The 129308-nt window shown below is 41.1% G+C and overlaps 2 protein-coding genes across 2 annotated transcripts; one reads left to right on the top strand and one right to left on the bottom strand.

Moving 5' to 3' along the window:
- Window positions 1-7761: 7761 nt before the first annotated feature.
- Window positions 7762-78654, bottom strand: LOC126093006 (cysteine and histidine-rich domain-containing protein morgana). Its single transcript, XM_049908691.1, has 7 exons — window positions 78459-78654; window positions 78235-78341; window positions 49852-50004; window positions 47758-47895; window positions 25774-25947; window positions 10373-10564; window positions 7762-8340 (listed from the first exon to the last, which is right to left on the bottom strand). Exons 1-7 carry the CDS (start codon window positions 78532-78534, stop codon window positions 8116-8118), a joined length of 1065 nt encoding a protein of 354 aa, XP_049764648.1. The 5' UTR covers window positions 78535-78654; the 3' UTR covers window positions 7762-8115.
- Window positions 78655-78677: 23 nt separating this feature from the next.
- LOC126093022 (peroxiredoxin-4) lies at window positions 78678-110285 on the top strand. The gene is made up of 5 exons (XM_049908692.1): window positions 78678-78927; window positions 107827-107944; window positions 108026-108265; window positions 109269-109434; window positions 109513-110285. Exons 1-5 carry the CDS (start codon window positions 78768-78770, stop codon window positions 109573-109575), a joined length of 747 nt encoding a protein of 248 aa, XP_049764649.1. The 5' UTR covers window positions 78678-78767; the 3' UTR covers window positions 109576-110285.
- The last annotated feature ends 19023 nt before the right edge of the window (window positions 110286-129308 follow it).

Below are 129308 nucleotides of genomic sequence, written 5' to 3'. Positions count from 1 at the left end.
AGTTGCTGTCAGACGGTCCATAAGTAAAAATTATTAATATACCGTCAATAAAAGAGGTAAAATTTTATGTACTATTATCCATTCAAAGGAACATTTCCTCGCCTAAATTTGAGGAACTTTACTCTTCATAAAGTAAAGGGACCAAATTTCAGTTTACGTAACACAGACAAATTTGATGATGAAGCGTGTTCTCTTGGATGACCATTCCTTAACCCAAGTCCAGCTGCCACACTGTAAACTACTGAATGAAACATGAGCAAAAATATAGGAAGAGGGAGGGAACAAACTTGCAGTTCTTTTTTCAGTATTGCACACTAGCTCTTTATCCCTCATATTGGTCTTTTTTTCGAGAGCAGAACTGTTCATCCTTATACTACAGATTATGTTTGCATGCAGGATACAAGTAGCTAACAAATGCCACTTCATAATTTAACAAATGTTAGAACTAACTGAAATGTTAATCATTGTTGGAAAATGGAATGTTGCATTAAGTCTGAAAGAAAAAAAATGATTGGGGACTCTACTAAGCAAAGAAACTATTCCCCATTGTAATTTTTCATTCTGATACAAAGACGCTATCTATAGAAAATGGACGAGACAATATACTCACTTGAAAAGGTGAAATGTTCAAAATTCGTCTTGACAATGGTAAATGTTTGTTTGTTGAACCACTGGTGTTGGTAAGAAGTACTGTTATTGTTGTCAGACTCAGCAGCAAACATTTATCAGGATAATGGTCACCAATATGAAACTATAAATATAAAAGGACGGAAAGCATGTTATTTAGCAAGTGGCGGCAATGACACATGAAGAAAATTTAAGCAGAGAGTTTATGAAAGTAATTTTGACACTCTGCTCAAAGGATACAAAGAAGAGTAGGAAAACAAGAATATTGACACAGAAATGTTACCAAAAGATGATATTTGAAAATGCGGTAACCAGACAAATTACAAATGTTACAGAGAAGGGTCAAGGTGTTTCTCTTGCACCTATACTCTGTAAACCATTAAAAAGTGAATGCTATTCCATATCTGGCATACCATCCATGAACCCTACAAGAAGAAGAAGAAGAAGAAGAAGAAGAAGGAAAAAAGTTAATTTTAGTACTTTTTGTGATACAATGTTACATTCTACATCCAAACAACGTTTTGTGCATCAACTCCCATGTGATTCTCCCCCCGCCCTTCTCTCTCTCTGTGCAGTAATAAATATTCTGTTTCATCATGTGTGCTTGATTTCCTATACTTACCTCTGATACTCATCACCTACAATTCCTCATAACAGGTGAGTGGTGTTATCTCTGTCTTTATGTAAAAATGTGTTTTGTACAAGTTAAACCTTAACCCATGTCAACATGAATGTATGGTATGGCAAAACTTACCTATAGCTAAAAGTCAACATATTAAACAAAATACAGTAAAAACCTGAATTAACAAATACACTTTTAACGAATATTTCTGTCAATCCCAGAAAAACTCTCATAAGAACAATGTTATTTCACCCCACATTTAACGAACCTCACTTTGAGAAGAAGTCCGCTTTTAAGGAATAAACACGAAATATTTTGCAAATTGAAATACAGTTTTTATGTAATATCTAATGTTTTCAAACGAGTTTCTAATTTCTTTTCATTTCACATAGGTTGTCTTTTTTGTTGTGTGACACAGTAAATGATAACTGATTCAAGCAGTCAACTCATCCCAAGATTGTAGGCAGTAACTCAACTCCCCTTGTAGGGATATTGTAAGATGCACTGAAGAAACTGGAAACTGATTTCCATGTGACTCAGGTCATGTGATCTGATGTCATAGTCACCGAGTCTACAAAGCAGGGAAAAGTGTAACTGCCTGTTATGGATTCTACTTTTGTGAAGTTCTGTCTTGCAAATGTACAAAGCTTACATTTCGGCGAAAGTTGATGATAATTCGCAATCTCGATCACAATAATATCATAAATCTTTCTTACATGGCAAAGAAATACAATTTTGCATGCACCATCTACATGTGCGGCATATTCAAAAATAAGTAAGCATTCTTAAATGCTGAAGCTAACAATTGCTTTGGATCCAAAAAGGAACAACATTCGTATGTCTGCATTCAATGATGTGAAAAATATTTTAAAAGTAGTTTCACACACTGAGAACTGGCAGCATTCCTGTAAGTAAAAACATACTATAAAAGAAAGCTCACACAATTGCTCTGGAGGTCAGCATTGAAAATTTTATGCATGGAAGGGCTAGTTAAATAATCTTAAGAGACATCATAAACTGTCTTTTTAAAGTGTAAGAGGAGAAAATGAGGCTCTGGTCATAGGAGTGTAAACTATTGGAAGAACATTACATTGCCAAGACTGATAAGGGTTATGAGCCCAGATACATCTTCAGCACTGATGAAGCTGGTGTCTTTTATAATTCACATCCTGCAAAATCATATTTTGTGAAGGGAGAAAAATGCCAAAGACATAAAAAAAGTAAAGAAAGGATTATGCCACTATTGTGTGTACACTAAATAGTGATGGAAGTGAAAAGCTGGTGCCACTATTAACGCCCCGGTGTTTCCAAAATACAAAAACACTATCTTGCACTCAAAAGTACAAGAGCAGTCCCTGGAGACATCAGTAATCCTTATGACTTTTTTGGGCATTTATATGCCAGGAAGAGTGAAGCAGGAAAGAAAATTGTACTTATTATTGACCTATGATGTACATCCCACAGAAACACCATTTCTGACAAACGTAAACGTTATGTCCCTTCCTCCAAACTGCACAAGTCATCTGCAGCCCCTGGGCCTGGGCATAACACACTCTGTTAAAACCAAATACAAAGTAGCAGTTGGACACAGGAAGTGATGAGATGCAAGTGTTGTACAGGCTATGCATATATTTGCTGCTGCTTTGAATTCTGTCAAACAACAGACTTTGTTAAATAGGCTGGCTGTGGTACAGCTGCTGTTGAAGGCAACATTGTTCCAGAAGAAATATGGAGTAGCAAAACTAATATTTCTGAAAGTGCAACATTCCAGGACACTGTTTGTTGTGGTGACGTCGTCCTGGGTTCCAAGTCTGACACTGGTGCAAGTGTAATGCTTATGAAGGGATATAGGTAGGAGCTGGTGGTGAGAATGATGAATAAGAATAACAGGAGGAGGGTGTTGCATCAAGTTTCACTGGTGCTGAACAAGAAATTTATACTATCAAGAATTTATTTTACTTCTTTTGATGTAGACGAATCAATTCTAACTATGGTTAGCCAGTTGTAGTGACAGCTTTCACTACAATATACTGGAAGGACAAAAGAAACAAGACTAACTGATTTTTTTTAAAAAAGATACGTACAGTGAAAAGTGTAACAAATTATATATTTCTATATAATAGAGGGAAACATTCCACGTGGGAAAAATATATTTAAAAAGAAAGATGATGAGACTTACCAAACAAAAGCGCTGGCAGGTCGATAGACACACAAACAAACACAAACATACACACAAAAATCTAGCTTTCGCAACCAACGGTTGCCTCGTCAGGAAAGAGGGAAGGAGAAGGGAAGACAAAAGGATATGGGTTTTAAGGGAGAGGGTAAGGAGTCATTCCAATCCCGGGAGCGGAAAGACTTACCTTAGGGGGAAAAAAGGACAGGTATACACTCGCACACACACACATATCCATCCGCATATACACAGACACAAGCAGACATTTGTCTGCTTGTGTCTGTGTATATGCGGATGGATATGTGTGTGTGTGCGAGTGTATACCTGTCCTTTTTTCCCCCTACGGTAAGTCTTTCCGCTCCCGGGATTGGAATGACTCCTTACCCTCTCCCTTAAAACCCATATCCTTTTGTCTTCCCTTCTCCTTCCCTCTTTCCTGACGAGGCAACCGTTGGTTGCGAAAGCTAGATTTTTGTGTGTATGTTTGTGTTTGTTTGTGTGTCTATCGACCTGCCAGCGCTTTTGTTTGGTAAGTCTCATCATCTTTCTTTTTAAATATAAATTATATATTTCTGCATTTTAAATTTGTAGCACAGGATACTGGTAATTTCTTAATTAACTGACACTTATATCACCTAAACGTGCTTGAATTATGATTCTGGGTCACTCCTTCCATGTATTCTGGCAAAACCCCCATTTAAGGAAATAATATTTGGGTCCCCAGAGAGTCATTAAATAGGAGTTTTACTGTAATGGTAAGAGCAAAGATTTTAGAAACAGCATACACAAAAAACAATCATCACTGCTACGAAATTTCAACACATACTTAATTGACTGTTATACTTTTAGTTCAAGCATTGAGTACATTGTTGGTTACAGGCTATTCACCATAAGCCTTCATTTTCCAAATATTTGTTAAGAAAGTTGTGCTTAGTCATCAGCTGAAAGGAGTCTTACAACCCATCAATTTTTGTTCAAAGAGCAGCACTCAACTAAGAAATTCCACTCAATATTATGACTAAAACAGACTACATTAAAAATTTTACACCTCAATATATCAAGTTTGGAAAGTAGGAGATGAGGTACTGATGGAAGTAAAGCTGCGAGGTCAGGTCATGAATTTTGCTTGGGTAGCTTAGTCAGTACAGTACTTGCCTGTGAAAGGTGACGGTCCTGAGTTTGAGTCTCAGTCCAGCACACAGTTTTAATCTGCCAGGAAGTTTGTTGACAGGTCAAATGTTCATATTATGTTTTACCACGATATAAATAAGAAATCCAAGTACAAACCCCAGTCATGTGATGATGCGGTCCCATACTCCGATGAGTGTAGGAGACTGATTTTCCTACTCGGGTGGTAAAGGATAGCAGCTCACTGATAGATAACTTCTTTATAGACCAAGATAAGTTTAACCAGATAAATGCTCAGCCTGTTGAGAATGGTCTTTCTGATCATGGTGCACAGCTAGTTAGAATATATGACATAGCTCCATTCAGCAATACTAAACAGTCCTACAAAGTAGTACGTTCAGTCAACGATTTAACAATTGCAAATTTCAGTGAAAGCCTACAGCAGTTAGACTGGGATGAGGTGTACCGTGAACCTGATGCCAATTTAAAATATAATTTATTTCATGACATTTTTGTAAATGCATTTGAAAACTGCTTCCCCAAGAAAATAGTTAAATATACTCGTAAGAAACCTTGTAACAAACCATGGCTTACTAAGGGTATAAAAATATCTTGTAACCGGAAAAGGGAAATGTATCTGACAGCAAGAAAGAGTAGTGACCCAGAAACTATCAAACATTATAAAAACTACTGTGTTACATTAAGAAAAGTTATTAAAAAATCCAGAAGTATGTGTATCATGTCTGAAATCAGCAACTCTGATAATAAAATTAAAACAATTTGGAATATTATTAAAAGAGAAACAGGTCAACCAAGAGCACAGGAAGACAGTATTACCATCAAATTGAATGAAAACTTTACGAACAAAAAGTCAGAAGTTGAAAATATTTTTAATAATCATTTTCTAAATGTTGTGGATATAGTAGGATCCAGGTGTTCATTAGAAGATGCTAGGCTGTTAATGGAAGAGGGCATACCTATGCAATTTGATACAATTGAAATCTCACCCACTTCTCCCTCTGAAATTAGGAAAATAATAAATTTGCTTAAAAGCAAAAACTCACATGGAATTGATGGCATTTCCAGCAAAATACTAAAAGCTTGTTCTCAACAGATAAGTAAGATTCTCAGCCACCTGTGTAATAGCTCTCTGGAACAGGGCATTTTCCCTGATAGACTGAAATATGCTATTGTTATACCTTTGCATAAAAAGGGGGATAGATCTGATGTCAACAATTACCGTCCATCTCCCTTCTAACAGCTTTATCCAAAATTTTTGAGAAAGTAATGTATTTAAGAGTAGCTTCACATATCTGTAACAATGAAGTACTAACAAAATGTCAGTTTGGTTTCCAGAAAGGTTTTTCAACAGAAAATGCCATATATGCTTTCACCAATCAAATTTTGAATGATCTGAATAACCGAACACCACCCATTGGGATTTTTTGTGATCTCTCAAAGGCTTTTGATTGTGTAAATCATGAAATTCTGCTAGACAAGCTCAAGTATTGCGGCATGAGTGGGACAGTGCACAAATGGTTTAATTCGTACTTAACTGGAAGAGTGCAGAAAGTTGAAATAAGTAGTTCTCATAATATGCAAAGATCAGCACATTCCTCAAACTGGGGAACTATCAAGAATGGGGTTCCACAAGGGTCAGTCTTGGGTCCTTTGTTGTTCTTAATATATATTAATGACTTGCCATTCTATATTCATGAAGAGGCAAAGTTAGTTCTCTTTGCTGATGATACAAGTATAGTAACCACACCTGACAAACAAGAATTAACTGATGAAATTGTCAATACTGTCTTTCAGAAAACTACTAAGTGGTTCCTTGTAAATTGACTCTCATTGAATTTTGACAAGACACAGTACATACAGTTCCGTACAGTGAATGGTATGACACCATTAATAAATGTAGACCTTAATCAGAAGCATATAGCTAAGGTAGAATATTCCAAATTTTTAGGTGTGTCCATTGATGAGAGATTAAATTGGAAGAAACACATTGATGATCTGCTGAAACGTTTGAGTTCAGCTACTTATGCAATAAGGGTCATTGCAAATTTTGGTGATAAATATCTTAGTAAATTAGCGTACTACGCCTATTTTCACTCGTTGCTTTCATATGGCATCATATTTTGGGGTAATTCATCACTGAGGAATAAAGTATTTATTGCACAAATGCGTGTAATCAGAATAATAGCTGGAGTCCACCCAAGATCATCCTGCAGACATTTATTTAAGGATCTAGGGATATTCACAGTAGCTTCTCAGTATATATACTCTCTTATGAAATTTGTTATTAACAACCAAACCCAATTCAAAAGTAATAGCAGTGTGCATGACTACAATACTAGGAGAAAGGATGATCTTCACTATTCAAGATTAAATTTAACTGGCACAGAAAGGGGTGAATTATACTGGCACTAAAGTCTTTGGTCACTTACCAAATAGTATCAAAAGTCTGACAGATAACCAACAGGTATTTAAGAAGAAATTAAAAGAATTTCTGAAGGACAACTCCTTCTACTCCATAGAGGAATTTTTAGATATAAATTAAAAAAATATATATTTAAAAAAAATAAAAAAAATAAAAATAAAAAACACAAAAAAATGAAAAAGTTGTTATATTAACTTAAGTATGTTGTTAAATTAACTTAATTATGTCATGTATTGGAAAATTTGACTCATTCCACATCATTACGAAATATCGTATTCATGATCCATGGAACTAGTATTAATCTAATCTAATCTAATCCAATGCGGGAGACCCGTACCGCCAGACTAGGCCAGGTCCTAGCGGAGGTGGTTTGCCATTGCCTTCCTCCGACTGTAATGGGGATGAATGATGATGATGAAGATGACACAACAGCACCCAGTCATGTAAACAATTTAAATGTGGAGCTTGCAGTATTATAATGTTCAAATGTGTGTGAATTCTTAAGGGACCAAATTGCTGAGGTTACTGGTCCCTAGACTTACACACTACTTAAACTAAATTATGCTAAGAACAACACACACACACACCCATGCCCGAGGGAGGACTCGAACCTCTGGCTCAAAACTACCAAAAAATGAGTGCAATGTTTTTTACAAAAACTCCATCAGCACAGTCTGGCTTTCTCCCTTAACTTTAAATAGGGAAATTAAAGTAGCAGTAAGTACCAGGCTATTATTTTGTAGGTATGTATAGCGAACAATAAAATATTTTTGTGTGTTTTTATTAAACATTACATATACTGAAGAAATTCATTTAACAGATTTCCTGTGAGCAGTAAACGTGGTTCCTTACATGTTAACTGACAAATAAATACAGATTGAAAGCAATAAACCCTGTACATTGCTCATCAAAGTAGAAATGCAAGTATAAAAAATTCAAAAATAAGTTTTTGTAAGAGATCTCACTACACATGTTTAAAAGACACGTTCGCCACAGCCTGATTAATAGCTGTGTTACACTTCACACAATGTATTCTGATGTAATAAATTAACACACATCAATAGGAACTCATTCCAAATTAAAACGTGTCAGAAAACATTTGTAACACAAAAATCCACTTCACAGGTCGCTTAAATCTACCAAATCTTCATCACCTTCAACGTTCACATTATCAACGGTGGATGTATTTTGCTTCATTTTCACTTCAGTATCTGATCCATCATCTTCCACATCTTCAGGCAATGGGAAATGGAGCTTTGACCAAGATCCTGGGCCTCCTTTGTACAACTTTATTTCACATTTTGTAGGCATCATACTAACAGAACTCCTGGACACATTGACCACCTGAAATGTTAATTTACCTTGTTAAAGCACGGACAAGTGTTGGATACCATTAACAGGCACATCAAAAAGAGGTCTAATGCTTGAAGTTAAGATGATGATGATGAAGCATGGACAAATCAGTAGTTTCTAAGTAGTTCCAAGTAAGATGCAACAATGGAGAACTAAGATTAACAGAAACTTCTGCTTAAGTTGCCTTTCATATGCATATGACGCCACACTACCCACGAAGAATGAAGATGACTAGCAAAGGGAAATATATTTATTGAATAATATATGTGAAGAGTACAATTTGATGAACTCAGAAAAAAGACAAAATCAGTGGCTTTTAAAAGGAACATCCTGTAAAGGCGAAAACTGTGATTAACTATAAAGCAGGTCAAACATTTTAACTATTTGTGTGTAGAGATTCACTACAATATGAGTGTTGACGCTGCTAAGATTATTGATGTTCTACATGGTCCTTCAGTGTTTCACAGTTGTCATATTGTTTCTGCATTGATTGTGGTTGATATTTAAGTTGGTGAAGCGTGGCAAACTGTCACTATTGTTTGTGCTGATTCTGCATTATTTTCACTAGCCCCTAGTTTTAAGTTTTAAACCCCAAGATTTGACCGGAAATCAAACTTCTATGGTCACACAATGTGAAGTTTCGACAAGGACTGATACTTCAGATGACTTTTTTTTCACTGTTAAATCTATGTGTGTTCATATTTGTCACGTTTGTTTTTCTTAAGAGGTTGTGGAATTTCAAAGATATTCAAATTTGTTGCTGATATGACTGCATATAATATTATTTAATCAGTCTCTGGCAGTTGAAGCCAGACTACAAGCAGCAGCGCATGATGGGAGAGGCAAACGGGTGGGGGTAAGGAGGGGGCTGGGGTGGGGGGGGGGGGGGTGGGAGGGATAGCAGGGTAGGTGTAGGGGACAGTAAAGTGCTGTTAGTGGAACAGATCAGGGACGAGGTGGAAAGAGGGTAGGGCAGCTAGGTGCAGTCAAGAGGTTAGACGGAGGGTGGGAGGGGACAGGAAGGATTGTGGAAAAGGAGATAAGTAAAAAAGACCGGGTGCATTGGTGGAATAGTGGGTGGTGCAGTGCTGGAATGGGAACAGGGAAGGGGCTAGATGGGTAAGGTCAATGACTAATGAAGGTTAATGCCAGGAAGATTACGGGGATGTAAGATATATTGCAGGGGAGTTTCACCAGTACCATTCAAAAAAGCTGGTGTTATTGGGAAGGATCCAGATGGCACAGGCTGTGAAGCAATCAAGGCATAGGGCTGTGAAGCAGTCATTGAAATGAATAATGCCCACCTCTGTAAGACCCCTCCGTCCAATAGGCACTGCTCGTGCACGGTTGTTTACATCTTTGGGCGGGTTTAGTGACACCTCTGAACAGTCAAAGGGACTGTGTCTGTGATACAATATCCACAGTCAACGTCTACCTTCAGGAGTTGTCGGAACCAGGGTGATGCAAAACTTTTTTTGATGCGTGTAGTTCATACCAAGATACTATTTGCTGAAATTTTTATTATTTTTGTGTTACAGTAAAAATGTCACTCATTAAAGACTGAAACCACATGTTCACTGCTAACTAAATGAGGGTAGGAACTTAGCATGACAACCCATGTTATCAATTTCGATCTAAATAACTGCTAGGCTTTTTGGATAGATTCCAGATAGCGTTTTATAGAGTTGTCTAGCATACATGCACAGAACAGTATCAGTATGGATGTATATCATTTCATATTGTACAAGCATACTACTCATGTAGTAAAAGCAGTATGGGCTTTAATGACTGAGCCGTCATGTTTCCTACGAATAAAAAATCTAACCATCTACTTCCATTATATGCAGTGTTAACTGGAAAAAAGGGCTTTGCGGTGTTAACTGAATGAAAACCTTAGGGACTTATTTTAGTGTTCAATAACAGTTAACAACAATCACTACAACAAAAAATATTGAACCAATAGCAAATATAATACAAAGTAATAACGGACTTTTACACAATTAAGTTTAAAATATGCACTCACCCCTTTCAATTCAATATCTAAATCAAATGCATTATCTTCTTCTGGAAAATACAAATGTATTCTAAGACGGATCGGATTTAGCTCTACTGTAGACATCTTTGGATCATATTTCTTGGCAAATATGGATACAACAACATAATTCGAAGTTTGATGCCAGTCATATCGACATTTAACTTTTTTGTTGTTGCTTTTCTGTAACACAAAAAGATAAAACTGTCATAAGTAAACTGTAATTCTCTTTAGCTTCATACTCAAGCACTAAACAAATGTTTGTAATCATTGTACACATTGTCATGAGGTTCCAGTAACTTTATTTACATTTGTATGTACTATCAGACAACAACTATAACAACTGCATGAAATAGCACAGGTTGCTACTCACCACACTGAGGAGGCATTGAAGGGTAGACATGTACACCAAAAGACCATTAGATATTATAGGCTGTCTGATGAAGTAATTCTTCACACACACACACACACACACACACACACACACACACACACACACACAGGCAGACATGTAGTCACTGTTGCCTCCTGTCATCTGAACTAGCGAGATGAGAACAGTATACAAGATGCTACAATACTTAAAAATGCAGCTTTTAAAGACAGAATGAATCTTTCATTCTGCAGTGGTGCGTGAACTGTTTTAAAATTTCTAACAGATTAGACCTCAACCTAAAAACTGCGCCTTTCGCAGGAAATGCTGTTACCATATGATCACTGCCCATCACAAGCATGGTTCCAGGTTCCAGATCCAAGCTGGCACGCGGTTTTGATCTAGCAAAGCATTCCGGATTCTGAAGAGTACGAACAGTGCAAATTTCAGTACGAGGAGCAATTCCAAATTTGTGGGACTGGTGTTGCCATCTGTTGAAAATCTTACCTTTGGACTAACAGTTACCATCACCCTCGAAGTAGTTCCCATCCACACGTACACACCTGTCCCAGCACATCTGCCACAGGTCAAATGTTTTCTGGAAATCCTGTGTTTATCACCGCCAGCAATGCTTCTTGAATCCTCTCTAGAGTGTCAAACCGACGGCCTTTCAACTTGAGTTTCATTTTTGGGCATAGCGCTAAGTCGCACGGTGCCAAATCTAGCGAGTACAGTGGGTGGGGTACAACCAGAATGGCTCTGAGCATTATGCGACTTAACTTCTGAGGTCATCAGTCGCCTAGAACTTAGAACTAATTAAACCTAACTAACCTAAGGACATCACACACATCCATGCCCGAGGCAGGATTCGAACCTGCGACCGTAGCGGTCGCTCGGTTCCAGACTGTAGCGCCTAGAACTGCACGGCCACTCCGGCCGGCGGGGTACAACCGCCATGTTGTTTTTTACCAAAAAGGTCCTGGTAAGCAAGGACGTGTGACAGGGCACGTTGTCGTGATACAGCAGCCAGTTCCCTTGACGCCAAAGTTTGGGCCATCATCACGGCATGTTTTCACAGAGCCGTTGCAAAAAATCACAGCAGTACATGGAATTCACTGTTTGGTTGGGTGGTACGAATTCTTTGTGCACAATTCCCTTGGTATCAAAGAAAACGATGATCATGCTCTTCAATTGTCTTGCTTTTTTGAGTCTTGGAGGGCCCAGGCTCTTCCACTGGAATGATTGTTGCTTTGTCTCTTGGTCATAGCCGTATATCCAGCTCTCATCGCCGGTGATAACCCATCACACAAAGGTTGGATCATCAGATGTGGTCTGACACATTGTTCTGTTCGCGGATCCATCATAAAATCGCCACACGCCAAACACAAAGTATTAAGGAAATCACTGTGGACATGCAACATGTCCTCCCAGCTGAATGCCACTCTGTAACTGACTCATCACATATGCAGCTCTTGCCACCTAGTGGTGCAAAGATCTACTACTATTACTTTCCAGATGGCAGCACCAGTCCTGAAAATTTTGGATTCCACCTCGTATGTGGATGTGCACTGTAATTGAAAAAAAGAATCCCTTTCTATAATCTGTCATTTGAAATTGCATACTTCAACTTCTTGCAAAGCACATCAGCATAAAATACACTGGTTACTGGTGACCCCTTTTCCAGGTAACGTTTCAGAATTAGCTTGTCAAAATCTCTGTAGACATCACTTTCCTAGAACTGGCTGGACTCCTGAATTTCTTTTTGGCTGGAAATTTAGGGTGTTTCTAATCCATGTTATAGTGTCTGTTCTCTGATACGAAATGATGAACCATGTTTCATTTCCAGTAATATTTCTTTTTGAAAAGTGTCACTTTTGTTAGCACAATGGTCCAGTAACACCAACAGATTTCCAAATGATTGCTCGTGCTCTGTGCTGTGTTGTTTTGCAAGCCACCTTACAAACAGTTTATAAAAGTTGATCCTACTACTGATGTTTCATATGCCAAAACATGACTTAACATGCAGGTGGTTTGCCACTTCACCAATCTACTAAAGAGACTTCCCACACAATGCTTGTCTGTTCTCGTTTGGAGTACTGCTTTGCAGTGTGGAATCCTTACCAGATAGGATCAACAGAGTACATTTAGAAAGTTAAAAGAAGGGCAGTATGTCTTGTATTATTGAGAAATAAGGGCGTGTGTATCATGGGCATGATGAAGAATTTATGGTGGAAATCATTAAAACAAATGTGCTTTTTGTTGTAGCAGGATCTTCTCATGAAAATTTCCATCACCAACTTTCTCCTCTGAATCCAAAAATATATTGTTGACACTGACCTACATAGGGAAACATGATCATCATTATAAAATATGGGAAATCAGAGCTCCCACAGAAAGATATGGGTGTTCATGTTCTCCGGATGCTGTTCAAGAGTAAATAATAGAGAATTAGTGTGCAGGTGGTTGCTCAGTTAGTTATCTACTCTGACAACGTCTCTGTGCCATTACCAACTTAACCATATGCCTCCCAATGACTGAATGCCTATGCTTTCATGCTTTCAGAAAATACAATTTTCATTTTATCATTTTTTGACTCCTGTAGAGGATGCAGCGCATACCACACCCCCACCCCCACCCCCGTCCCACCTATTTACACATTTCCCTGTATCATCTCAGCAGCATTCTTATTCTGATATCTGATAGTCTGCCTGGGGGGTATCGTCCATGTTACTGTTGGTGCTTATAAAGCAGTTCACATTTTGATTTTTGTGCAAATGTTCAGTGTTTTCAGTGTTACCAAAATCTAAAAAACGTAAGTGGCAGTTGTTTTGCTTTCATTCTTTTTAGATCGTAAATTTTAGCAGTATAGTTTTGCTTCACCTGAAGTGCTACATTCACTTAATTTAACCTCTTATTGCTATATGCCCATGTCAGTCACAGATGGCTTGGGTCAGTACAGCCATTCTTATTATTAAAGAGAACAGCATAGTGGTTAAAGGATAGGGACTGTGTTGCTTTTGTGTGGATGCTAGATAAATTGGTGGCTGCCTAGAAACAGCTAAAAGCTACACTGGCCACAGTCAACAGTATTTATGCTGCTATCCTTGGCTGGATCTTGATAGTTCCACCTACAGTGAAAGTTGTGGTAAGTCTGGTGCCTCCGAAATCCTTGACAACACTGTGCCTGCTACTATGAGTAACTTGGTCAGTTCATTGTCTCCAGAGAGTGAATGGAGGGCTGTGTTGGTTTTACAAATCTTGAAGATAATGGCAAATAGGTAAGGCTTGCACTACATAACAGAAACAGTTATCTGGGCAGCACAGTTCTCTACTGGCTCAATGATGGTTTACTTGTTGTAACCTAAGAAATGAGTAATATAGTTACATTACTCACACAGATCATTAATCCTTACACATCATAAAGAGACAATAATGATTTTGTGGTATTATTTCAAGTGCAGGAGACTCTGTGGTAGGATTGCATAATTATTCCCACTTATTAATGCCAATTATGTCCAAATGGCACTGGAAACAGAAACCTAGCTGAAACTGGGTTTGAATACAAGAAACTCTTAAATGCCAACTGGAAAAATTTGCAAGAATACATCAGGTGTTAATAGAGGAGAGGTATTTATCACCATAAAAACAGTAAAATATCTATTAACTTAAGTACAGCTGTGTTCAATTCAACAGTTGGTTTGAACACCACAGTATGTAACTAGCCATGGTCCTGTTCAAGGTTGTATCCATTTGTCTGCCTCCGTCTTTCGAAACTGACTAACCCAGTCAGTTCTGGATCTGCATAGCAGACAGCTTCATGGAAAAGCTGGGTAATACTACAGGTAAATTTTCTGATCATGCTCGCTCGCTACAGGATAAGAGAATGAAGTGGTTAAAAAGTCTGCCAGGGACAAAGATTTGTGGAAAATTGTTCTGAGCATCTTTTCTGAAAATTACCTTTAGAAGGTATTTTGAATACTGACCCCTGAAAGCGAGGTTTTACGAGGTGCATTCAAGTTCTAAGGCCTCCGATTTTTTTTCTAACTGACTACTCACCCGAAATCGATGAAACTGGCGTTACTTCTCGACGTAATCGCCCTGCACACATACACATTTTTCACAACGCTGACGCCATGATTCCATGGCAGCGGCGAAGGCTTCTTTAGGAGTCTGTTTTGACCACTGGAAAATTGCTGAGGCAATAGCAGCACGGCTGGTGAATGTGCGGCCATGGAGAGTGTCTTTCATTGTTGGAAAAAGCCAAAAGTCACTAGGAGCCAGGTCAGGTGAGTAGGGAGCATGAGGAATCACTTCAAAGTTATCACGAAGAAACTGTTGCGTAACGTTAGCTCGATGTGCGGGTGCGTTGTCTTGGTGAAACAGCACATGCGCAGCCCTTCCCGGACGTTTTTGTTGCAGTGCAGGAAGGAATGTGTTCTTCAAAACATTTTCGTAGGATGCACCTGTTACAGTAGTGCCCTTTGGAACACAATGGGTAAGGATTATGCCCTCGCTGTCCCAGAAGATGGACACCATCATTTTTTCAGCACTGGCAGTTACCCGAAATTTTTTTGGTGGCGGTGAATCTGTGTGCTTCCATTGAGCAGACTGGCGCTTTGTTTCTGGATTGAAAAATGGCATCCATGTCTCATCCATTGTCACAACCGATGAAAAGAAAGTTCCATTCATGCTGTCATTGCGTGTCAACATTGCTTGGCAACATGCCACACGGGCAGCCATGTGGTCGGTCGTCCGTCAGCATTCGTGGCACCCACCTGGATTACACTTTTCGCATTTTCAGGTCGTCATGCAGGATTGTGTGCACAGAACCCACAGAAATGCCAACTCTGGAGGCGATCTGTTCAACAGTCATTCGGCGATTCCCCAAAACAATTCTCTCCACTTTCTCGATCATGTCGTCAGACCGGCTTGTGCGAGCCCGAGGTTGTTTCGGTTTGTTGTCACATGATGTTCTGCCTTCATTAAACTGTCGCACCCACAAACGCACTTTCGACACATCCATAACTCCATCACCACATGTCTCCTTCAACTGTTGATGAATTTCAATTGGTTTCACACCACGCAAATTCAAAAAACGAATGATTGCACGTTGTTCAAGTAAGGAAAACGTCGCCATTTTAAGTATTTAAAACAGTTTTCATTCTCGCCGTTGGCGGTAAAATTCCATCTGCCGTACGGTGCTGCCATCTCTGGGACGTATTGACAATGAACGCGGCCTCATTTTAAAACAATGCGCATGTTTTTATCTCTTTCCAGTCCGGAGAAAAAAAATCGGAGGCCTTAGAACTTGAATGCACCTCGTAGATAGGCTAGTAACGACTGCAACTGAACTTTTCAATTCAGTCCTTGTAGTAAACACAGTCACTTACCATAAGACTGTTGTATCATCAGTAAATATAGGTGCTTAAATGGATGCTAAAAAAACTTAGGAAAATATTTTTACTTATCGAATGTGTCAGGAAACAGATTGGAGATTACCTGAGGAGATAACATCAAATGGTAATCTTTTGGTGCAAATATGTAGGGTGAAACTGCTGTGTAACACACTACTATCAACTCATCATTGGAAGCAGTAACAGTTGTAAGATATCTGGGAGTAGCAATCCAGAGACTTAAATTACAATGAGAACATGAAACTAGTTGTACAAAAAGCAGATACTAGTCAGAGATTTGTTGGAAAAATCCTATAAAAAAAATGTAATTCACTGGTGAACAAGGTAGCTTAAAAAAAATTGTTCACCTGATTCATCAGCCTGGGATCCTTGCCACACTGGCTTAATACAGGAGATGAGTATATCTGAATAAGTGCGGCGTATTTCGTCAAGCGTTCAGATAGTAAGCAAGAGAGCATTATAGAGAAGCTCATCAAATTTCCTTTCATGTTAAAAAGAGAGGTTTCAGCATCACACACAGATTTTCTGTCAAAATTCCCAAGATTAAACCATCAAAGAAGATTAATATAACGTATTACTTGCTCTCACACATGACACAGTCTGTGTACACATTGTAACATCTATATTAGAACTACAAACAGAAATATGAATACTTGTCTGAAGAAAAATAAAGGTCTTTCCTAAATCGGGAAAACAGAAAAATCAGCGGCAGCACAACACACTCTTCAGTCAGGAAACCACGAAATAAAGTTTTCCAAACAAAATATTTTATCCACAACAACTAACTAATTATTATCCAAGGCTACACACAGAAAAGCCATCCAAATATATAAATATGGGGATAATTTCAACTGAAAAGAAGAAGCCATGATGCTCAGTGATATATGAACAGTGACTGCAGAATCCATAGATATGTTTTATCTTTGATATACAGTTTGATAGCTAATTTTTATCTCTGATGAGGATTATCTCCATCGATCACATGTGAACTTCTACCACGTCCCTTTTTTTACAGTATTTATGTTGCTATATGATGTCCAACCTGTCAATCGGTGTGATATAGTAGAACCAAGAGCACATCTGAAGATGTATAAAACACAGAATTCTAGGACAAGAGAATCAAAAATAGAAGTTAAACAATTACATGGAACAAGATGTAGATTCAAGGACACTATTCATGTTCTCCTTCTTTTTAATGACATTAGATGTATCTTTCGACCTCAGAATCCTAGTGACTTGTACTTCCTTTAACTCCTTTGTGCTTTACTTTTTTATTTTCTTCTTTGGATTTTCACATTCTGAGCCAATATTCACAGTGAAACAACATCCCATAGTGTTTCTGCTGGCCTTAAAATGGTCTATTTAGTAATTTCATTCTTCCTATTTCGTATGACAAAAACAGGTCGTGTTATTTAACAAAATAAAAATTCTGATGTGATCAAAACAAAAAGTTTACAATTATAATACACAAGCCTTGAAATACGGCAGTGAGACCTGTACTTCTAGAGAAAAAACCAAGAGTTGGTCCTTGAGCAAGAGAGATACGAGTGGTTGGAATTACTGTAAGATATAGGAAAACAAACAAATGGATCATGTAACATATTGGGATGGTAGATGTAATTATAAATGGAGGCAGATACAACACACAGCTGTACAAAAGGATGGTAAAGGAAGTTATTTGCTGAGAAACGAGAAGACTAAAGAAAGTGTCACAGAAGGGATGTAATACTAAATAATAAAGTGTTGTGCAAAACTTAAAGACAAAAGTAACTTTCACATAATGTCTCACAGCCAAATAACATAGCTTAATGCAACTTGGACTATACATAGAAAGAGTTGCTACAGTGTAGTACAGGAGGTACCTTAAAGAACTTGTAATGAGATGAACACAAATGACACTTGTATTCAAAGACAATAATTACACTGAACTCACCACGATTTATGATGGTCCCCTGGACACTACAAAAGGCGAGACATGGTTCTTAATAGGGGGTCTCATCACCACACACGGCAATGCACACTCTGCACTCTGCTTCCCATCTCTCACTGTATGAGGATACACCCACAGTCACTAGTGAGATTGAATCTGCTTTCATCCAATAAGACTACGCGGCCCCACTCCTCACTGGTCCAGTCCCTATGCTCTTGGTACCATCGCAAGTGATGCTGCCTATGTGCAGGCATCTATGGAACACAATGTATTGGTTGTTAAGCACAGAGATCACCCCCAAACAGTCACCATGCCACTTCTTGCAGTCCTGTTACATGTATCTGCAACTGCCCCCACTGTTTGTAGTGGACCCCTTCTTGACTGTTGCATACTGTGGTGTGTGCTGCTGTAGTTAAATAAGGTCGATCAGCACCTACCCTTTGCACAGCAATGCCTGTGGTTCAGAACGCTCCTCATGAAACAATGCTGTGAGCAATACCAAACTCCAGGGGTACACTCATCATACTTTGACTTCTTCCAGTTTCCCTATTATTCTTCCCCATGTAAAGTAATCCGAATGTTGTCCCCAGGCCATGTTGTAATGAAGAACACCACCACAGCATACAATAACTGCTCACTGACACATACTGTCTTTTTCCCTTTCCTTCAACAGTCTCATGTTGTGGGGCCAGCTCCATTTGGTGCTACAGCCAAGCTAACCTGATGCCGTGTGACATCCGGCTTTCTGTGCATGAATGGGAGACTTCTGGTAACACGCTCCTGCACTTTCATTCATGTCCACTGATTAGTTAATATGTTATGTTACTTCAGCCTTAAGTTTTACAGGGCACATACAAGGTATAATACAAAATACATCCAGAACACAAATTCCATTTCTATTTCTTTCCATGGTAGTGGTTCAATCATCATTCAGTGCAAGCGTGGAGATGCTATCAGACAAAGAGAATGAGATGACACAATTCTGAGTTCTCCATGTGTTGTTTATGCTGTACAGTGCTTGTTCAGAATGGCAAAGTTACCTAAAAATCCTGCCCCTTGTAAGATTAGACTTGTAATTAATTTTCTGAATGCAAAGAACCACTAAAACGGGCAATGTTTGTTGACAGATCTGCAAAGCTTGTGAGTCTGACAGTTCAATGATGGACATGATCAAGTGCATAGTGATGAACAAAATGGGCATCCACGTTTGGTTAATGAAGAACTGATTTGTGAAATTGAAGAATTCATGAAGAAAAACAGTAAGTTTACAGCACCCAGTCTTTCTAAGAGCTTTCCAAAAATTTGAGGATCACCATTTAACAAAACTGTTTCTGAAAAACTGAATTTTCGAAAACTGCGTGCTTGCTGGATATCAAAACCTCTTACACAGCAACACAAAACAGCATCTGGACAGTGCACTTGACTTTTAGATAAATTACAACAAAGATGGTGATTTTCTAACCAAGACAGTGACCAGAGATGAGATTTGTGTCGCTTGTGTCCCCCAGTCAAAACGACAACTGATGGAATGGAGACGCAGTGTGCCCTTAGCAAAGGCTAGAGCCAAGCAAATCCTGACAACTCGAAAAGTCATACGGACTGTCTTTTGGGATGAACACGGCATGCAGTGCAAATGTTTACTGTGAGATGTTCATACACTGCTTTGCGCAATAAAGAATCAACACCGCAGAAGGTTCACAAATGATAATGTTTTAAATCACTGCATGCTCGGCCTCACACTGCAAACAAGATAAGAAAACTATTAGATGCGGTTCACACTGAGATGATACAATATGTGATATGACATGATGCAATAAAGGTCTTGCCACACGACACTTCTCGGTGCAGGTGCGACATCCGAGTTCTAACATTTCTGCTATTGTCAAGCTACTATCAAACTCTGCCTCATGTTTCTCAAGCCAGCAAACAATGTCTTTTTCTTTCTTTGTTACTTTCTTTGGTGCCTTATCCTGTATAACCGAATGATATCGAACCTTATCCATAATAGTTATACAGTGTTTGGTTAGTTCTGAAGCACAGAGTCCTCAAACCATTTCACAAAAGTATTTGGTTCATCTCTTCATGGCTGTCAGAGGTCTTGTTTGAACTTAATAACAGCAGACAATTAGAAATGAAGTCTTTTGAATATCGATCATATGCTACAATAATTGTTTTTCCTCTGCTGATCACAGCTGGCGTACTATTGCTGGCAGTATTGCCATCTAGCCTTTTTTAAAATTGTATTTTTTTTTTCTCTGCCAATCACAGTCGCCATACTATTGGTGTTGGTATCGCCTATCCAGCCTTTTTTTTAAAATTGTGTACCGCACTCAGCCATGTTCCATCAAGCCAGACGTTATCATCAAAATTTACACTTAAAAAAAGTGCCATCTACTGGTTGGGATATCTTGGCATTCTATTAATAACTTGAGGCTATAAAGACATTTATAGTGGAATTCTAACTCTATCATCACTCATAGCAAAGATGATTTACTACTCTGAAACATCTCTGCTTCTATAAGGGTAGCATGTGGCTTTCTGAGAGTTGGCTATGCCTTCCTTAGGTAATACATGTATATCTCACAATGAATCACATCTTCCTGAAACGACTCGAGTTTTGTGACCCTTTTCCTGAGATGCTGCTTCTTCCCGAGAGTCATCAATATAGGTGACTTGTCCGATTCTCTTTTCGTGAATTTCTTCTAGCAGATTCCAATCACTGATCATTCACTGATTCACAGAGCAGCTGCAGTTCACTCCATCACTTTGTCCATATCTCAAAATATTTTGTCAAGGAACACATGAATTCAAATGGCTGAATGCCTGTAACCATACCATGTCCGACGCTTTTTGAAAGTTTCCTAGGAGTGTGCAGACACAGTCTGCTCTCTTTCAACTACTTTCATCACACATCGTATGACACATGAAGCTGAAAGTTACCCAAATCTCTCATTACAATGGTGGCTGGCACATGGCTTCAGGCAGTGCAGCACTGCGGAAGAGGCAGTGGCAGCAAGAGTGCCACAGCCAGAACAACTCCCAATGGTGTATTGGTGGTGGGGGCCGAGCAGCCTGCTACCTGTCAAGTACAGCTACCTTAAATCAGACTAAAGTTGTGCTTAAACAAGATACATAGTAAAGTTAGCAGAAAATTCATTGGAAAATATCAGAAAAGGAATCAGAAGGCAAAGTTCTGCCTTAAACTTCAATCAATGTTTTGCCAACAGTCATGTGATCCCACGATGTAACCCTGCTGCCGTACCATTTGTCTGGTCTACTAGTATCTACAGTCGAAGAAGCAGCTCCGCACTTCATATAGCAGGCGGCAGTAGCCTCATAAGTGCCAACCTCATTGCGGAAAACCCCCAATGATCTCACACATTTTCGCGAGACTGGCAACAAGTATCACTCCCCTTCCACTATTAAAAAGAATTTTGATGTGTTATCCACATTTTGTGTGCAGCAATGTATGCCATAAAATGCACTGAATGTAAACTTGATGGGAACTACATTCTTCACTGCAAACTTTTCAAAATATTTGCAGTGTTTTACTTTACTATGAAGTATCACAATAACCATGGTCAATAACTGAAAATAAAACCAGTTCATTATTATGCTGAGATTTGTCAGACTATATGATGTGAAAAAAATCAATTTTTTATCAAATAGTCCCCTCAAAATTGAATGAGGAAACATGAGCGAAACCCAAAACAGTGGTTTTTATTTTTTTATGCGAAAAGCAAAAGTTTTACTGAGAAACTTACTACAGAGACATATGTAGCTTTTCCTTTTTTTAAGTCACGAAGAATGACTTGAAATTTCCCTCCCATATATCGTATGACACCATTTGTGGGGAGCATCCAGTGCTCCTTGTTGCACCTGGCAATTGATAGAGAAATGTACTGGTGTTGCACTGCAGTCATTCCAGTATGAACAGTTACGCATCACTTATCATATCGCCTCAGTGAGATTTGCACCTTACAGGTCTTTGGCAAGAGCCAGTTTGACCATTCTACATACAGCCCTAGTGACTTTTATATGCTTCTGCACCTGAAAACATTCCTTGGTGGTCAAAAGCTCAATAATGATGACGAACTCAAAGAATGTGTTACCACATGGTTGACAATGCAGGCAGCAATGTTCTGTGACGATGACATATAAAAATTTGTTCAACACTACGACAAGTGCCTACAGAATAGTGGGAGCTATGTAGAAACGTAGTTTAAGATTTTTAGTTTTTCAAATAAATATTTTTTTCTGTATATGTAACTAATTTTGTTTTTATTACCAAATGGAGCTTACTTTCTGGCTGCATCTCATTATTCTGTAGATGATTTCAATACGGTACCCTGTTTTAAAAACTAATATGGGTTTTCCCCTCAGGCTCCTCACGATAACTGTCTTCGTAAGGATTATTCACAAGTCTCCTACATCTATGTTATTACTCTGCTATCATAGTTAAGTGTCTGGCAGAGGGTTCAATAAACCTCCTTCAAGCTGTCTCTACAGTTCCACTCACAAACAGCGTGCAGAAAAAACGAGCGCTTAAATTTTTCTGTGCGAGCTCTGATTTCTCTTATTTTATCGTAATGATCATTTCTCCCTATGTAGGTAGGTGCCAACAGAATGTTTCCGCAATCAGAGGAGAAAACTGGTGACTGGAATTTTATGACAAGACCCCGTCACAGTGAAGAGCGCCTTTGTTTTAATGATTGCCACTCCAATTCAGATCATGTCTCTGTGGCACTATCTCCTCTATTTTGCAATAATACAAAATGTACCATCCTTCTTTGAACTTTTACGATGTCATCTGCCAGTCCCACCTGATGCAGATCCCACACCACACAGCAATACTCCAGAATAGGGGGAACAGCTGTGGTGTAAGCAGTCTCTTTAGTGGGTCTGTTGCACCTTCTAAGTATTCTGCCAATGAATCGTAGTCTTTGATTTGCTCTACCCACAACATTACCTATGTGATCATTCCAATTTAGGTTACTTGTAATTGTAATCCCTAAGCATTAAGTTGAATTTACAGCCTTCAGATGTGTAATCGAAATTTAGTGGATTTCTCTTAGTACTCATGTGAATAACTTCACACTTTTCTTTATTCAGGGTCAATTGCCACTTTTCGCACCACTCAATATCTTATCTAAATCATTTTGCTATTTGTTTTGGTCATCTGATGACTTTACAAGACAGTAAATGACAGCATCATCTACAAATAATCTAAGAGGGGCTACTCAGATTGTCTCCTATGTCGTTAACATAGATCAGGTACAATAGAGGGCCTTAACACTTCCTTGGGGAACACCAGATATTACTTCTGTTTTACTCGATGACTTCCCGTCTATTACTACAAACTGTGACCTTTCTGACAGAGTAATAGACTAATTACAAGAATAGTATTTCTTATCTAACATTACACACTACTAACATACACATGTGGGGAAAAAAAAAGTCATTGGTTTCCAGACATATCAAGCAGTTCAAGCTTCATAAGGTGCTTCCTGACTAATGACCAACACCAATCGACTGCTGCGTGGTTGATGGTATCATCCTTAATGTTACCAGTTCTCATGACATTCATGCTTTGTCTTTCATATACAGTGTCGCCCCCCCCCCCCCCCCCCCCCCCCCCCATTGTTTCCTCCGCTACCACACAATGGCTTGACTCTTACTTACTAGATGGGATACAATATTTCACTTTCTACAGCTTCTATTATCTGCAACTGATTAGTGGTTAAGGCCCTGGAATTGCATTTGGGACAACCAGGGTTCAAATCCCTGTCTAGCCAGTCATAAATTAAGACAAATGAAGGGAACTGTTCCTTATAAACAGGCACAGCCATATTACTTCCTGTTCTTATTTGCCTATGTCTAATTACTAGGATGTCAATGCGACATAAAACATGAATCTTTCTCCTAAAAAAAGGTACACCAGGGACCTCTTTCATGATATACAGGGTGTTTCAAAAATGACCGGTATATTTGAAACGGCAATAAAAACTAAACGAGCAGCGATAGAAATACACCGTTTGTTGCAATATGCTTGGGACAACAGTACATTTTCAGGCAGACAAACTTTCGAAATTACAGTAGTTACAATTTACAACAACAGATGGCGCTGCGGTCTGGGAAACTCTATAGTACGATATTTTCCACATATCCACCATGCGTAGCAATAATATGGCGTAGTCTCTGAATGAAATTACCCGAAACCTTTGACAACGTGTCTGGCGGAATGGCTTCACATGCAGATGAGATGTACTGCTTCAGCTGTTCAATTGTTTCTGGATTCTGGCGGTACACCTGGTCTTTCACGTGTCCCCACAGAAAGAAGTCTCAGGGGTTCATGTCTGGCGAATAGGGAGGCCAATCCACGCCGCCTCCTGTATGTTTTGGATATCCCAAAGCAATCACACGATCATCGAAATAGTCATTCAGGAAATTAAAGACGTCGGCCGTGCGATGTGGCCGGGCACCATCTTGCATAAACCACGAGGTGTTCGCAGTGTCGTCTAAAGCAGTTTGTACCGCCACAAATTCACGAAGAATGTCCAGATAGCGTGATGCAGTAATCGTTTCGGATCTGAAAAATGGGCCAATGATTCCTTTGGAAGAAATGGCGGCCCAGACCCGTACTTTTTGAGGATGCAGGGACGATGGGACTGCAACATGGGGCTTTTCAGTTCCCCATATGTGCCAGTTCTGTTTATTGACGAAGCCGTCCAGGTAAAAATAAGCTTCGTCAGTAAACCAAATGCTGCCCACATGCATATCGCCGTCATCAATCCTGTGCACTATACCGTTAGCGAATGTCTCACGTGCAGCAATGGTAGCGGCGCTGAGGGGTTGCCGTGTTTGAATTTTGTATGGATAGAGGTGTAAACTCTGGTGCATGAGACGATACGTGGACGTTGGAGTCATTTGGACCGCAGCTGCAACACGGCGAACGGAAACCCGAGGCCGCTGTTGGATCAGCTGCTGCACTAGCTGCGCATTGCCCTCTGTGGTTGTCGTACGCGGTCGCCCTACCTTTCCAGCAAGTTCATCCGTCACGTTCCCAGTCCGATGAAATTTTTCAAACAGATCATTTATTGTATCGCTTTTCGGTCCTTTGGTTACATTAAACCTCCGTTGAAAACTTCGTCTTGTTGCAACAACACTGTGTTCTAGGCGGTGGAATTCCAACACCAGAAAAATCCTCTGTTCTAAGGAATAAACCATGTTGTCTACAGCACACTTGCACGTTGTGAACAGCACACGCTTACAGCAGAAAGACGACGTACAGAATGGCGCATCCACAGACTGCGTTGTCTTCTATATCGTTCACATCACTTGCAGCGCCATCTGTTGTTGAAAATTGTAACTACTGTAATTTCGAAAGTTTGTCCGCCTGAAAATGTACTGTTGTCCCAAGCATATTGCAACAAACGGTGTATTTCTATCGCTGCTCGTTTAGTTTTTATTGCCGTTTCAAATATACCGGTCATTTTTGAAACACCCTGTATTAGTGATACACTAACACAGGAACCTCCATTATTTTTTTACTGTGGAGGACTGTTTGATATAAGGTATTCATTTTACTGCTGTTCAGCAGCTGTACTTACCATTATTAACACACAATGGCAAACTTTAAACTGTGCCATATTGCAACTTCCTTAATAGCTCACATTACCTGAGCTTTAGTCCATGCATGTGATCCTGTTGTGCAACCTTCCTGCTCCAGAAATGTATTGAAATCCGTTGTGCGGCGTTTACAACAGGACCAATATTTTAGACCTTCATGAAAAACTGGTTGACCTGGATGAAAAATGCACCTCGTGTCAGAGCTGTCTTGTCCCTGATACACCTACAGAAAACAGAAAAACTATCAACCATTATTATGCCTAAGAATTTGGAGTATTTCTTAACAGGATACAAACATCCAGAGAGGTTGCTGAATCCAAAATGAAAAGCAATGAAGAACTGTGGATCACGTCTGAGAAATTTAATGTAAATGGATATTGACGTTTTGTGAGTGTATGTAATTAGTATAGATACAGCCTCATGCATACAGTTTTTGAGAGAAAATCATGCAATACCATCTTCAAAATAAAGGCAACAAATTTTTCACATTTTTAAAAATCTGTATTCAATATCTTTTAAACTGAATGAGATCTAATTACTGTCACTGACAAGTTATCTCAGGTGTTCAAAGCAACAAAACAGTGTTGAAGCTGCCTAATTTCCGGGCCAACTACAGTTGTCTTTTTAACTGGAGTGTCATACTATGAAAAGGATAAATTGCTACCCACCACACAGTGAAGATGATGAGTCAGAGACAAGCACAACAAAGAGATGCATAAGCTTTTGGCAAAAGGCTTCTCAATTAGACAACATTTTACACACATTCATGTAAACGTAACTCACACATGACTGGGTGCTGAGGCCAGACTGCGAGCAACAGCATATGATGGGAGAAGCAATCTGGGTGGTGGGGGTAAGGAGGAAGATGGGATGGAAAGGGAGAGGCATAGCAGGGTAGTGGTGAGACACAGTAAAGTGTTGCTTGTGGGAGCATACAGGGACGAGGTGGGGAGAGGGTAGGGCAGTTAAATGCAGTCAGGAGGTTATACAGAGAGCGGGGAAATGGGAAGGAGGAGGGAAAGGACAGAAGTAAAATGACTGTGGGTGTGTTCATATGACAGAAGACTGCGTGGAGCTGGAATGGGAACAGGGAAGGGGATAGGTGGGTCAAGGACAGTGGCTAACAAAAGTTGATGCCAGAAGGGTTAAGGGAATGTAGGATACATTGCCAGGAGAGTTCCCACCTAAAAAATTCAGAAATGATGGTGTTTGTAGGAGTGATAGAGATGGCACAGGCTGTGAAGCAGTCACTGAAATGAAAAACGTTGTGTTGGGCATCTTGCTCAGCAGCTAGGTGATCCAGCTGTTTCTTGGTCACAGTTTGTCAGTGGACATATATGCAAATAGACAGCTTGTGGTGGTGGTGGTGGTGGTGGTGGTGGTGGTGGTGGTGGGAGGATGTATGGGACAGATCTTGCAACTATGTCTATAGCAACAGGCAATGGGTTGGGAGCAAGAGTCAAGCAGGGATTGTCGAAGATATTGTGTGGATTTGGTATGCAGCAGAATACCACTGTGGGAGGGATGAGAAGGATAGGGAGTAGGACATACCTCATTTCAGGGCATGTGAATCAGTTGCTCCTGAGTGATACTAAGTCACGAGGGGAATGGCCCTCAGATGGTGGGACTTCTGGAAGAGGTGGGTGACTGGAGAGATAAGGAACTGGAGATCTGTTTCTGTACAAAGTTGGGAGGCTAAATACAGTCTGTGAAGGCCTCAGAGAGGCCCTTGGTCTATTTTGAGAGAGTCTATTCATCACTACAGATCTGACAGCCACAGGTGGCTAGGTTACTTGTAAGGGACTTCTTGGTATGGAATGGATGGCACCTATTGAAGTGGAGGTCGACATCGAAGAAGGTGGCATATTGAGTTGGAGGAGGACAGGTGAAACAAATGGGGGGAGATGATGTTCATATTAACTGGAGGAATGTGCATCGGGTGGCCTCACACTTGATCCATATCATGATGATGTCGTCAATAAATCTGAACCAGGCAAGGGGTTTGGGATTCTCAGTGGTTAGAAAGGATTTGTCTACAAAACCCGTGAATAGATTGGCATAGGATGGTGCCATGTGGGTGTTCATAGCTGTACTCAGGATTTGTTTGTAGATAATGCCTTTAAAGGGAGAAGTAATAGTGGTTGAGGATATGGATGGTCATGGTGACCAGGAACGAGGTTGTAGGTTTGGAAACCATAGGGCGTTGGGAAAGTTGATGTTCAATAGCGGCAAGGCCATGGGCATTAGGGAAGTTAGTGTTAACAGAGGTGACATCAGTAGCAATGAGCAAGGCATCGTGTGGTAAAGGAACAGAAACTGTGGAGAGTCGATGGAGGAAATGGTTGGTATCTTTTATATACGAGGGTACGTTACAGGAAATAGGTAGAAGGTGTTGGTCTGCAAGAGCAGGGATTCTCTCAGTGTTGCACAGTAACCGGCCACAATGGGGCATCCTGGGTGGTTGAGATTATGGACTTTAGGAAGCATGTAGAAGGTAGGAGTGTGGGGAGTGGTAGGGGCGAGGAGAAATATAGACACCAGGAAGAGGTTCTGGGTGAGCCTAAGGATTTGAGAAGAGACTGGAGGTCCTGCTGGATTCCCGGAATGGGGTTACAGTAGTACACTTTGTAGGTGGACTAATTTGACAGCTGGTGGCAGACTCTTTCTGCCAGGTAATCCTTGTGGTTCAAAACCACAGTGGTGGAGCCTTCTTCAGAAAGTAGGATTATAAGGTCAGGATCAGTTTTTAGGTGGTGGATTGCAGTTCTTTATGTGGATGTATGGTTAGATTGCATGTTGAGGAGTTTGGGATAAGATGGTAAGGCAAGGTTTGAGGTTAAGAAATTCCGTAAAGCAGGGTGTGATTTGGGGGCAGTGGGGATGGATCACAGTTCGGTGGAGAAGAAAAATGAGTCCACCAGGATTCTACATTGGTTTTTGATTGAGTATGTTTGGTAGGGTTGCTGGTGAAAAATTGTTTCCACTATGGGTGACGGGCAGGAGGGGAGAGGTTGCTACATGTTCTTGTGACACAGGAAGGTATGGAAAATAATGTGTGAAAATACGTGAGAGTAACACAGGAAAAGTGGTCAATTTGAAGGTCTACGATTAATTATATCCCTCAGAGGTAATGTGGGACATGAGATGCTGCACCAACAATCAGCGTGGTCATGTAGCTGTTTGTTGTGACGGACAAGACGATTGATATAATGTAGCTTGTAAGTCAAAGCATGTGGTGTCATTTGGAGTGCGACACTCATTCTACCACTCCCTCCCCACCCGTCACTCTTTCTCCTCTTTTATTCCGGTTTGCACATACTAACCTCACCTAATCTAGTCACATCTGCTGTCTCCCTTCTTCATACATATCTGCCCACCAATCTGTAACCCACATTACAGACTTGTTTATTTATTTTTATCTTTGATCTCATTGTGTTTTCACATGGATTTCAGTTCGTTTGTGTCTTTCACTATCAGCCTACTGCCTCAAGTTTCCTCTTGTTTTCCAATACTTCATCAGTTCCGCCCCCTTTGTGATCTCCCCATGTATTATGGCATTTTTGGCAATTTTTTTTCACATGTAGTTCTACATTATTTACATATTTTTGAACATTTTTATCCTTCACCATAGATCCTTGCTCCTTCCATTTGTGCCAATACAGAAAAGTTTCCTTATCCTTCGCCAGAACCCAATCCCCCATACTGTTCCTGTGTTGTTATCTGGCTCATGGAATCCCCACAAATGGACTTACCATCAAATTAACTATCTCATGCTGCTACCTCTCCTTCCACAATGACCTCCATCTGTTCAGGTTCCTCCAATCCTTAACCCTCAACAACACTGTCCTGCAAAACCATGTAAATCAGGCCCAAACCTCCATGCAATACCTCCTCTCCATCCATAAAATTCTCCTGCTGTGCAATCCCAAACAGCTGTATCCCATCTCACACAATGAAACTCTTGCCTTCCAGAAACTAGAGCTGCACGCACAATGTCATCTCCAAAAACTATCCCACCTGTTCATCTCCTACTCCCACCTTGGATTACCCCTATCCACCACCCCTACAACAGCCTCCAAACCTCCTCCACATTCTTCGAAGGCTGGCAAACACTGTCTCACAGACCTACTACATTTTCCCCACCCTCAAAAACATCCTCCCTCCACCATGCAGAATCAAGAACCTAAACAGACCCCAAACACAGTTATGAACCTTTCCTCCAAAATCCTTACTCCCACAGAACTATCAGTGTTTTCAAAAGGTCTTATCTTTTGCCCCACTCACAAATTCAATCATGCTGGCCTTGTTAAAAGGCCTTCTGTCCTTCTCTCAGTCCTTACAGTGTAAACTCTTTTTCACCACCAACCCTACCAAACGCACTCAAACAAAGATCAACATTGAACCCTGTCTGACTCAGTCCACTCCTCCATCCAAATGTGATCCACCTTCACTGTCTCCAAATCACACTGTGTTAACTTTACAGAATTTCTTGACCTCAAACCTTACCTCACCATCACTCGCCAAATCCCTCAACATGCAACCTAACTGTACATCCACATAAAGAACTGCAATCCACCACCTAAAAATTGACACTGACCTTATAATAATCCTACTTGCTGACAAAGGCTCCACCACTGGTTCTGAACCACAAGGATTACCTGGCAGAAAGAGTCCGCCACCAGCTGTCAGATTTGTCCACCTACAAACTCTGCCATAGTAACCCCATTCCAGAAATTCAGCAGGATCTTCAGTCTCTTCTCAGATCCTTAGGCCCATCCAGAACCTCTTCTTGGCGTCTATCTCTCTCCTCACCCCTAACTGCTCCCCACACTCCTACGTGCTTCCTGAAGTCCATAAACCCAAGCACCCAGAATGCCCCATTGTGGCCTGTTACTGCATCCCCACCAAGAGAATATCTGCTCTTGCAGACCAACATCTTCAACCTATTACCTGTGACCTAACCTGCTATATAAAAGATACCTCCTTTATAAAAGCTATCTTCCTAAATGTTGACCTCCACCTCAAAGATTGCTATGTAAGTACCTCTGTCCACATCAAACCTATCAACCACCAGACATACCTCCCTTTCGACAGCTGCAATCCATTTTATATTAAGAAGTACCTTCCATATAGCGTAACCACCCATGGCCACCTTATCTGTAGTGACAAGTAATCCCCCTTGCAATACACCAAGGGTCTCACTGAGGCCTTCACAGACCTTGTATAGAAACAGATCTCTTATGCCTTGTCTCTCCAGTCACTCACTACCTCCTAAAGTTCCACCATCTGGCCACAGAGGGGCATTCCCCTCATGACTCAATACCACCCAGGAGCAACTGAATTACACTCTCCTCCCAGGTATCTAACTACCTCTTGTCATGCCACGAAATGAGGTATGTCCTACCCCCTATCCTTCACACCTCTCCCACTGCCCAACAAACCTACACAATGCCTTCATTCCTACCAACCCCTGCTCCCAGCCCCTTGGCTCATAGCTCATGTCCTTGTAATAGACCTAGATGCAAGAACTGCCCCATACATCCTCCCACCACCACTTACTCCAGTCTTGTCACGAGTATGTCCTATCCCGTCAAAGGCACGGCTACCTGTGAAACCATCAAAGGCAGGGCTACCTGTGAAAACAGGCATGTGATCTACAAGCTAAATTGCAACCACTCTGTTCTACATGGGCATGACAGCCAACATGCTGTCTGTCTGCATGAACGGCCACCGACAAACAGTGACCAAGAAACAGCTGGATCACCCACTTGCTGACCACACTGCCAAACACGAAGTTCTTCATTTCAATAACTGCTTCACAGCTTGTGCCATCTGGATCTTTATTGCAATATATCCTACATTACTGTAACCCTCCAGGCCTCAACCTTAGTTAGTGACTGTCCTTCACCGACCTTTCCCCTTCCTGGTTGGTTGGTTTGTGGGATTGAAGGGACCAGACTGCTACAGTCATCGGTCCCTTTTTCCAAAAACTTCAAACATCCACACAGGATAAAAACGAACAATGGAGATGACAAGAGATGACACAGGACCCATGACAGACTCAGACACAGACCAGACAAAAGGAATTAAAATCACACAGATTGTGACAGTGGTTGGCCGACCACATAGACAAAAAAGGAAAAGCCAACCACCCAGAAACACACTTAAAAAAAAAAAGGTCTAAAATTGTAGGCCAAAGGCCAGACTCAACACAAAAAACCACAAATACTTAGATTAAGCGATAAAAGCCCCCTGCCCGAATAAAATGCAAAACTAAGCCTGCCATAGCAGTGTCATCTGTTGAAAGGGCAGGGAGCGTATCAGGCAGCGCAAATGTCTGTCTGAGCACAGTTAAAAGGGGACAGGCCAACAAAATATGAACCACCGTCAAAGCCGACCCGCAGTGACATAGAGGCGGGTCCTCACGGCGCAGTAAATGGCTGTGTGTCAAGCAGGTGTGGCCAATGCAGAGCCGACAAAGGACAATGGAGTTGCTGCGAGTGGCTCGCATGGATGACTGCCACACATTCGTCACCTCCTTGATAGGACAGAGTTTGTTTGGTGTGGTCAGGTTGCGCCATTCAGTGTCCCAAATCTCGAAAACTTTGCGGCGTAAGATTGTTCGCAAATCAGTCTCCGGGAGGTCAATGTTCAGAGACGGTTTACTGGTGGCCCGTTTGGCCAGACAGTCAACATGTTCATTGCTCGGTATCCCAACATGGCCTGGTGTCCAAATGAAGGTCACTGAGCGTCCACTCCTGTAGAGGGCATAAAGAGACTCCTGGATTAACAATACCTAGGGATGCCTAGGGAAGCACTGGTCAAGGGCTTGTAGGCTGCATAAGGAGTCACTACAAATGACGTAGGACTCACCAGAGCAAGAGCAGATATGTTCAAGAGCGCGATAGATTGCAACCAGCTCTGCAGTGAATACACTGCAGCCAACCAACAAGGAGCATTCTTTGTATGGTCAACGGGAGTGTAAGCAAAGCCAACAAGACCGTCAACCAGGGAGCCATCAGTGTAGATGATGTCTGAGCCCCCAAACTCGCCAAGAACAGAGAGGAAGTTCTGACGGTGGACCTCAGGTGGGACTGAGCCTTTGGGGCCAAGCAATAGGTCCAGCCGAAGCTGCGGCCGAAGTATTGTCCATGAAAGGGTATGGAAACAAGTCTGCAGGAAAGGCGGTAGGTGGGAAGTGTCAAGGTCATGAAGAAGTGACTGGACATGGACAGCTAAGGAATTTCCAATTCTGGGCCACTGTTGCGGGAGATGGACCGCCATGGTGGGGAAAAGAAGACGGTAATTTGGGTGGCGAGGTGAACTATGGACATGTGCGGCATAGTTTGCGAGTAATAGTTGCCGCCGGAGCCGCAGTGGAGGAACGTCCACTTCTACAAGGAAGCTGTTCACAGGGCTAGAACGATAGGCTCCCGAAGGGAGGCGAACTCCACAGTGGTGGATAGGGTCTAGTACATGCAGTACAGAAGGGGCAGCTAAGCCATACACCACGCCTCCGTAATCAACACAAGACTGCACAATCGCTTGGTACAGCCGCAGTAGTGTATGACGATCCGCACCCCATTCGGTGTGTCTCAGGCACCGAAGGAGATTGAGATGCCGTCACCACTTGTCTTTAAGCTGACGAATATGGGGAAGCCAACTTAAGCAGGCCTCGAAGACCAGTCCCAGGAAGCGGTAAGTCTCCACTACGTCTAGTAGTTGGTCATCGAGGTAAAGTTCGGGATGGGGGTGGACGGTACGGTAGCGACAGAACTGCATCACACAAGTTTTGGCGGCCGAAAACCGGAAGGTGTGGTTGAGGGCACATGACTGCGCCTTCTGTATAGCTCCCTGCAGACGGTGTTCAGCTACAACAGTAGAAGAGGAGCAGAAAGAAATACAAAAATCAGCAGCATAGAGGAGGGGAGAGATTGACGATCCTACTGAGAGCGCAAGACCATTGATGCCAATTAGAAAGAGTGGGACGCTCAGGACAGAGCCTTGTGGGACCCCATTCTCTTGTGTATGGGGTGCGCTATGGGAAGCACTAACATGAACTCGGAAAGCACAGTAGGATAAAAAGTTCTGTATAAAAATCGGGAGTGGTCCCCGAAGACCCCACTCATGCAGAGTAGCGAGAATGTATTGTCACCAAGTCGTATCATAGGCCTTCGTGAGATCGAAAAAGACGGCGATGGGGTGTTGTCGCCGGGAAAAGGCTGATCGAATGGCAGACTCCAGGTCAATGGTGGAACGTTCTTGGCGAAAACTGCCCTGGGACGGAGCCAGAAGGTCCCGAGACTCAAGGAGCAAACTCAACCGCCGGCTCACCATGCATTGGAGCAACTTGCAAAGAATGTTGGTGAGGCTAATGGTGTGGTAGCTGTCTACCTCCAGTGGGTTTTTGCCAGGTTTCATAAAAGAGATTACGATGCTTTCCCATCATTGCGACGGGAACTCACCCTCAACCCATATACGGTTGTAAAGGCCGAGGAGGTGGCACTGGCAATCCACTGAGAGGTGTTTGAGCATCTGACAGTGGATGCGATCGGGCCTAGGAGCTGTATCAGGACAAACGGCTAGGACAATTTGGAATTCCCACTCACTGAATGGAACATTGTACAATTCAGGGTTGTGTGTGTGAAAGGAAAGGCTTTGACATTCCAACCGCTCTTTCAAGGAGCGGAAGGCCAGTGGGTAATTCACAGAAGCGGAACTCTGTGCAAAATGCTCTGCTAAGTGGTTTGCAATGGTGTCAGATCCAGTACAGACTGCTCCATTCAGTGAAAGCGCAGGGACACTGATGGGGGTCCGATAGCCATAGAGTCACCTAATCTTGGTCCAAACCTGCGATGGAGAGGTACGGAGGCCAATTGTGGAGACATGCCTTTCCCAGTACTCCTGTTTGTGTTGGCGAATGATGCGGCAGGCCAGTGCAAGGAGCCGTTTAAAGGCGATGAGGTGTTCTAATGAGGGATGCCGCTTGTGACACGCCCGCCTGCGATCTTTAATCGCCTCAGCGATCTCAGGTGACCACCAAGGCACAGTCCTCCACCGAGGAGACCCAGAAGAACAGGGAATGACAGATTCTGCGGCACTAATGATGCCGGTGGTGCCTGAGTGAACCACCACATCAATGGCATCATTGGAAAGAGGCACAATAGTGGCAATGGACGAGAACAAGTTGCAGTCAGCCTTATTCATAGCCGATCTGCAGGGGCGCCCAGAAGAGTGACACAGTGGCAGTGACAGAAAGATCGGAAAGTAGTCACTACCGCACAAGTCGTCGTGCACACTCCATTGGACAGACGTTAAAAGGCTAGGGCTGCAGATCGAAAGGTCGATGGCTGAGTACATGCCATGTGCCACACTGAAATGTGTGAACGTACCATCATTTAAAAGGGAAAGGTCGAGCTGGGCCAATTCATGCTCAATGGCGCTGCCTCGGCCTGTTGCCACTGATCCTCCCCACAGAGGGTTATAGGTGTTGAAGTCACCCAGTAACAGAAAAGGTGGCAGCAATTGGGCTATCAGCGCAGCCAGGACATGCCCCAGGACATCACCATCTGGTGGAAGATACAGACTGCAGACAGTAAGAGCCTGAGGCGTCCACATCCGAACAGCAACAGCCTCTAAAGGTGTTTGGAGAGGGAAAGACATGCTGTGAAGAGAGTGAAGGACGTAGATGCAGACGCCACCAGAGACCCTTTCATAAGCTGCCCGGTTCCTATAATAACCCCGGTAGCCACAGAGGACGGGGGTTCGCATCGCCGGAAACCAAGTTTCTTGAAGAGCGATGCAGAAGAAAGGGTGAAGGCTGAGAAGGTGTCGGAGCTCAGCAAGATGGTGGAAAAAAAACCACTGCAGTTCCACTGGAGGATGACATTATGCATGGCCGAGAAAGGCATGAAGGGACCAGGGAGGCAGATTACGCCTCCTCGTCACCTGCTGCCACCGACTGAGTCCCTGTGCAAGTGCTATCCATTGCACCTGAGGGACCAGCGAGATCCAGGTCCTCAGTGGACGCCAGTATCTCCACCTCATCCTCAGACACACAGCTTGAAGGTTGCGGTGGGGTGGGTGCCACCGCCAGTTCCTTGGTCTTAGAGGTCTTCTCCTTGGATTTCTCATGCTGCTCCTTGGGTTTCACTGGCTGGGAGGACTTCACCGATTCAGTCTCCGGGACGGAGGAGGATCGCGAAGCCCTACGAGCAGCTGCTTGTGGGCACTTATGCCACTGTAGCGTGTCATCCTTCCTGCTCGTGGAATCTTGGGAAGGGAGGGACCCAAGGAAACCCTTGTGAGCGAGAGGAGCCGAAGAATTGGATGCTTCTCCGACTTAGAAGCGGGGACAGACGTCCCCGATAGGTGCGGGGTGCTGCTCCCGAGGTAGGTGGCGCAGGAGCAACAGGGGGGATAGTACGGTTCAGCAATCGGACTGGAAGTCACGGAACAGATGGGGCTAACACAGTTGTCGTTGCAGCGGCTTATGAGGAAGTCATCCATACAGGACGTAGTCGTTCATATTTCCTCTTAGACTCAGTATAGGTCAGTCGGTCCAGGGTCGTATATTCCATGATTTTGCGCTCTTTCTGTAAGATCCTGCGGTCTGGCGAGCAAGGTGAATGATGTTTTCCGCAGTTGACAAAGGTGGGAGGCGGGGCACAGGGAGTATTGGGATGTGATGGGCATCCGCAATCTCGACATGTGAGGCTGGAAGTACAGCGGGAAGACGTATGGCCAAACTTCCAGGGATATAGGGCTTGAAAATCATAGCGGCAGACCATCACCTTGACCTTCTCTGGTAATGTATCACCCTCAAAGGCCAAGATGAAGGCACCGGTAGCAATCTGATTATCCTTTGGACCCCGATGAACGCGCCAGATGAAATGAACACCTCGACGCTATAAATTGGCACGCAGCTCGTCATCAGACTGCAAAAGTAGGTCCCTATGGAAAATAATACCCTGGACCATATTTAAACTCTTATGTGGTGCAATTTTGCACATTTTGGACAAGCCCTCCACCTCCCCAAACCTGTCCTCTAAATGCTCTACGAAGAACTGAGGCTTTGTTGACATGAATGACTCCTCATCAGCTCTTGTAGAAACTAGGAACCAGGGCGAATAAGTGTCACTGCCATCCTGAGCCTTGCGCTCCTCCCACGGTGTGGCCAGGGAGGGGAACGTTTTGGGATCATATTTCTGAGCATTAAATTGAGCCTGAGAACACTTAGAGACTGCTGGCAGCTGGCCACCAGTGAGAGATGATGTACCATGCTTCATTGCGGGTCATCTGCCCTGATGCCACCCACTCCGACCACGGGACCTCCCCACGGGCGCCACCCAGCCTCAGCATGGGCCACCTGGCAGGATGGCCATTGCCAGGAGTCCCAATACCCCAGGAAGATAGGATCTACTCCTTGGCATACATGGGGAGTCAATGGCGCAGGCATCAGCAGAGCATTCCCTGTGTTGTCAGGGGGCTACAACCAACAGGGTACATGGCGGGCTGGCTACTGTGCTGGATATTACATGCAAAGATGTCCAAGGTCGTCGTCTCTGCAAAAAGCAACACTGCATAGTGCATAGTGGTGATCGCACCCAGAAACTGATCCTCTCCAAAGAGATGGAAAACGAGCGGGACAGCATTGCGACGACAACAAAGCCGGCTAAAGTTCTCAATGCACGATGGATACAATGCACCATGTAAGGCGCCCTTCCCCAATTGGCTTGCTCTTCGGAAGAATTTGGAAAGATGGAGGTCAAACCCAAGAGGGGACCATCACATAAGGCCGAAACTTTTGAGACTCCTTTTAGTCGCCTCTTATGACAGGTAGGAATGCCGTGGGCCTATTCTTACCCCCGAACCCGCAGGGGGATATCCCCTTCCTGTTCCCACTCCAGCACTACACAGCCTTCTATTACACCAACATATCCACGGTCTTTCTCCTTCTCTCTTTTTCGGCTCCCCCCCCCCCCCCCCCCCCCAACACCCCCTCGCTCCATATAAACTCCAGATTGCATCTAGCTGCCCTCCCCTCCCCCCACCGCTTCCCTACCAGCATTACCCTACAAACCCTCCCCCTCCCCACCCCAGCCTCCTCCTTACCCCCATCGTCCAGACTGCTTTTTCCATCATGTACTGTTGCTCGCAGTCTGGCATTGGCAGCCAGAGACAATGGTCATGTGTGTGGGGGTGAGTTGCATTTGCAGTTGCGTGTGTGTGTGTGTGTGTGTGTGTGTGTGTGTGTGTGTGTGTGTGTGTGTGTGTGTTGTCTAATTGAGAAGAGTGCCTTCTGGTCAAAAGCTTACTTGTTTAAAGTGCCTATCTGTAACTCCGCATCTCCGCTATACGGTGAGTAGCAATCTATCGTTACTGTCATTATTCCATCTTGGATTTTCCATTATCTGGAGTGATCATGTCATATGACGCTTTGATACTTTCTCATGCTTTGATAGTTTCTCAAGGCATCTTCAAGGCAGCTAACCTTTGTTGGTAAGTTTCATGTTTCGAAATAAAAGTCACAAGATGTTTGGACCAGCGATCATGATGTATTCTTCATACTGTAATGGATCTGGGAGATGTGTTATTTTCTACCGGATTTGTCAATACCAAATTGTAAATGTTTGCTTATATTTTTGTCACAATTTTTTTATTGTAATTTGCCTTATCTTATGTTAATTTACTTATATTTTTGAGAGTGACAGCATATTGATTACTATTAGTAGATGTGATGAAGAATATCAAGGAGACTGGTTACAAGTGGAAGCTTGTGTGTTGTGTAAAATGTCTTTGATGCTGGAGTCGTCTTTGACTGTAGTCAGTCGGCAGTTAACTCTCGGTGTGTGGTGACGGTAGAACAATGTGCAGGTCGCCGTCATAAATAATTTTGAATTATGTTACTATTTTTTTTATATAAACTATAAGAAGAAACTACATTCGAAGAAATGGTATTTGGACCACCAAAAATGAGGCAAACACATTGAACCAGGTCATTTCTGCAGCCGACAAAGATGCATTGTGGAATCATACTTCCACTAGACAACTGAAGCCAAGACCAATATCGCCTTGTAAACATCTAACAGAAAAGGTACTGTCATGAAATATGCCAAATTTAAGTAAATAAAAATAGTGAGCATATTTCAACTTTGTGTCTCAGCCGGGATACCATATTTTCAACTTGTGTCTCAGCCGGGATACCATATTTCAACCGGGGACTGCAGCCGGGATATTGTGTTCACGAGATCTTCAACAGTGTTACGAGGAAGAAAATTTTTGTGTGTTAATACCAGCTTTTTCAGAATGTGTGTTACAGTATTTGTGTTCATTGGGAAGTAAAAGTTTTGGAGAAGAAATGTTTCGGCAAAAAATATAATTTTCGACAGAAGAAAATACTTCAAGAATTTTGCTCAACAATCACATGGTTGGAAAACGTGGATTTGCAACAGTAGAAGAGTGTTCCAGATAAGTCACGAAACCCTCATATTTTGTTAAAACAATATTTTTATCTTGTTTTGTATAGTTGTGTATAATTTTTTTTTCTTCACAATGACTTATGAGATTTTCGAGAGTATTGTGCCTAAAGTAGAAAGTAGTAATTTAATAGACTTCGAAAATCAGGACAGGTCAAATGAAAAAGAAAGAACCGATCAATTTGATTTAAAAAGTTTTCTTGTAAATTTCACGAAAGAAATTAAACAATCAGTTGACGACAATAAGACTTACTGGGATGAAAAAATTGATAACATTTTGTTGCAAGTCCAAGCAGTCAATACCCAAGTGGGTGATCTTTCGAACAGAGTTGGCAGTGTTGAGGAAAAAATTGAATCTGTGGAAGCAAAAGTAAATGAAATTGATGCTAAATTGAGTGATGAAATTAATACTGTAAAAAATGAGTTACTGGTAGATAGGGAAAGAAATTTAATTGATTTTAATGAGATAAAAGGGGAAATTAAAAATTTGGATGAGAACACAAAAGTTTTAGTAAAAAATGTAGAACAAAAAACTGACAATCGTTTGGTTACTCTAGAAAAAAAAAGTAGAGTGCACTGATTTAGAAAACAAAAAATATGTCAAAGAACTTAGCGAAAAAATTGAAAGTTTTGACACTGAATTTCAAAGCAAAAATCACAATGTCAACACATGCAATCTTGTATCTAATATTCCAGTGAAGCACTTTTCGGTAGATGGACCCTTACATTCCGTTGATTTTATACAGTACTGTAAGGATTGTTTTTTACCTCACTCACCAGATGATATGAAAATTAAATTTGTGAAAAAAATCTTGGAAGGGGAAGCTTTGACTTGGGCAAACCAGATTGTAACTTTGGGGATGACCTTTTCAGAATTTGAATCAAAATTTCTGGAAAATTTTTGGGATGATCTTAAACAAACTAGAATCAAAAGTGAATTTTTGAATGGGAGAAACTATAGAGAATCAGATGGGAGCATGAAACAATTTTGCAAAAGTGAACTTCAAATACTTATTCATTTAACAAAACCTTTGGATGACTTGATCAAAATTGATACCTTAAAGAGAAGATTGCCATCAGCAATGCAGTTGAGTTTAGTTCATTGTCCTGTTAGTAATGTAGAGCAGTTTCTCAATTATATTGAAAAGTTGGATAGGGTAACAACAAGAACACACAGTGGGTTTACTCAGAAATGTAATGGTCAAAATTGGGGAAATAATAAATTTCAAAAAAGGGAACAAAACAATTATCATGGTGTCAGTCAAAATTCAGGGGGATATAACAATTTTCAAAAGAAGGACCATAATTTTCATCCAAAACAAGAACAACATTTTCGCGGAAATAATCAACAAAATAGAGAACACTTTAGGGATCAAAATCACAGAAATTTTGCTAGCGATCAGTACAATAGAAACTACCAACAATCAGGTAATGTTTGGCATAGGAATGGGAACAGAAATGTTGATCAGAGACACTGGCAGAACCACAATCAGCAGTTCAAGCAGGAACAAGTTGTAATTCAGGAAATAAAAAACGAGTAGACGCCAACTTGAAAGGTCTGCAAGGTTGAGGCAGAAGGTGAGCATGATGAAAGGACCAATGGATTTGACTATCATAAACCCAAACATGACAGTTCCAAACCTAAGCTATCACATGAGGTCATTAGTTGTTACTTATTGAAGAAATTTCAAGAGGAAAATAATGATGATATTGATATAGATAAAATTTTCAGTACACAAGAACATACAGTACATAAAAGTAATTGTGATTCATTTAATTTGACAGAGTTTTACACTTGGGCAGAAAAGAACAACACTTTGTCAGATGATGTAATTTGTAGTAGTTCAGAGATGTGTGTGAATGAAAGAGAGAATGCATGCTGTGAGAATGAAAATATTGGTGAAAGGGATCTGGTAACTTTAGAAAGGAGAAATAATATTTTGGGGGATAATTTGAATGTGTATGACCTGAATATGTGTAATGATAATGATGTTGATAATAAAGTTGACAATGATGGTAATGGTATTGATGATGATGTTGAGGAAAGGTGTTTCATTAGTTTAAATAGGGAGTTGGGTATACACATGGTTGAAAATGGATTAAATAGTGAGAAAAGTATAGAAATTCCAAGGGATGTTACCAAGATGAATAAGGCTCACAAGCTGGGTGTATGTGAAAGTGTGAATTTTGATGTTGTTGGTAAAGAATATGACTACACAAATAATGACGATACATGTATAACTTCTAGCCTAAGTGAAACTTTTACAGATAATAATGACACACACACACATTTCTTATGAATCTATGGCTGAACAGTGAAACTATTTCTTTTGACAAGAACTTTAGAAAGATGAAACTGTATGTCCTGAGTGGTGGAAAAAGATGAGATATTTTATTTTTGAAAAGCTGAAGGATAAGTACTTCAATAGTATAAAATGTGATTTGGATTAAAATTCTTGGCTATTTGAGATAATAGAGAGTACTAATGACAATTTTGTATCTTGTGAAAATTTTATAACTATGACAAATAATACACGTAATGATATACCATATGATTCTGATAAGTATAGGTTTGGGGAAATTGAAAGTGATTTATTACATAAGGATACAGGTTCTGAGAAAAGTGATCAACTTTGCAGTCCTTATATAAAAGTTCAAATTGGGTCATGGATTGGTAAATGTTTAATTGATACAGGAAGTGAGACCTCGGGAATATCTGAAAGGTTAAGCAAGAAATTGAAAGTGGGGAAAGATTTTGCTGAAATGCTAGTTGTTGGGGTAAAGATAAAAGGTGCTACTGGGAAGAGCAGTAAATTGGTAAAAAGTCAGGCTTTAGTGACATTTTTAATTGAAGGCAAGTTGTTCACACATGGATGTTTTGTAATTCAGGAATTTAATGAGGATTTTCTTTTGGGTATGAATTGGATAGTAAAAGTAAATACAGCATTTGATTGGGTTGGAAGAAAACTTTTGATAGAAACTAGTGAAAGGGAATACATTCAGACAAATTTTGTGAACACACTTGGTGACCAGAGTAATGGAAATTTTGACAGTATCAATTTACTAAAAGAAAATAGATTGGAGAATATTGAAACTCATAGATTTTATACGGATGAAGTTGAATTTGGGAATTTAGTAAATTTGAAAATTTCAGAAACTCAAAATTTATCTGGGGAGCAAAAACAACAGTTTGAAAATCTGCTGTGGGAATACAGTGATGTTTTCAGTGACATACCTGGTAGGGTAAAGGATTATCAGTGTGAGCTTCAGGTAAAACCTCATGAACCATTTTTCATAAAACCATACAGTATTGCAATATCAAAAAGACCTGCAGTTGAGAAAGAGCTGAAAAAGATGGAAGGATGTAATATAATAGAAAGGAGTATCAGTGCATATAATAATCCTCTAGTAGTAGTTTCAAAAAAAGATGGTGGAGTAAGATTGGTTTTGGACTCTAGACACTTAAACAAAATTTTGTTCATACAGACAGACCATCCCGAAAATATTGATGAGTTACTCTATAAATTTACAGATATAAAATATATGTCAAGTTTGGATCTAACTTCGGGTTTTCATCAGGTACCACTTTCAGTTAATTCTAGGAAATATACTGCTTTCTTGTACAATGGTAAGAGTTACCAATATTGTGTTGTGCCATTTGGGTTAAATTCTTCTGTTTCCGAATTTATAAGAGCTTTGGATCATGTACTGGGGCAAGAACTTGCGTCTAAACTGATAATTTATGTAGATGACAATTTGGTTACAGGGCAAAATTGGGAGGAACATTTTTCGATTTTGAAGTCAGTTTGTGAAAAACTTAGAAAACGGGGGATGACATTGAAATTAGAGAAATGTAAATTTGCAGTTTCTGAATTAAAATTTTTGGGTCATGTTGTCACAGACAAGGGAATTTTGGCAGATCCAGAAAAAATTAAAGCAATTTCAGAAATTCCTATTCCTAAGACTAAAAAACAATTAAAGTCGTTCTTTGGGTTATGCGGTTATTACCGAAAACATATAAGTGATCAGAGTCTGACTGCACCATGTTTAAGTCAGTTACTTAAGAAAAACACTGTTTGGGTTTGGGATAAAAGTTGTCGGGAAGAGTCTGATAAAATTAAGCAAGAGTTGAGGAAGCAACACTTATTACACAGACCTGATTTTAATTTACCATTTTGTTTGAACACTGATAGCAGTAATTATGGGCTTGGAGCAGAGTTATTTCAAGAAAGAGTAGAGAATGGAGTTAAGATACATTGTACCATAGCATTTGCAAGCAGAATGTTGCTCAAGCATGAGAAAAATTATACAATCACAGAGAAGGAACTTTTGGCAATTCATTGAGCTTTTACAAAATTTAGAATTTACCTTATTGGACATAAAACCATAGTATTTTCGGATCACAAAGCTTTGAGTTACTTACAAGAGTGCAAATTATACCACAGTAGATTGACCAGATGGGCAATATTTCTGCAACAGTTTGACTTTGAAATCAAACACATAAAAGGTTCTGAGAATGTAGTAGCTGATTCACTTTCAAGGTTACCAATTGGGGGAGAAAAGGAGATTTTTGAACAAGAGGAGGAAAAGCAATTTAAAATTAGATACTTGAAAGGGGTGGAAAATGAGAAAACAATTAGAGCTATGTGTAACAAAATTAGAAAAAATCAAAATTTGGATCAGAGTTGGAAATTAATCAAAGAATGTTTAGGCAAGAAGGGGTATGAGAAACCTGATAAATTTTACAAATTACATAAGGGGATTTTATTTCGGAGAACAGATGTAGATTCTGATAATTGGAAACTGTGTTGGCCAGAGGCAGATGCTGATAAGCTGATCATTTACATACATGAAAGTTTTGGTCATTGTGGGATACAGAAGTGCATTCAAAAGATACAAGAAAATGTTTATTTTTACAATATTGGAAAGAAGGTAAGAAAAGAATTGGCAACCTGTGACAAATGTCAGAGAGTTAAAGTGAGCAATCAAAGATGTGGTGGAGAGATGCAAAACATTATTCCGGAAAAACCTTTAGATCTTATCGCTGTGGACTTATATGGAATGTTACCAAAGAGTAAAGGTGGTCACTGTTACATATTTGTTATGGTAGATGTATTTTCAAAATTAATTAAACTATATCCAGTGAAAAAAAGCTACTAGCCATGAAATTATAATAAAAATTGAGAGAGATTATTTCACACAGGTGGGTAAACCAAAAGCTATATTATCAATAATGGTTCACAGTTCACCTCTAAAATTTGGAAAAAGTTTATTGAAAGATCAAAATTGAAGCATATACTTATATCTGTTTATTCTCCGTCCACCAATCCTGCAGGAAGATATATGAGGGAAATTGGAAGACTTTGTAGAGCCTATTGTAGCCATAAACATCCAACCTGGTTTGAGCACATTCGAAATTTTGAAGATATTATGAATAGCCTACAACATAGTTCCACAGGATTTTCACCGTATGAGATTATGTTTAATATTAGACCTCCAAATCTTATATCAGAACTTATTGAATTTCCTAAATTTACACCTTTAAGTATGCAAGAGAGAGAAGATATTGTCAGGGAAACTATGAGGAAACAACGGGAAAAGAGGAATAAAAGACATAACAATAGGGTAAAATTAACCACTTTCAAAATTGGGGATCTTGTTCTGGTCAAATCTCACGAAAAATCAAAAATGTTAACTTCAGAAATTAAAAAATTCTTTGATATCTATATTGGGCCTTTTGAAGTCATAGAAAATCCACACCCTAATGCTTATCGTTTGGTGTATCCTAAGTCAAATAAATTATTTGGTCTCAGGAATGTTGTCTCTTTGAAACTATATAAACAGAAATCATAATTTCAAAATTTAAATAACCTATTATCATCTAAAACAAAAGTCCTCCACTGGAATATGCTTGTTAGAACAAAACTACCTGTACAACCAAGTATGTATATTTGCATGTATAAATTAATAATTTGAAGTCACATGTTAATTGAAACTGATGAAAAAACACGTTGTAACAAAACATGAGAGAAAGATTTACTTTTACTTTTTTTACAAGAAAAAAGTCTCCCTAGTGAGCATTTCTGAATTTTTCTAATTTTTGGAAGCTAAGTCTTCCCTGTGGGTGAAGGCATGCATGTGAGGACATGCACGCAAAGGTATAAGTTTCAAAACCAATTTTAGATAAAGCCTAATGATATATGAGCAATTTATTGTTGTTTATACTGATGATGTGGGGAGCGAAAGTACTCTTCACAAGAATGTGAGTTGTAGTAATATTGTAGTAGAGGCAAGTGTACATAAATAATTGCAAAAAATTTAGATAATACTGATGTATCTTTAGCTGTACTAAAAGAAGAAAATCATAAGCAAAACAAAAAAATTACAAAAAAAACATGAGTAAAAAAATAAAAAAATTTAAAAAAGAAAATCATAAGCAAAAAATATACAAAAGAAAAAAACATGAGTAAAAAAATAAAGTTAAAAAATCAGAAGTAAACAAATATGGTGAATATATAGAAAAAAAACACTACATTATATATGTCCAGTATCATTTTTACTGTACAATATGTAAGCATAATGAAATTAACATTAATATGAAAAAAAATTTAAATCTTATTCTAGGAAATGAGTTTTACCTTTCTATTATTTTCAATCTGTATGCTGTATGTTAGAATATTTCTCATGTGTGTTTTATACCTTGTATATTTGTCATGTCAAATAATTTCTTTACTTGAATTTTTTGTGTATGAGATTGATGGGGAAGGATCATTGCAACAACAGCCAGTAACAAGTCCACATATTCAAAGAGTCTAAATTTGGAAGAGGTTATCAGACTGCATCATTAATGTACTAATTGTGTAATACAGATCCATTACTGAGTGTGGTCGGGATTTTGTTGTATATGTTCATAACAACAAAAGCCCTGGGAAGCAGTTGTAATGGGTCTGGGAGATGTGTTATTTTCTACCGGATTTGTCGATACCAAATTGTAAATGTTTTCTTATATTTTTGTCAGAACTTTTTTATTGTAATTTGCCTTATCTTATGTTAATTTACTTATATTTTTGAGAATGACAGCATATTGATTACTACTAGTAGATGTGACGAAGAATATCAAAGAGACTGGTTACAAGTGGAAGCTTGTGTGTTGTGTAAAATGTCTTTGACGCTGGAGTCGTCTTTGACTGTAGTCAGTCGGCAGTTAACTCTTGGTATGTGGTGACGGTAGAACAATGTGCAGGTCGCCGTCATAAATAATTTTGAATTATGTTACTATTTTTTTTATATAAAATATAAGAAGAAACTACATTCGAAGAAATGGTATTTGAAGCACCAAAAATGAGGCATACGCATTGAACCAGGTCATTTCTGCAGCCGACAAAGATGCATTGTGGAATCATACTTCCACTAGACAACTGAAGCCAAGACCAATATCGCCTTGTAAACATCTAACGGAAAAGGTACTGTCACGAAATATGCCAAATTTAAGTAAATAAAAATAGTGAGCATATTTCAACTTTGTGTCTCAGCCGGGATACCATATTTCAATACAACCTTTTTGACAACTCAATCATACAGGTGGAGTGCACCAAAGTACATCCCAACATTTTGAAGTACTGAAATGGAGTACAATTTTATGCAGATAAAGCTGCTTCCGTCCACACAGCTCTCAAACAGCAAAGAAAAGCATGCCTTCAATGGCGAATGAACTAATGAACCTGTATTATGACTTAATGCAACAAACATGAACCCTCATAAGATTCATTTTCTTGTCTATATAAATTTGGCAATTTACAGGTACTCAGTACACACAACTGAGGCAGTTTAGAGTATGGTCCTGTTTGTAATGCATCTCATCAGATCAGAAATTCAACTGGAAACTTCTCAACCTCAAAAATCATGCCTTCAAACAATTTGTTGTACTGAAGCATTCAATCTGGATTGCCATGGTTCATATGTTACTGTGTACACGATTAGCTTAGTATACTTTCACAGATTTATAGGATGATAATCTGATGTGTAACAACATGGCAGCATTGACCTTGAAACTATTTACTGTTAACAGTTCCACAGATATTTGTGTGTGTCAAGAACAGTGTCGTGAGTTTTCAGTTTTTCCCAAATATGAGTAATTGTTAGATGTATTTCATTCTGACATTTTCATGTCCTAAAATGTGACTCCCTACCCCCATACTTCCAGATGTCAGCCTCTAACTGCTCGAAGAAAAACCTACTGTTTGCAGCACACATGTAAGTCAATTTACCTTTACCATCCATTAAGAAGTAGACATTTCATCGATCACATATGTGACATTCTTGCAAACTAATTGGGAAACAGAATACATGTGGAGTGCAGAATGAGGCTCCTCATGGTAGTTGACACACCTCTGTGTCACTCAGTGTACACACACACACACACACACACACACACACACACACACACACACAATTTGCTGACAGCAAAATCAAAGTTTATTTTTAATGTCACTTAAAGGTTTATTAGTGAGTATGAATATTACCTAAACTATCATAACTTATGCTAGAAGTCTTACTTTTTTGCATCCATGATTCTGGCATGGAGTCCCAATAGGCACGCCTGCGGATGACTCAACTTCTTCATCATTTACAGTCACCACTTTCGAACAAACCTGCCGTTCTAAAGCTGGTGATACTTGTGGTGCCATTAAGACCTATTGGAGAAAAAGTTTTCGACTGTGAGTGCCAGTATGTAGTAGAATATAATTTGATAAAATTGGAAGATATAAAAATGACAATCATTTGCAGTAAGTGGATTTTTTTTTTTTAAATCATACACAGCTATATGCAATGGTCTGAGGAAAGACAGCCACTCAAGCATAGAAGAGTTACTAACTAGCAGCTAAACATCATCATTATCATCATCATCAGGAACAACAGCTGGTTGGGTCTGTTTACCACATAAACCTTTCCATTTTCCTTCATCCACCATCACTCTGTTTCATTTCTCTCCTCTCTTCAAAATATTCTTCTCCTCTCCTTTTAGCCAACTGTCTTCTTGGTTTCTGATATTGATGGTCATCTAATTATTTACGAGATCTGCTTATAATCAGAATTCATACAACAGGAACTTCAGTAATCATTCAATAAAGACAATGCAGAGGAGAGATTTCTGTGTTGCAAGCACATTCTTAAAACATCATTAAATAATGTGGGCAGTGCTTTGCAACGTTCTTTTTCAGTAGGAGGTAAGACTTTTTCTGGAAAACTGCAGATTTTCAAACTCAAGTTTCTATCTTTGCTCTTAGTTAGGACCTACAATTCAATGCAGGAATATTTTAGAAATATTTAATAGTGTTATTTGTTCATAGATCAATATTTAAGCCCAGCTCGAACGTAGCCCAAGGATGGGACAATGTAGTTGACTGAGATGATGTAGTTGTGCTTGTGCATGCTTTTTTAATAAAAACTAAAGTAACAAAATTAGTAACCTCTGAAGGAGGACACTATCCAAAAACTCAGCAACATTTTCAACCTTGTTTGTGTATCCCTCAGGCAATTAATGAATCAACTATATTGATGGCAGTTACATTCACTCCCTCCACTATTAATACTTTAGGCTTACTTTATTGCATCACAGAAACTGTATAACACTGAAATTAATTGAAAAGTGGTAAAAATCTGTCTACATATGCAGGATTCAAATGTGTAACCCAACCATTCTGATTTGAATTTTCTGTTGTTTTTGCATACTATTCCAAGGGAATAGCAGTCATCTTCCACATTCTTCCCTATTATGTAGCTCAGCAGAACGTTCTTTTTAAGCTGAACGATTACTGTTATCATTGTTGTGATCAATATTACTCTCATTTCCACATATTTATGATTTTTCCTTTGAAATAGTGCTGGATTTGTAATAGTAGCAACAAATTCCATGAACAGGCATCACTGACACATCATTCATTTGACATCCACTGCTGGATAGATGTCTTCCCTCAACTTTTCCATGCATTAAGTTCTTCAGCAATACACATTTAATATGCAATCTGCACTGTCTATTGAACATAAGTATCTGAATAATTTATTTACATTCTACCAGAACTTGCTACTATATTAATACCAAGGTAAGTTCCTGTGTTTTTTTTTTTTTCTTCAATTGCTCATTATTTTTAAATGGTTTCATTATAATATTTTATTTTCCATTTCCATACTTGAAGTGGACATGACTTGTTTCTTGAAGACTGTAAGAATAAACTGGCCTAAGTCTTATCCAAGATAGTGTTTCAGAGTACGAAACTATGAAAGACCATGGGGAAGAGATAACCCCCAGCTTATCTGAGCGTTCATCATGCAATAACGAGTATGATAACGATCAGTCAGATATTTTGAGTGGAACTCAGTCTGGTCCTTCGTCACACTTACATCACAGCAGCACCAAATCTAATCTACGCTTACGAATTTCAACAATGTGCCACCATTAAAAAGAGAGATGGAAGGGCTTACAATACAGTTTCCTGGGCAGCAATTAGTCACTGTCATCCTATACATGAGAAATAAAAGTATTTCCATACAACAAATTTTGTAATTGTTTCAGTGCAAATAAGATACTGTATACGAAAACTGAGAAACCAATAAAAAAAAATTTAAAAAAAGAACCAGTAGCGTCTTACCAAAGGTGTGTCAAAAGAAGGTCTTTCAAGAACAGGTGGTGCGACTGCTTTTGGAGCATTGTATACCACTACTTCATCAGCTTTGCTTTTGTCTACAATTGGCTTTTCAGGTTCAGGAGGTTTTACATTGTTATGGAAAGATCTTGTGCAGCCCTGTAACAGACAGTTCAGTATAAACACACAAATTTTGCAATAATTGCTACAGCACAAGGATATAAGCTAAATAAATAGTGAAACTTCCTGGCAGATTAAAACTGTGTGCCCGACCGAGACTCGAACTCGGGACCTTTGCCTTTCGCGGGCAAGTGCTCTACCAACTGAGCTACCGAAGCACGACTCACGCCCGGTGCTCACAGCTTTACTTCTGCCAGTACCTCGTCTCCTACCTTCCAAACTTTACAGAAGCTCTCCTGCGAACCTTGCAGAACTAGCACTCCTGAAAGAAAGGATATTGCGGAGACATGGCTTAGCCACAGCCTGGGGGATGTTTCCAGAATCAGATTTTCACTCTGCAGCGGAGTGTGCGCTGATATGAAACTTCCTGGCAGATTAAAACTGTGTGCCCGACCGAGACTCGAACTCGGGACCTTTGCCTTTCGCGGGCAAGTGCTCTACCAACTGAGCTACCGAAGCACGACTCACGCCCGGTGCTCACAGCTTTACTTCTGCCAGTACCTCGTCTCCTACCTTCCAAACTTTACAGAAGCTCTCCTGCGAACCTTGCAGAACTAGCACTCCTGAAAGAAAGGATATTGCGGAGACATGGCTTAGCCACAGCCTGGGGGATGTTTCCAGAATGAGATTTTCACTCTGCAGCGGAGTGTGCGCTGATATGAAACTGTGAGCACCGGGCGTGAGTCGTGCTTCGGTAGCTCAGTTGGTAGAGCACTTGCCCGCGAAAGGCAAAGGTCCCGAGTTCGAGTCTCGGTCGGGCACACAGTTTTAATCTGCCAGGAAGTTTCATATCAGCGCACACTCCGCTGCAGAGTGAAAATCTCATTCTGGAAACATCCCCCAGGCTGTGGCTAAGCCATGTCTCCGCAATATCCTTTCTTTCAGGAGTGCTAGTTCTGCAAGGTTCGCAGGAGAGCTTCTGTAAAGTTTGGAAGGTAGGAGACGAGGTACTGGCAGAAGTAAAGCTGTGAGCACCGGGCGTGAGTCGTGCTTCGGTAGCTCAGTTGGTAGAGCACTTGCCCGCGAAAGGCAAAGGTCCCGAGTTCGAGTCTCGGTCGGGCACACAGTTTTAATCTGCCAGGAAGTTTCATATCAGCGCACACTCCGCTGCAGAGTGAAAATCTCATTCTGTAAATAAATAGTTGTTGAAAAATAAAAACAAGACAAACGGAGTACCATTTGAGGTGGAAGGGGAACGCATAGCTATCAACCACTCGAACAGGGGCAACAGAAGAAAGACCACATAGTGATTTTTTTCAAAAAGACTATGATTATTACAAACATCATATTGCAGATATTTCAGAGATTTGAGATTTATCCACTAGCAGGAAGAGTGATGAATGAAATAGGGAAAAATAATGCATAAATTTGTAGGAAGATGTTGCATCAGGAGACACGCAAAAAAGAAGTCAGAAATAATATCCTACTTCTGATATTCGAAACATGGTTCAGTAGCAACACTGAGAGTTGAATCTCAGCAAATGAGCTAGAGTTATTGCTGGTTCCTTTACTGATAAAATCTGTAAATCTAACACCTATAATCCTTTTTTCCCCTCTTCTATTTGATAGGGCATTTTTAAAAATAAAAACAAAAACAACATTCCACAATTTTTAATTTGCAAGCATCTGTCCCCTTTCTCCCAACCCCTAAAAATAATCTGCTTAGTGGCTGGTAAATTGACTCATTTCTCTTGTCCCAAATATTGTCACCATTCACATAAAGTACAAGTTTCACTTGGGGAGAAAAATCAACTATGTAATTCACAAAGCATCCCAGCATCTGCCTTGAGCCATTTAGGAAACCATATAAAACCCGAAATTGCATGACAGGACACAAATTCAAACAGCTGGCCTCCTGAATGCGAGTCCAATCTTTTACCACAGTGCCATTTCACTCAGCCCCGACTACTTTTTAACTGAACTCTGAATTACAGGTCTTTCAAATATAACGTTATTAAATCCCTGAACACTGATACAGAAAACACAGACATTTCAATTTAGCACACCAGTGCAATTTTTTAATATTCCTGTCACACTTTGGGTTGAAAATAACACAACAACAATGAGATTAATTCTATGGCATTACAATTTCTCCTCATTCTTTTTCTTCATCTTCTGCTGTAGCAGCTTTTCCCATTATGACACAACGTTGTCTTGCAACCTGAATGCTCCACCAGCTGACAGATCTTTCACCTACAAACCGTGCCACAATGACCCTATTCCAGATATGCAGCAGGATCTACAGTCTCTTCTCAAATCTTTAGGCCCACGCAGAACCTCTTCCAGAGTCCCTCTCTCTCCTCAATCCACCACTCCCCACACTCCTATATTTTACATGCTTCCTTCAGTCCTCAAATCCAACCACCCAGGATGCGCCATTGTGGCTAGTTACCATGTTCCCGTTGAAGGAATCTCTGCTCTCGTACACCAACACCTTCAGCCTATTAACTGCAACCTACCCTCATATATAAAAGATACCACCCATTTCCTCCATCGACTCTCCACAGTTCCTGTTCCTTTACCACATGTGCCCTGCTCGTCACTATTGATCCCACATTCCTTTACACTAACATCCCTAATGCCCATGGCCATGTTGCAATTGAACACTACCTTTCCCAGAGCCCGAAGGATTCCAAACCTACAACCTCCTTCCTAGTCCCCCTGACCAACTATATTCTCACCCTCAATTACTTCTCCTGGGAAGGCATCACCTACCAACAAATCCGGGGCAGGGTTGTGGGCACCCGCATGGCATCATCATATGCCAACCTATTCATGGGGCATCTAGAAGAGCCCTTTCTAAGCCACCCCCCCCCCCCCTCCCCAGAATCCCAGACCTCTCTTCATTGATGACATCTTCATGATCTGGACTGAGGGTGAGGACACTCTTTCCACATTCCTGCACAACCTCAACACTTTATTACCCATTGCTTCACCTGGTCCTCCACAACCCAACAAGCCACATTCCTCTACGTTGACCTCCACCTCAAAGATGGCTACATCAGTACCACCAACCAATCACCAGCAATACCTCCACTTCAACAGGCGCCATTTATTCCATTTCAAAAAGTCACTTCCACACCGCCTAGCCACCAGTGGCCATCACACCTGTAGTGACAAACAGTCCCCCTCGAAATACACTAAGAGTCTTACTGAGGCCTTCACAGACCGTAATTACTCACCCAACCTTGTAAAAAAGATCTCCTGTGCCTTATCTCTCCAGTCACTCATCACCTCACAACGTCCCACACTCCAGCCATAGAGCAGCATTCCCTCTTGGCTCAGTACCACCCATTACTGGGGAAATTGAATCACATTCTCCACCAGGATTTCGACTACTACTCGTCATGTACTGAAATGAGGAATGTCCTACCCATTGTGCTTCCCATCCCTCCCACATTGGTATTCTATCACCCACCACACGTACACAATATCCTTGCCAATCGCTACAAAACCCCTGCTCCCAAACACTTGCCTCATATCCCAACAACAGACCTAGACACAAGACCTGTCCCATACATCCTCCCACCTTATCTACTCCAGTCTGGTCACAAACATCACCTACCCCATCAATGGCAGTGCTACCCATGAAACCAGTCACATGATTTACAAGCCAAGCTGCAACCACTGTGCTGCAGTCTACATAGACATGACAATCAACAAGCTGTTTGTCCACATGAATGACCACCAACAAACTGTGGCAAGAAACAACTGGACCACCCTGTTGCTCAGCACGCTGCCCAACAAGACCTTCATTTCAATGACTGCTTCAAAGCCTGTGACAGCTGGAGCCTTCCCATCAACACCAGCTTTTCTGAATTGCGCAGGTGGGAACTCTCCCTGCATTATATCCTACGTTCCCGTAACCCTCCTGGCTTCAACCTTGTTAGTCATTGTCCTTGCCCACTTAGCTCCTTCCCTGTTCCTATTCCAGCACTACACAATCTTCAATTCCACCAATGCACTCAGTCTTTTTACTTCTCTCCTTTTTCCACTACTCTCCCCCTCCTTCCCCCCCCCCCCCACCCCAATCTCTCCCCCGGCATCCGTCTAAATCCCGATTGCACCCAGCTGCCATACCTCTCTCTACGTTGTCCCTGCGCACTCCCAGTAGCAGCACTTCACCGTCACCCACCCCTAGCCTGCTATCCCTCCCCCTCCTCACCCCAGCCTCCTCCTTACCACCATCCAATTGCCTTTCCCAACATGTGCTGCTGCTCGCAGTCTGGCTTCAGCTGCCAGAGATTGTGGTCATGTGTGTGTGAGTTGCGTTTGCATTGTGTTTGCATGTGTATCTGTGTGTGTTTTTTATCTATTATAATGAAGGCCTGATTGGTCAAATGCTTCATTTGACAGTCTTTTTGTTATACCTATTTGCGATTCAGCACCTCTGCTATAAGGTTAGCAGCAACTACACTTTTCATGATACTGTCATTATCCCATCATGGATTTTCCACTGCCTGACAGCAGTTTCGGTAGACAGCATCCAATTGCAACAAATTAACATCTTTCACGTTCCATCAAATAGAAAAACTGAGTAGTTTTCCATTCATCATGCAGTCTCTGTTAACATCTTTCTGTATTTTAATATTCTGTTTATTGAGTGCAAGGAGTAAATAGTCATTTAATAATATATGAAAGCAGGACATACATACAACCATTTCGGTTGCATATACATCCTGTAATTAAATAGTGTACAGTTGCTGGATGACAGCCAATCAAATGTTTAAAATATCTGAAAGTTTAATAATGTAATAACCATTTGTTGTTGACGTGGTGCATATGTTTCACAGGGTACACACAAGGTTGATAAAATTACTGACTGTGCAACAACTGCCATTTCAGTAGGCATAACATAACAATTGTTTATGAAACAAAACACAGCCTTCCACTGCAAATGCTTTCTTAAAATAAAAATTAAGCTGTCATCAATACGAAGATTAGACTGAACAGCTCAGTGCTTCACTAGGCACTGTCCACTTACAACTGCTTACGTTGTAGCCTTCCTCCTCTGTCTGAACTGACTGACCCAGCGAGTTGTGGATTCTGAACAAAGAATAATATGGAAGGAAAATACACTGTCACTTTCTGATTTACCTCTGTTCGTGTCACATGGCAAAACAGCGTCATGTTATGGATCAAAGCCAACATCTGGTATTCGTAGGTTCAACTGACCCTTTGACTCTTCACAGGTGATTCCTCACATCCATTAATTACTAAAAATCCAGTGTTGTCTTTGGCTGTGGGGACTTTCTACAGTTTATTTACTGAGCTCTGTACTTTTGACTCCAAGACTTACTTTAGTCACTTAATATGGTATAGCAATTTATTAATCCAGCAATCATTTTTTTGATGCAGTATTAGTTGGAAGCAAATTCAATCTGCCAAGCACAAATGGATTCATTACAGATGCTACAGACACGTCAGTATAGAGACAGGGACTAGTAACTATGATATCATAGCAATGAAGTTAATAAATCAATCAAGAAGGCTATGAGAATATTTCCGATCAGACAGACCATGAATTGACATCATTTAGTTCCACCAGGATGGGCATAAGAGAATTATTGGCAGAGTTTCAACTGATAGTAAATCTGGAAAGTATGAGCCGAGTTCATGGATTAAAGATGTAAAAGTCCCACCTTGTTTTAACAATGAAATTCAAAAAATGCTAAGGAAGCAAAAGCTGTTGCACTCTCGTTTAAAAAGAGAACATGCAAATGACATTAGGCAAAAGTTAATAGAAATTCGTGGGTCTTTAAAACGATGGGCATGTGAAGCTTACAACAGCTGCCACTGTCATATCTTAGCAAAAGACCTTGCCAAGAATCAGAAAATTCTGGTCCTTCATAAAATTGCTGATCTAAGGCTTCTCTCCAGTCATTCGTTGACCTGTCTGGTACGGCAGTAGAAGATTGTTAAAGTAAAGCAGAAATTTTAAATTTCACCTTTAAGAAATATTTCCTGCAGGAGAATCGTACAACCGTACCATCATTTGACCATTGCATTGACTCCCGTGTGGAGAACACAGTAGTAAGCATCCCTGTCATGATACTGAAAGAGTTTAAAGTGGATAAGATGCCAGGTCCTGATGGAATCCCAATTCGGTTTTACAAAGAGTACTCCACAGTGTCGGCCCCTTGCTTAGCTCACATTTATGTCAAACCTTTCACTTAGTGCAAAAGTCCACACAACTGGAAAAATGTGCAGGTGATTCCCATATACAAGAAGGATAAAAGAATGGACCCACAAAATTACAGACTAACATCCTTAGCATCAATTTGCTGCAGAATCCTTTCATGTAATCTCAGTTCAAATACAATAAATTTCCTTAACACAGAAAATCTTCCGTCCACAAATCAGTAGTTTTAGAAAGCATTGCCCGTGTGAAACTCAGCTTGCCTTTTTCTCATATGCTATCCCAAAAACTATGGGTGAATGGCAACAGGCAGATTATATATTCCCACATTTCTACACAGCATTTGACATGGCACCACACTGCTGACTGTTAACATAGGTACAAGCATATGGAATAGTTTCCCAGATATGTGAGTGGCTAGAAGACGTCTTACATAACAGAACCCTGTATGTTGTCCTTGATGGCAAGTCTTCATCAGAGACAAGGGTATCATCAGGAGTGTCCCAGGGAAGTGTGATAGGATTGTTGTTATTTTCTATATACATAAATAATTTGGTGGACAGGATGGGCAGCAATCTGCAATTGTTTGCTGATGATGCTGTGATGTATGGGGAGGTGCCAGCATTGAGTAACTGTCGCAGCAGACAAGATCACTTAGATAACATTTCTAGTTGTTGTGACGAATGACAGCTATCCCCAAATGAAGGAAAATGTAAGCTGATGCACATGAGTTGGAAAAACAAACCCACAATGTTCAAATACAGCATTAGTAGTGCACTGCTAGACAGTCATATTGATTACATGTCTAGGCACAATGTTGCAAAGCGCTGTGAAATGGAATGGGCATGTAAGGATTGTAGCAAGGAAAGTGAGTTGTTGACTATGGTTCATTGGCAGAATTTTGAGAAAAAGTGGTTCATCAGTAAAGGAGACCACATATAGGATGCTAGTGTGACCTATTCTTGAGTACTGCTCGAGTGGTTGGGATCTGCACCATGTCAGATTAAAAGAAGACATCGAAGCAATACAGAGACGGGCTGCAATATTCATTACCGGTAGGTTCGAATGACACACAAATATTACAGAGATGCTTTCGGAACTCAAATGGGAATCCATGGAGGGAAGGCAACATTCTTTTCAAGGAGCACTATTGAGAAAATTCGGAGAGCCGGCATTCGAGGCTGGCTGTAGAACGATTCTATTGCTGGCAACATACACTTTGCATGAGGACCACGAAGAATAAGATTACAGAGAATAGGGCTCATACGGAAGCATATAGATAGTCGTTTTTGCAACGCTCAACCTGCAAGTGAAACAGGAAAGGAAATGACTAGAAGTGGTACAGGATACCCTCCGTCATTTACCATATCATGGCCTGAGGAGTATGTATGTAGATATGGATGCAGACATAATCTCAAGATTGTAGATATTTTGAATTGATAGATCTTAGTCATCACATTTGAACTCGGTTCACAGTAATGGCCTGGTAGACGAAGACGCCGTTTTTCTTGAGGGCCCATTTGGTGCCTCTTCATAATGATCAACATGAAAGCTTCAGTGGTTGCCCTTGCTGTTCAACTGACCACTGCAGAAAGGACACTGTTATCTCTCTAGTGAGGTTGACAGAATAGGAGTACTTTCTTCCAGTGTAGCAATAATACTGTGCCATCCTCAAGTTTTAAAACCCAGGAGATGCCTTCTATGGAAACCCACTCTGAAGCAGCTGCTGGTTGCAATCAGCTGTACAGTTTACCAAAAGACTGGCACATGCAAATCAGCAGCCATTCTAGTATGTATATGTTCTGGACATGTCACCAGAGGTGTTCAGTAAATGAGCTCATAGAATCTGATTGTATTTTCCAATTCTACACACCAGGATTGTGATTGCAGCTATGATACATGCTCGTTTACAAATCTGCAGGTGACGGTAAGTGACACACGTGTGTTCTTGTTCCCTTGCCTATGACCACATAGGCTTAGTCGTGGGTAAAGCAGGTGGTACACTACAGTTTATTGGTAGAATACTGGTGAAGTGCAATCAGTCTACAAAGAACATTGTTTAAAAATCATTCATGCAACCCATCTAGGATATTGCTCAATGTGTGGGACCCATACCAAATAGGTCTAACAGGGGATATTGAAAGTATACAGAAAAGGACAGCATGAATGGTCACATGTTTGTTTGGTTGGTTGGTTGTTTGAGGGAGGAGACCAAACAGTGAGGTCATCAGTCTCATCGGATTAGGGAAGGAAGTCGGCCGTGCCATTTCAAAGGAACCATCCTGGAATTTGCCTGGAGCGATTTAGGAAAATCACGGAAAACCTAAATCAGGATGGCCGGATGCGGGATTGAACCGTTGTTCTCCCGAAAGCGAGTCCAGTGTGCTAGCCACTGTGCTGTTTGTTTGGCCTGTGGGAGTATGTTACTGTGATGCTGAAGAAACTGAAATTGCAGACTATCGAAGAGAGATGTAAATGATGACTCTAACCCTATGTATCACTCACACAGGGTACAGAGGACAAGATTAAAATAATTACAACATGCATAGACGCATTAAATCAATCATTCTTCCTGCACTCCATACATGAATGGAACGGGAAGAAACCCTAATAACTGGTTCAATGGGATGTACCCTTTGCCATGCACTTTGTGGCGGTTTGCAGAGTATGGATGTAGATGTAGAAATTAGATACAGAAACATCTTTCATGGCTCATTGATTATGTGTATATCTCCTCTTGATTGGTTTCCTCTAACTACTACATTTAATTTTCTCAAAAGGCTGGATGAACACATCGTATTATTTACTTCTGTAATTCATGTATGAATTTTCTGTGTATAGGTTGATGGGGCCATTTGCTGTCCAAAATTGTGGATACTTGGCTATTCTCATATTGTGAAGATTTTTTTTTTTTTTTTAATCCTGTAGCAAGATACTGACTTGAAACCAATTCACAGTATTACTTTTGCAGCCCTTCCCCTGTCCCTAAACAATCTTCAATCTTGCTGCAACTGAAACACCTTTTTTCATTTGTGATCTGATACTAATGTTCATGGTTACAGGATATTTTTGAGTTTGGATCCAGTTCAGCTGAGAAATAACAGGAAGAGATAGACGAGCTGCAAGCACATTTTGAATCCACCTTTTCTCTTAAATAATCTCGACATGAAAAGTGACAAATTCCTCCAAAGTGTCACAACCTAGATCTTCGCACACATTTACCATTACTGAACAGGCACTACACAATAAGTAGTCGAAATCCTGGTCGAAGACACAGTTAAGCTGTTCCAATGTGGGGTGACAATGGAACATGATGGGATGGCACTGGATATTCACATTTGGGATGTAATAACTGTATGCAGAGACCTCAACTGATCTTCAGCACACTGGACACGGGATTGCTCGTCACTACAAGTGTACCATCCTCAGACAGTCAGTCTATATGGGAGGGACTGTAAATTTGGAAGGGATGGCAACTACCATAATGCAGGCATTGTTAATAGTTAGTGGGCTTGATATCAATGGAGATTCACGCAGAGGATGAGAGAGTTGGAGGTAAACGTTTAGAATGACGGGCTGTGGAGGAGCACACAAAATGAATAGGAGGGAAGACTTTGAGGCTGACATGGAATGAGGGTCGAATGTTTTTAGCCCAGGATTTGGATCAAGCAGATGTCATCAATGAACCTGAGCAGGCAGTGGGTTAGAGTGTTTGGGTGGCCAGAAAGGTTTTGGGCCATACCACTAAAAGTGAAACCCTGATTATTGAACATAAATTTGTTGCAGGAGAACTAAAAGCTGTATAGACCTACAATGCATAAAATACACATCTGCACACTGTAATGACTTTGTAACTGTCACCCCCTCCTAGATATCTGCTAATACGACAACACACACTGGAACAATAGTTTCAAAAGACAAGTTTTCTGTGGTATGTTGTGATTACATTTCTGTATGTGTGTTTTTATAAATTCTTTAGTACTTTTATTACTAATTTGCAAAATTTAATTGTTGTTCTGTAATACAAAAATACCTTTTAATGTAATCAAAAAATGTATGTTTTATTGTCCTATTATGTCACACTAAAACATAAAATTTATATTTTAAAAATACTAATATTTTCCATTTATATATGTTTTACAAGTAAGAAATACTAGGGAAAATTTTGTCATGTGCAAATAACCACCAATTTCATTTCCAAATTAAAATAATGCTTTGGAATACACCATGCAGGACAGGGAATATTTCAGGCTAGTGATCAGCACTACAAAATTTCCTATCCAGCAACCACAATATAAGAGAGTGACGTCAAATGAACAGAGGCAAGCCATTAGCCAATGCATTAAGTAGCTATGCAAAAATAAGAAGAATAAGGTTGATCACAGTCTTAGGTTCTAAGTGGTCTGAAATTTGTCACATTCTACATGAAAAAAATAAAAATCACCAACTTTAAACATCAAATTCAAAATAACTTGACCCATTCTGTCACAGCTTAAAAGACTAGTCTGAAGACATCCTGAAAAAGATTAATTATGCCTTACTTTGTCCTTCAAGGTTCTATTTTAGTAAACTTAAATACACACAAACACACATCATTGTGCTGGCTGGACACACAATGCTGGTATTGCATTTTAGCAGGTGGACTGGGGTGGGGGTTGTTTCAAGTGAGGTGGGTTGAGGAGCAGAGGGGCGAGAAACCACAGGAGGAGTTGTGGTGGGTATATAATGGCCCGGAGGAAGGTAGCAGGTGTGCAGGCTAGACATGTGACACACTTACTAGAACCAGTGATGTGTCGCACACAATGAACATGACATGCAGGTGTGGGGTGGGACGGGTGACAGGACAAAGAAAGGGGAAACTGTTGGGTGGATGGTGTAGAGTTGGGTTAGTAGAGACTGATGTCAAGAGACTTACAGGATCAAAGGATCTGCAAACTTCAGAAGCGCTGTTGCAAGAGGGAAGGATCCACATGGCACAGGTTGTAAGGCGGCCACTGAACTCAAGCACGTGTGTTCTGCAGCATGTTGCCGATAGTCAACTTGGTTCTTGGTTACAGTTTGATGGTGGCCACTCATTCTGATGGACAGCTGGTAGGTGATCATGCCCACGTAAAATGCGGTGAAGCAATTGCATCACAGTGCTGCTTTCATAGGTGGCTCTACCTCTGGTGGGATATTATGAGCCTTTCACAGGAGTGGAGTACAATGGCAAGGGGTTGGGGCACAAGTGGCACAGGGATGGGCCAGGATGAAGTACAGGTTGGATAGGCAATGAAATACCACTTTAGAAGAGCAGGGCAGGACCTTGGGTAGCATGTCCCTCATTTCCAGGCATCATGATGTATAGTCAGAGCTCTGGAAAAGGATATGGTTCAGTTACTCCAATCTGGGGTGATACTCAGTGATGAGAGGAGTGTTGATTTGCAGGTGATTCTTGGGGATGAAGGGAGGATAAGGGATGTGTGAACATATGGCACTGAAAATCTGTTCGACAACTAAATTGGGAGAGGGGGGGGGGGGTTGGTTGGTTGGTTGGTTGGTTTAAGATGGGGGGGGGCATTGGTTTTGGGGGGGGGGGGGGAAGGACCAAACTGCATGGTCTCGGTCCCTTGTTCCTATAAAACATGTCCACAAGGGGTAGAATAAAACAAAAGACACGTACAGCACAATAACAAGGGGGGGATGGAGAAAAGGCAACAAACACTAAAACGAACAAAATATGACAAGGAAACAACACAGATACCCAAGAAACAATTGTTGTTGTTGTGGTCTTCAGTCTTGAGACTGGTTTGATGCAGCTCTCCATGCTACTCTATCCTGTGCAAGCTTCTTCATCTCCCAATACATACTGCAGCCTACATCCTTCTGAATCTGTTTAGTGTATTCATCTCTTGGTCTCCCTCTACGATTTTTACCCTCCACGCTGCCCTCCAATACTAAATTGGTGATCCCTTGATGCTTGATGCCTCAGAACATGTCCTACCAACCGATCCCTTCTTCTTGTCAAGTTGTGCCACAAACTCCTCTTCTCCCCAATCCTATTCAATACTTCCTCATTGGTTACGTGGTCTACCCATCTAATCTTCAGCATTCTTCTGTAGCACATTTCAAAGGCTTCTATTCTCTTCTTGTCCAAACTATTTATTGTCCACGTTTCACTTCCATACATGGCTACACTCCATAGAAACACTTTCAGAAACAACTTCCTGACACTTAAATCTATACTCGATGTTAACAAATTTCTCTTCTTCAGAAACGCTTTCCTTGCCATTGCCAGCCTACATTTTATATCCTCTCTACTTCGACCATCATCAGTTACTTTGCTCCCCAAATAGCAAAACTCATTTACTACTTTAAGTGTCTCATTTCCTAATCTAATTCCCTCAGCATCGCCTGACTTAATTCGACTACATTCCATTATCCTCGTTTTACTTTTGTTGATGTTCATCTTATATCCTCCCTTCCAGACACTGTCCATTCCGTTCAACCGCTCTTCCAAGTCCCTTGCTGTCTCTGACAGAATTACAATGTGATCGGTGAACCTTAAAGTTTTTATTTCTTCTCCATGGTTTTTAATACCTACTCCGAATTTTTCTTTTTTTTTCCTTTACTGCTTGCTCAATATACAGATTGAATAACATCGGGGAGAGGCTACAACCCTGTCTCACTCCCTTCCCAACCACTGCTACCCTTTCATGGCCCTCGACTCTTATAACTGCCATCTGGTTTCTGTACAATTGTAAATAGCCTTTCGCTCCCTGTATTTTACCCCTGCCACCTTCAGAATTTGAAAGAGATTATTCCAGTCAACATTGTCAAAAGCTTTCTCCAAGTCTACAAATGCTAGAAATGTAGGTTTGCCTTTTCTTAATCTAGCTTCTAAGATAAGTCGTAGGGTCAGTATTGCCTCACGTGTTCCCATATTTCTATGGAATCCAAACTGATCTTCCCCGAGGTCGGCTTCTACCAGTTTTTCCATTCGTCTGTACAGAATTCGCGTTAGTATTTTGCAGCCGTGACTTATTAAACTGACAGTTCGGTAATTTTCACATCTGTCAATGCCTGCTTTCTTTGGGATTGGAATTATTATATTCTTCTTGAAGTCTGAGGGTATTTCGCCTGTCTCGTACATTTTACTCACCAGATGGTAGAGTTTCGTCAGGACTGGCTCTCCCAAGCCTGTCAGTAGTTCTAATATTCTGTTGTCTACTCCCGGGGCCTTGTTTCGACTTAGGTCTTTCAGTGCTCTGTCAAACTCTTCACGCAGTATCATATCTCCCATTTCATCTTCATCTACATCCTCTTCCATTTCCATAATATTGTCCTCGAGAACATCGCCCTTGTACAGTCCCTCTATATACTCCTTCCACCTTTCTGCTTTCCCTTCTTTGCTTAGAACTGGGTTTCCATCTGAGCCCTTGATATTCATACAAGTGGTTCTCTTTTCTCCAAAGGTCTCGCCAATTTTCCTGTAGGCAGTATCTATCTTACCCCTAGTGAGATAAGCCTCTACATCCTTACATTTGCCCTCTAGCCATGCCTGCTTAGCCCTTTTGCACTGTCAATCTCATTTTTGAGATGTTTGTATTCCTTTTTGCCTGCTTCATTTACTGCATTTTTATATTTTCTCCTTTCATCAATTAAATTCAGTATTTCTTCTGTCACCCAAGGATTTCTACTAGCCCTCGTCTTTTCACCTACTTGATCCTCTGCTGCCTTCACCACTTCATCCCTCAAAGCTATCCATTCTTCTTCTACTGTATTTCTTTCCCCCATTCTTGTCAATTGTTCCTTTATGTTCTTCTTGAAACTTTCTACAACCTCTGGTTCTTTCAGTTTATCCAGGTCCCATCTCCTCAAATTCCCACCTTTTTGCAGTTTCTTCAGTTTTAATCAACAGTTCATAACCAATAGATTGTGGTCAGAGTCCACATCTGCCCCTGGAAATGTCTTACAATTTAAAACCTGGTACCTAAATCTCTGTCTTACCATTATATAATCTATCTGATATCTTCTAGTATCTCCAGGGTTCTTCCATGTATACAACCTTCTTTCATGATTCTTGAACCAAGTGTTAGCTATAATGAAGTTGTGCTCTGTGCAAAATTCCACCAGGCGGCTTCCTCTTTCGTTTCTTAGCCCCAATCCATATTCACCTACTATGTTTCCTTCTCTCCCTTTTCCTACTCTCGAATTCAGATCACCCACAACTATTAAATTTTCGTCTCCCTTCACTACCTGAATAATTTCTTTTATCTCGTCACACATTTCATCAATTTCTTCGTCATCTGCAGAGCTAGTTGGCATATAAACTTGTACTACTGTTGTAGGCGTGGGCTTCATGTCTATCTTGGCCACAATAATGCGTTCAGTATGTTGTTTGTAGTAGCTTACCCGCATTCCTATTGTTTTATTCATTATTAAACCTACTCCTGCATTACCCCTATTTGATTTTGTATTTATAACCCTGTATTCACCTGACCAAAAGTCTTATTCCTCCTGCCACCGAACTTCGCTAATTCCCACTATATCTAACTTTAACCTATCCATTTCCCTTTTTAAATTTTCTAATCTATCTGCCCAATTAAGGGATCTGACATTCCACGCTCCGATCCGTAGAACACCAGTTTTCTTTCTCCTGATAACGACGTCCTCCTGAGTAGTCCCCGCCCGGAGATCCGAATGCGGGACTATTTTACCTCCAGAATATTTTACCCAAGAGGACGCCATCATCATTTATCCATACAGTAAAGCTGCAAGCCCTCGGGAAAAATTACGGCCGTAGTTTCCCCTTGCTTTCAGCTGTTCACAGTACCAGCACAGCAAGCCCGTTTTGGTTAATGTTACAAGGCCAGATCAGTCAATCATCCAGACTGTTGCCCCTGCAACTACTGAAAAGGCTGCTGCCCCTCTTCAGGAACCATAAGTTTGTCTGGCCTCTCAACAGATACCCCTCCGTTGTGGTTGCACCTACGGTACGGCTATCTGTGTCGCTGAGGCACGCAAGCCTCCCCACCAACGGCAAGGTCTATGGTTCATGGGGGGAAGAAACAATTAGAAAAGAGTAAAACAAAAAAACAGATTACAGTGGTTGGCCGACAATGAGAATAAAAAGGAGAAGCCAGCCACTCAGCAACACATTAAAACTTCCACTCTAAAAGCACTAGGGTGGAGGACACAGACGGACAAAGGACATGTGCTAAAACTCAGATCAAATGATAAAACCCACCCTCACGAATAAAACATTAAACTGAAGCTGCTGTTAAAGCATTGAAGCCCACAACCAAAGGTAGGGTGCTGGGAAAGTTAAAAGTTCACCGCAGAGTGGCTAAAGCTGGGCAGTCCAGCAAGAGGTGGACGACCATCATTTGGGAGCCACAGCAAAACTGAGGTGGGTCCTCGCAACAGAGGAGGTAACCGTGTCTGAGCAGAGTCGACAAAGGACAACTGATTCCCTGCGAGAAGCCTGCTGGGAAGACTTCCACATATTCGAAGTCTCCTTAATGACACACAGTTTATTGTGCGTACTGTTATGCCACTCCACCTCCCAAAGCCGAGAAACCTTGCAGTGTAGATGGAACGCAGGTCAGTTTCGGAGAGGCCATCTCCAGAAGCGGTTTCTGCGTAGCCCTGTTTGGCCTGCCTGTCAGCAAGTTCACTGCCTGGGATGTCGACATGTCCTGGGGTCCAGATAAACACTACGGAACAACTGGACCGTTCCACGGCATAGATGGACTCCTGGATGGTCGCTACCAAAGGATGGCGACGGTAGCACTGGTCGATAGTTTGTAACTTGCTCAGGGAGTCAGTACAGAGGAGAAACGACTCGCCAGAGCATGAACGGATGTACTCAAGTGCACAAGATAGGGCCACCAGCTCTGCAGTGAATACACTGCAGCCATCGGGTAAGGAATGCTGTTCAATATGGCTGCCGTGAACATAGGCGAATCCAATGTGACCAGCAGCCATTAAGCCTTTGGTGTAAACCACTTCAGAGCACCGGAACACTTCAAGAATCGAGAGGAAGTGACAGCGGAGAACCGCTGGGTTGACGGAGTTCTTAGGGCCACGCAAAAGGCCCAGGTGAAGCTTCAGCTTACAACTACACCATGGAGGTGTACGTGAATGGACCTCGAGGTGCTGCCAGCACTTCCGCTTAAGCTGAAGAAGGTGAGGAAGCCAAGTCAAACAAGTGTCAAAAAACAGACTTAAGAATCAACATGTCTCCACGACAGTTAGTGGATTGTCATTACTGTGAAGTGCTGGTTCCGGATGAACCGTACAACGGTCACAGACATACATGACACACGTCTTCATGGCTGAAAACTGGAAGCCATGGGATAGAGCCCATGACTGCGCCTTGTGGCTGGCTCCCTGTAGGTACCGCTCAGGAACACCAGTACTGGTGGAGCAGTACGAAATGCAGAAGTCGTCTGCATACAGAGAGGGTGAGGCAGAAATGATTGTTGTAGTCATTTGTCAACCGTCACATCGATGTTACCATGTGGGGGAGATTCAATGGTGGCAGAAGAGGTGAAAGTTTCCCAGTCCGCCTTGTTTAACGCCCATCTGGGCAGGCGTCCGTGGGCCTGACGCCGGGGCAGTGACAGGAAGATGGGGAAATGGTCACTACCAGACAGGTCGTCATGTGCTCTCCAGTGGACAGATGGGAGAAGTCCTGGGCTGCAAAGTGATAAATCAATGGCTGAGTAACTGCCATGACCCACACTGAAGTTTGTGGCGGCCCCAGTGTTTAAGAGGCAGAGGTCAAACTGAGACAGTAAAGTTTCATTACTCTGCCTGGGCCAGTAAGCATGGTGCCACACCACAAGGGGTTATGAGCATTAAAATCCCCTGAAAGTAGGAAGGGTTTAGGGAGTTGAGCAATCAGTGCAGTCAATGGTTTCTCAGGTCCTGCGCCATCTGGAGGAAGATATACATTGCCGTTATTTCCCGCATCATCCTTATCCTAACAGCGACAACTTCAAGAGGAGTTTGAAAGGGCACCACATCACTACAGACTGAATTTAGGACATAAACGCAAACTTCACCGACACTCAATTACAGTCGCTACAGTTTCTGTAATATACCTTATAGTCGTGGAGGGCAGGGGCCCTCATTTCCGGGAACCAGGTTTCCTTGAGGGCAATGCAGAAAGCAGGTATAAAGCTTAACAGTTGCTGTAACTCAGCCAGGCGGTGGAAAAAAAAAAACGCCGCAATTCCACTGGAGTATGTCGTCATCATGAGACTGGGAAGGCATGGAACATTCAATGGGGCAGTTTACATCTCAGGGTCACCTGCTGCCACCGACATTTTGCCTGAGCAGTCTGTATCCATTGTGTCTGAGGGTCTGGCGTGATCTAGGTCCTCAGCGGACGCTAGACCTCATCCTCAGACACAGAGCTTGCTTGTAGGTAGCGGTGGTGTGGGTGCCACTGCAATTTCCTTGTTATTGGGGATCTTCTTATTCGATTTCTCGCACTGTTCCTTGGGTTTCTCTAGCTGGGAGGGCTTCTTTGATTCAGTCTCCAGGACTGAGGAGGATCGTGAAGCCCTACAACCAGCTACCTGTGGCTGCGTCAGCCACTGGTGGGTGTCCACTTTGCCACTGGTAGGAACCTGGGAAGGTTCCCCCTAGCGAGATGAGCCAAAGAAGACTTACACCTCTGCGGCTTACAAGTGGGGACTGATGTCACTGATGGTTGTGGGTGTGCTGCTCCTGAAGTTGGTGGTGTGGGAGCAACAGGAAAGGAAGTGGCTCCCCACCATCAAGGGGGCAGGTGTAGTCTTACGGCTCTGAGAGCTGACTGGAATTGGTGCAACAGATCGGGCTGTAACACTAGTTATAGCGGTGGTGTAAGACGACGTCATGCACATGGGATGGGGCCTTTCAAATTTCCTTTTAGCTTCAGGCTGTCCAGGGTCTTATATTCCATTACTTTCCTTTCCATCTGTAGAGTTCTACAGTCCGGCGAGCAAGGGGAATGGTACTCTCTGCAGTTGACACAGATGGGAGGCGGGGCACATGGAGTATTGGGATGGTGTGGATGACCACAATCTAAACATATGAGGCTGGAAGTACAGCAGGAAGACATATGGCCGAACTTCCAGCACTTAAAGCACTACATTGTGGAGGGATATATGGCTTCACATCATAGCGGTAGACCATCACCTTCACCTTCTCAGGTAATGTGTCATCATCAAAAGCCAAGATGAAGGCTCCAGTGACAACCTGATTATCCCTCGGACCCTGGTGGATGCGCCGGATGAAACAGACACCTCGTCGCTCTAAGATGTCATGCAGCTCGTCAACGGACTGTAAAAGAAGATCCCTGTGGAAGATAATACCCTGGACCATATTTATGCTCTTATGGGGTGTGATAGTAACAGAAACATCCCCCAGCTTGTCACAAGCGAGTAATGCCCGTGACTGGGCAGAGGAGGCTGTTTTTATCAAGACTGAGCCAGACTGCATTTTGGACAAGTCCTCCACCTCCCCAAACTTGGCCTCTAAATGCTCTACAAAGAACTGAGGCTTCATGTACAAAAAAGATTCCCCATCAGCTCGCGTGCATACTAGGTACCGGAGAGAGTAAGATTTTCTGCCATCCTTAGCCTGGTGTTGCGCCCATGGTGTGGCCAGGGAGGGTAACAATTTGGGGTCACACTTCTGTGTGTTGAATTGAGCCTGTGAGCGCTTAGAGACTGCTGGTGTTTGATGACCAGCGAGAGATGATGTACTATGCTTCAATACATTTCATCCACCCTGATGCCACCCACTCCGACCAAGGGCTCTCTCCATGGGCGCCACCCAGCCGCACTAAAGGCCACCTGGTAGGATGGCCTTTGCCGGGAGTCCCGATGTCACAGGGGGAGGGCATCTACCCCTTGGCACACGTGGGAAGTTAATGGCACAGGCATCAGCAGAGTGATCCCTGTGTGGTCAGGGAGCTACAATAAACAGGGTACATGGCGGCCCCACCACAACGGACTGGCTACCGTGCAGGATACAATGTGCAAAGAAGTCCATGGTCTTCGTCAGCGCAGAAAGCGAAAGTGCGTAGTGCATGGTGGAAAACGCACCCAGGAAGGTGTCCTCACCAAAGAGATGTAGAATGAGCGGGACTGCAATGCAACGACGAGAAAATGGGCTAAAGATCTCAATCCACGATGGACACTATGCACCATGTAAGGCACCGTTCCCCAATTGGCTCGCTCTTCGGGAAAATTTAGAAGATGGAGGTCAAACCCTACAGGGGACCATCACTTAAAGACTTAAACATGAGAGACTCCTCTTACGACAGGAAGGAATACCTCGGGCTTAATCTAACCCCCGAACCCACAGGGGGAGGGGTGGGGGGGGGGGGTGCACAGATGGACAAGCTATAATGGAGCAATATTTTTGTGCAGAAGGGGTGACAGGTACTGTTTGTCATCAGGGTTCAATATGGACAGAGGTGCTGATGGAGCCAACAGAGATGTGGATGTCAACGTCCAGGAAGGTGGCACATTGGGTGGATAAGCACCAGGTGAAGCGGATGGGAGAGAAGGTATTGAGATTGTGGAGGAATGAGGTTAGGCCACCTTGGCCATTAGCCCAGATCATTAAGACATCAGCAATGAGCCTCAACCAGACAATGGGGTTTGGGGTTTAGTGAGACTACAAAGGCATCCTCTAGGTGGCCTATAAACAAATTGGCATAGGATGGTATCATGTGGGCATCCATGGCTGTTCCGCAGATTTGTTTGTATACCTTTCCCTCAAAGGAGCTGTAGTTGTGATAGTTCACAAAACTCTTAAAGGATCAAGGTTGTGGGTTTCTGAACCAGAAGGACACTGGGAGAGGTGGTGTCTGATAGTGGTGAGGCCATGGGCATGATGGATGTTGGTGCATAAGTAATTGTTTGAATTCAGCACAAGAAGGAGAAATGATTTTCACTACCTTTCACTCAGCCTCATTGTGGCACAGAAAGGAACGGGGTATTCAGGCATAAAAATCTTTGGCCAGTTACACAGTCTGTAGATAATGTTACAGGCTTACAATTGATTAAAGACTCCTTTCATGCAATTCCATACAAATAAAACTGAGTTACAGGTACCAGAAGTAGAGATCATTGGGCATACAGTGGATGAAGCATGAAGCCCTAAGTGTGAAACTCCTAGCCATGCCATAGATAACAAACTGAAATGGCTGTAGCATGAGGATAAGTCAACCAAAAAGGTAAGTTTTGTCTGATTCACGCTTAAAAATCTCTCTCTGTACCTTACAACTGTGTTAAATCTGACTCATTCGACAAAAAACCAAAAAGTAATCATTACTTTCATTGGGCAAAATTAACCTAACTGGAAAAAATTATCTGAAGCTGAACATTAAGGCTCTATACTAGACCCAACTGTAAGTGAATGATTTACCAGCTCCCCACCCATTTTGTTTACAGACAATAATTAGTTGAAAATCAGGGTTCCTGAATCAGTCATCAGTAATCTCAGACGCTCAGATACTTTGTTTCAGTTAAATGGGTCAAATCTGAATACATTTAAAATTCACATGATGCATTTCATAATCAGCCCAAATGTAACCAGATCAAGATCATTCACAACAACTGAGAAACAGAAGAAACTGACTACACAAAAAACATGCACACGCATGCACATTCATCCACTCTCAACAGTGTAGCATAGTGCAACTAGCTCTGCTTTGGATCTAACATTAGGCACAGTATTCTTTTTTGCAGAAACTTGGTTAACATGGGGTGGATACTAAAGTAACAGAAAAGGACATCATTCTCAATATGTGTACTGTATTCTTTCATCCCTATTATTACAGTCAATGATGTTCTTTTGACTCAATGCAATAATTATTTGAGGAAAATCATTTTATTCATACCTATGACATATGAAACAAAGAAAAATTCATCCTTCCTACCCATGGGCCCAAACTGTTTGCCCAGACTCCTCAGTACAAGGGAACACATGTTTATAATAAAATAAGTTAATGCATATGAAGTTAAATCCCCCGAAAACAAAATTTACACACACAGATATAGAAGTGCTGTTATTCAATCGACGATTTCATGCAAGGCAAATTGGTAATGTGAGCTGAATAACACTTGGTACATTCCCTCTATGTAGATTTAATGATCAATAGAAACATCATTTTAGTGTTATATTATTTTTCATTAATGTAATTTTTTATATTTATTTACCTTTATCCATCCAAGTATCATCTCCCAATGACATGAGGTTTGTCAAGATAATACAATGTCAATCAACAGGGCAAAATATATCACACAGCATACAAAAAATCCTTTAAGAGAATAGGACAGGTAGCCTATGGGGATAGGACAAGTGGTCGGCCAAGGCCTCGATTAAGAAACCATCCCAGCATTTGCCTTACCATAGAAAACCCAAGTCGGGATGCCTAGACAGTGCACCTCCATCCTCCCGAATATGAGGTCAGTGTTCTAACAGCTGCACTTCCTCACTCGGTAATTCTCTGTTGTATAATGTTCCTTCATAAAAGCAAATTTCTGACACGATTCTTGGACAAAACTGAAAGTTGTGATTCCAGTCATCTGCTTTCACCCACAGTGTCTTCAAGGTTACAGACACACCAGTGATACAATTTGAAGACCATGTTGTCACTCGTTACACCAGTAAACAAGTATAAAAAAAAAAAAAATAAAAAGTCCACGGCACACAACATGGAAACCCAGAGCCACAAATTTCACTTGACCTATATTTAACTCATATGAAGCCCTGAATACCATGAACTCCCACACAATTACAAAACATTTCACTTTCCCTATTAGGCAATCAAAACAAAGCTGCATCACCAAAAACCAATACACATAAATCGTCAAATCCATTATCCAAACCTCCACTTATTCTATCTAAAACAGGGTCCACAGTACAACAAACCAAAGCTCATTCACATAACTAATCAAATATGTAAGCCAACCAACAACGGTAAACCAATATCCACAATATCTATCAATTGCAATCCAATGCAATTAACAAACATAAACAAGAAAAACTCTAAAAATGGAAAAACTTATACCACCACCCAATTTTGATATCCACAAACAATTATAAACAAAACAAAACTGCCCACAATCAGTCCAAATACCTGTAAGCATGATCCATATAGCTTCAGGCAGGGGGATTACCTTCATAGCTCGGATATTATTGAATTTAGAATATGTTAAAATTCAGGGTTAAGTAAGAAACACACATTTTTTTGTTTTTTCCAAAAATTTCTTGCCCCCGGGATACAGGCCTCCAAAGATGACACTGCAAACACCATTTTGAAGATGCGAGTTTCGGAAACATTTTTAAAATGCTGAATGCTGTATCTGTGGAACTGTTCTACATATTTTATTGATTTTATATTTTTATTTGAAAGATAACTGCTTTATGATTACAAAGAAATCCTCCATTTGGACTTATCTGTCAAAGTTATTTTACTATAGCATTCTGAACTTCTTTAATAATTTACGGAAAAAATTTTCTTTCTCGAAAATGCCACTCTATAAAATTTTGATTTTTTTCTGTTGATTAGTACCATACAGTTCTACTTCCCTGAAAAGGAGAGCTTCCACTTTTAAGTCGGACAGGTTTTATCTTTTACTTTCAAGGTTAACGTATGCCTTCACTGAAGTTGTTTCTTACTAATTTCTTTGTTACAATACTAACGCGAATTATTTACAGACAAATGGAAAAACATAGAAGCCGACCTCAGGGAAGATCAGTTTGGATTCTGTAGAAATGTTGGAACACGTGAGGCAATACTGACCCTACGACTTATCTTAGAAGAAAGGCAAACCTGTGTCTCTAGCATTTGTAGACTTGGAGAAAGCTTTTGACAATGTTGACTGGAACACTCTCTTTCAAATTCTAAAGGTGGCAGGGATAAAATACAGGGAGCGAAACGCTATTTACAATTTGTACACAAACCAGATGGCAGTTATAAGAGTCGGGGGGCATGAAAGGGAAGCAGTGGTTGGGAAAGGAGTGAGACAGGGTTGTAGCCTCTCCTCGATGTTATTCAATCTGTATATTGAGCAAGCAGTAAAGGAAACAAAAGAAAAATTCGCAGTAGGTATTAAAATCCATGGAGAAGAAATAAAAACTTTGAGGTTCGCTGATGACACTGTAATTCTGTCAGAGACAGCAAAGGATTTGGAAGAGCAGTTGAACGGAATGGACAGGGTCTTGAAGGGAGGATATAAGATGAACATCAACAAAAGCAAAACGAGGATAATGGAATGTAGTCGAATTAAGTCGGGTGATGCTGAGGGAATTAGATTAGGAAATGAGACACTTAAAGTAGTAAATGAGTTTTGCTATTTGGGGAGCAAAATAACTGATGATGGTCGAAGTAGAGGATATAAAATGTAGACTGGCAATGGCAAGTAAAGCGTTTCTGAAGAAGAGAAAGTTGTTAACATCGAGTATAGATTTAAGTGTCAGGAAGTTGTTTCTGAAAGTATTTGTATGGAGTGTAGCCATGTATGGAAGCGAAACATGGACAATAAATAGTCTGGACAAGAAAAGAATAGAAGCTTTCGAAATGTGGTGCTACAGAAGAATGTTGAAGATTAGGTGGGTTGATCATGTAACTAATGAGGAAGTATTGAATAGGATTGGGGAGAAGAGAAGTTATGTGGCACAACTTGACTAGAAGGAGGGATCGGTTGGTAGGACATGTTCTGAGGCATCAAGGGATCACAAATTTAGCATTGGAGGGCAGCGTGGAGGGTAAAAATCGTAGAGGGAGACCAAGAGATGAATACACTAAACAGATTCAGAAGGATGTAGGTTGCAGTAGGTACTGGAAGATGAAGGAGCTTGCACAGGATAGATTAGCATGGAGAGCTGCATCAAACCAGTCTCAGGACTGAAGACCACATCAACAACAATGCTTAAATGCTTATTTCTATTGTCTTTGTTGCAGTTATTTCTCATCACTTTCTTTGTTGCAGTTCTTTCTTTTCACTTTCATTGTTTCTTTCTTTTCACTTTCATTGTTGCAGATATTTCTTGCACTTTGTTGTAGTTTCTTGTCAGTTTCTTTGTCGTGGTTATTCATAGCAGGTTTCTGTATCGTAGTTGTTCAGTGCTAATTTGTTTACTGAAGAGGCTTCTAAGAAATCTGTGACCATTCAGTGAGTTCTGTTTTTTCATGAGGGATTTGCCAGTTGACATAGTTGTAATGTGTTTCGTGAAAAGGACTGTTTGAAATGTTTTCTGGCTGGGGCCACAGGAGAGTGAAGTGTCCTGACTATTTGCGTAGCCTTAAAAGAGTGATATATAAGACAAACAGAAAAACAGACTTTGTGCATGTTGGGAATAAGTGTTCTTATGTGAAGACTCTGTTTCAAAGATCTGGAAGATAACTGGGACTGTTTCTTTAATACTGCGAGTCATGTACTTCTCCATTTTCACAACTTTTTGACCTTCAACTGTTACAGTTATACTGTCTTTTTTGTTGGCACTCTGGCGAGAACAGTCCTATTTATCTTCCAGATATAATGACTCCACTATTCAAACTTGAGCTGCTCCTACAGGATGACAATAATAGGGATCTGGTCTTCTAAAGACTCCTCTTACAGACCTCACATCTCTTGATTTGCCTACCATGTACTTTGATACTGATGGGATTTGGTTCAAAATTGTTTTCTTTGAAAATGTCTCTAGAATAATAGTTAAAACTTGCACCTTCACACTGTAGGATGCACAATATTCAACAGCTGAATTGGTGTTTGTGAAAAATTCCAGGCAAGAGCTGCAAGAGAGCTTTGGTTCATTTGCTTCTGAAGATGGGACTTCTACTTTGAAGAGAGTGGTCAGTTCTGCTGTCTGACCACCGATTCTTAACAGGACTAACACCTACCTCTGTAGTTGACAGATTCAAGGTATTTAATTCTTCCTCTATTGATGCAAAATCTACATCATCTGCTCCATTGGAGGTTTCACCTTGTTCAGATACTATCATCGTTGTTACTCTGTCAAAGCATTTAGAACGCAAAAAGTTGTCACTTTGAAACAGAGTCTTCAAATGAGAAACACATTGCAACTGTGTCAACTGGCAAATTCCTCACAAAAACACAGAATTCACTGAATGGTCTCAAATTTCTTAGAAGCCTCTTCAGTAAACAAATTAGCACTGAACAACTACAATACAGAAACCTGCAATGAACAAAAGTAACTGCAACAAAGTGTAAGAAATAACTACAACAAAGGAAGTGATAAGAAATAACTGCAACAAAGACAATAGAAATAAACATTGTAACAAAGAAATTAGTAAGGAACAACTTCAGTGAAGACATACATTACCCTTGCAGGTAAAAAAAAAAAGTATTTTTTAAAATATAAATCTTGTCTAACTTAAAAGTGGAAGCTCTCCTTTACAGAGAGTATAGTACTACATGGCACTAATCAACAGAAAAAAATTAACTTTTCTGGATCGGCATCTTTGAAAAAAAAATAAAAAAATTTTAAAAAAATCTGGTAAAAAGTTTCAGAAGGTGATAGTAAAAGAACTTTGACAGATATGTCCAAAGGGAGGACACTGTTGCAATCATAAAGCAGTTATCTTTCAAATAAAAAACTCTTAACAACATACCTAGAACTGTTACAGAGATACAGCATTTAAAAAAAAAATTCCGAAATTTGCATCTTCAAAATGGTGTTCACAGTGCCATCTTTGGAGGCCTGTATCTCATGGCACGAATCTTTTCGGAGAAAACAAAAATATACGAGTTTATTACTTACTCCTGAATTTTAACATATGCTAAATTCAATAACATCCGAGACTATGAAGGTAACCCTCTTGCCTAAAGTGATAAGGATTATGTCTTTAATTTCTGACCATAATTAGAGGAAAAAGAGAAGTTTGTGAGAAGATCAGCACGTTTAGTCACAGGTTCATTTAGTAAGAATGAAAGTGTACAGAGATGATCAACCAACTCCAGTGGCAGATGCTGCAAGAGAGGCGTTCTGCATCATGGTGTGGTTTACTGTTAAAGTTCCATGAGCATAAGTTCTTAGAAGAGTCAACATATCTTACTAAAACACAATTAGAATAAAATAAGAGACAGTGAAGCCCACACACAAGCTTTTCAGCAATCCTCCTTCCCATAAACATTCGTGACGAACAGGAAAAGGGAAGGGAAGGGGGGGGGGGGATGACAGTGGTACCACACGAAGTACACTCTACCACATACTGCAAGGAAGCTTGTGGAGTGTAGATGTAAGAAACTTACAGCACTAGTAATTCCAAACACAAATTCATCAGCCACAATATGCAAAATCAAAGTAACTCACTAGAAAACCAACACAAGCTCTTCCAATAACACATACTCAACACAGAACATCAAATAACTCACCAAGTAACATAGCTAACAAATAATTTCTGAACATAATCACTACAAACATGACCTGTCAAAAACATCATGCCACCATGACTTCACACAACACTACACAGTTATGTCTGGGACAAAGCAGACAGATGAAATCACCAAATTTCGGTTGATCCTACTCTTGAAAGCAAACCAAATGGTTTAAAAATGTAGACCATGGGATGAGTACCATGGAACTCACAGTTCTCACTTTATTGTACTACAGATTGGACTACTAGCATGCATTCTCTTAATACTGCTCAATTGCAATGATCTTGAGCAATGTAGGTGAATTTGAAAATGTATTTATTCTAAAGAAGTGTGCAGTACGAACACAACACTGAAAGTTGATAACCGTACATCCTACAAAAGCCACTTAACTGCATTGGAATTCATTCAACTTACATACAAATACATTTATTACACAATGGCATTCCTGAACAATAAGAAGTGTGGGTTTAGAGTGAAACATGAACTTCACAATGACAGTACTAGAAGTAAAAATAATTCTATAAGGACTACATGACTTTGTCTAGAATTCATAACAGAGTTTCTTAGTCAATTAGAAACTAACGTAAGGACATCACACACATCAATGCCTGAGGCAGGATTCAAACCTGGAACCGTAGCAGTCGCGTGGTCCCACACTGAAGCGCCTAGAACCGCTCGGCCACTCCGGCCAGCACTAATGCTATAGTGATATGGTGAAAACAGAATGGGTTGTGTAGGACTGACTGTATCATATAACACTTGCATAGCTTCAGAAAAATGGTAGGCCAATCAGTTACTCTATGTATGGAAGACCAAGAATGGACTGCTGCCCCCACGAAGAAGCAATGATGCAGATAAAAGAATTGTTCAAAAGAGGGATTAAAATTCAGGATGAAAGGCTATTAATAGGTAAAGGCACACAATTACGGTGTTGGCGTGTCTATGCTTACACTGTAATTGCACTTTAAGCTTGATAAGAATCACTGATGGCATTGCTAATCGTCTGTGAAAGTGAGGAAAAATTGCAGGGCTTGTTGAAAGTAATGAAGTGTCTAATGGGCCCATACTATGGATATAGAGTAAACTGAAGAAAGACAAAAGTAATGAGTAGTAGTAGAACTGATATTAACGATAAACTTATTAAAATTGGTGACAAAAGAATACATGAAGTGAAGGAACTCTGTTACCATAAAAGCAACGCAACACACGACAGATGAAGCAAGGACAGACATAAAAAGAAAGGCTAGCCTGGCAACGAGGGAGTTCTGCGCAAAAAGGCTACTAGTACCAAACACAGGACCTAATCTGAAGAAGAAACTTCTGTAAATGTATTTTTGGAGTGTAGCATTGTACAGAGGTAAATCTATGTTACGACATGTTACATCATATTTGGGAATACTGTATAGAGTAAAAACTGTAAGGGAACACACAGATTGATTATATTCAATAAATAATTGAGGGCGTTGTGTAATACTCTCAGATGTACAGGTTGACACAGGACAGGAGTTTGTGGTGGTAGTCGTTACACTTGTTCATTAAGGAAATGTTCTGTGCATATAATAGATAATGCTACCATATAGTGCAGAAAACACACTGTAATAACAATAATTTCTTGATGGAATTTTCCACTCATAAAAAGAATGCTCACAACAAGAATAACAACAGTTCACTCACTTTAATGTTCAGAAATTCGGTGAAGTCCGTGCATTTTTTATTACAGCATGACCAACCTTTATAGGCGTCGTGGAAGAAAGGTGGCCCTGGGTGAAACGTACAAGAATCTGCAACAGCCCAGAAACCTAACATTATTATTGTGAATTTTTAATTTCATATGATTTGTTTGGAAGAACATTCTAGACTTGGTATTAAAAGGCCTTTTTAAATGTATCTGTAAGAACCTTCGGTATTTTTAGATGGATCAAACTTCTGCCCACAGCCCTTGTTGTAACACTGTTGAAGATTTTCACTGGTCATAATTAAATCAGCATCAGCTGAATAACAGAGTCAAAACACCACAACAAACTTCGAGTGACTCGCACACGCTTACAATTATTGACACCAAAGATAGCAATCCTGATAGCCATGTGCTCTGAAAGTTACTACATAGCATATTTTAGAACCAAGATCTCTGACTTTTAAGTGGACCCGGTATTGAGAGTACCTGGGTGTTTTAAACAGTATTCTGCGTGTACACATTCCCGAGCAATATGGTGTTGGGTGTTTACGAGTATTTGCTTGTTTGTATGATTTTGAGTGTAGGCAGTGCATTAACAGAAGATTCGTGTCATACTTATGGCGGTGGAGATGTGTATCCACAAGAAATTGGAAATACTGTAGACCATAAACTACAATGGACTAAAGCTGTCAGTAAGTTGGGAGTTATATTTCTTTGATACAGCTGTTTGGTCCATTGTAGAACAAAATCTGTACGCCACTTAACAGTCGAAGAAAGTACTCTAAAGTTCAGTCCAGTGATGCTATGAGCACATTTTATTATAGATTCACTTTTTTTATTGTATGTCCACGTTTTTTTACGAAGCCACGTATTCAGTAAGTGCGACACCTGTTCTCAGTTGTTCAAGTTGGAAAGTTTTTAAGATTGTAAATAAAATAACTAATTGTGTCTTGGAGTATTACATACCCATTTAATTAGCAAGTTGCTAGTAGAAAATTAATTTAGAAGCGTGATGTAATTACTGCTAGTATAATACCTGTCGAGTCATTGTAAATTGCAATTGCTAAAAGATGCCCAGAGTACCAGACAGATCTCCGCTTGGAATAAGTCACGTGATCAAAAGCGTCGTATACAATCTCATTTTTGCATAGCACCAGTATTTAGTTTCACTAGCTTTATGACTGCACAGAATCGGCTAATAGTCGGCTCAAACAGTCTTACTCCTGGACACAGTTTGACAGTTTCGGAATTGCAGACTATTAGTAAAAGTACCGGTTGTCTTTCACGAAAGGCAGGTGCCACAGGCGACAAATGAGTTACATTAAACTTATACGTCTGAAGGCTAAGTAAGTATTCCAGTGTGCTAATGCTCACTTAATATACAGTACATAGTGAAAGCTTCATTACGGTATCAATACATGGCTGTGACTAATCCATTCTTATTGTGGTGCAAGTATCAAGGAGAGCCCTTACAGATATTAAGTACTACTATTGGTAGAACTTTGAGACTCTTTCAGATGACTCGGTTGCTAGTGTTTCTAGAGCAACGCAAGTATGTTGGCTGTTGTCTGTAACTGGCTCTGTTTTAATTGTTGACATTGCGTATGAAAAATAATCAAGCATGTTATTTTTGTAGAAATAAGTAGAGTTATTTTATGTTGATTGTGCGATGAGTAGTGCCTGTAGATGTAAACTACAGTTGGTACCATTTAATGGTAACACATTTCCCACAACAGTCTAACATTGTAAGAGAAAATGGAAGCAAACAGTATAACACACACAGACTAAAATACTCAGTAAGAGGAAGATAACTGTAATTTGTTGTCTTTATTAAGAATTTGAATTACACTACAAATAGTTCTCATAAAGTGAAAATATTAAACCTGCCTAAAATACCAAAATTTGTCTAAAAATGTGTAATCTGTATGTGTCAGAGATACAATAAGCCCCAAGATTAAATCAGTACCATTGTGAAATGCTATTTCACAGGGGAAAAAACTACAGTGGTTGATTTGTGTACTTTATAACATCATCAGTACAGACTGAATTGAATTTAAATAGATACAATACTTTCCATATGCAGTGAAGGTCATTATGAATGGAAATTATATCACACGGAATTATAAGTTGCACATTGAACTTACTTTCTCAGACAATGCTCCATCATCAGATGCATCTGCACACATTTCATAGATTATTCTTAAGTTTACTGATCTTACTGATTACTTTCCAAACCCTGCTTAGGCTTTCCTGCTTATCTTGCTAACTGAATGAATGAATGAATGAATGAAATTTTATTGTCGTTTAGCTATTACAGCAATTGACAAAGTCAAGTTACATATATACAAGTTATACAGCATATATACATGGGTTAAAGATCAATATGTGACATAGGTTTTACATAAAATACAATATTTTAAATGAAATAATATGAAAACAGTGCATCATAACTGATTCAGTTAAAGAAATTATGCTGCACTCTCCAAATCGGTACCACTATGATATTTTACAGTCGTAAAATTCCTGAAGTGAGTAGTATGGATTTGCAGCTAACCAACTGAACGATTTGTCTTTAGATACATCAAATGGAGCTTCTACCTATTCTAGTGGCAAATTATTAAACATCTTCATACCCACCACTTCATAGCTGTTCAATGACTTGGATAATCTGTAGTAAGGTATGTCAAGATTGCTACTATTCCTGGTTCCATGAAAATGTACATCTCTTCTACGCTGGTATTCTGATACGTTGCTCTTTATATGCAGTAGGGCAGTGTAAATATACATGTTTATCACAGTTAATATTTTTAAGTTGATAAACAATGGTTTGCAGTGGGCCAGTTTATCACTGTTTGTGATAATTCGAATTACTTTCTTCTGAAGTACCAAAATGTCCTGAAGGTGTGAGCTATTGCCCCATATTAAAAGCCCATAAGATATAATACTTTGAAAAAAAGCAAAGTAGGCTGATCTTACATAGGCCGCAGGTACATGGTTTATTAAATTCTTTAACAAATACACCACTCTAGACAGCCTTGCACTAATGTATTTAATATGTGGCTCCCAAATCAGTTTAGTATCTATAACAATACCTAAGAACTTAACACTATTCTTGAAGTCTTCTGCTGGCGAATCTCTCAAACTAAATACAATCTTTTGAGTTTTACTCTCATTAAGCAGGAACTCATTAGCTCGGAACCAGACTGATGCCTGTGATATTGTGTCATTTGCCACAGTTTGGAGCATATCAATGTCTGAGCTGATATTGATAAAAGTGGTATCATCTGCATAGAGAATGGAGTGAGTATTTATGTAGGATGGTAGATCGTTTGTCATTAGGATAAATAGCAGAGGTCCTAATACTGAGCCTTGTGGCACACCGCACTTAACTTCAGCTAGCTGTGATCTCTGTTTACCAATACAAACAATTTGTCTACGGTTGCTGAGGAAAGATTCAAAAATGTTGTCGACTTCACTGTTTGTGATTCCGTAATAAACTAGTTTGTTGAGGAGTGAAATATGCTCCACAGAATCGAAGGCTTTGCTAAGATCACAAAAGGTAGCCTGAGCAAATTCTTTTCTTTCATAAGCATTAAGCACTTTTTTAATCAGGGAGTCAATGGCATGGACTGTGGATTTGCCCTTCCTAAAGCCAAATTGTACCGGAGTAATAATGTTATTACATGTCAGATCATCACACAACTGGGAGTTGATGCTGGATTCCAAAACTTTAGATAGAATAGGTGTCAAGGATATTGGGCGATAGCTAGATGGGCAATTTTTGTCTCCTTTCTTGTAAATGGGCACTACCCTGGATAATTTTAATACTTCTGGGAATACTCCTTCAATTATACATCTATTTATACATTTAGTAAGAGGATATACTATGTAGCCAATTATCTTTTTTAACATATTACAAGAAATACCATATATATCTTCACTATCAGAGGGTCTAAAGTTATTTACAAGAGTTAAAACAACATCTGGTGTGACCTCTGTTAAAAGGAATTTATCGTTCAGGGTGTAGTCTACATTATGGTATTTAATGAGATCAGCAACAGTCTCTTGTGGCCTCACAATGCTTTCCCTAATTTGGTTAACAGATTTTATACAGTAGTTATTAAATTCGTTATTATCGTCCTTGCTTTTTTGCATTTATTTTTTGATGACTCGATGCTGACTATGTTATGTTGTTTTTTGGCCTCATTTTGTGCTCTTGCGTACCTTTGTTTAGCCATATCAGTTTTCTGAAGTCTGTAAGAATCTCTATACAACAACAACCTTCTTTTCATATTGGCTAGTTGAGCGGTATACCATGGACTCTTATTCCTATGTCTATTACTGTTACTTTTAGGGTTAACTTTACATTTGTATTGAGGGCAGTTGGTCTCGAATATATTTAAGGAATAATGAAAAAATCTATCAAACAATGTATTGGCAGAGTCCTGAGCATTATTGTTAAACAGATGTGACCAGTCATAATTACTGAGTGAGACCATAAAATTAGACAATTTTTCTTGCGTTATTGGTCTTGTGATGACTATTTTAGGCTCTTTAAACTCCTTATACTCCATGTTAGGCCTATCTGTACCTATTTTTACCCAAACTGAGTCATGGTCCGAGAAATTGAAGACAGCTACATCTGAAGACAGTAACTCTCTATTGACATTTGTAAGTATGTTGTCGAGACAAGCGGACTGTCTTGTGGGTTTGCAGTTCGTAAAAATGAAGTTGAATTGTCGTAACAGGTTTTTAAATTCATTTACAGTGTGCACATCTTTGTTTACATCAAATGCGGCATTGATGTCACCACCAATCACAATACTATATTTCTTCCACTGAGGACTAAGAAAGAAATTTAGTAAAGTCTCAAGTTTTTCTAAAAATATTAATGGACTTCCATCTGGTGATCTATAAAGAGATACAATAGCAATTTTTAAATGATCCAGATATACGCCTGTGGCTTCAAAATGTATCTCACTGCACAAAAATCCTAGATCTAGTTCATTACTACAATTTATTAATCCCTTCTTAATGTAAATTGATACACCCCCATGAATATGTTGCTCTCGGCTAAAACTGTTTGCTAAGTGGAAATCATCTAGTACATGAAAAGATATTTCATTTCCTTTACACCAGTGCTCACTTAAGCATAATGCATCAAATAAGTTCTCATTTGCAAATTCATTTAAAATTATGTGTCTTCCACTTATATTGAGATAACCTATCTTGAAAGACAAAGTTGGTGAGTGGTTTTTGTTAATGGGCATTCATCATTACCGCTATATTTCTCTCTAGTGTTACTGACATTTATTATATTATTCTTATCTTTAATCTGGTCATCCAGTGTGAATCTGGGCAAAGCTGTTGGTCTCAGCCCTTCTTTGCTACCTCTAAAAAAGAGTTTTCCTTAAATCTAAGTGGTATTGACTTAGAGCTCTCGATTTTTGTTATGCCTAACTCATTGGCTAGTTTTATGATTTCATTAGTCACACACTTCTTTCCGAGTTGATTCAGATGGAGACCATGAACAGTGTGAAATCTTGTACCTAAGTTAGTTATGTTTACAAAACAGACATTTTAAAGTATTTACAAATTTTCTTCATTTACTCTTGTCACTTCAACATTCACACACGACCAGGATGGAAAATCATGCCGAAATGGTTTTGAAAAGATGAGGATTTTTGTATTTTGTAGTTCCTGCAGTTTCTTCTGTAATGAGGACAAGAAGTCTTTTCCTTCATTTCTCGCTACGTCATTTGATCCAGCCAGAAAAACTGCCAGTTCCATGGCTTTTGCTGGTGAAGAACCTGCTACATCTTTAAATTTTGCACTAGGTTTTATTGTGGCTGAGATATGGTGGCTTGAATTGTTCTCAACTATATCCCTTAATTTCCTTCCTTGACTGTCTGCATATAAATGTATTTTCACAGGCCTAGGTCTGCAATTGCGGTTTGCTTTCTTGTGGTTTTCAGTTTCATTACTTCTACTGACAGTTGACGTAATATTTTAACTGCACCCATTATTCACTTCACTTCTATTGACAGTTTCATTACTTCTGTTGACAGTTAACTTAATATTTTTACTGCGCCCATTATTCACTTCACTTCTATTGACAGTTGATGTAATATTGTTGCTACACCTATTACTCACTTCACTTTCATTAACCTTACTTGTGTTAAGCACATTGACTTGTGAGTCTACTTTAATGTTTTTTTCTGTAGCAAGAACACTTAATCTGTTTTCCAAGGGTGGAAAGTTTACACAGACTCTACCGCGTTTTGTGAAGGGAACAGCCTGCCATTGTCTTTGTAGGCGATCTAATGGCCTACATTGATTGCTTGGTTCTGTGTACATGACACTAACCTCTTCTTGGGAAATTTGTTTAATGAGTTCCTGATTAATTGCTGCATATTCCTTCTTCAGTTGTTCGTTTTCTTTGGCCAGAGCTAGGTTCTCTTCAATTACCACTGATAAGATAGCTTGTAAAGTATTAAAAGCAACCATGAGAGACTCAAACAATGGAAAATCCAGGATGGAATTTAATAATATAATGAAAAGGATAGTTGATGCTCACTGCATAGCAGAGAAGCTGAGTAGCAGAAAGGCACGACAGAAAGACTGTCAGAAAGTTAGCTTTCGACTAACAGAGCCTTTGTGAAAAGTGGACAACATACGCGCATGCCAGTGTGGTTTCAGCTGCCAGAGACTGTGGTCATATGAGTTTGAGTTGCATTTGCTTAAGTGTATGCATGTATGTATGTTGTCTACCTTGGACAAATCCCTTGTTGGCTGAAAGCTAACCGACAGTCTTTTTGTTGTGCCTTTCTGCGACTCAGCATCTCTGCTATATAGTGAGTATCACTATCCTTTTCATTATATTGTTACAACTATGAGAGGAAATATATGGTGGTTAGGCCATACTTTAGGAGAGTGTTGGTTACATTGATAGCCAGTTTCTGCAGTCATTATAATGCCACTGTACTTGCCTCAACTTCTGTACCCTCCATACTTATAATTTATCACATTTTTCATAACCATCTATTGCCACTGCCTATTTTTCATTACTTAATGCTCAGTAGTCGTTGATTTCCAAAATTAGCAGAAATGTTCTCTTCTTCAGAAGAATCACCTTACTTTGAGAGTCTTTCCGGTAGCCTTTTTAACCTGAGTGAATATCTACATCCATACTCTGCAAACCATGGCATGGGACACATCTCATACAAGTCATTAGAGCTGCTTCCTGTTCTGTTCACATATGGAGCCCGGGAAGAATGACTGCATGCCTCTGTGTACATGCTGTAATTAATCTAGTCTTGTCCTCACAATCCTTTATACTGTAATTGATCTAGTCTTGTCCTCACGATCTCTATGGGAGTGATATGCTGAGGGTTGATTCCTTGGGTTGTCATTTGAAGTCAGTTCATGAAACTTTATAAGTAAGCTTTCTAAGGGTAGTTTAGTGTCTGTCTTCAGGTGTTGCCCAGTTCAGTTTCTTCAGCATCACCAAGACACTCTCCCTGGATCGAACAAACCTATGACTATTTGTGCTGCCCTTCTTTGTACATGTTCAGCATATGCCGTTTGAAGGGGCTCTCATACACTGGATCAGTATTCTAGGATTGGTGCCCAAATGTTTTGCAAACAGTGTCCTTTATAGACTGATTGCATTTCCATAGTATTCTACCCATAAACTGAAGTCTGCCGCCTGCTTTATGTACATCAGAGCCTATGTGATTTTGCATTTCATACCCTTCAGTGAGACACACCAAAGTATTTGTTTGACATTTTCCAGCTGTGGGTAGTTGATACTGGAGTCATAACCTAAGTTTTTTTACTTGTTGTAGCGCACAATTTTATATTTTTGAACACTCAAAGTGAATTGCCAAACTTTGCACCACTTTCAAATCTTATCAAGGTGTGGCTGAATATTTGTACTTCATTATATATATAATGACATCAACTTTGAAAAGTCAGGTGTTACTATTAATAGTGCGTGCAAGATCATTTCTGTACAACATGAACGGCAAGTGGCCCAACACATGTCCTTGAGAGGACACACCTGAAGTCATCTCTACATCTTTTGATTACTGTCCATCCAACGTAATGTGCTGTGTCCGCCTAAGAAAGAAATCCTCAGTACAATCCCAAATCTCACTTGGTACCCCATATAATCACATTTTTGATAACAAGCATACAGGGGTGCTGAGTCAAATGGCTTGCGGAAGTCAAGAAACACTACATTTATCCGAGTGGCTAAATTCACGGCTTTTGGTATGTCAGGTGAGAAAAGTGAAGTTGGGTTTCATATGATCGATGTTTTCAGAATCCATACTGGATGATATGGAGAAGGTAATTCTGTTCAGGGCTTCTCAGGATATAGAGGAATGTTCTATATGAGTTTTCTTTGACCAGTGATGTAGGAAACATGCAACAAATGCCATAAACAATATGGCGATTATAACATGATGTTATTGGAGATTTTTTTTTCAAATGGGTTAAGCTACAGATCAGCCTGTCAATGGGGCTAAGCTGCAGACCATGTGTCACTATAACCATTGTTTTTATGCTTTTGCAGTCATTGGCTTTGCCAACTAACAAAAAAGTGACTATATGCACTAGGAGGTGATGTGAACACAGACATTATCGTTATGTCATTGGCTAAAGCCGACGACTCGTATCAAACATTCCTCTTGACCTGGCGCCTTATTACATTTGGGCCCAGAATATGTTCTTAAGATTCTACAACAAATGGATGTCAAGGACATTGAGTGATAGTTTTGTGCATCTCTTGTGCTGCCCGTTTTGTAGGTGGATGTGATCTGTGCTTTCTCCCAACTGCTGGGCACAGCTTTTTATTTGAGGCATCTTCAGTGTATTGTGGTTAGATTAGGAGTAACACAGCTGCAAATTAAGTATAGAATCTGATAAGGATTTCATTAGGCCCTGGAACTTTGTTCAGTTTCTCACCTCCTCTTCCTCCTCCTCCATGTGGGGAGCCCGTGCCACTCGACTGCCTAACCACGTAAACTGTTCTTGTCTACATCCTCCCAACTCATCGGAGTGTCCAGTGTACACAAAGAAAAAATCCCAAGAAGTAAAGGTTCTTCCAGAATGAGATTTTCACTCTGCAGCGGAGTGTGCGCTGATATGAAACATTCCTGGCAGATTAAAACTGTGTGCCCGACCGAGACTCGAACTCGGGACCTTTGCCTTTCGCGGGCAAGCGCTCTACCATCTGAGCTACCGAAGCACGACTCACGCCCGGTACTCACAGCTTTACTTCTGCCAGTATCTCGTCTCCTACCTTCCAAACTTTACAGAAGCTCTCCTGCGAAACTTGCAGAACTAGCACTCCTGAAAGAAAGGATATTGCGGAGACACGGCTTAGCCACAGCCTGGGGGATGTTTCCAGAATGAGATTTTCACTCTGCAGCGGAGTGTGCGCTGATATGAGAGCTTCTGTAAAGTTTGGAAGGTAGGAGACGAGATACTGGCAGAAGTAAAGCTGTGAGTACCGGGCGTGAGTCGTGCTTCGGTAGCTCAGATGGTAGAGCGCTTGCCCGCGAAAGGCAAAGGTCCCGAGTTCGAGTCTCGGTCGGGCACACAGTTTTAATCTGCCAGGAAGTTTCAGTAAAGGTTCTTGACTGTCTCCGCTACTTTGAGGCCCGGAAGAAGTTTGACAGATTTCACCCTGTGAATCTCTCATCTGCCTTTGCCTCAGTTACATCTTCCCCTCCTCCCCCCCTCCTCTTTACACCCATCTTGCTCCCTTCCTCCCCCCCCCCCCCCCCTCCCCATTGACTGCTGTCGCTTCCCTTCAAGGAACTCCTCCTCGACCAGAGAAGAAAGCCTCTTCTCTGGCTCCTCCTAGGGATGGGGCTCTCTCTTGAACACAGCTCTCTGGTGTTCTCAAGGTAGATAGCCTGCAACCTTTGGCCGGTTGAGGGACCCACGCTCATATGGCCCAAAAGCCACTCACTGTCTGTCCAATCCAGACATCACTGTCACCTATTCCCTTACAAATAACACCCCCCTCTCCCTCCGAGGGAGAAGCAGCAACAGCACAAGTCCAAGGGCAAAGCTACCCTGGCATGCTGGGGGGGGGGGGGGGGCTTCGCCCCATCGTCCTCACTCCAAATCAGACCCAGTTGGTATGGATGTCACCCCATCCTCGTCGGTTACAACCACTGAGCCGGTGCCATGACCTTCCCTCGCCTTCTTTATGTCTAACCTGGACTCTACCCACATGATAATCCACTGGAATTGCAACAGATATTAGGTCACCTACCAGGAATACACAATTTGTTCACTCATATTCTGCTTTCTGTGTTTCTCTTCAAGAAACATATTTCTGTGATGATCACTCTTCAACGTTTCATGGTTATCAGCTGTTCTGTCAGAACCGTGACCTTCTCGTCCGGGGCTTCAATGCATGTCATGCCCTGTGGGGGAGTGCCACTTTGACAGGTAGGGGGCTTCCAATTGACCAAGTTATTACAGACTTTGATCTGTGTTTCCTCAATGACGTTTCTCCTAAACGATTCAGTGGCACTCAAGGCACGTTTTCTGCCATCAATCTCACGATCACTTCCCCTGCTGCAATGGCTTCACTACACTGGTCACCCCAGTGACTGCTTTCTGGTGGTTCTGTGGTTCCCCTGCCATTGCCAGGCAAACAGGTCCCCCACGTTGAGCATTCGGCAGAGCCAGTTGACCTTCATATATGTCTGCTGTGTACTTCGACATGTCTCCTTGGATTGCATTAATGCGGTTGTGCAAGATGTCTGACACTGTTCTTCATGCCGCTGGCACTGCTATCCAACAGTCCCCCTTGTTGTCGACTGTTACCATAGTGGACAAGGACGCAGCAGTTGCTATCCAGAACCACCAACAGGTGCTGCAACAATATAAACAACATTCTTCCCAGACTAACCTTCTTGATTTTAAGCCTCTCTGCCTGAAAGCTCACTCTTGTTACGCAGAGTTCCTGGGGATGTATGCATCTTCATTCCAGGATTGGTCCAAGCTCCGTAGCCTTCCGGGCCGCCATCAACAATCAACGGTCCAGGATCTTATCACTCGGATGCCCAGACTTTGCCTGCCCCCTTGAACACCCAGAGGGGGTCATTTTTACCCCTACCATTTAATTATTTTAAATAATAATAAATATTATTTCACAGTTTTAAGCATTTATTATATTATAATATTTACAAGATTTATAGCCATTTCAGATACAGAGGTGTGAATAAAAAGAACAGACACAAATTATATTATTTATTGACCTATAAACAAATTTCACTGAACCTGGTAACACCCAAACAAGTGTAAATAAGTGACTGGCTTTTCTTTGTTCTAAATTCATAAAAAATTGAACTTTTCATGTGTACAGAAATTTCAGCTACTTCTTTGTTTTACACAATTGTCACATTTGTATTCAGTTTCCTTTATACATTTTCCACAAACCATCTTCTTACAAACACTGCACTTCGAAATAGTTTTATTACAGTTGCAGAATTTGAGAACTTGACATTTACGGTGTTTCTGTGTCATTTCATCTTCAACTTGTAACGGAACTGAAATGATGGTGGGCTGACAGTAATTTGGAGCCCGCGCATCGGAAACGGGCGCGCTTGTGTGAGACTGCCAGGGAGTGCACCCTGATGCCATCTATTGGCGAAACTGGGAGTTAGCGCTGTCAGACAATGCACTAAGCTCTCAGAGTCAAATGTATTCTTTTTCTTGGTAATTATAAGTTATTACTGTATAATTTAATGTTGTAAAGCGCTAGTAGTAAATTATTATGACTGGTATGGACTCCAGGGTAGTAAATATAAATATTCTTAAATACTAAATGATTTCAGTAAAAGGTGGTAGGGGAACGCCCCCACTCTTGGTGATACGGCGTAGCTAGGGGTAGCTGGAGACACAGGGACTGAACAATGGAATGGCCTGGGGAGTGTTGACGTGATCGGACGTGCGTAACTGTGCTCACGCAAAAGTGATTGTGCAACAGCGAAGAGGCGAATATCGTCGCCGTTTGTGGAGTAGAACGCGACGAATGGTTGTCGAAGCCGCCTCTATGCCACTGGGGCTGATTGTAAGAGTTCCTGCGCCCAGAATTTATGGCGGACGTGCAGCAGCTTATACGAGTGCTACAGCTCGGTGTTCCAGCCGCCATTAAGGGCATGAGGCGTGAAGAGCTGCGTTAGCCACGAGCATCTCACCACCAGCACCGACACGTCTACCCAAGGCAAGACTGCTTGCAATTGTTAAGTCGAACTTTGTATACATGTAAAAGGAGAATACCAGTTTTCTTTTATGCAAGTGCAGAGGACAGAATATAGTAATGAGTAAAATTACGACGCATGTTGTTCATTGTAAAGTGTAGTAACCTCAAACATAGTATAGTGAAATCAGACTGAGGCCACCATCGCCTCTTTCATTTACAATTCTTTTGGTTGTAGAATACTTTAGCGTATAAGAATGTTGAAAAGAGCAATGGTCACACCAGAATGAGTCGCCTATTTACAGTTACTTAAATTTTTCTGAGCAACCTTTCAAGTAAAGTCACTTAACTGATTCTGTATCAATGGTCCAAAGAGTAATATCCAAAATCATTTAATAAGTTGAAGGATAGAATTTTGTTAACCGAAGTTGCATAACCTGTCTTGGTAGTAATTACCAAGCCACCTCACAGAAATTGAGAGAGTATTTGGTTTGTAGAATCATCTAGAATGATCAGAAATAGTAATATTCAGAATTAAGTTTAAATTCAACTCAAGCCATTTCACTTTGAAACGAGCCCAAAAATTGATTTATTCTTTTGCTCCTTCAGAGCTGGCGACCGTAGTTATAAGTATTTTCAGGAGGATTCGACGGTAAGTCTGCTGCTCTCGTCGTGCTGATAGGATTATCCACTGCTGCTAGCAGTGGTGATTGGATACATAAGCTCACTACCAAGTTAAGTGGGTCAGGTAGGCAGTGTTACCGTGTGAACTGTAGGGCACTGTAGGCCGTGGATTGAACCCGTTCAATCATCACAGCTCTTAGGGAAATAGTCCGGTTAGGGGTGTACTATTCATTAGGTAAATACTGGCGAGTAACGGTCAAAAATGTATACGCAAGTGAATTTAGCAAGGTCCACGTAGCACCTAGTTAATGTGGTGCAATGGCGAGGGTAGGAGTGGAGTAAAAGTGAGCTGAGCTTGTGGCAGCTGTGCTGGATTCAAATATTAACTACGTGAATTCACTACTGCCTCTTACCATTGGGACTGAGCTATTTACAGTTAAAATACGTAGCAGTAAGCTCAAAGGCGTGACAGCTACAAGTCCGTATTGGTTTTATACATACGGAATTGGGAAGTAGGTCATTCCGTCAGTGGAGGGGGTTAAAACAATCGAGTCAGTGGAGAACATACCCCATTTACTGATGGAAAGATTCAGCGGTTCGGTCGCAAACTTCATTTTCATTCTTTTCGTACTTGTCTGTGGTCATACGAGGAAAACGACTCTTCACATACTCAGTGTGTAGTTCATCTGCAAGCTGCCGAATAATATGTCTTCTTTTGATTTTCTTCCAGTAACAGCCATAAATACTACATATGCATTTATTCCTGCTACGTCAAGGATATTGTAGGAGGAGTGCACTGGCCATATTCTTGAGGAAGCCTCGACAATACTGCCTCGCCATTTTGTCTACTATTTCAACACCAAATTTTGTTTTGTTGTAATAATATACAGTTTGTGGAGTTTTCTTCTCATTTTTATTTATGGTAACACTAGGATGAAGGGAAGACATTACTACTTTAGTACTTTTTATATATATTATATTAAAAAAATTGTTGAGGAAATATCATCATGTTTTAAAACTTTTGTGGAGTACAGAGGACTCGTCAAGGCTTCAGAGCATGTGGTATTTCTCTTCTTGCTCTATTTACTGTTCCTACAATGGCGGTTGATTTTTCTTTCAATTTTTTGCCTAGTTTGAGGGAATTGAAGTAATCGTGTGTAGTGATGTTTCTGCCTTTGCCCAGAAATGGTTCCATAAGACTCATCACTACATAATCTGAAATCCTTTCATCTTGGTATCATGCAGTATCCTTACCGAGATAAGAGAAACCATTGAGTATATACTTTATTTCAACATCTACAGCTAACCAGTATTTTTGCATATACTTGTCAGGCTTTGAAGCCATGAATTGTGTGAACGGGCACCTAGTTTTACTTGGAAGGAGCTGCTCGTCTATTGTTATGTCACTTCCAGGTTTGTATCACATTGTACAGTTTTCTCTGAATTTCTTCCAGACAGCAGAAACCAATGCGAACTTATCATTCCGTAAGGGTCATTCCATGTCAAGTCATCCAGGCCATGACACCCATTATCTAGTTGTGAACTGAGATTTTATTTATTGCTTTTGTATCTAATATTATGAACTTTTGCCAGTTTTTATTGCTTTATATACATTCTGTTGGGATTGGGAGTGGCATAAGGATGGACTAGGATGTTGTGGAGGTTGGGTGGGTGACGGGACACCACTTTAGGAAGGGTGGGAAGTATCTCAGTAGAATGTCCCTCATTTCGAGGCATTATGATAGATAATGAAAGCCCTGGCGAAGGGTGTGGTTGAGTTGTTCCAGTCCAGGGGTGGTACTGGGTGATGAAGGGGACATTCCTTTGTGGCTGGTTTTTGGGGCTGGTGGGATGTTATGGGAGTGTGAGGGGTTGCAACAGTAACATGAATACTTTGCTAGTGTTTTGGATCAGCTGGATGCTTTGGCACTAAGAATATCAAGAAAACTGAAGTGTGAATTATTGAGAACCCTTCCTGTTTAGCACCCTCTTGACTTCTACCTCACACACGCACACAAACAAAAAACACAACTCACACACACAATGACAACGGTCTCTTGCTGCCCAGGCCAAACTCGTGTGTGTGTGTGTGTGTGTGTGTGTGTGTGTGTGTGTGTGTTGTTTAATTCTGATGAAAGCCTTTTTAGACAAATGCTTCCTTGTTTGACAGCATTTTTGTTGTGCCTGTCTGCAACTCAGCATCTCCACTATATGGTGAGTAGCAACTATCCTTTTCATAATAGTGTCGTAATTCCATGCTGGATTTTCCATTGATTGACATTCAGAAAGTAAGTATACTAGATTTTCATATTTTCAGAAAAACTGTACCCGGGGAGGGGGCAGGGGAATTTACAGGATACTGTTGCTGCACTTGTTGGCTATCTTTACGGATAATCGCCATCCCGTTCAATGCATGTGGTGAGCCGTGGCGCAAGCTTCTTTACGCCCTCCTCGAACAACTCTCCAGCCAGCTCCTTGCCCCACTTCAGGACCTCTTCCTGTGCCTGCTCGTTGCTTGAAAATTTTAATTCTACTCCTGTGTGTCTTCGGGGAAGTGAAAAAGACGATAATCTGAAGGTGCCAAGTCAGAGGAATATGGGGAGGGAGGTGGTTGAAAACAATCCAACCAAATGAGTCCAAGAGCGCCTTGATGGCTAAGGCAGTGTAAGTATGGGCATAGTCGTGCAGCAAGAACATTCCTGTCATCCGCATTCCCTTCCTTTCGTTTTGAATACTCCTTTTGAGTTTTTTTCCCATTGTGCATAATGGTCTGCCAAAGGCAGAAATTTGACCAAAATTATGCATTTTTGGTCCCAAAACACTGAGGACACAATTTTTTTTGTTAAAAATTGTGATTTTGAATTTTTTGGCTGATGGAGAATTGGTGTGACACCGTTGTGACGAATATATTTTTGTCTCGGGTGTGTAATGAAGCTCCCATGTTTCATCTAGTCACAGTAGAGCTCAGAAAATCCTCACCTTCCAATTCAAGTTGCTCAAGAACTCGGGCAGGACACTACTGACCTGATTATTCTTGTGCTGCTCTGTCAGCTGTTTTGTGACCCATCTCGTGCAGTTGCTAATATCCCAGCATTCCTGTCAGTATCTCGTATAAGTGAATTCTGGAGAGTTGTGGAAACATTGGAGAAATTTCATCCAGAGTCAATCGGCCATCCTCTCAAACAGTTTCCTCGCTTTTTGTGCCAACTCATCCGTCAAAATGGAAGGTCTTCCACTCCTCTGTTCATCGTGAACATTTGTTCTGCTGCAACTAAATTCCCTACAACACTTAAACACACACCCTCATTATAAACTGTTTTTGTTCGCAAAAAACTTTCAATAGGTAAGCCTTCTGCAAGTAGGAAGCAGATTACAGGATGTGGCTGACACTCAGCAGGATTTACGTACGGGTCGCTGTGATGTTTGCTCTGGTCAGGGAATCCCCCTCTACCACTTAGTGTTTTTTTAAATAAAAAACAACCTATTATGGTCACAGTACACTGACTTTTCTTAATATTGCCTGTATTTTGGGAAAGCCAAAGAGCAATAATCAATAATTAATGAATGGTAGTAACTTTTCTGTACATGCAGACATGTATGTTGATTGAAAAAGATGTTCTTATATGATAATGTCATAATAATTATGTAAGGAAATGGCTGTAGGTGGGAGGATTACGTATACAACCACACCCGAAGCAACACGAATTCTTCAGTCAAGTTTTCTAGGCATTGACCCAACAGCGGGAGAGGAGAATACGAATGACACAGGAAATAACTCTCTGCAATGTATATCTTCCTCCAGATTGTGCAATACCCCTGTATGTATTAGCTGCACTGATTGATCAATTCCCTAAACCTTTCCTACTTTTGGGAGATTTTAATGCCCATAACCCCTTGTGGGGTAACACCTTGCTTACTGGCCAAGGCAGAGATGTCGAAACTTTAATGTCTCAGTTCGACATCTGCCTCTTAAGTACTGGAGCTGCCACACATTTCAGTGTGGCTCGAGATAGTTACTCGGCCATTGATTTATCAATTTGCAGCCCAGGACTTCTCCCATCTATCATCCACTGGAGAGCATATGACGACCTGTGTGGTAGTGACCACTTCCCCGTCTTCCTGTCACTGCCCCGGCGTCAGGCCCACAGACACCTGCACAGGTGGGCTTTAAACAAGGCGGACTGGGTAACTTTCACCTCTGATGTCACCATTGACTCTCCCCCACATGGTAACATTGATGTGATGGTTGAGAAGGTGACTACCGCAATCATTCCTGTGGCAGAAAACACGATCCCTCGCTTGTTATGGTGCCCCCAGCAAAAGACAGTCTCTTGGTGGTCGCCGGAAGTCCCTGAGGCAATTACAGAGCGTCGGCTAGCTCTACAGCAACATAAGCGGCAGCCTTCCCTAGAGCATCTGATAGCCTTTAAGCAGCTCCGTACCTGTGTACACAAGCTTATAAAATGATGGAAACAGGAATGATGTGAGAGGTACATGTCAACCATTGGGTGCCATATGTCACCTTCCCAAGTCTTGACAAAGATCAGATGTCTTTTTGGGTACCAGACCCCAACAGGTGTCCCTGTGCGTTAACATCAATGACGTGCTATGTTCTGACGCAAACACAATTGCCAAGCACTTTGTTCGAGCCACTGCATCAGAGAACTACCCCCCAGCCTTTCGCATCCTCAAATGGCGGATGGAAATGTAAGTACTCTCATTCACTGCACACCACAGTAAACCCTATAATGCCCCATTTACGGAGTGGGACCTCCTCAGAGCACATGCACATTGCCCAACACAAGGATTGAATCCACAGTCACCTCAAACCCGGTAAAAACCTGCTTGATGTGGATAGCTATCTGCCCATCAGCCTCACCAACATATTTTGTAAGCTGCAGGAACATATGGTGTGTTGGCGGTTGGGTTGGGTTCTGGAGTCACGTGGCCTACTGGCTCCATTTCAGGGTGGTTTCTGCCAGGGACACTCTACCACAGATAACCTTGTGTCCCTTGAGTCTGTCATCCGAACAGCCTTTTCCAGATGCCAACACCTTGTTGCCATCTTTTTTGATCTACACAAAGCATATGACACCACCTGGCTACATCATATCCTTGCCACATTACATGGGTGGGGTCTCCAAGGCCTGCTCTCGATTTTTATCCAAAATTTCCTGTCGTTCTGTACTTTCCGTGTCCAAGTTGGTGCCTCCCATAGTTCCCCCATATCCAGGAGAATGGGGTCCTGCAAAGCTCTGTTATTTATTTATTTATTTACACATCAAGTACCGTGGGACCAAATTGAGGAGCAAATCTCCAAGATCATGGAACTTGTCAGTACATGAAATTACAACATAAAAGTAATAACAGATAAAAATAAATGTTTATGAACCCGAAAAAAGTCACTCATAAGTTTAAGTAAACACAATCAACAATACCATAAGAATTAGCATAATTTTTCAAGGAACTCCTCGACAGAATAGAAGGAGTGACCCATGAGGAAACTCTTCAGTTTCGATTTGAAAGCGCATGGATTACTGCTAAGATTCTTGAATTTGAGTGGTAGGTTATTGAAAATGGATGCAGCAGTATACTGCACACCTTTTTGCACAAGAGTTAGGGAAGTCCGATTCAAATGCAGGTTTTATTTCTGCCGAGTATTAACCGAGTAAAAGCTGCTTATTCTTGGGAATAAGCTAATATCATTAACAAGAAATGACAGCAAGGAATATATATATTGAGAGACCAATGTCAAAATACCCAGACTCTTGAACAGTGGTCGACAAGAGGTTAGTGAACTTACACCACTTATTGCCTGAACCACCTGTTTCTGAGCCAAAAATATCCTTTTAGAATGGGAAGAGTTACCCCAAAATATAATACCATGACGTAAGCAAATGAAAAGTAGACTAATTTTTGTGTCGAAAAATCACTCACATCAGATACCATTCGAATAGTAAAAGTGGCAGCATTGAGTCTTTGAACAAGATCCTGAAGGTGGGCTTTCCATGAGAGTTTACTATCTATCTGAACACCTAGAAATTTGAACAGTTCAGTTTCAGTAATCATATGCCCTTTCCGTGAAATTAAAACATCAGGTTTTGTTGAATTGTGTGTTAGAAACTTAATAACTGAGTCTTACTGTGACTTAGCGTTAGTTTATTTTCTAGAAGCCATGAACTGAGCTATTTGAAACTGAGCCAGGGTTGCACACAACATCTTTTACTACTAAGCTAATATCATCAGTAGACCGAAATATTTTAGAGTTACCCATAATGCTAGAGGGCACATCATTTATGTAAATGAGGAACAGGAGTTGCCCCAACACTGATCCCTGGGGCACCCCCCACTTCACAGTACCCCACTGAGACCCCACATCACGGCCATTACCAACATTATGAATAATGACCTTTTGCTGCCTGTTGCTAAAGTGAGGTGAACCATTTGTGAGCTACTCCCCGTATCCCATAATGGTTCAAGTTCTGGAGCAATATTTTGCGATCAACACAATCAACTGCCTTAGTTAAATTAAAAAACACACCAAGCATCAAAACTTTTTGTTTAGCCCATCCAGTACCCCACAGAGGAAAGAGAATATAGCATTTTCAGTTGTTAAACAACTTCTAAAGCCGAACTGTACATTTGATAGCAAATTGTGTGATATGAAATGATCAATTATCCTTAAATACACAGCCTTTTCAGTAACATTTGCAAACACTGATGGCATGGAAATAGGTCTAAAATTATCTACATTATCCCTTTCTCCCTTTTTTATAAAGTGGCTTTACTACTGTGTTCTGCTAAACACTCCATTATAACCATGAGAGTCCTTAGTCTTCAGTGATTTAATTATTGACTCAATCTTCCTCTTGTCTGTATCACAGAGGAGTATTTCAGACATCAATATCGGAAAGGCATTTGCCAAGAAAGTTATATGATTTCCTATAGAAACTAAATTTTTATTAGTGGCCATTAACAGTCTAGCAGCAGCTGTAGGGCCATCCGTCTCACCCTCTCTGTATGCAGATGACTTCTGCATTTCATACTGCTCCACCAGTACTGTGTTGCTGAGCAGTGCCTACAGGGAGCCATCCACAAGGCGCAATCATCGGTTCTTGCCCACGGCTTCCAGTTTTCGGCCACTAAGTCGTGTGTCGTGCACTTCTGTCAGTATCGTACTGTTCATCCGGAACCAGAACTTTACATCCATGGTGATCCACTCACTGTCGTGGGGACATATTGATTCTTAGGACTGGTTTTCAGCGCCCAATTGACTTGGCTACCTCACCTTCGTCAGCTTAAGTGGAAGTACTGGCAGCACCTCAGTGCCCTCCGCTGCGTGAGCAACACCAACCGGGGTGCAGATCGCTCTACGCTGCCGCAGCTCTACAAAGCCCTTGTTCAATCCCGCATTGACTATGGGAATGTGGTTCATGGTTCGATGGCACCCTCAGTGTTGCGTGTACTCAACCAAGTGCACCACTGTGGCATTCGCCTAGCGACGGGAGCTTTTAGAATGAGTACAGTGGCCAGTGTCCTGGTGGAGGCTGGAGTTCCTCCATTAAAGGTTGGCATGCACAACTGCTCACCAGTTATGTTACACACATTCGTAGTTCTCCTGAAAATCCGAATTACCGTCTCCTTTTTCCAGCCGCAGCAATTCCTCTCCCGCATTGGCAGCCCAGGTGAGGGCTAACAATTGCGGTTCGCTTGCAATCCCTTCTGTCTGAACTGGAGTCCATCCCTTTACCACTTCCCATCCAGGTCCGTCCGCATACACCTCCATGGTGTACACCTAGGCCGCAGATTCGTCTGAACCTTTCGCATGACCCTAAGGACTCAGTTACTCCTGCCGCTCTCTGCTGCCACTCCTCTCAATTCTTGACGTGTTCCGGGGCTCTGAAGTGGTTTACACCGACGGCAGGCCAAACAGGCTACACGGAAACTGCTTCTGGAGATGAGCATCTCTGAACCTGAACTGCATTCTGACTTACGCCATAGGGTTTTTCAGCATTGGGAGACAGAATGGCATAACAGTACACAAAACAAACTGCGTGTCATTAAGGATACTTTGAATGCGTGGAAGTCTTCCATGTGGGCATCTCGCAGGGAATCAGTTGTCCTCTGCTGGCTCCACACTGGCCACACTTGGGCGACCCCAGGTACCTCCTGTGCCAGAAGAACCACCTGAGTGTTGGTGCGGCGCCCAATTGACAGTGGTCCATATTCTGTTGCACTGTCCAGCGACAAAATCTTGGGTTACCCTACTTGTTGCCACTAATTTTATCTGACAATGCCCCATCAGCTGATATAATTTTACGTTTTATTCATGAGAATGGGTCTTTATCATTTGATCTAAGTTTTAGCGGATGTACTTTTACCTTCTGTGTCCTCCACTTTGGTGCTTCTAGGTTGGAGGTTTTAATGTGTTGCAGTGGCTGGCTTCTCCTTTTTTTATTCTTATGATCAGCCAGCCATGGTAATCTCTGTTGTTTTAATCTCTTCATCCCGTTTCTTGTGTTTCTGTGGTTTTGTTGTCCCCTTTTGTCCATTTACGTGTTTGTTGCCCTTCGTCGTTCTTGTGATTTTTCCTTTCATTCTGTTTTGAGTTGCCAGTCTCGTTTTTTTGGGGGGAGGGCATTGTTTTATTTGGAACAAGGAACTGATGACCTCGTAGTTTGGTCCCTTTCCCCCTCTTTTAATCCAACCAACCAATCAAAGCAGATGGGTGGTAGCGCAAACTCTGGATGATGCAAGAAAACTGGAGTGCTGAGTAATTGGATTAGGTGTGCATAGTGCATCAGAGACTGTTACCTAGATAGCTGAATGTGTGCACACGAGGTGTCCCCCCCTCCCCCTTAGATTAGGCAAGTCTCCATCCAAACCACATAGCAATAGTTGTAGAAGACGCAGAAGTGTTGCTGTAAGATACAAAGAAAGGCACGCAAAGGAGATAGTATTAATTCCTGGTGGTTAACTGTCGAAGTTTTCACAACAAAATGACAGAGTTTGAAGCATGACTAAGAAGCAATGAAGCATACAACACTAAATACAGAATGCTGGTTAAAACCCAAAATTGTCAGTATAGATTTTTAAGGAAATTTAAGCATATATGAAAAGGATATCGCCACAGTAGACAAGAAACTCCTAAGATAGAAATCGTTGAATGCGAGATTTAATCACCCAACAACCTACTGGAATAATTACAGTTTTGTTAGTAGTGAATCCTGCAAAACATTACTAAATGCGTTCTCTGGAAACTACGTACAACAGATAGTTCAGAATACTACATATGATAGAAATATATCTGATCTAATGACAACAGGCTTGACCACTTTGAGGATGTCCATGTTGACACTGGTATCAGTGACCATGAGGCAGTTGCAACATTGATTACCAAGCAACAAAGAGCAACTAAAAGAAGAAGAAATATTTATACATTCAGTATGAACTTTTAGCTCAGAACAGCATCATGTAGAGTAACTAGGGCTCACATTCAAAAGATATGTACATAGTACAATAGTTAATGGGAGGGGCCCACCACAGTATACAGCAGTCACTGCAAAGAAACCTGAAGAAACAGAGACTACTGCATATGCACAGAAATGTTTGTAACTTTAACCACTACATGTATGGTGGTGCTAGTGCCTTCCATGAGACACATGAACACACTGACTAGCAGTGTGGCCCTGCGCAGCAAGGCGGTTAAAGGGTTATTGTCCACTGCTTCCTGGTATGAAGTGGTTTTCTTCACCATGGACTTCCATTGTTACTAGTTGGAACTTTTTACCTTGTTTTCTTAGTTTGCTCTTTTCATGGACATAACTGCGCTTCTAACGTATCAGTTTCTTGACAGGTCAGTTTGAGCTATGATGCCGTGCTTCTTGTGGGTAACTATTTTATTTTGAGACCAGTAAGTCTCCCTCCTTCCCACATCAGGGCTTCAATGTTTTACTGATGTAAGAGTATTCTGTACTGCTTGTCACAGAGTACGTATTATTAAGATAGGCAACTGTTTTTTTATTATAATGTCAATTGCACATTTCCAATCTTGTAAATGTACACCTATAGGTGCAATTTGACATCACGAAACCAAATTTGTTCCTGTTAAACTTCGTGTACAGCTGAAAACAGGTTATTTCAGAAACATGGGCAACTTCAGCAGCAGCTGCCCTCAACAGAAAACTATCTGTACTGCATAGTAGGTGTAAAATCGCCCGTGCAGGGATAATAAATCGACAGACAGACAGAGAGAGTGAGAGAATAATAGGTCTCTGCAAGGGGACTGGTCATGGGTGCCAACCAAGAAAACACGAGACAGTCTCCAACCACAACCCTCCTGCCCCTGCCTCAAGGAGTAGAGCAAAAGCTTAAAACTGAAAATAAAAACCACTCTCATGTAGAAAACTGAGGACCAGTTCAACTATCTGTGAATCGTCTGCTAATATTAAAGACTAGGAACGTGGAAGGCTACACTTAGTATGAAGGGCCAAAAGAAGGGGACATTCCACCAATATAGGGGATACCATCAGTCTGGCTCTGCAGTCACACTGTGGGGCTGGATCCTTACGCAATAGAAAACAATGGGCAAGCCTAGTATGATGAATGCGTAGCTTGCATAAGACGGTGGACTCCTTCCAAGAGGAGCAGAAGGAAAAGTGTCGAACTGCAGTAGCCTCCTTGATTGCATGGAGTTTGTTACTTAGAGCAGAAGTGCACCAGAGGTCATTCCACTTTTGGGCAAAGAGAGACATAATGCGTATCTGCATGTCTGCACCTGGACTCGTGAAAGGGAACGGCGGGCAAGTATCTGCCCCTCTACCCAAACGGTCAGCCAGTTCATTCACTGGTACGTCCAAATGACTTGGGTCCCAGAGAAAGACAATGGAGCAGGTGGCACAGCCAAGGGGAGAGAGGTGGTCATGGATAGCAGAGACAAAAAGGTGACACGAGTAGCATCCATCTATAGCTTTTAGTCTGTGCATATTAAAACAACAAAATGGAGGGCGCTGTTAAGGAAACTTGCCAGTGAATGGCTGGGAAAACAGTAAGAATTTTCATAAAATTTATGAGGGTCTTAACTACATAATGTGAACTCTGAATACAAAGAAATTTTAGGACAATGAAAGTGTTTTAAGGATGAAGATTTTGGTATAAGAATAATCAGAATAGCTTTGATACAAACTTTATTATAAAACATTTATGTCGGTCAGTAATTTAAAATTTTTCCTGCCAGTCTATGTTTGAAGTCTATATACTTATTAAGTGCTTTTCTTAGATGCTTAAAACTTTGTGCAGACTTTTATGACATTGTTATCTAAAAAAGACTACAATCAAATGATTTCAATCAATAGTTTTTTACTATAAATACCTAAATTAGACAATCAAAATTAAGCTAATTTTTGTAGTTAATAAGTGTATATTTTTCCTCCTGGTGATACTAAGCTGGTGTATGCAGTCTACTTTTCTCCAAATGGTAACCTGAAATACCACAAAAAATTTCAGACCTCTAGCTCAAATAGTTTTATTTATTTATTTTCATAAAATAAACATGTCAGAAAATTTGATTCTTGGGAAATTCAGTTTAAAGGTACATTTAATCTTTTACTCACCTCTGTTATTCTTAAAACCCTCCAATTGCCTAATGTTCTTGGTCTGTGTGTTCCTCATCTTCTCTCTTGCTTTTATTGCTCCTCTTTGCTATTTTGGCCTCTGTAGTTGCCTCAAGAACCCATTTTTCGCCTTCGGCCACTCTCAAGGAATAAATTGCCATCTGTGCTTGTCTCATATTGAAACCAAGATGTAGTCCCAACAGTTCTAAAACATCACATCTGCTAACTGCCCCATCATTAAAGCAAATAACTGCATCTAATACCCCTAAACTCATGGTATTGAAACCAACAAAAACAGTTTTAGGCAGGTGTTCCCATATCACATGGTTGAAACATTCGTTAACATTTTGTGTCTTTCCATGTAAGCACCGTGACAATAGTTTTATTTCACTTAGGTCCCTGTATATGGACTTAATTTGCTTCCAATACCTCAAAGTCTCACCATTTGCTATTGCGTTTTTGTATCTACACCATGTGTCTACACCACTGTCACAGAGAGCATGCTGTGAGTGGCCATCCATAGAAGCTTTATGGAAAAAGGTACCCCATACTGCGTTCTTCATGGCCTCAATATTGCCTCGATTCCTTCTTACGGCAAAACCATAATAGAGCTGCAGTTTGTCCACCTCTTAGTAAGACGAACCCGACCACCAAGTGGTTTTCCATCACTGAGCTTATTCCCCTTCGTATCTTTCATTAGCTTACGTAAATGTGTGCTCATCCTCTTTTGGACATGACCAACACATTGTAACTTTCAATTTTTACAGTTCTTCCATAAGGCATATTTTCCAACACAATTACAAACCCTTTGGAATCCAAGGCTGCATACCGACATATATTTAAATTTGTTTTTAAAGATGTTCCTGATGTCTGAATTGATTCATGTAACTGCCATTTTCTTCACAAAACTCTAAATATTGATTTAAGACAAAAAAATTCAAATTTTTGAAGCAGATTCACTAGCAAGTGACCTTAATGGCTAGCAGAGCAGCTCTGCTGTGAACAGACTACATGGTCCTTGCAGTAAATGGTGTTCCATGCCAGTAGGAGATGTAAAAGTGTATCCTGTCATATCTATTGCTTTAGAACAATCAGTGTAGAAGATGGTAGCATCAAGGATGGAACATACAAGATGCCAGAATGCCCTAATGTGTGGTGGTGGCACCATCCAAGAGGGGTGTGTGGGAAGAAATACACTGGGCACTTTCCGGTGAGTGCAGATGGGGATCCCCAGAGAGGGAAGTGAGGTGCAGCCCAAGCAGCAGTGCCACCCAAGGATGGGTATCTGGAGGGAGACTTCCCTCGTTTGCAAAGAGGGTGGGGTACACAGGATGGTCAGTGAATCATTGAACAGCAATTGCATAAGAAACCAGAAGTTGGCTCCATCCTATTTGTAGAGGGGGAAACCCTTCTTCTGTGAGGAGAATGTCGATGGGACTAGTGCAAAATGCACCTATAGCCCGACACACCCCATAATTATGAACAGGGTCAAGTAGTTTGAGTGGAAGGATCCACAAAGCCATTATCCTGACAACCATAGTGTAGCCTGGATGAAACCAGAGTGCGGTAAAGATGGAAAGGAGTGGTTTGGTAAGGGGGTGGGGGGGGGTCAGTATTTTAAATTTTAAGGAGAATGTACGCTTGTTTGGCCAACTATTTGACAGGAAATTAACCTGGTTCTCACACCTGAAGACCTATGAACAGAGAACACCAAATCACTGAACATTTTGAAATGCCTCAGCAGAAAGGCATGGGGAGCTGACAGTTTCTGGCTGCTGCAGTTTTATATGCGTGCTGCACCGATGGAAGGAAGTGCTGCTCATCAGACTGCACGTACGACTTTACCCATTAACACAGTTTGCACCTCCAGTGGGAGGATCCATCTCTCTGTGAAGTTTGTGGTGCACCACTGTTGGTTAGCATGTTTTTACTATGTGTGTTTTATATCTGACAGAGGGACAACCCTCAGTTTGCTTGGAGATCTGCCCACCTTGCTCACTGACACCGACACCAGTGTAACACCCGTTTTGAAATTTTGTGAACTGTTGGGTGTCATCCTTAGGTCAGCATGCTCTGAACAGATACCCCTCCCCAAGTGAATGCCATGTTGACATTTCATAAGGCCACAAGTGTCCATGCTGTCGAGTGCCCAATATCAAACATCGTCATCATCTACTTTAGGATTGTAATGCTGCAATCATAAGCTTCCCCATGCATGTACCCAAAACTGGTTTCCAGTCACACCCTTGGTAAATCCTAGAATGTGAAGGCATCTGAAACCACTCAAGTTGTTTACCAATTGATATGCCAAGAGAAAAAGTGACCCTTTTAATGACACATTTCATCCTTCCAAAACATCGCCAGACAATTTTTATTATACTGCAAAATTTGCATTCATCAAGTCTGTAGGGAACATTGTATGTACAAAGGGTAGTAGGAAAGTTTTGCAATACAACGCAACAGTAAGTTGCAGGAGATTGTTTGTTCCTGTATTCTGAGAATACTTCATATTTGCATTGTAGCTGCTGTGCTATGTCTGTGGATGCAGTCTTTCACTAGGGAGTTAGTTTGAAGTGCTTGCTATGGTACCGTGGTCACGATTGGGGCAGTTTTGCGGTACAACTTTGGGCGTGGTTTAAATGTAGACCAGAGCTTTGAAGAAATGACTCGTGCACTTGGTGATGTATGTCCACATTGTACAACTATATTCAGGTGGTACAGAGAATTCCAAAGAGGGAATTTCACGCTGGAGGACACTGAGAGGGCGAGAAGGCCATGTTCATCAGTTACGGAGGAAAACAGTGATGCTGTGAGGAAAATACTAGACAAAGACAGGTGAGTGACCTATAAGCAGATAGAATATACCCTAGGGCTAAATGCACCAGCAATTCGTTTGATTCTGCTTGATTATTTGCAAGTAAAGAAACTTTGTCATTTCTGGGTGCCGCATAGACTCACAGGAGAGCAGATGACACGATGTGCGACTTGGTGCAGGGATATGTTAAAGAAGTTTTGTAAGGGACAGTCTCAGTACGTGAATAAAATCGTGACAGGTGATGAGACTCGGCTGTACTATTATGGCGTGCCTTAGAGTCAAAACAAAGTTTGGGCCTTTGAAGCTGATGACACATTCTTAGCTGTCAGAAAATCCCGATCAGTAAAGAAGAAAGATAGCTATTTTTTTTTTTTTTTTTCAAATTCAGTGGAATTGTGGAGCTTGTTGTTTTGAACACAGAGAAGGCAGTAGCAGCTAAGTGGTACACTGAACAGTGCCTTCCTGAAGTCATCCAGTCTGTGAAGAACTTGTGAGCGAAGTCAAGAATGGATGCTTGCTTTCTCCACCACAATAATGCGGCAGCTCACCGCACCAAAGCATGCACCAAATATTTGCTGCGTACAGGACTGAAACGTCTTGAGCACCCTCCTTATAGTGCAGGTTTCTCCTTTCCAAGTGATGAGGACCTCGTGAGGGCTTGTGACAACAGGTGTGCCTTACTCGCTACAGAAAGTTGGGAGAACTGGTTTAGGGATTGATTTCAGAGGGTGAGGTGTATTCAGTGTGGCGGAAATTCCTTAAAAAAAATGAAATGAATGCACCTGTACTGCAAAACTTTCCTAGTACCCCTTTTACCTTACACACACCAGAGACAGTTGTAAAAGGGCAGTTCCACAAGTAACAGAATGACAGTGATGACGGAGCTCAACCCCATAGAAGCAGCAGTATGTTTGATTTCCTGGAGGAGCACTTTGGGGACCGCATTTTGTCTCTTGGGGTACCCAGAGGACACTGGCAGGGGCCTCGAGTGGCCGCCATATTCTCCAGATCTGAACACAAGCAACTCCTTTTTGTGGGACTGTATTAAAGGCAAGGTGTACAGCAATAACCGAAAAACCACTACTGAGTCGAAAACAGCCATTCAGGAGGTCATTGACAGCATTGATGTTCTGACATTTCAGTGGGTCTTGCAGAATTTCGCTATCTGTCTGCGCCACATCATCGCCAATGATTGCAGGCATATCAGACATGTCATAACTTAAATCTGAATATCTGTAATGAAATTTACTTGTTGAATAAACAGTGTGCTTGCTGTAGGTTGTTCAGTAATTGTCACCCTGTATATGCCTATACAATGCTGCAATGCATTGCTTTTAGAAATGAGTTTTCACAGGTAACTAGAAGCTGAAATTTTAAGACAAGTTATAAAGCCACTTGTTCAGTTCCAGCAGTTCTTGACATAAGAAGGCAGCATCAATTAAAAAATATTAATGTTTGAGCTAATAGAACTGGTGCTCATGTTGTCATGGAACAGCCCAAACGCAGTGTTGACACCACATTTACAGGTTTTGAAACCAAGTAGCACAATCTGCACGCTAAGCAGTAACTCATTCTAGTCAGATTTAAAAGTTCATATACAAAAAAGGACCATACACTTCCAGCACCTAGGAGTAGTACTTTCTACCTAAAGTCGTTCTGTTGCCGGTTCTACAAATTGTGCCTCCTGATAGTAAGTACTGGCCAGCCCTTCTGTCTCTCTGTGACTTCAACAACTGTACATAAGATTATTTTGTGATCTGCTAAATTAGCCCACATTGCTTGGTGTCTTGTCTTCTTGTTCAGAATTGTGCGTCGTATACCAGAGTTCCAACAGTGCGAAATTTCATATCGTTTTTATTCCATCCTAGATTTTCCAATGTTGAAGTAGAATTTGTACTGAATGATAAAACTAGACCAATAACCAAATAAAAACAAAAGATTCATCAGACTTTTGACAAAGCAGAGGATCCACTCCTTTCTTGTTTGATGTTCAGAAATCAGCAGGTTTCTGTGTCAGAATCAATACATTATAGAATTTCCTAACAATGTAATTAATAATTCCAGAAAATTTCAGGCAAACTGCCAGTTGTTCGCAACTTGCTGTCATGATATTTAGCAGTATTTAAGTATTGCCCTAAATATGTCCAGAAGACTCTGCTCTGAAATATCGTGGCAATAAGTTGAAGACATCCAGCAGTTTGCCCGAAATTTTATGAAACAGTCTGTACACCTGGAAAGTTTCAAATCTTACATGTAATTACTTATGCCCCAGTGTGCTTTCAAAGTGAATGTTGTTAATATTTTATTTCAGTTTCCAAACCTGCACCTGAGTGGGAAGGAACAGCAGTGATAAATGGAGAATTTAAAGCATTAAAACTTTCTGACTTTAAGGGGAAGTACCTTGTATTTTTCTTTTACCCATTAGACTTGTAAGTACAACAGAATTTTATTTTGAATTGTATGTAGAAGGTAAGGAATAACCATTCAGTGACACAATTTTGTCTTTGCAGTACATTTGTATGCCCTACAGAGATCTTAGCATTCAATGACAATATTGATGAGTTTCGAAAATTAAATGCAGAGGTTGTAGCCTGCTCGGTGGATTCCCCATACACACATCTTGCTTGGATGAACCTTCCGAGAAAAGAAGGTGGTTTAGGAAAACTGAAAATACCGTTACTGTCAGATTTGACTCACAAGATTGCAAGAGACTATGGCGTGTACCTGGAAGATTTAGGGCATGCTTTAAGGTACTATTTTCTTTTGTACACTATAGTTTTGATCTAGTATAAATGTGCATATTTAGTTAAGTAATTATGAATGAAGATCAATGAAGTATGTCAGTAGCATAAAACTGTAATCAGTTGAATATATGTAGGTTAATATATTATTTGGGTTCAACAGTCTCTTTTCTCTCTCTGTAACAAAGATGAATAACTGAAACCTAAAGTATGAGAGCAGAAATAATCAATCATTTGGGGAGTCATAGTCAATAACAACACTGATCACTTGTGCTAGAACTGACAAAATTTGGATGATAATGTTCGTAATGGGGGAAAATGTACTACAGTAGCGCAGAAGGTAGCAGACGTTAATAGAAATGAAGAGGAATAAAATAACCAGTTGCAAAAATTACAGAAAAATAGAGATTAAACTGTATCATCAGTAATTGGCAGAAGCCAGTTCTCTGTCTGAGACCTAACATCCCTCTTAAGGTCTGAGCTGTTATTGTTAGAAAGATATTTTCAGATGTTTTGGATGTAGTGGCACCTACCCATTATCATACGTTTGTAGGTGGCTTGATATTTGTTGTAAATGTGCCGTTATAGTTTCAGTGGATGAAATTGACATTGTTATTAGGGATGAGGCATATAGAATGTAGAAAGTACAAGCTCTCACAAGGATGTTGGATAGATGGTGGACATACCAAGTGTGCAATGTGATCTTGTGCTTTGTCTCATTTACGGAATTTTGTGTGGGATGGAATGAGCAACAAGGAACATGCTGACATGTGCTGGGAAACAGTGGTGAGGATTATTTATTTTGTCCATAGGACAACGGCATATGGAGGACGATACACATGTTCTTGTTGATATTTAGTCATGGTTTGTGTTGTCATTAAAGCTTCTTTTCATCTTTATACAGATTTTTTTATTCGTGTTTTGTTTAAATTTCATAAGTTGTAAGTATTCAAATTCCGTATGAGGAGTTCTGCTCCAATTTTTTAACTCTTTTACTCCCTCTTATTTTAAGGGGCCTGTTCATCATTGATCCTAAAGGAATTCTCAGGCAAATAACGATGAATGATCTCCCAGTGGGACGAAGTGTAGAGGAAGCCCTTAGACTGGTTCAAGCATTCCAGTATACAGACAAACATGGAGAGGTTTGTCCAGCTGGCTGGAAACCTGGAGGAGACACGGTAACATTACTCCTCTACTGTTGCATAAGCTTGTTATTTGTGAAGCTTTGAAGTTATTTTTTTATTCCTCTGTTGCAGATTGTGCCAGATCCTGTACAAAAGGCAAAGTTCTTTAACAAACAGTATAAGACTGACTTTTAAATACAGCTAAAAGGTTCCATTGAAGGATGCATAAGTTGCTTGGAACTGTTAGATTTAAGATGACATAATCGAGATAAAGGGATAAGAAAAATGCCCTCGCTATCTTATCTTTTGACAAGTTAAATATTTCACATAATTGGAAATTTTGTAATTCGGAATCTTATTCCAATAAATAACATCACATGACATGACAAGACTGAGTGACAATTTGGTTTATCTCGTAAGAATTTTTAGTATTGATTTTGGCTACTGCTTATGGCTTTGCCATAACAGTAATGAGACACTGCAGTTATACATAGTCTGATCATTCTTTATTATCAAGGGGGTGGGAAAAATGAATAGACGCAACAAATAAATTTGAATATGAAATTTAATTATGGAAATTAGTAACTGGTTAGTTTTGTTTTTCTATTATTGTTTATTATATGTTCCATATTTTATATTAGTTAATTTTTCCACCTAGTGGATTGACATAGATAGATATGGTATTATACCAGATGACTAAGTTAAAAAGGTGCTGTGCAGTTTTTATCTGTACTCTTTATGTATTACATACAAACAAGTTGTGTGTGTACTTGTGTATATGTGAAATATTGTTCATTTTCATTATCTGTACATTGTAACCATGACATTACTGACTTGCTGCAAAGAAAAGTCATCATTCAATCATCTCAATTTCCCTCCAAAAATAAATAAAAGAATTAAGAGTTCCTTGTGTGTCTGTGTCTGTGTGTTCATAATTCCTCAATGCAGAATAAGTTGTTATTGTTTCTTTTGCAGAAAATATAAATGATAAAAACACATGTGTGACTGAGGCAGTATATGGTACCACTCATTAAGGTGGCAAATTGTTACATTACCAGAACTTACTTTAGAATAAGATTACTTCATAACGTTAAAATTCTAGAGCCGGATTCTCCATAACTTAATGTCAATCATAGGTCAAAGAAATATTTTCACTCTGTTACGTGCGCGTGGTTTCAGTGGTAAACATACCTATAGTAATGTTAAGTATGAGAACATTTTAGTCTATTACTACTCTGCATCAGCTTTGGCTTGAATGTTTAGTAAACTGAGTATTATCCTAGATGGTTTCTTTACTAGTAAATCCGTTGTCTTATTGTTCAGCTTATTATGAGCCTGAAGTTTTTAAAAAATGGACAGGTGAATTCAAGTCAATAAACAGAATTTTACTCGAGTTATTCATGCATTTATCGTCATGTAAAGTGATTTTATTCTGTAACATTATAGAATGGTGTGCTTGTTGAGCAGATATTCACCATCCCATTTCATCAAGTCAGAAATACCGGTAGTTGTTTCTCATTTCTCAAAACTGTGGAAAGTGTAAGTTACAAAGTATGGTCTGCATTGCGGAGAAGAATACTGTCTTATAATATTTAGATATTAGAGGAATTGTATTTAATGAAGCAGACAATTTTCCAGTGATAACTATGTGACCAACGTAGGTGCTCGAAAGTAGGAATCTATTTTCTCTTTACGGAGAATGAAGAAATTCCTTTATAATGAGGCAGGAACCTGAATAAATCTGCTGAGTTTTTTTAAATGCGTTGAAACTGTGGAAAAAGAAATCAGTTACCTTGCCTTCTTTTTGTTCTAAAAAGATCATATTGTACTCAGATTGAAACTATCTGTTATTTGACGTGGTTTGTCATGTGGTGCTATAGTGTTGCTATATTTTCTATCATCTGGGCCTCCGTTAATCCTTTTGGGACAGAGTGCGTTTCCCCAAAGTCGAGCAATTCCGCCGCCGCTGTGTGGGTTCCATATCTTTTAGGTTTCTTTCATCGCTTATAAAATCTACAGTTTTTGACTTATCGGTGTAATTTTTTTTGTAAATGAAGCTTAAAACATGCTCTTTACTGGCATACTATTTTCATTATTCTATATAGTGCACTTTTTGACTTGGCAGCGGTGTTAAAATAGAAAAAATGAATTTTTTTTGTTTTTAAAGTTGAGAGGTGAAGCATTGAATTGGACATACTAAAATTAGTTGTATCTTATTCTTTAAAGTTTTAGCTTCAAAACGAGATATAAAATACAATTTTATCTCTTATGGGATGTCCGTGGGAATAAAAATAAAAAGTCCATTTTGAGGGATGAAAAATTTGATTTATGTCAATAAACTACAAAATTTCATAAAATTTGCTTAAAACAAACTTTACAACTTTGGCATATTGATTTTTTGATAGGCAACCATATTTTACAAGTTCTTTTGGTACTTTGCTACTTTTTGATACCTGCTTTGCACTCAGGCACATGAAGAGAAGGGTTGGACAGACAAGTTTTGCAAAAAAAAAAAGGGGGGGGGAGCCATTTTCGCCCTCCTGGCATGGAGCGATCACTGCAAACGACACAGTCACCCTGTTTTCTGGTGTCCATTCTTGTGATAGCATGGTACAGGCTGTCCATCCCATGTAGGTCACCAAGCTCAGAGCGTGACCTCTTCCTCAATGGGGTTGGTTGAGCCCTGACGTCGCCCACAATCCCCTTGACGAGACTCTTCCGAAACTGTAGATGACTCTTTGGTGTGTCTCCTCTTTTCTTTGCTGTGATGACAAATAGCAAGTAAGCGTTGATTATCCTCACCTGAAATTAGCCAGAACAATTACCCTTTTGTCAAAATAAAAATTTACGAAGTAGGCCACGGCCTATTAGAAAAGTGAATATTGTCCCTCGAATAACCAGAAGAAAATTTTCCTCTACCATTTGAGGGATTTTCTGGCAAAATGGTACAAAGTGCAGTAGTGATTGGCTCTGTTTACGGCTCCCATATTTGCCGTGTAGTCACAAATCATTGATGGCTTCTGACGCGACAATCGAGCCATGTATACGGGCCTCGCGTCGCGTAAGGGTTAAGACTCGGATAACAGGGAACAGATGACTAACAGGTGTGGAATGTGTTTTCTTCACCATGTCCGTTGATAGTTACTTGAGTTTGCAAATGTGTGCCATGTCAGACTCCATACATAGACTGCACTATTTAAATACTGCAAGTGAATTGACACTTTGTTGTGGTGGACAACACAGCACTCCAAATGGGGAAATAAATGCCTAAGTGTTGACATTAAACAAGTGTAGTTTGTCAAACAGTGTAATGAGTTATGCAGCATTTACACTCGTAAGAATATCTTGGTATGGATATTTCCAAGTTGGCTCATAAAGTTTCTTTTGAGTTTTACGTATCTGTGTGAATTTTAACCAAAACTGTTCACATGGGTTAGATGAAGAATGACATACTGTTTTGCATGTCTAATTCGACAGTGTTAATAAATATACCTTATATTATTCTAAAAGCTTTCGGCAGATGGAGGTAGTGGCTGCATGGTCAAACTGATTTTTAATTTACTTAAGTTCATGGCTGATAAAACTTTCAGGCTCCCACCCTGTTTCAGGTATATTGGTCACTGCAGCAGCAAAAGTACGTAGTTAAAGAATGATAAAGGTAATACAGAAAGGTACACGCATGCCAGGCCCAAATCAAAGACAGTAAACGTGCTGTCTTTCAGAAGTGTTCCGCAGAATAGTTTAAAGCTGAGGAAACAATTATTCAGAAACTCAAAAGTCAGGGGAGATACACTAGGTCAGGAGTAGAGGCATGTTAACAATAATGCCATTACAACAGTCTCTTTTATGTGCTGTTTAAAGCTTTCCCAGCGTACTGATCGGCGCAGAGTCTTCAGGTGAGTGCCACTGTAGTAGTACTGGCGAATACGCGCTGAGCTCCAGTATTTAAAGCCGTACTGAGGTGACATAAGTGCATGTGCTGCTCAGCGTGCACATTCATAACTGCTCCGTGCACTGCGCCTCGCGTCCTCCACGGTAAAAGCCTGGCGTATCGATATCAGGTCAATTTCCATCTTTATGCAGATACCTACGTCGACTACGAAGTTTCTCTATAACAGGATTCCAAGCAGAGTTTAGCTGATAACCGTTATCTCGATTGATGAGAGTCTCGTTGTCAGACAATCTTATTTCCACAGATTCATTGATAATTGAGCTCCAAAAGTTTGATGTATGGGCCAAAATTTTTGTGTCATTGTAATTCATGGAATGCTCTGAACGCGCATGCTGAGCAGCGCATGCCCAATGTCACCTCAGTACAGCTTTAAATAGCGGAGCTCAGCGCGTACTCGCCAGTACTACTACAGTGGCACTCACCTGAAGATGGCCAGAAGACTGCGCCAAAATATCGTGGCAGGACCTTACTGATATCCGGCAGTTCTCCCGTGTTTTTATGGAACAGTCTCTTTTATATTTAGTTCAGAAATAGCGTTAAAAAAGTCAGGATATGAATATTTTTCTGCATGAGAATATTCAAAAAATATCCTAATTCTCAAGATCATCTAAAGACAGAACTGCCCCAAGAGTTATATTTCTCAATACTGGTCCACAGAATTTGAATAATCAAGTCACATTTTCAATATTTCCCACACAGAGAAAAATGATGACAGTCAATGTTTTTGGAACTGTTGATATCAGCTGATGGTTTTCGAAGAGGTAGAAATCGGTCATAAGACTGCACTTTGAAATGCCACTTGGTTCCATGTAGTGGAAGCAGTTTGGGGACATGGCTTCTACAAAGTGCAGCTCTTGGGTTCTGTTCATTTCGCCTGAAGCTGTTCCTCATTTCACGGCACATCCTCAGACGTCCCCATGGCTCCCATCATCCCCCAAGAATCAACTAAAGCTTGTACAAAAGGAAGACAAGATGTATCTATCTCTCTACATAATTCGAATATAACAGAGGGAAACATTCCATGTGGGAAAAATATATCTTAAAAACAAAGATGATGTGACTTACCAAACGAAAGCGCTGGCATGTCGATAGACACACAAACAAACACCAACATACACACAAAATTCAAGCTTTTGCAACCAACGGTTGCTTCGTCAGGAAAGAGGGAAAGACGAAAGGATGTGGGTTTTAAGGGAGAGGGTAAGGAGTCATTCCAATCCCGGGAGCAGAAAGACTTACCTTAGGGGGAAAAGAGGACAGGTATACACTCTCTCTCTCTCTCTCTCTCTCTCTCTCTCTCTCTCTCTCTCACACACACACACACACACACACACACACACACACACACACACACACTGTGTGTGTGCAGATGGATATATATGTGTGGGGAGGGGGGGGGCGCACGCGCGAGTGTATACCTGTCCTTTTTTCCCCCCTAAGGTAAGTCTTTCCACTCCCGGGATTGGAATGACTCTCCTTTAAAACCCACATCCTTTCGTCTTTCCCTCTCCTTCCCTCTTTCCTGATGAAGCAACCGTTGGTTGCGAAAGCTTGAATTTTGTGTGTATGTTGGTGTTTGTTTGTGTGTCTATCGACATGCCAGCGCTTTCGTTTGGTAAGTCACATCATCTTTGTTTTTAGATATATTTTTCTCTACATAATTCAATGGAACAGTTATTTGTCACAGTGTCCATTGAGGCCATGACCTTTCCTCTTTTTCTCCTTGTCTTGTAACCACCATCAAAGGCTGTCGCCAACGAATGAGGAGCCCCACCAGCAGCTGAAGGTGCACATTTGTCATCTCGCATTGTAGAAGTGACAGTTTAAAGACATTCTCCCATCAGCACATATTGTAATATCTCCCACAGCAGGACATTCTGTCACTTATTTACTACTAAACATCATGAAAAATCTTTTGTCATCATGAAAGTTTGAAAGTGGGACGTGCTGTCATAAAAACGTCATGTCACAATTCATATCCCCTCACTAAAACTTTCTTTTCCAGAATCAGTCAAAGCTTTGTACTCCAAATCAACTGCTTTATCTTAAAGGTACCTTCCACTTTACCTTGTCTTTTTATATGCGTGATACATCACTGTGCTAACTGACTATTTTTCTTATCAAATCATCAAACTCTTAACATGTCTGCAATTTTGTAATGAGGTGACAAAAGTCATGGGATAGCAACATGCACATACACAGGTGGCAGTAATATCACGTACACTAGACATAAAAGAGCATGCATTGGCAGAGCTTTCATATTTACTCAGGTGATTCATGTGAAAAGGTTTTTGATGTGATTATGGCTGCACAATGGGAATTAACAGACTTTGAATGTGGAATGGTAGTTGGAGTTAGATGTAAGATACATTCAGTTTTGGAAATAGTTAGGGAGTTCAATATTTTGAGATCCACAACGTGAAGAGTGTGCCGAGAATACCAAATTTCAGGCTTTATCTCTCACCATCGACAACGCAATTGTCAACAGCATTCAATTAACAACTGAGAGTAATCATGTTTGCGCAGAGTAGTCAGTGTGAAGAGAGAAGCAAAACTGCATGAAATAACCTCAGAAATAAATGTGGGATGTATGATGAACATATCCGTTACGGCAATGCAGTGAAATCTGGCATTAATGGGCTATAGTAGCAGACAGCCAGCATGAGTGCCTGTACTAACAGCACAGCAATGCTCGCAGCACCTCTCCTAGGCTCATGACCATGTCGGTTGGACCCTAGATGACCGGAAAATTGTGGTCCGGTCAGATGAATCCCAATTTCAATTGGTTAGATCTTATGGTAAAGTTACAGTGTGACGCAGACGCCACAAAGCCATGGTCCCAAGTTGTCAACAAGGCACTGTCAAGCTGGTGATGGCTCAATAATAGTGTCGGTCCAGCTGAACCAATCACTGACTGGAAAATGTTGTGTTCAGCTACTTATGATGATGATGATGATGATGATGATGATGATGATTGGTTTTTGGGCTCTCAACTGCGCGGTTATCAGCGCCCGTACAAATTTCCAACCTTTTCTCAGTCCAATCTCACCACGTGCATGAATGATGATGAAATGACGAGGACAACACTAAACACCCAGTCATCTCAAGGCAGGTGAAAATCCCTGATCCCGCCGGGAATTGAACCCGGGACCCCGTGCTCGGGAAGCATGAGTTTCGACCACGAGACCATGAACTGCGGACTTCAGCTACTTAGTGACCAATGCCTTTCGCGGGCAAATGCTCTACTGACTGAGCTATCCAAGCACGACTCACGACCTGTCCTCACAGCTTTACTTCCACCAGTATCGCATCTCCTACCTTCCAAACTTCTCAGAAACTCTCCTGCGAACGTTGCAGTACTGGCACTCCTGAAAAAAAGGATATTGTGGAGACATGGCATAGTCATAGCATGGGGGATGTTTCCAGAATGAAATTTTCACTCTGTAGCAGAGTGTGCACAGATATGAAACTTCCGGACAGATTAAAACTGTGTGCCGGACCGAGATGCGAGTTCTGCACCTTAGCCTTTTGCGAGCAAGTGCTCTCAGTCTGGTACGTAGTTTTAATCTGGCAGGAAGTTTCATATCAGCGCACACTTCCCTGCAGAGTGAAAATTCCATTCTACTTGGAGACCATTTGCAGCCATTCATGAATTTCTTGTTCCCAAGCAACGATGGAGTTTTTATATATGACAATGCACCATGTCATTACACTTTTATCTTAGCCAAAAGGCCGAGACTGGCCACAATTGTTCGCAATTGTTTGAAGAACATTCTGGACAATTCAAGCAAATGATTTGGCCACCCAGATCACCTGACATGAATCCCTTCTAACATTTATGGGACATAAACAAGAGGTCATTTCACGTATAAAATCCTCCATCGGCAACACTTTTGCAATTACGGGTGGCTATAGAGGCAGTGGCTCAATATTTCTTTTATGCTACAGAGGTAATTACTGTTACTTCACGGTAACTCGCTGAATGCTTAAGACTATGGTAGTTACATTCCTTCTTTGTGCACACAAGGAGCTACATGCTGATCTGTAAATTCAGCCCACTTTTATTGCAAATCTCGGAAATGTATGAAATCAAACACGCACACATAGGTGCTGTCTGTATTTGACACTAACCAGGTAAGTGTTTCTACATTTAACCAGGTTAGTCTCTTTACATTGTAATACTTTGGAGAACCTTGTATGAATGGAAACATCAAATATTTGCTTCTACACTACCTTCTGTGAGCAGAAACTTCTTAGTTACTTTTCCATTTAAGTTGCCTATGTCCCTTAACAAAACAAATCTATTCCTCCCAATTCCGTTCAGGTAATTCCTTCTGTGTATTCACGTGACCTAGGCATAAGCCATCCCCTCCATGGGTCAATGTACTCTTCAATCTACAACATGTTTATTACATCTGGTCCACTGCATCAGAAAAACACACTAATGTGCGAAGCAGCCTACCCTTCTCCCTTATTTGTTTAAATGAAGACACTGTTTCTTAATCTTTCAAACATTCCTGGTCACTACACACTTAGGTTCTAACACTACTCTAATTTGCATTCATAATTCCTTTTGTTTGGTATCTCAGTGCTGATATTGCATATAGTTCATTTTTGTATTAGCATATTTCAGACTACTGATAATTTTAGTAGTGTGTGGTAAAGTCTGTAACATCTACAGGGAATCATATAACTTTCTGGGCAAATGCCTTTCCGCGATTGATGTCGGAAATGTCCTCTGTGATACAGACAAGGGGGAGATTGAGTCAATAATTAAATCACTGAAGACTAAGGACTCTCGTGGATATGATGGGGTGCCTAGCAGAATATTAAAGTAATGTGCTGCGCATGTTAGCTCTGTATTTATCCATATTTGTAATTTTTCCTGTAGGAATAGTCAGTTTCCTGAACGATTAAAGTACTCGGTAGAAAAGCCGCTTTATAAAAAGGGAGAAAAGGATAATTTAGACAATTTTAGACCTATTTCTATGTCATCAGTGTTTGCTAAAGTTATTGAAAAGGCTGTGTATGTAAGGATAATTGATCACTTTATATCTCACGATTTGTTATCAGATGTACAGTTCGACTTTAGAAGTCGTTTAACAATTGAAAATGCTATATTCTCTTTTCTCTGTTAGGTACTGGATGAGTTACAACAGGTTTCAAATGCTAGGCATAGTTTTTTATTTAACTAAGGCGTTTGATCACAAAATATTGCTCCAGAATTTGGACCGTTATGGAATACAATGAGTAGCTCACAATTGGTTCACCTCTTACTGTAGCAACAGACAGCAAAAGGTTATTATTCACAATGTTGAGAATGGCTGTGATGTGGGGTAGAGTCAAGTGGTAGCAAAGGATGTTGCGTGCAACATTGGCCCAGTTTCAAATAGTGGACCGAGCAAGGTGGCGCAGTGGCTAGCACACTGGACTTGCATTTGGGAGGACAATGGCTCAATCCCGCGTCCGGTCATCCTGATTTAAGTTTTGAAAGGGCATGGCCGACTTCCTTCCCTAATCCGATGACCTCGCTGTCTGGTCTCTTCCCCCAAACAACCCAACCCCAACTCAAATAGTGGAGTTCATGGCCTTGTAGAAAATAAACTAACACTAAATCACAATAAAACTCATTTTTTACAGTTTCTGACACACAATTCAACAAAACCTGATGTTTTAATTTCACAGAATGGGCACATGATTACTGAAACTGAACAGTTCAAATTTCTAGGTATTCACATAAATAGTAAACTGTCATGGAAAGCCCACCTTCAGGATCTTGTCCAAAGACTTAATGCTGCCACTTTTACTGCTCGAATGGTATCTGATGTGAGTGATTGTTCGACACAAAAATTAGTCTACTTTGCTTATTTTCATATATATATATATATATTTTCCTTCGGCTCATTTCTTGTTAACACTATTACCTTATTCCCAAGAAATAAAACCTATATTTGGATCGGACTTCCTTAACTCCTGTGCAGAAAGGTGTGCAGTATACTGCTGCACCCCCCACGGGGTCCACAACTCTTTTGTGGATACGTGCGTAGCGAGCATGGGACCCCGAGCTAATGTGGCCCTCCTTCCTTTCCGGGCTGCATACCTTCCTTTTCCGCATCCTTCCCCATCCCCCATCTTCGCCGCCCCCCCCCCCCCCCCCCCCACTCACCTCCACCTCTTTCCTTCCCTTTCTCCCCATCTGGAAGTATGTTTTGTGCCTACGTCCGGAGACGGATGCTCGAAAATGTAACACATTCTTCGCTTTCTCTGCTTGCAAGTCTTCGTCCTTCCTTTGTCCTTCTCTTTTCCTTAACTCTTCTCTTTCTCCGCTGTGGCGTTTGAGACCTCTCTTCTTTCTTTTCCCTTTCTTTGTTTTTCCCTTTCTCTTTTTTCCTCCCTGTGCGTGTCTGAAGGCTGACCCACGCATTTCCATGCGTAGCCGGTCACGGGGTAACGCGTAATTCCCCACCCCGGGTAGACAGGTAAGACACATACGTACCCCCTGGTAATGGCCAGGCCCAGGGAGGGGTGATTACCCGAGCTGATACCTTCCGAAAGTGCCGATTGGTCCCTCTGTCCGTTTCTCGGGAGGTGTGACCTGAGGTGTGAACGATCACCTAAGGCGAGAGTGCCCTCAGAGAGGGCCCCCACAAGGGAGGAGTGCGCCATCGGAGATGCCGGTAATCATGGGGGATACTTTCGCAATGGTTTCCTCATCTTCTACTATGTCTGCTCACAAGCGTAAGTTCAATGAGTCTCGGCCACAGACAGTTCTGCCATCGTTGCCACAGTTCCTTGTTGTTTCTTGGTCTGACGAAGGTCACGACTTCTCCACAGTCAACCCTTTCATTATTCAGAAAGGTGTCGACGCAATTGCAGGTCCTGTAAAGTCTTGTTCCACATTACGAAATGGCACCTTGTTGTTGGAAACAGTCAGTGCCCTCCAGGCACAAAAATTGCTGTGTACTTCACTGCTACACACCTTCCCTGTCCGGGTGGAAGCGCACCGCATTTTAAATTCCTCACATGGGGTCGTTTATACACGCTCCCTCGACGGATTGTCCGACGAGGAAATTCAACACTACCTGTCTGACCAGGGCGGAACGGCTGTTCATAGAGTCACGAAAAGGGTTGACACGAACATCGTTCCAACCCGTACTGTCTTCTTGACATTTGACAGATTCAACTCCCATCGAACATCAAAGCAGGCTATGAGATAATTGCTGTTCGCTCTTACATCCCAAACCCTACGCATTGCTATCGGTGTCAGCGGTTCAATCATACCAGCCAGTCCTGTTCCAGTCCGGCCAAATGTGTTACGTGTGGCAAGGATGCCCATGAGGGTGCTTGTCCACCTCCATCCCCTCGTTGCATCAACTGTATGGGTGATCATGCTCCTTCCTCTCGAGATTGCCCCATTTTTAAAGACGAAAAGCTCATTCAGGAAATCAGAGTGAAGGAAAAGGTGTCGACCTTTGCTGCTCGAAAATTATTCACCAGTCGAAAGCCCACTGTGCCTCAGACAGGTAAATACAGCACTGTCCCTGCCTCTCCTCGGCCAACAAAGGAGGCGGCCACGCAGACTTGTGATCTCACTTTTAGTGCCACAGTCGTCAGATCGGCCAGCGCAAAGATCGCCCGTTCAACCTCCCCACTTTCGCCTGCTCACTCTAAGGCTCACCCTTCATCGGGTTCTGCTAAATCTCGAGCCCAAAAGTCTGACACCCGGACTTCCAAACAAGAGCCTTCACGTGAAGATTTTTTACGTACCCAAAATTCACAACCATCAGTACCTCCTTCATCTAAACATCCTATTTCCAAGAAGGCTGATAAGAAACCCAGTTCCTCTCCTTCTCTGCCACGGCGAGTCTCATCTACAGCACCACCAGGCGGTAGCCGCCCTCGGCCGCCTTCTGTGTCGCCAAGGCGCACTGCTGGCGGCTAATCAACCGGCCGATCGCTGGTGGCAGGAGCTGCTCCTGAACAACCTATGGATCAGGATCTTCTGCCTTCGCCTGACTGCCGTTCCACACTGTCAGTCGCAAGCTCTGAGCTGTCGTTGAGTTGAGGGCAACCTTGGTCACATTCTTCCATTTTCTGTCCACCCTATGTCCATTATCTGGAATATACGCGGCATTCGAGCCAATCGGGATGAATTGTCAATCCTCTTATGATCCTACTCGCCGGTCATCTTCTGTCTTCAGGAAACAAAGCTGCGTCCCCACGACCGCTTTGTTTTCCCCCATTTTCAGTCAGTCCGATTTGATCTCCCCTCTGTTGACAGCACTCCAGCACATGGAGGACTCATGATTCTTCTCCATGATACTCTCCATTATCACCCAATCCCCTTAAACACTTCCTTCCTTGCTGTCGCTGTCCGTCTTTACCTTTCTGGATACACCTTCTCTGTTTGTACTGTATACATTCCATCGTCCACACCAATGGCACGAGCTGATCTCCTTCATCTTCTTGGTCAGCTTCCACCCCCCTATTTGTTGGTTGGGGACTTCAATGCCCACCACTCGCTTTGAGGATCTCCACATCTTGTCCGCGTGGCTCGCTATTGATAGACGTCTTCCACCAAGCGGATCGTGTTTGCCTCAACACTGGGGACCCTACATTTTTGTCTGCCTTCACGACAAATTTCTCTCATTTGGACCTTTCGGTCGGTACTGTTCCGCTAGCTCGGAACTTCAAATGGTTCGCCCTTGCTGATACACACTCGAGTGACCACTTTCCATGTGTCCTTCGATTGCAGCCACACCTGCCATATATGCGCCTGCGACACTGGAAGTTTGCCCAAGCCGATTGGACACTTTTTTCGTCTCTAGCGACATTTGATGACCGTCACTTTCCTAGCGTCGATGATGAGGTCACTCATATTACAGATGTTATTCTTTTAGCTGCGGAACGTTTAATACCTTGACGCAATACGTGAGCAGCGGCGTGCTCTTCGCGTTTTCAGACACCATCCTACATTGGCCAACTGTATCCACTATAAGCAGTTCCGTGCGCGATGCCGTTGCGTCATCCGCGATAGCAAGAAGGCAAGCTGGGACTTCTTTACTAGCTCATTTAACACCTTCACTCCCTCCTCGGAAGTTTGGAGTCGGATTCGACGGTTATCTGGAGTGCCTAGTTTCTCCCTGGTCTCTGGGCTCACTGTCGCGCATGATACATTAGTGGACCCCGTCGCAGTTTCTAACTCATTGGGTCAACACTTTGCCGAGATTTCGAGCTCTTCAAATTGCCCACCAGCATTTCTCCCGAAGAAACGCTCTGCGGAAATGCAACCTCTTGCCTTCTCATCTCAAAATCGCGAAAGCTACAACACTGTTTTCTCCATGCGGGAACTCCAACATGCACTCTCTTCTTCTCGCTATTCCACCCCAGGACTGGATGGTATCCACATCCAAATGTTGCTGCATTTACCATACCATAGTCTGCATTACTTCCTTCGCCTTTATAATCGAATTTGGACTGACAGTACTTTTCCCAGACGGTGGCGGGAAGCTATCGTCGTTCCTGTTCCGAAACCTGGAAAGGACAAACATCTCCCCTCTAGCTATCGCCCCATTTATCTCACGAGTAGTGTATGTAAGGTTTTGGAGCGTATGGTGAATTGCCGTTTAGCTTGGTGGCTGGAGTCCCGCAGTCTTTTAACACCTGCCCAATGCGGTTTCCGAAAGCATCGTTCTGCAGTTGAGCATCTTGTTGCCCTCTCCACTTATATGATGAACAATTTTCTCCGGAAACGCCAAACGGTAGCAATATTTTTTGATCTGGAGAGAGCATACGATACCTGTTGGAGGACAGGCATCCTCCGCCCACTGTTCTCTTGGGGCTTTTGAGGTCGGCTGCCCCTTTTTCTTCGCGAGTTTATGGCAGAGCGCACATTTAGAGTGCGGGTGAACACTACTCTCTCCCGTACTTTCTCCCATGAAAATGGGGTACCCAGGGCTCCGTGCTAAGTGTTGTACTGTTTGCCATTGCCATAAATCCAATTATGGATTGTCTCCTTCCTGATGTCTCGGGCTCCCTCTTTGTGGACGATTTTGCAATCTACTACAGCTCTCAACGGACCAGCCTTCTTGAACGATGTCTTCAAGATGGTCTCGATCGCCTCCACTCTAGCAGCATCGAAACCGGCTTCCGCTTTTCTCCCAGTAAGACCGTTTATGTTAATTTTTGGCGTTGTATGGAGTTTCTTCGACCTTCCTTACATCTAGGACCTGTCAACCTTCCGTTTTCGGACATCGCTAAATTCTTGGGTCTTATGTTTGACAGAAAACTGTGCTGGTCCTCCCACGTTTCCTATCTTTCGGCTCGCTGTCTGTGATCCCTCGACACCCTCCGTGTCCTAAATGGTACCTCCTGGGGAGCGGACCGAGTGGTCCTCCTCCGCCTCTATCGCTCCTTAGTGCGATCGAAATTGGACTATTGAAGCATAGTTTATTCCTCTGCTCGGCCGTCTATTCTTCGTCGTCAAGACTCTATCCACCACTGTGGATTACGCTTAGTGTCTGGAGCTTTTTACACCAGCCCTGTAGAAAGCCTTTATGCTGAGACTGCTGAACCTCCGCTGTCCAATTGGTGAGCTGTCCTTCTGAGTCATGCTAGCCATCTGTCTTCCATGCCTGCAAATCCGGCCCACGACATTTTTTTCGATGCCTCCTTGGATTTAGGGTATGCAGGCCGTCCTTCCTCCCTACTACCACTGGGAGTCCGCTTCCGTAAACTGCTCCATTCTCTTCCGCTTTCCTAAAACATTCTTGACAGCTTGGGGTACAGCACCGCCTTGGCTCTGTCCCCGGACCTGCCTGCTCCGTGACCTTTGTCAGTTTCCCAAGGATGGTACCCCTTCACTTGTTTATCATCAGATATTTGCTGCTCTATGCGCACAAATGAGGGATGCCACATTTATTTACACTGATAGCTCAAAAACATTGTTAGGTGTTAGGAGTGCCTATATTGTTGGCGACACCCCAAATCGATTTCGGCTTCCCGACCAGTGTTCGGTTTATACTGTGGAGCTTTACGCTGTTCTCCAGGCTGTCCAATACATCCGTCGCCATCAGCGGATACAGTATGTTATCTGTTCAGATTCTCTCGGCTCTCTCCTCAGTCTCCAAGTGCTCTACCCTGTCCACCCTCTGGTCCACCGGATTCAGGACTGGCTCCACTTGGGGGGGCATGTCTGTGGCGTTCCTCTGGCTCCCAGGACACCTTGGTATCTGTGGAAATGAGGCGGCCGATATAGTGGCCAAAGCAGCAGTCTCTCTTCTTCGGCCAGCTATTCGCATGATTCCTTTTGCTGATCTACGGAGTGTTTTATGTCGTCGTGTTGCTTTTTTATGGCATGAACATTGGTCGACACCTCCCAATAATAAATTGCGGGACGTGAAAGCTCTTCCCTGTGCTTGGACCTCTTCCTCTCGAACGCGTCATCGGGAGGAGGTAATTGTAACTAGACTCCGGATAGGGCACTGTCTTTTTAGCCATCGACATCTTTTAAGTGGCGATCCTCCCCCACTCTGTCCCCACTGCTCTCAGCTGTGGACAGTAAGACATCTTTTACTTGAGTGCCCCTATTTTACTCTGTTACGCGCCCGTCTACAGCTGTCGCCTGATATATCTTCCATTTTAGCAGATGACACGCGCTCAGCCGATCGCGTTCTTGAGTTTATTAGTGCCAGTGAGATGACGTCAGTCATTTGAAGCTCTTTTTGGGGACAACAAACCCCCTTCTATAGTGGTGTTTTAAAGCTTTCCTTCTGTTTTTAGTTTCTCCAATTTTTTGAGTTTTGTTCCCATTGTTACTGGTTTCAAGTTTCATTTTATTTGTACCTTTTCCTAAGTCACAGACTGGGCGCTAATATGACCGTAGCAGTTTTGCCCCCTAAAACCATAACAATATATATATATATATATATATATATATATATATATATATATATATACTGAATATAATAGAGGGAAACATTCCACGTGGGAAAAATATATTTAAAAAGAAAGATGATGAGACTTACCAAACAAAAGCGCTGGCAGGTCGATAGACACACAAACAAACACAAACATACAGATTTTGTGTGTATGTACTTAAGGCCAATATTATGGAAATGGAAGAGGATGTAGATAAAGATGAAATGGGAGATATAATAGTGCGTTTCCAGTTTCATTTTATTTTTGAAAGACCTGAGTCGAAATAAGGCCCCCGGAGTAGACAACATCCTATTAGAACTATTGACAGCCTTGGGAGAGCCAGTCCTCACAAAACTCTACCGTCTGGTGAGCAAGATGTATGAGACAGGCGAAATATCCTCAGACATCAAGAAGAATATAATAATTCCAATCCTAAAGAAAGGAGGTGTAGACAGATGTGAAAATTACCGAACTATCAGTTTAATAAGTCACATCTGCAAAATGCTAACGTGAATTCTTTACAGACGAATGGAAAAACTGGTAGAAGCCGACCTCGGGGAAGATCAGTTTGGATTCTGTAGAAATGTTGGAACACGTGAGGCAATACTGACCCTACGACTTATCTTAAAAGAAAGATTAAGGAAAGGCAAACCTACGTTTCTAGCATTTTTTGACAATGTTGATTGGAATACTCTCTTTCAAATTCTGAAGGTGGCAGGGGTAAAATACAGGGAGCGAAAGGCTATTTACAATTTGTACAGAAAGCAGATGGCAGTTATTAGAGTCTAGGGGTATGAAAGGGAAGCAGTGGTTGGGAAGGGAGTGAGACAGGGTCGTAGCCTATCCCCGATGTTATTCAATCTGTATATTGAGCAAGCAATAAAGGAAACAAAAGAAAAGTTCGGAGTAGGTATTAAAATCCATGGAGAAGAAATAAAAACTTTGAGGTTCACTGATGACATTGTAATTCTGTCAGAGACAGCAAGGGACTTGGAAGAGCGGTTGAACGGAATGGACAGTGTCTTGAAAGGAGGGTATAAGATGAACATCAACAAAAGCAAAATGAGGATAATGGAATGTAGTCGAATTAAGTTGGGTGATGCTGAGGGAATTAGATTAGGAAATGAGACGCTTAAAGTAGTAAAGGAGTTTTGCTATTTGGGGAGCAAAATAACTGATGATGGTCGAAGTAGAGAGGATATAAAATGTAGACTGCCAAATGGCAAGGAAAGCGTTTCTGAAGAAGAAAAATTTGTTAACATCGAGTATAGATTTAAATGTCGGGAAGTCGTTTCTGAAAGTATTTGTATGGAGTGTAGCCATGTATGGAAGTGAAACATGGACGATAACTAGTTTGGACAAGAAAAGAATAGAAGTTTTCGAAATGTGGTGCTACAGAAGAATGCTGAAGATTAGATGGGTAGATCACATAAGGAAGTATTGAATAGATTTGGGGAGGAGAGGAGTTTGTGGCACAACTTGACTAGAAGAAGGGATCGGTTGATAGGACATGTTCTGAGGCAGCGAGGGATCACCAATTTAGTATTGGAGGGTAAAAATCATAGAGGCAGACCAAGAGATGAATACACTAAGCAGATTCAGAAGGATGTAGGCTGCAGTACATACTGGGAGATGAAGAAGCTTGCACAGGACAGAGTAGCATGGAGAGCTGCATCAAATCGGTCTCAGGACTGAAGACCGTAACAACAACCACCCCTCGTTTATTTGATAACGCTAACATCTTTTTAAAACAGTTGTGTAATTCATAGTATGTAAAAAATGCTATCTGTATCTATTACTTATTATACTGCTTTTGAAATATTTCATCTTTGTCATAAGGACTACTGTACTTAACTAATAGTAGCTAATCTCTGCTATAAAAGAGATGATAAGCCCAGCCACTAATTATAAGGGGAAAGAAATGGTAGAAAATGCCACATAAAAACAGATGAAAGCCTCTTTTCGATATATTAAGAAAGTGTTACAAATAAATTTCTATGTTCTATAGTTTTTGTGTATTCCTAAGCACTTCTATTAAATCTATATAAAAGAACAAGTGTTCATTATGTTCCAATATGTTTTTGAACAATCATATCATTTTTCCATTGTAATTAATCTAAAATATTGCAGTAAGAAATAAAGTCAGTTGAAAGACAATAGCAAAGGGCAAGAAACTGCTTCAAGGAAAGCTTGGTAAACCCAATTTACTTCAAACAACTAGACCTGCTTAGTGTGCAGGTTCCCCTGGGAACTTCATTTTCTTTACCATATTGATATTGTATTGAACCTTTTTCTTGCCATATGCCTACTTTTGATAATACTGTACAGCATCAGGATCATAATTAAACTACTCATAATAATTATACATTCATAGTGTTTCATTAGCATCCAGCAATAAATCAGCACTACTCCTCCAGTGATTGTCTCCAAATTGCTGAAGGCACTGCATGTTTTGTTCTTCACATTGTTCAAAAAGTGTCTGCTTTAGCTTTAACCAACCATTAAACAGATAGACAATAAGGCTATAGAGCCTCAGGTAAGTAAGAAAAATAAATAAAATTTTAAAAATTAAACCCTAGGCCTTCACTAGTTTGACGACTGGTTTATGAGGTTCATTGTGTCTGGTGTCACATCAAACCAAGTGTGAGTATACTCCCGATTCAGTAAGTTGTGTTGATTCACCTCACACAAGCTACAAACTTTCCAATCGACAGTTCTTGCAGCCCACCCACGTCACAATTACAAATTTGGACATCACCTTTTGTACCCAAACAGGTAGGTATTTGATTTACTATTGTGGAGAACATTTTTGTGCAGTAGCAAATATATGAAGAATTTGAACAATTTTCATTGGTGATCTGCGGTCTTGACCAATATGCTTCTTCAGTGGTGTTGGACATTAATTTACAACAAGCCTACAGCACCCCCAAGATGGGGTTGAGGTCTCACAGCAAAAAACCAACGGACGAGCAACTAACTCAACTATTAACTGACTAAGGTGATTGGAGAGACAAAATCGGTTACAGGTAGTCTGCGAAAACCAGTTATAGCTTTTGGCCACTGATGCATTGTGTACACTGATGGTGTTAACCCCCTCAGCATCTGCTAAGCGCTGAAGATCTTACACTGAACTACCAAAACTGGTAGCCATACAATAAATGACACCGTAAGGACAGCAGTAGTGTTCCATTTTGTTATATAAGTGAACAGCCGAAGTCCTCCAGACCTCTAATCACAAGGATGGACTTATAAAAATGTTGTCACACATTTCACCAAACATTCTGAGCTGTCTGTTCAGTTTCAGGTGCTGCAACTTGTCAGCTCCATCAAGGCATTTGAAAAGATTTTATCGTTATCTGATCCACTTGGCTAGGAAAGCAGGACAATTTCAAAATATTACTACAAAGGGAACCCATCCTTTCAAACTTACATAGTAGTTAATCACATTCAATTTTTATTCTGTAGACCTTTGAACACTGAACACAGGTCTGTTTATGGTATCCGATAAATTGTATAACCGTTTTTTTAGTAGATTGTGTGTTTAAGAGGGTGTCAATATGTTAGTGACTCTTAATGATGTCAAATTGTGGGAGAACATGTTAGCATAACATAAGCTGGGGTAGTGATTGTGAGTGTACTGTCTATTCAAAACTGGGAGGGGGGTCTTTCTGTGTTGACTTCTGGTGGGACAGGAGTGGTGTACACAAAACTGTGTGTGACACCTGTCCATGTAGGTAGCAATAATCACAAGGTAATTGATGGATATATCGCCAAGCAGAAAACTGTGAAGATTCACACGAACTTGGAAATTGACAAACGGGTGCATAGGAGGGAGTAGGGAACGCAGTGTCTGTTGTGACAGTCCACACCGTTTTAATCTGGCTCATCAACACATAAAGATGGAAAATGCTGGTAGATAGTGGAAGACATTTTTAACACATAACAAGTGACACATTGCCTCAACAACATTGAAGCCATCCTTAATTGACAAGATATATACCAAGTCTGACGTTGGAGTGGTTGCTAAACAGAGCACTGCCTCTAGGAATCCTCTGCA

This window comes from Schistocerca cancellata, chromosome 1, assembly GCF_023864275.1.
Source record: "Schistocerca cancellata isolate TAMUIC-IGC-003103 chromosome 1, iqSchCanc2.1, whole genome shotgun sequence".
Lineage (NCBI taxonomy): Eukaryota > Metazoa > Arthropoda > Insecta > Orthoptera > Acrididae > Schistocerca > Schistocerca cancellata.
Note: the sequence above shows the minus strand (reverse complement) of the source record. Positions and strands in the feature narration are given on the sequence as shown.

Coding starts and splice junctions, on each gene's coding strand:
- LOC126093006 (XM_049908691.1), bottom strand. CDS start 78,534: ATGACCAGTGAAAATCTTCAACAGTGTTACAACAAGGGCTGTGGGCAG. Junction 25,948..47,757: donor AGAATCATGGATGCAAAAAA/GTAAGACTTCTA, acceptor TGTTTTCTGTAG/GTGTATCAGGGACAAGACAG. Junction 8,341..10,372: donor TAGATATTGAATTGAAAGGG/GTGAGTGCATAT, acceptor TTAACATTTCAG/GTGGTCAATGTGTCCAGGAG.
- LOC126093022 (XM_049908692.1), top strand. CDS start 78,768: ATGGTGTTGGGTGTTTACGAGTATTTGCTTGTTTGTATGATTTTGAGT. Junction 78,928..107,826: donor ACAATGGACTAAAGCTGTCA/GTAAGTTGGGAG, acceptor ATTTTATTTCAG/TTTCCAAACCTGCACCTGAG. Junction 108,266..109,268: donor GATTTAGGGCATGCTTTAAG/GTACTATTTTCT, acceptor TCTTATTTTAAG/GGGCCTGTTCATCATTGATC.